The sequence below is a fragment of the Bos mutus genome, chromosome 4 (assembly GCF_027580195.1).
Source record: "Bos mutus isolate GX-2022 chromosome 4, NWIPB_WYAK_1.1, whole genome shotgun sequence".
NCBI classification, from domain to species: Eukaryota; Metazoa; Chordata; class Mammalia; order Artiodactyla; family Bovidae; genus Bos; species Bos mutus.
The window spans coordinates 21,109,376-21,253,554 of NC_091620.1; the positions used below are offsets into that span (position 1 = coordinate 21,109,376).

General features: G+C 38.6%; 2 protein-coding genes across 3 annotated transcripts; both read right to left on the bottom strand.

The window, feature by feature from the left end:
* Nucleotides 1-935: 935 nt before the first annotated feature.
* Nucleotides 936-80,473, bottom strand: UBN2 (ubinuclein 2). 2 transcript variants are annotated; one of them, XM_070369195.1, is made up of 17 exons: nucleotides 79,380-80,473; nucleotides 74,278-74,370; nucleotides 47,953-48,054; nucleotides 42,121-42,258; nucleotides 41,360-41,463; nucleotides 38,975-39,464; nucleotides 35,075-35,145; nucleotides 31,083-31,212; nucleotides 28,931-29,049; nucleotides 28,346-28,459; nucleotides 27,609-27,752; nucleotides 26,839-26,889; nucleotides 24,866-24,908; nucleotides 19,625-21,175; nucleotides 13,441-13,672; nucleotides 12,912-13,001; nucleotides 936-11,123 (listed from the first exon to the last, which is right to left on the bottom strand). In XM_070369195.1, exons 1-17 carry the CDS (start codon nucleotides 79,941-79,943, stop codon nucleotides 11,074-11,076), a joined length of 4,086 nt encoding a protein of 1,361 aa, XP_070225296.1. In that variant the 5' UTR covers nucleotides 79,944-80,473; the 3' UTR covers nucleotides 936-11,073. The 2 variants fall into 2 exon arrangements, with proteins under 2 accessions (XP_070225296.1, XP_070225297.1); XM_070369196.1 differs by having other exon boundaries at nucleotides 79,473-80,469.
* A 10,176-nt stretch (nucleotides 80,474-90,649) lies between these two features.
* IFT56 (intraflagellar transport 56) lies at nucleotides 90,650-132,285 on the bottom strand. Its single transcript, XM_014479418.2, has 18 exons — nucleotides 132,145-132,285; nucleotides 131,500-131,637; nucleotides 128,678-128,770; nucleotides 126,680-126,794; nucleotides 124,920-124,969; nucleotides 123,095-123,240; nucleotides 121,973-122,144; nucleotides 111,648-111,722; nucleotides 107,176-107,278; nucleotides 105,813-105,868; nucleotides 104,504-104,557; nucleotides 103,378-103,441; nucleotides 101,845-101,933; nucleotides 101,595-101,678; nucleotides 99,733-99,802; nucleotides 98,816-98,922; nucleotides 94,440-94,573; nucleotides 90,650-92,955 (listed from the first exon to the last, which is right to left on the bottom strand). The coding sequence occupies exons 1-18, from the start codon at nucleotides 132,145-132,147 to the stop codon at nucleotides 92,844-92,846; spliced, it is 1,665 nt and encodes a 554-aa protein (XP_014334904.1). The 5' UTR covers nucleotides 132,148-132,285; the 3' UTR covers nucleotides 90,650-92,843.
* Nucleotides 132,286-144,179: the final 11,894 nt, after the last annotated feature.

Here is a 144,179-nt window from a genome sequence, read left to right on the forward strand (position 1 = left end):
GCTGTTACTCCCAAAAACACACTTTTGCAAAACTACTAGTTTTTCGTAAAAGCACTTGCAGCCTACCCTCTCCTGCCTGAGGACCATGTCTTTAAACTTCTTCATCTTAATGACAGTGCATTGAAAATACACTTAAATACCAGGACTGTTTATATTTGAGGGCATATGTTCTTTTCTGTATCTTATATGCACATATACAGTTATAAATGACGAAACTGTTCGATTTCTCTCACAAATTGCTACCTTTTCACCCTCTTTCCCAGTCCCTACCTGGATTTCTAAGGTTAAATTCTTTTTTTCACTTTTTTCTCATGCCAATATTTTCCCTAAAGAAGTCCTCTACAAGTAAGACTAAAAGATGCTCACTTATGCAACTAGGTGAGCATCCTGCATCTACAACTGCAAGCCCTGACCCTGGAGGCAGGCATACGCCTACACAGGCACACACCCTCTAATCTGAAGGAAGAACCTAGTAAGCCTGCGTTCCAGGACTCACACAGTCTGGCTTCCTCTAGTCACCCCAGCACCCACCTCACACCAGCCTGGCCGCCTTCCTGTTTCTTCCTGAGTCTGCTCAGGATGCTCCCTTTTCCTCCTTCCCAGTCAAATCCCATTTATCCGTGGAGGCCCAGTTCAAATGTCATCAACCTGACAAGGTCTCCTCAGATCTTTCCAGCCTATTTTCTCCCCTGCTCTGAACTCAAGTGGCAGGTGGCCATGGACCACACCTTTGTGACACATTTTGAACTGTAACTTGTCATATGATTGCAGACTCTTTGTAAATACATGGAGGGTAGGTAGGTAAATACATGCCTCTGATTTCTGTATCCCATAACACCCAGCACAGTGTGTTACAAGCAAGAGATACTTCAGCACCACTGAAAGAATGAGATATTAAAATTCAAGTTAACTCAATGATACAACAGACACAAGAATAATATGTACATTCCTCTTTATTTAATACAACAACACGTAACACATACAAAAAGAAAAAACACTCATGTAAAAGGCCCTGTCGCAAAGGATAGACAGGAAACATCTACACAATCAAATAAGGCTCCTGCTTTAAAACAGGGGTTTGCTTAGCTACACTTGGAATATGAGCAAGGCTGTTGCGAAAAAAAGAAAAAAAAAATCCCTGCACTGAAGGAGTATATATATCAATGGGGTCAATTTACTAAATTCACAGATCCACATCTAGGAATGTTTAAATCCTCTCACATATCCAAAAGTCATCAGGGTTTTATGAAATGTGATTTTTTTGGGGGGTTAAAAAATTTTACCTGTCCTCCTCTGTCTTTAGAAAATAGTGACAAGAGCTCTCTAAAAACTAGAGACCAGCAAACCACCCAAAGTTTGGAAAACTTTACCATTAAAGTCCAAAAAGTGTGTAGAACTGAGAATTCAAAGGCAAGATGGCAGTGGGAAGAAGAATTTAACTTAGTCATTTCCTGATCAGTCACTAGGAAACACAATGGAAACATCTAGGCTTAGTGCAGGGTTCGGTAGCAGCAGTTTTGTCCATATTCCTGCTCTCATTAGAGCCGGAAATTAAACAAGCACCAGTTCATCTCAAAAGAGCCTTATACAAACATACACACATACATACCCACACCCATTCACATCTCATCACCACCCCCTTTTATTTAAATTTATTATTATTATTTTTTACTAAAATAATACAAAAAAGGGAGACAGGTATATTTACAAAAATCCATGGCTGGTACAGTACATAATTTTTAAGACACACTAAATGCTACAATCTTTCAGGTCCTGAGATTATTACAAATATCAACTCAAAGCTGTGTTCAGGTCCAGTTTTAAAGGAGGAAAAAAAAATTCCCAAAATATTAAGTCACACATTTATTTAAATTTAAAATACAGCATATCCCTTCAAGTTAGCAAAAACACACCTCCCTAAAAACAACTGCAATATGGTAGTCAGGGCCGTTCACCCAGAGGAGCAGCAATTATTTAGGCTCCTTCCTTCAAGATGCATTATAAAACCTGTTGGCATCTATATAAAGCGGGGAGGTGGCTCAAGAAAGAAGATGCTGTGTAACCAGAGGGACATTCCTCTATACAGTGAGCATTCACTGTATAAATAAGTCCCGTTTTTCCTTCTGTTACCAAACAAAAGTCTTTCCTTTATCAAAATTCATACTGCAAGAGTTGGAAATATGTGCTTACCCAGACTAAAAATCAGAATCCTTATTTCCAATCAGTTATAGCAAATCGGTCTGCAGTCCCACGATAATTTTTACAACTGCAAATAAATTTTCTTGCTTGTAATAAACGAGAAAACACTCATCATTTGGTTACCTTGGGAGACTTTGATTAACTTATTGTTTGGGGCACAAAATTTTCACCAGCCAGAGATTTCCTTTCCTTTCCTTTCCTTTTCAGCTTGCCAGTGTTTAGCAAGCAACAGATAAGGAAGGGCAAGCTCTAAGATTTACATACTCTTAAGAACAATTAGATATTTTTGATACATTCTGTAATATAATTTTTCAAAGACAGCCAACAATAGAGCAGTACAAAGCTTGAATCCCTTCTCTGGAGGCTGGCCAAAAAAATTGTGTGTATGTTGGAAACCTACCTCTACTGGTGCAAGGGCCCCTTGCTTATCTACAAGTCTCAGAAGGTCTATGTAATTAATTATGTAAGCATAGCCAGGATTTTAAAAGTTGGCCAAACTTGGTCAACTTTCCGACCACCTATATAAAACAGTAATAACTCTGTCAACTGAGAATAATTTCTCTTTTAATGCCTCTGGCCAAAATTGGGGGTAATTCTTGGTAATTTCACAGGTACAAGAAAGAAAACCCAATATGCTGGCACAGGGCACACTACTCCTGCAAACAGATGAGAGAAGCGAAAAAGGAGGGAAGTTTATAGCCAGAAGGCCATGAAATGTAATATAGCAGGCTGTCACATAGAAGAATATGCCACTTGGCTAGTCTTGGTTACTGCCAACTCCTAAATGTGCTTGGAGGGTAGATGGAACTGTTAAATTAAAAAACAGTACCTCCACGTTATCTAAGGTAATAGTCACCTTGCTTGTGTTTCAATTAAGTTTCTGTTAGTGCTTTGTTATAAAATATTTTAAAACTAGACAAGATAAAATAGGATTATATTATTATTGGCAAAACAGTAACAAATAATATATCAAGAGTTTTCTGAGGAACCTAAAATTGGTACTAAGGATTCATATGGCCTTTCTGACGCAGAACTTTGTAAAGTAGGTTTATTCCAGAGGAATTAATGAAAAGAAGCAAGGCAGACTATTATGTGAAATAGAAGCCCAACAAATAATAAAAACAAATAAGAGTTCTCTTTTGAATAACCTTGAAAAGTATCAAGAAGAGGCCATGCAATGTAGCTACTACTATATTATATAGTAGAGAAATCTATTTAACACAAAGGAGAAGAGAAAAAAAAATTCAGGTCACCAGTGATGATTCTAAGTCCTGGACATATAGACCCCCTTAATTATACTACTGAGATTTATTTATTTATTTATTAAGTATTCTTGACCTGTTTGGGTAACAGTTCGGAAAAGTGTCCAAAATTTAAGTACTAACCTGCTCTAAAATGGACATATGAAAGAAAGTCTGAAAAGCATAAGTATTACATATTACAGTATGAGGAAATTAAATAAAGATCGCAAATAGCTACTTTCAAGCAAATGGTACTTTGGGAATATCTGAGAAAAATATCAAGTTTTTCAAAGGCAGCCTGATTAAAATCCTACCAGTCCCTGTCTGAGTGTGCTGGGATGTAAACAGTCTCCTACAACATGCCTGTAGTCTTTACTTTCAAATTCAGTGGGGACCCAGCGTAGATGACCAATGTGAATGAGAAAAGGAGGTGAAAGTTTAACCTTTCCTCCCCAGACTCTTAGCAACTTTTATTCTAGTGTAGCCACTGGTTGATGAAATGGTTGAGAGCTCAGACTAGAGAAAAGAAGAATGAAAACTAAAGAAAGTGAAGAAAGAATGAGAATCTGACATTAATATTTAATGCCACTTTATAATGATAGTCTGACCATCTGTTTATTAGCTCCACAAACCTGAACACTGTGCCAGAGAATCTAAAACTTTCTCAGAATTGAACACTGGGATGGTTTTATCTTAACAACCCGAAGACATTCCATGATTCTAACTACAGTGTGCACCAGAATCTGTACTTAGTTTTTGAATATAAAGTTCACATTTTAGGACAGATGGACACACAAAATATCTCTATTTTTATGTTTCCATTAATTTTCCCGAGAGGAACAAACACACATTCAACAAAACCCTTATGCCTTATTTCTTTGGGTAGAAGTCTTAATTAACATCTGTTATTTAAAGAATGAAAAAAAGAGGAAGAATGTGGAAAACATGTATATTTATCTGCATAGTTGATATTTAGAGGCTACTAACTAAGGCTTTATCTGGAAAACACAACAAAAAACCAAAAAGTGACTTTTAAGGAAAAACATCCTATCACTAGAGAGGGCCTCAGCCAGTTCTGGGAATTAACTCAGAGGCTTTGTCTTCTTGGGCCTGGGGCCTTCTCCCGACTCACTCAACACTGGATCATTTGTTCCTAATCACCTGACATTCTCTTTCCTGACCCTGAATATGTGCTACAAAATCTACACACATGTCCTCACAAATGGTGCTCAGCATCTAGCTCTAACAGAGAAGCAGCATCCAATGTTTCCTGTTGTTATTGTTTTAAATGATAAAAGGAAAATTCTATGTATTACTGCTTCATATACCCGATGGAGGGAGGGTAGGATAAGATGACCTTCCTCTCGTCCCTGGAGCCGGGCAAAATATATTTCTTTGTACCCCGACCCTTCCCATGGCTGCCCCAGCTAGGAAGAGAAACCTGCCTCCTCTCTCCCATTTTTCTACAACCTGAGCAGTTGATGGCTCCAACTCTTTCACGTTAAAGAAGCATAAATGACAAAGGTAGACTGGCTAAAGTACACCTAGCAGACTGTGTAGTGCTTGCCCCTTCAGTGCAAAGCTGGATAAACCTATGGTTACAGGAATAGTACACAATCTCTACAAGGAGACCCCCATTCATTCTTAGAAAGTTAAAACCTTAGCTATATTCATCACTGAACAAGTAATATAAGGAAATTAGGCTGAGAACATGGCAAAGTGAGGCAGATAAAACATTTGGGATCATTAATCAACTCTAGTAACCAATCATTCACACTTTAGCTAGCTTCAGCTCCACAATCTTGGCAAAAATCACACATGTAATAATACCATAAACAGCTTAAAAAAAACAAAAAAACTACTTATAATTAGGAAACTTAGTGTTATTTACCCCCTCCCCTCTTATTAACCTGAAACTAAGCATTTTATCCAACCACAAATATAATATGTTTAAATAACACATATGTATCTAAATTAGAATTCCAGTGATTTTTTTTTAAACCTAAAAATCATATGGTGCTTTTTATACCCATCATAGGGAAACATTTTTTTAGCCTCTGCAGGAAGATGATAATACTTTTTTAAATTATATAGGACATTTTAGAAAAACTCAAAATATTTTTGAAAAAGTCTCTGATATCCCTGGGAGGTAGGTGAATATTATTATACCCAATTTTCTAATGGGTAATCTGAGGCACAAAGGTTAAACAATATTCCCCCTAAACACAATAATTCAAGAGTAACATGACTGAACTGAGGCCACCTGATAACAGTCTTGCTATCAAGTAACACTGCCAGGAGCCTCTGCTTTCTCCTTTTTGGCCACCAGTCTCCTCAGTTAAAATGTATTTAAAAGGGGGCATTTATTAGATATATTTATACTGGGTTTTGAGGATTGGTTCAACTTAGTCTCCCTTCACATGTCACATCTGTTTTCAACAAGAAACAGATGAACACTAATTACTGATATTATGTTATTTTGCTCAAGGGAGAAACATAAATAACCATTAAATCATATTAAGCCAAATGTAATTATTTGGCAAATGAGAAAACTGAAGCTCTCTCAAGAATGCCATGGGTTATATGAGTGTTTCCCTCCATATCTGAAGTCCTTCTGCTTCTAAGTTTATTACCCTTTTAACAGATACGCAGCTATATGAATTCTTCAAAACCCATTTTCCAGAAGAGTATATGGTGCATTTTTAATATGGACAAAGTTGCTAACTTGCTTCGAAACTCAGAAACAATACCATGGTTCTAACTCTAGCTCTCCTGTGTCTTTAGTCTTGCCTGACATCAGGTACCTTATCAACTTGACCTGGAAAGACTCTTGTTATTCCAATGCTTTCTCTAGTATTACACATGCCAAGTCTGAAGGGCACAGACCAGTGGATTACATCCAGGAGCAGCCAATGAGCCCACTAAATTTATTTTAGTTATAGTAACTGACTTGTTTTATATGTAGTTGTTGTTCCTATTAACTTCTACAAACAGATATTCAAAGGGCGAACACAGTATCTTGTGAGAAGACAATTTCCCAATCTACCCATTCAAATCAACTAAAGGCAATGGAATAAACAAGGCAAAAATTTTGCAAACATTAAAAGGGGAGTGCTTGGAAAGGATGCAATGGTACAGCAGCTACCAGTTTTATATATATATATATATATATATATATTACATATGTATACAAATATACACACATATATATGTATGCATGTATGTGTGTATCTTACACATATATCCATATACATATAAAGAAAAAGAAGAATATTACAGCATGACATGATCTTGGCAACTCTGAGATTCTTCCTCCTGAATCCCCTGACGTTATTAGCCTTCACTTTAGGGTATCTGAGAATAGTTTCCAAAGAGGGGAAAAAAGAAAGCAAAAAAGGCACTTAACAAAGACAAAGGCCTGAATTGAATATGCTTTAGAGGAGTAGTATAAGCCATTTTACCAGAGCTAAGAAATGATTTACAGAGTTAAACCTTTCCTCTTAAATTTTATAAAATAAAACTGTCTAACATGTTTCTAATCATTTACCTACTACTGCATTTGTCTTCTGCATCATTATTAGAAAAACAAAAGCCCCCTAAAAGCAAAAACCAAAACAACAAACAAACAAAAACAACCATACATACACAACAGCAAGTAAAAGTGCCCTTCTGAGAACGTAAAGTCAGCAGAAACTGCAGCGCTGCAGCACGGGGGCAAGGTCTCAAGTTTGGCCCGACTGCAGATTTCTCTCACTCTTCTAATTTAAAACAGGACAAAATGAACATCGACCAACAAAAAGAGCAAACAAAAATCCAAAACCTCAATGATGAAAAGAATACAAGGACCAGTGTGCTTTTATGGTACACCCTTAAAGTATCCTAGTTCTACACATGGGTCAAATTATATGACAAAGCCTCCCAGAAATAAAGAAATGTAAATTGAAGTTGAACATTACAGGCAAAGTTCATTTTACAAATGTAGCAGCAAATCTGATAGATTAATTGGAGTGCTAAGAGATGATCCCAAGGGACACAGTATTCGCGTAATCAATGGTAGTTTGAATAACAGTAGAATTCCATTTCAGAAAATGTCTTGAACCAAGTAGAGGTGGAAAGGGGGTGTGGTAGAGGGCAACGATAGGAGAAAGATTAGAGGTGTCTGCCCTTTCCAAACCTGGGTAGTAAACAATTTAAATCTGCTTTGGGGGTCGGGGGGAAATCCTGGGTTAAATATCTTTTCAGTAGAAGTTGTTTTCATACAGGTGTCAAACCCACAGCATTCAAACAGGTGTGTGCCCGGTTCTTCCGTCTAGCTGGGTGATATGATAAACCCTATTCAGCTTCTATGATGTTAAAAAAAAAAAGAAAGAAAGAAATTTGGGCTAACAACATCCATCAAAGGGGTGGCAGGCATGAAGGAATGTGCTGACACAATGCTCTGAGTCCCTCAAAATCAAGATTTGGGGACCTCAGATGAACTTCACTTCTTCCCCCAATACTTAATCTCTTCAGTTGGTTTTAAAATCATGATTTCTTTTACCCTCTGATCTCAGAAGCAGATGAGAAAGACTTATAACCAACTGGTAATGAAATTATTGCTTACATCGATTGTGGAGGCTCTGAATGAGCTTGACACTTTGCTCTCAGTCTCCAGCCGAGGCTCAGCACTGCTATCTCTGGAGACAGCTCTGCTGATCATTCATTATTGCTTGTGAATACTGAGGATTAACTTGTATGTACAGTAACAGCTTATACGTCAGCGAAGGCAATTTAAAATACAAGACCGTTGAAAATAGCTTCCTTTTCCTGAATCAAGAATCCCATGGCATGGGATGTAACTGTGCTGATTACTTTTACACTGGGATGCTGCTAATGCTCTTCAGAAAAGACACATTGCTCTATAGCCTTTCCAATTACTCCCCACTTTAAAAAATAACATAATTTGATTTTCAAGTGCAAAAATAGAATATGAGTTGCAAGCCTCTGTGCTAAAAAATAACTGATTTGTATGTATGTTTTTAGTAAGAAAAGCTGTAAAAATAGGTGACCGTACAGTATGGACACCATTTTCAATGTTATGATCTAGGAAAGAAACAGGTATTTACATGCAGTAACTCTCTGATCATACTTTTTAAGAAATATAAGGATGTTTATTTGATTTGTACAACATAAACGGGCAGTCTGATTGAAATGGATGAAGGTAATGAAAATGTGATGGGGGTGAGGCAGCAGTTCTCACAGAATCAGGATTGAAGAGAACAGAATAAAATCTCCACAGAGGAGGCCTCAGAGCCCAGAGCCCTCAGGTGTTTCGATATGGGGGAGGAACTGATAATCCCACTCTTCTCGAATGAAGACAGAATCATGGGGGGTCTTCATATGGTGTGACTGAGTTGATGGGTTTAACAAAGTTGTCATTCCTCAACTTAAACTACCACTGAACTCATCTATCGATAAATATATGTGTACAAAAATACACACACAGATGAATACACGCACCACTCTCCACCAGAAGAGAGATGAATCTGCATTGTGTTCTCTCCTTGTTCAGGGAAGTAAAATGAAGGTGGCTTCTCAAAGGAAAATTCCTAAAGATTAGCAGACTTTTTTCCCTCTCTAAATTAGATAAAAGCAAGAGGTATGCTACATTGGAAGAACTCAAGAACTGGATAAGCTTCCCTAGTTAAAAAAACCGAACAAACTTTAATCAAACATTCTCCATTCAAGTCAAACCTATCTGCAACATCCCAGTATCCTTCCAAAGTATCTACTAGGGTTGACAGGACATTCTTATTTGCTTTACTGATTAACTAAATTCTTAGAGGCAAGTAATTATATCAATGATTCCTTTGAAATAACCCTTTCCCCTTATTGTAACAAGTTCTTGGAACTAAAGTTTTCAGTTATTAACTTTTTTTTCCACTGTAAAGTAAGCCAATATGACTCTGAAGTCAAAATATGGGCTTACAGATCTAAAGCATTGTGTTAATTTATTCAGTCCTAAAGCCTATTTGCAACTTTTGCTTATGAAAGTAAAAAAGGGCCCGATTAATACCCTTATCTGGATAAATATTAATGGTACTGGGGGACTTGTAATGAAAACATATGTAAGAAATCTTGCTACTACCAATCTGGTGCAGTTTTTTTAGGTGTCTGGCATTATTAATGGACCAAGCTTACACCATTCTTGTGAACAGTTTGAAAACATTCGGAAGCCTAAACAGGAAGAAAAAGACTAGAACAATGATGAGGTGAAAAAAGTCAACAAAATGTATCTAAACACTATAAATCTCTCCCTTAACATCCTTTGTTGAACATGCAATTTGCATGAGGAAGCTCTAGTAACGGAGTTTTATTATCTGCAGGTTTACTCATATATCAATACTCTAAGTATTAGTAAAACTTTAAAATCTCAAATGCTCCAAATCAGTTTCACTACAATGGATATAGGGAGTAAAAATACACTATGATTGTTATAAAAATAATCCCCTGTACACAATGATCCTAATTTAATTCCTCCCTTTAAAATACCATCTTCAAAATTCCCCCCAAATACATATATGCCATTTGAATGACCAATGAAGAAGCACTGCAATACACACTTATACCTGTTTATATCAATAGTTAATAATCACCTGAAATACCACTAGCTAAAAGAACAGAAGGAGAGGTTGTGAACTAAAGTGATGTTGGGGGAAATTGACAGTTCATACTGGCAGGCCTGCAAAGGCTAAGTGGACCAAAGCTGCAGTCCTACAACAAAGATCCCCATTTCTCAAGAGGAAAATGTGAACACAAGTCACATTTTAACATCAAGAATGGAAATAAGAATTAACCAGTCAACACCAGATGCACAAATCACCTGAAGAAGAGAGTTAAGTACCTGCTTCTGAATGGAAGATGTAATTGACCCTTTTACAAAAAGGGGACATCTAAGTTTCATCTGTTATGAGCAACAGGCTCAATTTTTTGACTTAAAAAAATGTAATATATATCACTGTGCTAAAATAACTTTCCTGAAACATCTTTAGTCCACTGATTTACACAGGAGTTGCTACACACTGGAGAAGATTCAAGTTTGTTCAGGATTTTTGAGGGTACATGATTTATACTCAGCTATTGTCTGCATCAGACATAGGGCCATTAAATATTTTTTGTGGCAAATTAGCTGCATAGTCCACTCAGACATGACCATTACTCCTGACAAACGCCTAATTTGGGGTATACTGCCTTTTATTATGCAACTATGTCTACAAGTGTTCAGATCCAACCCCCAGGATGGATGGAGTTTACCCAAATCCTCAATTTCCTTCTTCCTGCCCAGGGAAAAATCAAATTTGTATTTCTGTGGGTTTGACAACTGAGTCTCTTTCAAGTCAGTTAATATGGTAACTTTGTCTTTCTTTAGAAGAGACTAAAGGTCACACTTAACTTTGCACAAAAGTATTTCTTCCTCCTGCACCTGGCTTTACTCAAGTAATGTTTTCTTTTCTTTTTCCTCCTCACCACAGTGCTTGGGACGAGAGAATGTAAACATCGACAGAACAGCAGCCCTATGACCACACGAGTACTTTCCCATCAGGTAGGTTCCAACAGCCAGCCAAGTGTGTCATCTCCTTCGCTTGCTGGGAAGTCACTGAGATTTCCGTGGTAATTTAGTGTCCCCTTTACTTTGGCCTCCATCTGAGAAAAGAGGTGTTTAATCAGTATGGGTCGGCATGTCATAAAAAATAAAAGCATATGAAGCAAAACATACAATTAACTTCTAATTTTCACGTGGATGACGACATTGCTAGAAAGATAACCTTTAGTACCTTACATGTTACAACACAGAGAAGTTGACATATAAAGAAGAATGATTCTCTTATCTCAAAATGACTATGGTTTAACTGGTTTCCAGTGTCCTACAAATACTATTTCAACAAGTATTTGTTATCTACCTTATAGTCAACTGTGTCAAATGCTGCGAGGATTATAAAGAAACGCAAAAACACAATCAGTCCCCCTCCTTCAAGGAACTTATCACATTTTTTGATTCCCTTAGAAAACAAGGTCAACTTCAAGGTCGATTTCATTTTCATGCAGGTGAAAATTTCTTGCCATGACATAGTAATTAATAACTCTCAATTATTTATGTAAATGATTGGACCACACTGGGAGTGAAAACTCCAGCTGCATCTTTTAGTCCTAACCTGGCAAACATTGTAAAAGGTAGGAAAGCCTGCTATGGGAAGAATGATTTTTCTAGTTTTACATATGGCTATGTAACTTATATTGGGAAAATGCTAATCACTCTACTTAAACTGGACAAGAGTAGGACTGGGTGACCTCGAGGGCCCAAAAAAAATGTAGAAAATCTCTTATCATTTGTTGCCTTATCAAGGAAAATTAAGCTCCACCAGGCCTGAGTATTCTTGCCTGGAGAATCCCATGAACAGAGGAGTCTGGCAGGCTATAGTCCATGGGGTCACAAAGAGTCGGACACGACCGAGCGACTCACACTTTGTTCCCACGCTGGCACAACTATGGTCCTGTGTTCATTCTCTCAAGGAGTTAGTCTGGGGCAGCTCAACACTCGGGTGTCTTAGAGCATTTAGTACAACCTACTGCCTCATGATTGCTCTGAAGCTCCCATTTCCACTTTGTGGTCAGCTGTAAACTTGCTCAACAACCATTTTAAATGCAGTGGCCAAAAAGAACAGTGAGGCCCTAGTCAGCTTTCAAAGTTAAGAGAGCAGCTGAGCTGCTCAAAGATGCTGAAAATGGCCCTCAAAATAGTTTCAGCATTTTACTGGGGTCAGCTGCTGATGAGAGCGAGAATCTGGAGGCCAGGGTTGGGTGCAGTGTCCACTGTCCAACTCCAGATCTCAGAGAATCTAGATGGGCTGCAAGTATATAACACAGAGAGTCTGAAATCACATTGGTTTAATCAGGGCTAAGACGCAGAGAAGAGTGATAGTTAAGGATACAGGCCATGGAGTCAGACTTCCTGGATTTGTATCTCAGATTAAACACTTATTATCCCATCAACTTGGGCAAGTTGCTTACCTCTGATTCCATTTCCTGATCTGTAAAATGGGAACTGTGATCTCATTCACAGGTTTATTTTAAGGATTAAATTAACTAATATGTGTGTCACAAGACTATCTGGCACTTTGGAAAATTTCTATAAAGGTCAAGTGTGATTAACTACTGGACATGATTTTTGTATACTGTCTTATGAATCCTATTCTTTGTCCTCATTCCCATATAACAAACACCTTCAAAAAGGCTCTCTGCACATGTAACAAAAGATCTCCTTTACCTGTTTCCTTTCTCTGAAAAGGCGTTTGTTGCCGATGAGGATTTGCTCATATGAAAATTACTTTTTCCAATCTTTGTCATTCTCTCACATTGTTTTCAGGAAAGATTTAATATATTGGTAAATCTGTATAAATATTAGATAGAGGAAGAAACGGGGGGCTCTCTTACCATTAAATGTTTGCTGTACATGTGTAGGCAGAGGTGCGTGGGAAAGCGCTGCTGCGTGCTGAGCTCCTGGCTGTAAACCCTTTAGTAAATCTGGGGGAAGAACACACTTGTCAGTGATCTTCTTCAAACTAAGACCTGAGCACTCTTAGATACAAAAATAAAAATAATTTATCCAATGCAAGCACAGGCCTCGACTTCAAAGGTTTTTTTAAACTAGAGCACATACATTATGTGTATAAATATAAATGTGCATGCAAATAACCCAGGAAATCTGACTTTCTCTTACTATAAATTTCATTAAGATAGAAATGTGGAATAGCCAGTTCACTTTAGAAACTATAAAAAAATTTCAGAGTCCAGTAATTCCACTTATTTTATATATACACAAGAAATAAACTGGATTTCTTTTAAAAAGAAATTCTATAATCTCCACTAACTCCAACTAGACTGCTCTCAATTAGTATAAATTTGTAAGGTTTCCTGTTCTCTCAAGACTAGGCAGCCATGTAAGAAAAAGAGCCCCACTTACTCTGAGTTAGGCTATGGTGGAAAGCGGCTGAGGTAGATCCCGAGGTGGTTGTCACTCCAGCTGTGTCCGTTCCAAAGCCAAGTAGCTCCAAGGGAAACTGGAAGGGCATGGTCACTGGAACAAGGCCACCCAGCATCCCAAAAGGAGTCACATTTTGATTTGTTACAGACAAAGGTGATGTCATGAGAGTCAGAGGTGAGGCATTAGCCAATAATGATGCTCCTGCTGTGGACTGCAGAAACCAGGGGTCAAAATACATAAGAAATCAAGTCTTTAACCTGAATTGATTTATTTTACTTAATATCCTCATGAATGTGAGACTGTGTCTTACGTCTACTCTAACACAAACTCTGGGAGACAGAAATGAAGGCTGAAGTGTAAATTACATTTCAAAGAGTGACCAATACTGGCTTTGGAAATACTTCTACGTTTCAGCACCAGTTAAGCTTCCTTAACTGTTATTGCAATGTCTGTATTAACACCCATTCCTCTCTTAATTTCTAAACTTGGATTTCCACTTTTGCTCTTATCTCTACATCTGACACAGGGAATTAATTCCATATAATTTCAATTCGGTCTCTGATCTGTAATTTAACTGTCTTTCTGGGCACAATCTCTGCAGCTTCTGTTCTAGACTATTACTCTCTCAGATCCCTCAACTCAGTACCCTGTACGTTCATCGTTAATGGCCATCCGTGTTTTCCTCTTCAAAAGCTTTATCTGCCTCTTCCTCAAAAGCTAACCACCTGACCTATGCCATGAATACCACCCCTGCAGAACTTTCTGTCACAGATGTCAACCAAGCACTGCACCTTCTCTGCATTTCCTCTGCTTTTGCATATACAGAGACTGCTGACATATCTTAAAACCAACTGTCTTACAACCAACCATTACTCTTCCCTAACCCCTAGCAACAACCTGACTTATGTATCTTTCTTTTATTATCAAACTTATTGAATGGCAACCTTCATTTTCCACACTATCTCATCTCTTCTTAACCCCTGAAAGCTGATTTTCAATTCCACTACATTTCTGAACTCAGACTCCTAAGGCAAAAGGTAAATTACAGAGTGTTTTGACACTCCCCAACTTGGGCTTTGATGCCATCATTATGAAGAAAAACACTTCAAAACATGCCAGCACTGATAAGCTTTCATTGAGAAATTACTGAAATATACTTTATAAAGCTAATTTAGTTCTTTGAACAATTTCCTATACAGCAAGTAGACATTTTTTTCCATTCCGACTTTTTTTGTGTACTTAATAAAGATTATAACCAAAATTTCTCAGTATCAGATATTACCAACTACATCTGCAATTGTGAGCTTTTTTTTATAGCCTTATTTTATCAACTCCAAATTTCTGTGGTAAAAAATTTTCACAGTTCGAAGTTTGGTCAAGAAAACTGAATTCTCTGAATATTTGTTAATCAATAACAAGCATTAGCAATTGTTACTTTTATTTTGTATACTGATGATTTCTACCAGTAAATATTATTAATAAAGGGCTGGTCATTTTATTTCTCAGTTAATCTATAGGGAAAATGTAGGTGATTTTCCCATGCAAAAATGCCACATCATCTCACATATTTATACACTCAATGGTCCACACCACTGCTGAATGAAAAAATGAAAAACATTCTTAAAAAGCTTTCTATTGTTTTTTCACTAGTTCTCCAATTGCCTTCCCTTACCTCCTTTATTTATGTGTCAAATTTGTACCTATAGTTCTGACCTCTCACCTCAGTTGCAATCCTGTTTAGCTAATGGTTTAGTGAAGAATTCCACTTGGATATCTAACCTCACCAAATTGGTATGCCCAGAATTGAACTCATCATCTGTTACAATCATTTCCCTCCCATATATGTTAACTGCTAAGATCAGTAGTTTCAATTCTTTCCCACCACTCAAGGCTTGAAACCTTAGTTTTTAAGCAACACAAAATGAAAGACAAGATGATCTCATATTCAACATATCCTTTTTTTTTTTTAATCACAACTTTCTCCCACATTTAAGTGCAAATCTTTACAAATTTACACTTGGACTTAACTGTTTTTCTTACTTGCCAGTTGTTCCCCTCTACTGTGCCAACCATGATATTAAAAATGGGTGATTTGGGAACAAATTACTGACTTAGAAACAACAGTGGTTTGAAGCAAAAAAAAAAGGATCAGTATCAAGAGTTAACAAGGGTTTTCTCTTCTTTTTTCATCAACATTCTACTACTGTCTCAGGATAATATGGGGAACACACTCTAAAACCATGTTCCCCAAGCAGAGCCCTCCTGGTGAGGAACATTAAATACTGCTAATAAGGAGAACTCTTATGCTTTTCTGGAGCAGGTTCACTGAAGCATTAAAGCTGACAGAAAATGTAAATTAGGGCAACTTCCAAAATTAAGTTATGTGTATTAGCAAAAGAAAAAAATGGCACCAGGTCCTAACTGTCTGACATTTTATACTTATAAAAACCTTCCATATCCACTTTTGTTTACAAAACTAAAATCAAACACCAGATTATCTAAATGTTACATCGCAGTTATAATTTTCTCTCACAGAAGATGGAGACCTTTTAAAAGCGGGGTATCCCATTGTTGGTATTATTCAGAAACATTACAGGAGAAGCTATCAACATGAAGCAGGCAAACAGTTCAGGATAATGCCCCATAATCAGAAATATTTTCCATGACCTCCACATTTCATTCCCAGGGGAAAATATAAAGGAACACCTTGCTCTTCGTGGTGGGCATTAGACTTCTTTTTAAGGACATGTTTCATTTTGGTGAGTACATCTGCCCCCCACATTCTCTATAACACCCAGGGTGGTTTTTTGAAATGTGTATCAGACCATACCACTCCCCTCCAACGGCTTCCCACTGAACACGAAGTAAAAGCCCAAGTCCTTATTGTAGCCCCCAAGGTCCCCAGTCACATGGTCTGGAGTTGTTTTTTGACCTGTCACCCCCCATCTTTCCCAACTGTCCAGCCCTGTCAGGCTCTTTCCTATCTCAGTGTCTTCACATCTACCTTCCCTTTCTTGCCTGGGCTGTTTGCTCTTCTCTCCAAAAGGCTTGGTCCTAGTCATTCAATTATCAGCTCAAACGTTGCCTCTTCCAAGAGGCTTTCTCCATCTCCCTTATCCATGTTAGCAGCAATCGCACTTTATCATATTATTCTGTTTTTATTTTTATAGCACAAAGTATTTTTAAATACTGTGTTTTGCTTATCTTCGTCCTAGAATATATGCCCCATGAGAGGGGGCATATATTGATCTTGACTCACCCCAATTTTCCCAGCACCTAGAAGAGTGCCTGGCACATATTAAACACTTAGTAAATATTTGCTTAGTGAATTATTTTGGAAATTATAGAGTGGCAAAGACTGGATTCACAGAAAATCAATAAGCTGAAGGGCAAGAAAGAACAAGAAAGCCTTCAGTGCAAAGTTATTAAATACAAAGCAGGTAGAGATCAATCTGAACCTATAAAGACTTTAACTTTGGCTAACCTCAGGACCTGTCATTTTCACATCTGCACACAGCTAAAGACATCTTTCAGAGGCAAGTGGAATATTTTACAGACATAGATAGGAAATCTGTTTTTCGTGTTGGCTAGCTTTAGAAAGACAGGATCTAGGGGCCACAGGGTAGCTGATAAGACATCAATAAGATGTTCTGTTAAAAAAGAGAACAAAAGTTAGGAATAACCTTATTCAATTACTGATCTTTTCTTCAGTCAAACCAATAAGAAAGACAAAAAGGATCAGATATGAGGCAGGAACATTAAGGTCTCCAAATCATAAAGCCATTTTGGAGAGGAAGAAATCAGAAGGAAGGAGTTACATTTTAGAAACACAAATTTTGCCATGTAGCTTCCTTGATAAGAAACTAACCGGTAAACAATAAACCAAATTGTTCTTTTGGGATAAATGATCAACTGTAGGAAGTTTTCCAGGGTCGGGGTGGGGGTGGGGGGGCGTGGGGAACAGAACTGATAGATTCTGGAGATGATAAAAGACAGAGGGAGATTTAACTTTAAAGAAAACAAAGTAAGTGAAAGAAAAAAACAAGCAAATTTTAACTCCAGGAAACAAGCCAAAAATTTATGACTGAAACCACAGTTCACAATAGATAGCTCAACTAGACAATCTTTTACAAAGTCACAGATTTAACCAAAAGTTGTCATTTTAGTCTCTGAAGAGAATGGGAGAAGTATAAGACAGTTAAAAGCCTTATTTATCACAATGAGAAGCTGAAAGATAACACTAAAAGAGACTTCCATTCATTCTTATTTTTAAAAAACACAAGAGAAAAAGCTAACAGTTAAAGTAGTTGACAATAGGAAGGAGGATATGGGCCATGGAACTGTCATTTTGGTTATAATCCTCTCATCAAATTAAATCAAACTAAAGATTGATTTCAAAAGCAGTCAATATTTTAACAAAGATAATAAAATAAGAATGCAGACGAACTCCTAGACCTTAGTTATAACTTAAATTTTAACATACGATCCCTAGGGGTTTTTTTGGCTATTTTCTTATTTCTGATAAAAGCAAAATCATATGGCTAAAATATCTATAAATCCTAGATTCAATTAATGAAGTGTCAGTTAATGGAATTTTGTTCTATATTAGAATTTTAGAATTCATTCATTCCTAAGCCTATAGTAGAGGCAGAGTGATGATCTGGGTTTTAGGTGTACATTGAATACCAACACTTAGCTTGTACTGAACAGCAGGAAATCTCTCAGATACCATGGGGAAACTTACTTCATTAGATGTTCCTATTCCACATAAATAAGATGCAGTACAAAGTTAGAGCACTTTCTTAGACAACAGAGTTTCATAAATAAGTCGTATTTTCAAAGAATAATTGAGAAGCTAAGAAATAACATCATAAAATGCTATTTTTAGAAAAGCTTATGAAACATACTATTATATAAAATCTACTTTCTTGAAGAGTCTAAAAAAAGTATCTGGAAAACATCAACACTGGTGAGATGATACATGACTTTTCTTTCTTTTTTAATTTTTTTCTGAATTTTACCAACTGTGAACATGGATTATGTTTCAAGGGAGAGGGGAAAAAGTTAAAGAAACCAAATGAGTAAAGTGAAGAACAAATCTGAGAAAACCTCAGAATACAAATACGTGGTGGATAGATGAAAATAATAACAGAAAAGATGACATGAAAGGCAGAGAGATGAAATATATGAGCAATAGAGCTCTCAAAAACCTAGGCAAATGGATCAGAAATGATAAGCAGGCCCATAATAGAATAAAATATTCTTGAGCTGAAAAAATGGGTGGGTCAGAGACTGAAAGATGTTACTATTTTCTAAGTACAAAATTACTGAAAACTATCTAGATAAACCTAGCCATTATCTGGGAACACTTGATTTTCAAGGAAAAAGATAAAATGTGATTAGCATTTAGGCAGAGAAAATATGTTACTTATAAGGGAACAAATGTCAGAATGGCCTCAAACTTTTTTATAACCTTAAATAGTAAGGGTCAGTGGAGCAGTATTTATAAAATCTGGAGTGAGACACTTAGTGACCCAAGAAGTCTATCTATTCAAGTGTGACAGAAATCATCAGGTATATAAGTGCTGAAGTAGAACAACTTTCACATTAGCCTTTCTGAAAAGATTCCTTGAATTAGGTACTCCTGTTAACTGAGAGAGAAATTTAAATGAAAAACTCATGAATGGGGAAAGTATGGTATAAACAGACTACTGATACTAATTTGACAGATAATTATACATGAACAACTGCAAAATTTATAAAAAATAAAAATTTTATTCAAAAAGACGCAGTTAAAGGAAAAAAATAATATGAATGTATAAATTTGATTTTAAAAGTTATGAAAGTTGACAGGAGAAAGGGACAAGGACAGGGAAGAGAAGAGACAAGCGAAGGTATGTTAAAATCATAAGTGATGATTTTGTTCTGGACTTTGATAAGATACAGTTTTAAATTGTGTTTTTCAAAAATTTTGAAAGCAAACATGTGATTAAAAAAACACACCCCAACAAAAGTTTTGTCCCCAAGATTATCCATCACTGTGATGTCAACATCCATAAGTTATAAATTATAAACAATTGACACATTATAATAAGATCATTAAATGGAGAGAAATTACACCACCTTAACGTTTTCATCACGTAAGTGCATCTAACATACATACCTGCACACTGGCTGCTACCACTGAAGACCCTGAGGCAGAGGATGGTCTATGTGGAGTAGACAACGGTTTAGTAGCACCCTGTGTTCCACTTCCTGTTCCCCCAGATAGACTAGTCCTATTAGCTCCGCTTGAGTTAAGGTTGCTACCTCTGCTGGCAGGTACATTCATTGCAATTCCACTCAAGCTATTCTTCCCAACAGTTCCAGTGGATGGTGAGTTTGTTAGCTTTGAAGGGGCCTGAAGATTTTTTGTAGACGGAAGGCCTGAAGTGCGATTCAAGGGCAATAAATTCAAGGTGGGAGACTGTCTGCTGATGTTCATTCCACTGGGCTGTTTATGGACTGGGTTGTTACTGCTTGAGTGGCTACTCTGGGCCACTAGTGCATTTGGACTGGAAGAACTTGGGGATACAGTAGGTTTGGGAGTTGGGTTGGATTTAGAAATAAGTTTAGTTGATACTGAAGGCTTAGCTGACTGAGAGGGCTTGGGTGAGGCAGAAGGCTTAGGTGAGGGCAAGGGTTTAGGAGACGTGGCGGGTTTTGGAGATGAGGCAAGTTTTGGGGATGCAGCCATTGAGAAGGGGGACTTGAAACCCTGCGTGGAGATTTGTGACACCATCGCCTTGGCTAAATAGTTAGTGGAGGTAGTGGTGCTAGGTACTGTCCTAGAAACCAGGGAGTGGGACCCTTGAGAACCATTTCCAGGTGGGGGTGTAGATAAGGGAAGGCGGTACATAAGTGGCTTGTCTGAAGTCTTAGTAAGTGGGGATGAACAGGAAAGCTGGGGATTATTACTTAACTTCACCACTGGGTTGGTCTGTGATTTACTAATAGTCGCTTGTAATGGAGACACATAGTTCTGCTGGACAGCTGAATGCTGGTGCACCTTTGTTACTTGTGTTAACGGAGAAGCGTCTTGGGCCTCTGATGTTCCCAGAGTATGAGAAGAGGCAGCAACTTGGGCTTGGGAAGAGGAGGAGACATGGGTCTGTGAAGAGGAAGAAGCATGAATCTGGCTTGACCTCTGTAGTCCTTGCTGAAGCAGCCTGGCTGGCAAAGGTTCTAAGGAAACTTTTGGGTTCTGAATTGAAGAACCAGCAATAAGGCCTGAAGAGATGCCAGTATGAGCTAAATCCTGGGGTTTCTTTGGTACTGGCCCCGTGTGGCCAGCAATGAGACTCGACGAATGTGCAGTCTGAGTAGAATCTAGTTTTTTGGGTGTAGCCAGTGGCAGTTTACTCATGATACTTGCTAATTTTTCTTCTCTCAGTCCTGGACGAGGTTTTGCAGTTGGCATACTTATCCTTGAGCCAGCTGGAGGGCCCTTGTTCCCATTGTTGATAACAGCTAAGGCTTCAGAAACAAGATCCAGTGCAGGGGGATGAAAGGAAAGCTCTTCATCTAGTGAGTCATCGAGGCAGATGGTCTCCTGCACTGGCGTGGAGCCAGAACTGGTAGAGGCCACGGCCGATGTGCTAGAGCTTGTTGAAGGACCACCAACTGAAGCCACTGAGGATGCAGGAGTTTTCTGGTCCTTTTTTGGACTACACTCCTAGCATAAGAAGCATTATATTGGAAAAATAAAAACAATTAATCAAAATTTACACAGTATTAGTTTTTAAAGCATTAGAATTTTCATAATTAAAATTCTACAGGTCTCTTTGCCTTTATCTTAGGATTTTACGCATCTTATGTAGTATAGTTTGCGATGATACAGACCATCACTCCCTGCTTCCTTGCATTTTGGCCTCTTTGTATGCCTGTCTTACAGCTACCTACAGACAGTACATAGAGAAACCGGTACATCAAACTGGTAGATGATTCAATTCAAGCACACTTAAATTATGTTTTCTATTCATTATGGTAGAAGTCATTCATAATTTATTTCATATATATTCACTATGAGCAAGGTACTATGCTCAGAAAACAAGAGTATTAGAAATTAAAACTCTAAATACCTAAGAGAGAATTAATAATTTAACCTTCTTAAAATTCAAGGAAGAGATAGAATTAGAGCAGTTTAAAATACTTAAAGAGCGAAAGCATTAAAAAAGTGTCTTTCTCAAGAAAAATATGAAGTACTTGACATTTTATTTTTATAATTAAGAAGAAAGAAAACTACATAAAAATCATTTCAAAGTTTCAATTAGTTTTTAAAAAAGAGACAAATCCAAATAAAACCAAAGCCTTATCTATTAATTTATACCACCATAGCACTTACCTTAACTATAGTGGGGAAAGCATGGAGAAAAAGAGTCTCTACCATCTACCTTCTAAGGTTTTATGATAACAATAAATAGGAATAGTAAATTCTTATTTCTCTTAAGAATGCCACTGCACTCTAACTTTCTTAGCAATTTCTCTAAAACTTCTAAACAGCCCTGACTGAAAGCCTCAGTGCCTTTCAGCAGTCTGAAGTGTAGCTACATTAAGGCCAAGCCTGTCTGCTAAGACGAAATGCAGATGAGGCACGATGGCATTGACATACCAAAAACTCCATCACTATAAAGAGGACAGAAACTGAGAGTGAGGGAGGGTATCAAAATAATATTGGTAGTGTTACCAGTATAAAACTGCCATTTTAAAGTAAGTTCTTTAATATTTTTCTTTATAAAAATAACATTTAATCCACCCGAGAGTACTGTGTAGATTTATACTGGCAAATTGTTTAGGATATATATTTGAGTGGAAAAAACAGGTTATTCCTTTTATATAAAATGTTAATTCAATCTGGATAAATCAATGACTGGATGGGCAGATGGATTCAGAAGGAAGGAGGGGAGGCAAGGACAGAGGGCAGATGTGTACCAGAAAGTAAGAAGCTTTTTTTCCCTCTGTGTGAGCAGAAATTTCAGGATACTTTTACTTTCCTCCTTCACTTTTCTATATTGTTTGCATTTTCTCCTGTAAGCATTCCTTGTATTACCTTTATAACTGAAATAGGTATTGAAGGGGCATTAGAGCAGGAAAGAAAAAACAAATCAGAATACAGTTTTTTCCATTTGGGGAAAAGAAAAGGTAAATTCATCCAAAGATGAACAAAACAGAACTACCCTGGTGGTTCAGTGGTTAAGAATATGCCTGCCAATGCAGAGGACATGGGTTTGATTCCTGGCCTGGGAAGATCTGACATGCCTTGGGGGCAACTAAGCCCATGCCCTACAATTACTAGCATTAACTACTGAGCCCTTGTGCCCAGAGCCTGTGCTCTGCAATGAGAAGCCATAGCAATGAAAAGCCCGCATACCGCAATGAAGAGTACCCCCACTCAAAGCTACTAGAGAAAGCCCGTGCACAGCAACAAAGACCCAGTGCAGCCAAAAATAAATTAAAAAAAATTTTTTTTAAGATGAACATAACGGACAATCCCACTGTACCATCCCAACACACCCGTTATCGGAGTTCTGGTAAATTCAATTGTATGTTTAAATAGATGTATCAAAATTTAACCAACTCTTTATGGTGGGTATTAGGAGTTTAAAAATAAGTCAAATGTCAAAACAAAGCATGAACCAATAGATTTAATCAAATACTGGCTCAATATTATTTGGATCAGAAGTTAAAAGAAGGTTAACCAAGAAAAAGAAGACTACTTCATCTGTATTCAAAAAGCCTCTGACACTATTAAGTTAAGAAGACCATAGAGTAGCAAATACAGATCTTCTGGCCATAACCTCACAAGCAAAGAAACTCTATGCAAAGAGTGAAGGCTATGGGAAAAGTCTGAAATCTAAAAGGTGTGGGCTTTCATTACAATTTTAATTTCAAATGATTATAGTTTTCACTTCTAAAGGTTATTGTGGGTTGGCCAAAAGGTTCATTAGGTTTTTTCCATAACAGCCTACAGAAAAACTCAAACTTTCTGGCCAACCCAATACTTGGTTCAACTCTGCCTTGTCTATTTTGATGTTTTTCCCCCCGCTTCTACATTTTTAAATATTAAATAACTTAAGTTATTTTATGTCCTATACATAATAAATTCATCACTTGCTGTTCTCAGACAACCAATTCTATTGGTTGTCTCTGCTGACCCACTCATAGGAACACTTCCTCACAATTTTCTCACGTATCCCATATTTTCAGATGTTTGACACAGTATATACAGTGACTAGGATTTGGCGCTTTCACCACCATGGTCTGGGTTCGTTTCCCAGTCAGGGAAACCTTTCTTTGGGCTTTCCCAGCAGCTTAGCTAATAAATAATCCTCCTGCAATGCAGGAGACCCCAGTTTGATTCCTGGGTCTGGAGGTTCCCCTGGAGAAGGGATAGGCTGCCCACTTCAGTATTTTGGGGCTTCCCTGGTGGCTCAGATGCTAAAGAATCTGCCTGTAATGTGGGAGACTTGGGTTTGATCCCTGGGTTGGGAAGATTTACTGGAGGAAGGCATGGCAATACACTCCAGTATTCTTGCCTGGAGAATTCCCTTGGACAGAGGAGCCTAGCAGGCTAGAGTCCATGGGGTCGCAAAGAGTGGGATATGACTCAGCAACTAAGCACATATGTAATAAGCCTTTGAGGTCTGGGATGAGGGTACGTTATTCCAGAAAGAATGTGATTTGCCAGTGTCCTGGGTTAATACTAATCTAACAACTTTTAAGTTAAGGTTTTCCTAGATCACGCAGGTTGTATAAACTAATCCATGGAAAATTTTCAGGAAAGACTTTCTTTCCCTAATTCAGAACCAAGGCCAAAACACAAATTTCTTAATCTTTCTACTGGTGAATGGATTCCTTTTCTAGTCCTTTTACTAAAAATGTCATCCTCTCAGAGTCCCAGGTTTATGGAGAGCTTCATTCCAATTCCCAATCTATTTAAGTCTAAGAAAATCTTATCAGCTGTGCTGTGAAAGGTGACAGAAACCAGCAAATGCACCTAAGGGCAACTGAAGTTTCAGTGACAGATTAACTTTCTGGCAGCTTCTCCTTTGTTTTGAGACATGGATTTCACTCATTCAAGATCCCAGCCATGCTTTTAAAAGCTATTTATCATATTAATATTTTATTCAACATTTCTAAGTAGTACTAAGCCTTAGAATTCAATTAATGTATATAAACCTCCCATCGCCACAGTCATCTGTTCTCCCAAATACAATGGTTCCAGGATTTTTACAATGCTTAAAAATACCCATCTTAAGAGAACAGTACCTAAATCTATGCTAAATGCCATATAACCTTTTCATCATAAGAACATATTTCAATAGTCACCAATTATCACTAACTAAAGATTTGGTTCAATACTTACCTTCACTTTGGGTTTAGGTGCAGGAATCACCTTTTTCTTTGCCCTAAGAGAAAAGATTAAAAAGGAGGTTATCTCAGTAGCAGTTAAGTCACTCATTAGGAAATGGTAACACATAATCTCATATGTAAGTATTCAGTTTATATGTGAATATACACCAATATTTTTACTAATCTCAATTAACTACAATAAAGGTCAAACCATTAGTAAAATGTAGATAATAAAATTTTTTTAATCAAATATAATTACTAAAAATAAAAATTAAAACTCAAAACAGGGTAATGAAGGTGCCTAAAGGAGACTTATTTCAAAGAATTGGTAGGAATTTGTAATTATTTATAGAAAAGAGCTTCAAGGAACTTCAAGCTCAAATGAAACCATGCTAAGAGGTTATAAACGAGATACTATTTAAAAAACAAAACAAAAAAATCCTCAAGTTTTTTAAGAAAGTTATTTTTAACATAATAGTTCAAATAAAAAATTTCAAAGCTGACAGAAAAAGGGCAATAAAAAAATACCATGGACGCTTAGAACATTTGTGAACCAGTGTGAAAAAGTGAAAAGATTAAAAAACTCTTACAGGTTCTTCAGCACAAGAAAGTACTCATATGTTTGCTGAATAATTAAAGGGTTGTAAAGCTAAAACTGTCTGAATATTTCTACTTCACTAAGTTAAATTAACAAATGTCTTAATTAAAAGTTTACAGTCAATCTACAACTTCATTAAGTTAACAGTAATATTCATGACTTCCAGGCCTACATTACCACACAGATTCCTACTTTCTGATACAAAACAAAACAAAAAGTTAGCCATAATAATGAGGTTACTAAAAAAAAAAAAAAGACAAAAAAATGAGGGAAAGGATCTATGTAAATTCTATGTTTTAGAATTAAAGAAATAAATTATTTCTATACTTAAATTGTAATGGGATTTTAGGACTATAGGGAAATTAAAGGCCTAGAATACTGACATAAATACACCTAAGTGCATAAAAAAATACATTTACACTGACCCTAGGATATGTAAATCACCTGCAACAAAGTAAACCTATAACAAATAAAACCAAACTACTCCAAATTTATACCCCAAAAAAACAAAAATAGCAAGATCTGAAAACCAAAACCAACTTCAATATATCTACCATAGTATACTAACAAAGTGTCCTTCCTAAAAGCTGTAAAAAAATTCTATCTACTACAATTATATATAAGGAGAGGGGGAATTTTGTAACACTACCCAGATGTTATCCAGACCTCTTAATGGAGTACTGAACTAGAGTTGTTCAGTAACTTCTCAGTGACCTGATAATTTTATATTTTATTAACCCTTAACACTACACTTCTAGGCTATAGAGAAGGAGCCTTAAGTTGTAACTAAAAATAGAATCCTTGTCAAGATAACCAGTATTCACCCAAAAATATAACCACAGAAAAATCTGCCTTTTTACTAGAGACCTTTCTTTAGTAATTACATCACTAATGAAAAGATCCACTTTGGGACAGAAGGAAGGACATGAAGAGTACATAAATCTTGTGGAATAAAACACTCTGCAAGGCAAGGCTAGGTAGGATATATACAGAACTGTAGTGGAAAGCAGGAGGCTAACAGATGACCTTTGTAGATGGTCATTAAGAGGACAAGAAAAAGGATACAGAAGAACTGGAGGGCAGACTGTCCAGGAACAAAGGAAACCACTGAAGCCTTCCTATTTAAATGGCTTCTCACCACCAGATTTCAAGCCAATATGTTACATTATGGATTCAAGTTTTTAGAGACTAGCCTGAGAAGTTTTTTAATAGAGAAATGTGTCCTTAGGTCTAGAGAGTCAACAGTTAAAATGGTTTTTTTAAGCTGTGTTAAGACAGATTGTATGTTTAAGTCTTATTTTACCTAGCATTTAATGAATATTTTGTTTTCTAAATATCATAATGTGAATAAAAATAAACGAAGAAATCTAGGGTCTGCATTTACTCACGGAGCAGAAGTAAGATGATTATGTACACTCCGACTTTCCTTAAAAAGCATTCTGGAAAAATTAAAAAAAAAAAACAGTTATTTTCCATAGCAGACAATAACAGGATAATCATTTTGTCATTTTAATCATTTGATACTCAATAGGCTACTACTTGCTATTTACCAAATAAAGACTTACAATGGTACAGTAAATTCAATAACCTATATTATGCAAAATTTTATATTACCTCTTTATTTAAATATTTTGACAGATTTCTGTTGATTTAAGATGAACACTTTAGGATGACAGGTTGAGACAACCAGGCCTATTGATTTTAACATTCTATATTTAACTCTTTAAACTGAGCTACCCTTAGTTTTTGAGATACCACTCTACACTGACTATATTTTCAACAGAACTAAGGCTGTGCCTCTTTTTTTGCAGTCTAAATCTTGTATTCAGTTACTTATCTTCAAGATATCCATATAAAGTCCCCCTCCCAAAGTTCATAACCTTCTTCCCCCCTCCATTTTTCTCTATTAGGAAGATTTAGGTGCAAAAAACAAAAAGTGGTCGGTTAAAGAGAATCACTTTTATGTGTATCTCTATGTCCATATGACATTTTTCTTTTAAGTGAGTGAAGCTTTCAGAGTAGGCATCATCTGAGATGACTTACAGAATGTTAAACACACTAGGTTCTTAGGAAAATCAATGTAATGTGTGTGTATATATGTGTCTTTAACAACGGCAATAAGAGAGTAAAATAAAATCTAGGATGTCACATTTCTTACCTTGCCTGCATCCAGCCCTTAGGCCACAATGGTTTCACCTCTGTCTCCATAAAGGATTTAAGATAATCCTCAGCAGACTGGCTTTTATTTGGCTCTAACTCATAGCATCCCAATTTGATCTCAACAAGGTTACATAACAAAGTTCTAAACAGATTAAAAATATATATTTATATATAAATCTGACTGCAAATTGTAGAAAATTAAGCTTGAAACAGATTTTTTTTAAAGCACACAAATCTGACAGCAATAATAAAGAATATTATCTGAAGAATTCAGAAGATGACATGAAGATAAATAATTTCTAACATACATCATTCAGTGTACTATAGCCAAATCCCCAGTATGAGATAATTCCCTTCGGTACCTTTAATCCAGGCACCAAAGTTTAAAAGGAGTAGTCCTACAACTAAACCCTCTACTCGGAGTACAGAAATACTGGTAAGAAAGATGATGCGTTACACAAACATATTGAGTACTTCACCTCTCAAACCAGTATAACTTACTCAATAATAAGATTGGTTTATGAAAAGTACTATATGAAAATAAAAGTGATAGAACTGTATGGATATTAGAACCAAATTAATTTCTCTTGAATAAAATTTTCCTACACACTAACTTTTGGTTGCTTCTAATCGAATTTTCCATTTACTATAGAGTCTTTTTTAATGAGAAACCGTAAACACTGTACTTCTGCATTATCTATTTGGTTGAAAATGAAGGTTTTCGTTAAACCTTACCTAATAGTGTCATCCCAGTGGAATTTCTTCCTTGGTCCTATGACACGTTTCCCTGGTTTCTCCTCGTCATCTTCCTCGGACCCATTTTTTTCTCGTTCTTCATCTGTCTGAAACCTAAAAATGGAAAACATTTTATGCAGTAAAGTTTTAACCCAACATTGCTATAATATGTTCCTTGGATACTTGTTGAATTGCTTCAAAGACAGGGTAAATAAGGAATTTAACTTTCCACATAATACTTTGAATTTGAAGTGCATTATATAGCACTCTGGTAAATAAGATCTTCAAATTCTAATATAAAGGCATGAACACTTATCTTTTGTATCCAACTGCAACCAGTCAAGTAGGTCAACCTGTGAAATGTCTTACCAGTGTCAGCTTTAGCTTTGATCACACACATACACAACATCAAAAGATCTTTTGCCTTTTACCCCAAAGCAACTGAGTGGGAAGTGATTTACCATTTAGAAAATATTCAATTATACCACTCTAGTGGTTTAGGTGGATTTCTACCTAAGACCAATCCCTAACAGCAACAAGTATTTCTCAAGTGCAAAAGCCAGTCCAAATAGAAGAGGTACATACTTGGCACACTTAGCCTGATTACGAGCCTGGCAGTCCTCCTGGTATTTGAATAGCTGTTCAGGCATGACATTGCTGACAGCCAGTTTCAGCTTTTGCAGAGGTTCTCTTAAACGATCATCCTGAGGGAAAAAAAACTAAAAGTTTTTTCAAGCATATTTACATAGCCTATTTTGTAAGCAGATCCTCAAAAGATGAAATCTGGGTTTTAGATATTGATCACACAATTGAAATGTTAGCATACTCAAACATTTCTTCTACAACGCTGACTTTTCATAATGTACATTAGATATAAAATTAGGATAACCATACTTCTCAGACAGCCAGACAGAGTCCCAGTTTTTGCCTGTTCAGTTCAGTTCAGTTCAGTTGCTCAGTCGTGTCCAACTCTTTGCGACCCCATGAACCGCAGCACACCAGGCCTCCCTGTCCATCACCAACTCCCAGAGTCCACCCAAACTCATGTCCACTGAGTCGATGATGCCATTCAACCATCTCATCCTCTGTCGTCCCCTTCTCCTCCTGCCCCTAATCTTTCCCAGCATCAGGTCTTTTCCAGTGAGTCAGCTTATCGCATCAGGTGGCCAAAGTATTTGAGTTTCAGCTTCAACATCAGTCTTTCCAATGAACACCCAGGACTGATCTCCCTTACGATGGACTGGTTGGATTTCCTTGCAGTCCAAGGGACTCTCAAGAGTCTCCTCCAACACCACAGTTCAAAAGCATCAATTATTTGACGCCCAACTTTCTTTATAGTCCAACTCTCACATCCATACGTGACCACTGGAAAAACCACAGCCTTGACTAGACGGACCTTTGTTGGCAAAGTAATGTTTCTGCTTTGTAATATGCTGTCTAGGTTGGTCGTAACTTTCCTTCCATTTGCCTGTTGCCTCAGCATAATTAATAGTGTTCAATTACATTCTTAAAAATACTCCATGTTTGGGCAGTAAATTATATGGACACTTTAACAGTAATAAAATGATTAAATAGAGACCAAAATCTAATAAAAATAAAACACAAATATTACTAACAAGCATTTTACTTATTTCATGCATACTAATTAACATTGCAGCACACATGACAGTGTTTGCTATAAAATACCATTCTTAAAAATGCAAATCCAGTATCATGGTTTCTTGATGATCTTAAGAATTATATAGTTGAGACTATCTGCCTGGGAAAACGTCAAGTATCCATCAACAGTTAAATAAATAAATTAACTGAAATATATTCATATAATGGAACACTGTACACACATCAGTAAAAATAAGAGTCCCACTACACGTAAAGACAGATAAACCTGAAATGCATAATGTTGAGTGTAAATTAGCAAGCTGAAGAAGAAAACAGACACTCTTTCTCCATTTATATGAAGGTCAAAAACATGCAAACCACATAATATGTTTAGGGATACAAAGGTACATAATTATACCACATGAAGAAAAGCAAGGGTTAGATAAATGTCTTCTTCCATAGCTAACACTCCACAGTCCAGGAAATCTGCGACCTCGAATAAATTTCATTTGTTCATTAACCTGCTTGAACTGAGAAAGAATTGAATTGTTTCTCAATTCAAAAGAACTATTTTATTAATGGAAGTATACAACCTGTAACACAGAATTCCATGCCAAAAGCAGAATTAGGGTCGAAAGGAGGGAAAGGACTTGGATCTGGCCCAGTGTATGGAAGAACTTCCTGATATTGTAATGAAACACTTAGAGGGGTTGTAGTGGAAAAGAACCTAGCAAAACAACGATGATCACAATGAATAACCTTTGAGTTTACATGCAACCCTGTGATTCTTTCCACTGGTCTTCATACCTGTGTGAGTGAGTATATCTATACAGGTCCATTTCAGGAATAAGAAAATTGAGTGACACATGTCAGATTATTTGTTGAGGATAAAGTTGTGTCACCTGTGGAATGAAGTTATTTACCTCATCCAGGAAGCATCAGAAAACATTATTTCTGACTGAAACTTACCGATTGTTGAAAAGCAATTGTATCCCAGGCCTTAAAAAGAACATTCTATGCTTATTAAATACATATACTATGACTATAAAGCAATTAATATGCAAAAGCAGCAAACAGAAACCAGTCTCCTTACAGGTTCTAAAACCCCAGATGCAGCTGTTATTGTTCCTCCTCTTACCTGGACATTGAGATGTAACTTCTTCAGACGTTTTACCAGTGTTTCTTTATTGCATGGCACGAAAGCTTCAAGGTGGGAGTAGACACCACTACGAATGACAGGGCCTAGTTCCTGCAGCTGTAACTCAATGCTGACCAAAAACAATAACAAATATGTAGCAGAGAATTTCTTTTAGGTAGTAACAAACAGGCAAGGAGACAGAGGCAGATTCTTTTCTCATTTTATACTTCCCTGATTTCCCAGACAGCATTGTTCAAGTAAAAAAACAAAAAAACCAACATAAATAACAATGCTATAAAAAATTTTCAATGAATCTAGTTTAAGAGTAGAATTTATAACCCTAAACAAGATAGCAAATAATTTGCTTTCCTTTTTTAAATTGAAATATAGCCATTTACGATATTGTGTTAGTTTCAGTTATACAGGAAAGTGATTTAGTTTTATATATATACTTTTTCAGATTCTTTTCAACTATAGGTTATTATGAGATATTTAATATAGTCCCCTGTGCTATACAGTATCTTTATCTATTTTATGTATCATCTTCATGTTAGTCACTCAGCTGTGTCTGACTCTTTGCAACTCCATGGACTGTAACCTGCCAGGCAAAGAATTCTCCTTGGGACTATAGCCAGCAAGGCATGGAATTCTCCAGGCAAGAATACTGGAGTAGGCAGCCATTCCTTTCTCCAAGAGATCGTCCCAACCCAGTGACTGAACCCAGGTCTCCTGCACTGCAAGCATATTCTCTACCATACAGCAGTGTGTATCTGTTAACCCCTAAATTCCTGGAAATTCTCTGGTAGTCCAGTGGTTAGAGCTCCATGCTTCCATTGCAGGGGGCAAAAGTTTGACCCCTGGTTGGGATCCTAACATCCCGCAAGCCACGCAACATGGCCAGAAAAAAAGTCCTTAACTCCTAATTTACTCCCCTTCCGTGCAAATAATTTTTGGGGGGGTCTTTTACTTTTAATTGGAGAATAACTGCTTTACAACATTATGTTGGTTTCTGCTGTACACCACCACCACGTGAATCAGCTATAACCAGATAATTTCCTAATGACAGGGATAAAGTCTCCATTTTTGCATAAAGCACAGGAACTCCACTATTAACCAAAAACTCATTTCATCAAAGAGATTTCATAATTCCCCTCACCACCCTGCAGCCGCTATACTAGAGTTACAATTTCTGTAAGTTCTCAGAGTAAATTTTCCTTAAAGGTGTTTGAAAAAATTATAGATTCAGAAGAGGCTACACACACAGATCATTTTATCCATCTTTTATTGGCCTTATTGTGCCTCCACTGCACAAACTAGGTATTTATTAGTTTATTCAATATATTCTAATTCTCCAGCTCCTAAAGGTTATTTAGCCAAATAGTTGCTTAAAAAAAAAAAAAAGATTTTGTAACAGCCACCATATTCTTAGCAGGACAGGTCTATAATAAATAGTTGAGGTTTCTTTAAGATGGAAGACATTATATCTGGCAGCTGCTACTGTAGAAAGGTGAGAACAGATTTTAATTTGAAGGCCAAGACCAAACTGGGGCCCTTGGTAGCAAATTATGTCCAAATCATCATGTTCTTCTATAGAAGGTGCTGACAGACTTAAATACTTTCACAAATGTAGGTGCATCCAAAGATTCAATTAACAGCTTTTGGAGAAAAAAAGAAACCAGAATCCCTGCCAGATCAAATGTACCTAACACTTAAAATATACACTGCAATTTCAGAAACAATGAAATGTGGAAAACTAACTATACGCCTTAAAATCGACAGTATAAAATTTTCAGTATTAGAGAAGCCAACCCAATAAAGAAATAAACGAACAAAAGTTTAAGACCTACTAGAGCCAGAGGGTCAAATGCAGAGGAGGTACATATGGAAGATAATCACTATGGTCATGAGTTCTGTGTATAAACATCTGGTTAAATAATGTGGTTAGAACTTATTAAAAGTCTAGACTCTGAGTAGGAGGCATTTTAGGCTTGTCCCATCATAAAAGGTTAGTTAAAGCTGAAAATAAAATAGAAACTTCAAATAGTAAGAGAGTCCAAGTAAGAACAGATTAAATCAATGACCTACTTATAAAAATTAGTGGTTTCCAAAGAGGGGGTAACTCAGAAAGCACTGACTCTGCTCCCAAGCCCCTATTAGGCAAAAATTAGAGAAAAGGATTAACCCTAGAGGTTTCTGACTGTATTGGTCTATCCCAAATAGATACAAATTCGTATCTGAGAGCAGTTTAAGTACACATCCCTCACATATATACTTTAATATTTTTTTCTAATAATTCCAGTCTTTTAGTATATGCTGCTGCTAAGTCACCTCAGTCGTGTCCAACTCTGTGCGACCCCATAGACGGCAGCCCACCAGGCTCCCCCGTCCCTAGGATTCTCTAGGCAAGAACACTGGAGTGGGTTGCCATTTCCTTCTCCAATGCAGGAAAGTGAAAAGTGAAAGTGAAGTCGCTCAGTCATGTCCGACTCTTAGCGACCCCATGGACTGCAGCCCACCAGGCTCCTCCATCCATGGGATTTTCCAGGCAAGAGTACTGGAGTTGGGGTGCCATTGCCTTCTCTGCTTTTAGTATATGGGGATGACTAAAATTTATCTGAAAAAATTCATGGAATTACTACCCCAAATAATCGTGTATCATATGCCCTTAGACAATCAACTCAGTACAGAGAAATAAGGGATTGTTTGTTCAGGAAAGTGTAAGAAGACAAGAGAGCGTAAGAAAGTTACTAAAAGGGAAAAAAATTCAAAGCCTGAACACTAAGGCTTGTAGAATTACAGGCACACTCTCTGTCACAGTAAAAAGACCTAATCTAGTAAACTTGGGCTATTAGGTAAAAAGAAAAAGAGCTAGTTAGATCCCTGATCCTGGAATCTGGGGCAGCTCTGATGATTAATGGTTACACTGGTTGTTGAATCTAAGGTTTAGAGGAGAGCTAGGTAAAAGGAGGTGGCACTGACAGGAAGCATTTGCAAGCAAACTGAGTAAATCTGAAAACCCCTGGCTAAAATAAATAATAGGAACAAGAAATTCCTCTGTCTCCATGCTAGCAGCATACTAGGTTATGTGTTTTATGAGTCCATGGGACCAAAATGATTTTTTTAAGTACTTCAGGAAAAAGAGAGAATGTATTATTTAAAATAGTTATCAAAACCAGTAAACCAACTCATCCTTTATATCTCATGAGAAACTATCTCCATTATACATTTAAAAGACAGGAATCACAGTATTGGAAACATTGCCTCGTTTCTGTATATATGATGCTACTAAACCACCAAAAGTAGGCATACATTATTTTCATCAGAAAGGAATTTACTGCTTTCCCCAGGACCACTTCTCTTTTGCCCATTCCTGCCTGTAGCCAATTATATACTCAATTTCTGGAACCATGGTCAAAATTTATAAGCCAATAGGTTTATAAATACAGCTTATTTGACCACAATCTTAGAACCTGCAATTTCATTAACATCAAATTCTACCTAAGGGTGAAGATTATCACTAATTTAAATACTGTTTGCATCATACAGCAGCTTTTACCCTTTCCTTTCCAACTGAACATCTGTCGTCTCTACACTGCTCCACTCTATCCCATAACAATGATTCTTCGTTAAACCATACTTTCCATTTGGATATAAAATGTTTGTGTGAATTTTAATGTAAACAATCAGAGATGTCTCAAAAAGATATCTTCATATAACATGACAAAGAATGCATTTAAAAGTAGGATAACATTCAACCCATACAGTGGTCACTTGCTCTGGCGGTTTTCACATTGGAAGCTTTGATTATACTAAGGGGTCACTGTACACAGACACATAGTTTTGCTAAGAAACTTTATCACACATGTCGTGAGGCCAAAAGGAAAGAGCTAAGGCCTGAGACTAACCAAGCAAGCAGCATCTGCACCTCAAAGGTCTACAATATTTCTCAAAGAATTCTTACAGTTTTTTAATCAAAGAAGAAAATTACTTACTCCAGAAGAATATTATTCATATCCTGTGTAAAGAATTTTTTCCTTCCTTCTTCATCAAAAAGTTTGGCAGCCTACAGAAACACAAGATTGTCAATATAACTCTCAATAAACACATTTGTTTCCATATCTATTTACTTTAGAATAAGCTCCTTGAGGGCAGGGCTAGGATTAGTTTCACTTCACATCCCAGCTATTACCTGGCATGACAGGCAATTAAAGGGTGCTGAAACAAAATTTAGCATACATAACATTCTTTCCTAATTTTATGTCTATATTTCATTTTTCTGAATTTTCCCAAATTCAATAAGTTTTACATATAAGATTTTTTAGTGCTATGGGTGTCTTGTGTATTTTGAATATCTGTTAGTTTTATTAATTCTTTCTGTTATCTCTAAGATAACAGAAAGCAGCTGTCTCACTTTTTACTAGACAATACTGTCTAACAATATGTCTGATATTCTATATACTGTACACATTACCATGTGTAATCTTCATAACAGCCAATGACACTGGTATTATAGCTCCCATTTTACAAACAAGGAACCTAAATCTTACAGAAATTACGTGATATGCCCCCAAATCACACTGCTAGTAAGTGGTGGATCCAAGACTCAGACCAGAAGCTTTCTGACTTCAACTGTATAACACTGTGACTCTATACAAAGATACTCAGCTTCTGCAGCCGGTCTGTGAAGTGAAAGTCACTCAGTCATGTCCGACTCTTTGTGACCCCATGGACTATACAGTCCATGGAATTCTCCAGGCTTGAATACTGGAGTGGGTAACCTTTCCCTTCTCCAGGGCATCTTCCCAAGCCAGGGATTGAACCAAGATCTCCCCTATTGCAGGCGGATTCTTTACCATCTGAGCCACAAGGGAAGCCCCGCAGCCAGTCTGGGTTCCACTTAATTACTAACAATGAAAAAACTGGCCACGGTCATTACCAAGGAATAAACGAAAATCAATTCAACAAGGATAAGAATGATATTTTCATCACTGTGTCTCTTAACCAGTTTACCAGAAACAAAGAGTATGCAAACCAATACACTACCATAAGTAAAATTTACTGGGGAAATCACAAAAGACAGTTTATCTTAAGACACCCAAGATGTAAAACATCCTGATCCAATAATCTGAGCAAGAAATATGCTGACTCTGTCAACTTTGTTGATAATTTTACACTGTTTGACGACCTCAAATGCTATAAATAGATGAACACAATTTGGGGGATGTGCCTCAGCATTTCTTAGAAAGGAAGAAGACTGGGTATGTGTAGGGAGAAGAAATATAGAAAGAAAGCCAGAATGAAAACTAAACTTTCCAGAGGCTGAACAGTGGAAGAATGTTACAAAGTGAGAAAAGAGCTACAAGAAGAAAGTCCTTATCAGACAGAGGTGAGCACTGCAGGCAATGATGAATCCTTACTTTATGAGGAAAAATACTATGTCCTATTTGAAAGAGAAAAATATGGAGAATTTACAGATACTAGCAAATGAAATTAACCTTCTTACTGATCACTTCCTAAGAGGTTAGGAAGTAGGTGTTTCAGTCCTGCCATGGCTACTACAGAGAGTTTTATATGACAGCACCTGACAAAACTGAAGCACACTCACTGCTAATCAGTTTTGTTTATTCAGTGGGAAAGAATGGCACACAACACAGTGGGCAGAGTGCAAGTTATATAAAGCTTGATGGGCCTCCCTTTCAATTCTGACTTTGCATCACAGCTTAGCCACTTCCACTCAGGGCACTGTCTCCTCAACAGTAAGTGGGCTCCTGTGAAGTTGTGGGTCCCAGGAGCACTACACTCAGTGGACAGTATAGTTATTTGCTAATAACTATTTGCTATTTCTTAATAATAATAGCTGTTATTATTAATTACATGTTGAAAAACCTGGATTACATCCCTAGCACTTTTATATTTAAACCATCAAAGAAACTAAAGATTTTAGGAGCCATATGGGATAGGAAAAAGCACATACCTTGGAGACAGGTGAACCCTTGTGTTTAAATTAGGGCTCCACCGCTTACTAGTTGTGGGACCTGACCAAGCTACTTAATCTACCTCCACTTAAGTTTGTTAACTATAAAAAGGAAACAATACCTGTACTTCATACACTGGTTAAGAAGATTAAATAAAAAAACTATATGATGATAAGCACAGAAAATAGCAAGAGTGAAAAACAAAAGAGGGGGAGGGAATAAAACAGAATATAAAAGAAAATGACAGAATAAAGATTATGTCATTATCATTGTAACAGCTGTAAGTAAGATAAAATCTTAATGAGAATCTTAAACAAATGAACTCAAAAAAGAGCTAAAATGAAGGGAAATGATGGGAAAAGCTATTCCATGCAAAAATAAAGAGAAAGGAATCCACAGTAAAATCAGACAATACTGAATTTGCGGTAAGAGACATTAATAGCACAGACAGGGCCATCTTCAAATGATACACATCACAACAGAGACCTAGCCAGCAAGAACCGTATGGGCCAACAAATAACACAGCATAGACATAAAGCAAAAATTACGGTAATACAAGCCATAAGCTAAAAAACACTGGCAATGAGATACTTGAACACACTTCTGTAAGTCCTGAACTAACAAATTACCTTAAAATAAGTAAAAATTTTAGGGAATTTAATAAGTGATGAGCTCAGAAGAAATGCTAAAGAACAAAAAATAGAAAAAAAATAAAATTGATAATTAAAACCATGAGTCACCTGTTGGAAAAATTAGATAGATCTCTTGCTCCCCTAATCAGATACTTAAAATTTAGAAAGAGTTAAGAGAAATAAATACAACATGGAGATGATTAATAAATTTACAATGTGATTTAAATGGCTACTATAACCTTAGAAGAAACAAGTTATAGAATATACTTCTGTTAACAGTAATTAATAATTTTAATAATCACAATAATTATTTTTAATAACATATTTGCAAATGCATGAAATAAAATCCAGAAAAATAAGTAGTTTAACTTATTTTTAAATTAAAATTTAAATATAAATTTTGGGTTGTCCCATACTGGAGGTGGAAAATGTCTGATTATCGGGCATGTTTCCCTCCCTAAGTGAAAAATACAACTTATATTGAATATATAACTTCTGTAATCAGGGGGGGAAAAAAAGAGGACTAAAAACATGGCATGGGTTTAGACAAACATGCCAAAGGAGTAACAAAGGGGGGGGGGGCATTTTAAGCTATGTTTGGAACATTTTAAGTCAAAATAATATCTCCCTGAGATTAAAGGAAAAAGTGTACTCACATACCTGAACCTGCAGCTAAACAAAGATTATGTATCCAAGTCAATCGGCAGAGGAATCCACTGTGAAATGCTAAAAGCTCAACTCTTAAAAGTTTGTCTAGTGAGAACACAATGTGTGCTTACTAAAGCTGATTAGTGGGTCAGGACTAGCTGGTAAAATCAACTGTAGAATAACTAGTCAACAAAGTTGGACCAAGTTCAGGTACAGTTATTTGTTCCTACCTTCCCTGTATTTTCTTTACCAGGCTATGTAAGCCAATAAAAATTATATTTATGAAAATTATACAGAAAAATAAGATGAAGTGAGGTAATAAAACAGTGAACTATATCCATGTCATGTGTGCATTTGTGTTCAATCACTTCCGACTCTTTGCAATGCCCTGGACTGTAGCCCACCAGGTGCCCCTGTCTATGGTATTTTCCAGGCAAGAATACTGGAGTGGGTTGCCATTCCCATGTTATAACTATACTTAAAAAGCCTATGCACAGATCCAATGCTTAAAAGGAAATATAGAAAATAAAGTTACTTAAAAGTATGTTAGGATTACAGGTTATTATTTTTGCTTGAAAATAAGTATTTATTGCTATGTTTATGCAGTAAATAAAAAAAAGAGAATTATCCCACTTACTACACGGAGGTCTTCAATACGTTTTTCAAGGAGGACAGGCAGACCCTCTGGGAGTGTAGGTACCACCTTGGGCATAACTTGAGAGGCATAGGTTGGCTGGGTGGTGTTTCCATTCTCTCCCCCTGACTCCGAGAGGGGGCTACCATTAGAAGCAGCATCCAGTAATCTGTCAAAGTCGAAATCATCTAGCATCTCCAGGGCATTTTCAGCTTCCTGAAATAGTTCATGTTCGTTTGTGCTAACAAAGATGGGGAGGTCCGGATCAGCACTGGTCAGATTCAGGTCTGAGACATCATTTCCCAACGCTACAGCAGCAGAGGGGGGTTTATTCAGAGAGGAGGTTGAGAAGTTCAGTGGGGTTTTAGGGTTAGATTCCTTCTTTAATGCATCCTTCTCTTTCTGAAATTTTCTTATCATGGCAGCTAGAGAAAGAGAATCTTTATAACGTTTCTTCTTTTTTTCAGATTTGTGTGAATTTAGAGCCATAACTCTGTGAAGAAAATAGTGATCAGTTAGGCTATGTATGATTTCATAGGTTAAAACCTCATGGAAATAAGGAGGCATAGACTTAAAGGAACATCATCTTCATCATCTGGACTGTCATTTATGAAAGGCAGATGGGTAAATGGCCATTAGAGTGAATAAAATGAAAGGGATAAAGTCAACAGAAATAAACAACACTGAATAGAGCTCTGGTTTATTAAGTACACAAAGTTAGGGAAGTCCCTCTGGTCTAGTGGTTAGGACTCTGCGCTTTCACTGCCAAGGGTGCAGGTTTGATCCCTTGTCAGGGAATTGAGATCCCGCAAGTCAAAAAAAAAAAAAAAAAAAAAAAGTAAAGTATATGAACTTAAACTTCTACACCTTTTGGAATGTTCTTTCTTTGCCACATCTATAAAGTAGTCACCTAAAGAATTAATGAAGTAAAGAATTGCACTTTTGCTGAAAACAGAGCTGACTTTAATCACAACCAGAGAAGCCTACATAGTATACCTTCAAACTGGTACCCCAGGTGGTTCGTGCTACAAACTGCCAAAGGAATGCAAAATCCTCTGTGTCAATCTGTGAGCCTTCATTCATCACCATGTCATCTATCCAGATCTCATTCTGTCTGCTACTACCTTCTGATACTTCTTCACTTTCCATTCTCTCCGAGGGTGTCGGATAGATACATGTAATTTTCAGTGACAACTTTCTCTCTGTGGGGATTATAAGGCAAGGGTGGTCTTGGTTTAGCCATCAGTTTCTCTAAAAAATCTTTTCTAATTTCATTGGCTTATATGCTTCTATGGGCACTACAGAAACTAAAAATGATGATTAGTGCTTTGAAGGTAGGCCAGTGTTTCATTTCATACTATTATATATCCAAAACCCAGACAGTGTCTGGTATGCAGGAAGTGTGTTTGTCGCTCAGTCGTGTCCGACTCTTTTGTGACCCCACCAACTGTAGCCTGCCTGGCTCCTGTGTCCATGGGATTTCCCAGGCAAGAATACTGGAGTGGGTTGCCACTTCCTCCTGTAGGAGATCTTCCTGACCCAGGGACTGAACCTGTGTCTCCTGCATTGGCAGGTGGATTCTTTACCACTGCGCCACCTGAGGGGCTAAATATGTTCTTATATTAACTCTTGGGATTTTGAGAGTCCCAAATTCAGATGTACCTCTTCCTCTGCTAAGGAGGGGAGAAAAATCCAGCCTCTCACAAGTTTTTGTCCCTGGGCTCTATTTAAAAAAGCCATAGAGAAGTAGGGACAACTGGTAGTTTCATAATTGCAAGGTACATTTTATTCTTATGACTTTTTATTCCATTTCTCTCCCTCGCTCTCCTTTTTTTTTTTTTTTTTTGTGGCTGTGCCTCTCGATGTACAGGATCTTAGTTTCTAACCAGAGATTGCATCCAGGCCCTGGCAGTGAAAGCACCAAGTCCTAACCACTGGACTGCCAAGGAATTCCCTCTTATGACTTGTGACCAGCATTTAGAATAGCTAAATAAAATGAGTGACTTTTAAAAAAATATTAAAACGACCATCAATCATTAACACAAAGACTACTGCCAATTCTCAGACCCCGGGTATTTGTTTTAGTGCAAAAAATTAAGAAAACGTGTTCCATTTTTCAAACTGGTTCTTGTTGATAAAATGTTGTAATGAGCAAAATACTTCATGAACAAATATGTAAATCTGATCTAAAACACCTAAAGTCTCTAAGATGACTGCTACTTAATAATAAATACTAAAATATAAGTTAATAGGTCACTGACATTTATAAATACTGTATTAAATTAGATCCAGCTAAGTTGAACTAATTAATGTTAAATATATCTTTCTAAAAAAGAGTGCTTGTCATGCTACAATACTAGTTCCCTCATTACGTCTATTTTCACTTACCCCAGTTGTTTGGGTACTTTTTTTCTTGGCTTCTTCTCCTTTTCCCCTTCCTCTTTCCGCTTCCTCTTCTTCATCTCAATATCATCTTCTTTTATTTTGGGAATCTATAAAATGATAAAGTACATCACTTACCTAAGTATTACTGCTTTACTCTTTGATGGTATCAATCCAGCATCCAGGGAAAATGGTTTTACTCAAATTTAGGGGTGCATTAGAATTACTTATTAAAAATGCAAATTCTTTGGGTCCATGAGAATTCCCAAACCTTGGTTTTGGTTATCTGGGGGACAGCCTTTTAATCTGCATTTTTAACAAACATTTTGATAATTCTGGTGAAAATATGTCTTTGGCTCACATTTCAGGAAACATCTAAAGACATTTTAGTCATTTCTTAAATACAATATACATATTCTATAAAATTTGCTTTACATCATAGAACAAGCAACTGCTAAACCAGTCATTTCCATATTAAGTCTTAAGCTATCCTAGAACCACAACCTTATCCAGAAATAGTGGATTATTAGACTAGATATGGAGAGAGAAGTTTTAACAGAAAATATAACTTATTATGATATAAAAATATATTTCCCCATATTTATATAATTTTACTTTAAAGCATGTAATTAACTATAAATTCATTAAAAAATGATTAGCATTTTACTTTTCCTTATATTCACAGCTGTAAAGCACAAGTAAAATTCAAAAACCACATCTTTTTAATTGAATCCTCTCATTGCTGTTGCAGTATTGGATAAACTCACTTTGGGTGGCTTGTGCTTTTGGTTGTCTGTGGTATCGTCTTCTTCAGTATCTGAAGCTTGGCGAAACTGGAGAGTGCCAGTATTTATATAAAAGCCTCCATATTTTGTTGTTAGAGAAGCAGGAACTAATTCGTCATACTAGATTGAAAAAAATTTTTCAGATGTATCTTACTATCTTTAATTCTATAAATACGTCAAAGAAATTCAATCCTGTCAGCATCTTCCTTACATCTTAACTACAAAACTAACTGCAATGAAGATGTCTGTGAATAAACTTAGAAAAAGTTAGTATCTGGAACAGAAATGAGCTCTGATCATCATTCAGTATTTGTCAAAAAAAGAAACTTCTCAACACTGAAGCTAATTCTAAATATATTGTCTGCTGAGAAAAACTTAACAATCACTGCTATTCTTAATGACAAATGGTTCTGCTCAGAAATCAAAACAAGTTAAAAAAGACTAAATGGCCAGACGACAAATGAACTTCATTTCTTACCAATATTGGTATTAATATATAATTTTATTCATAGATAGATTGTAAAAATTAAAGGTTATTTCTTCTGCCTTAGTTCTAAGCTTTTAAGTAAGGAATATTTTTAAATATATAAAACAAAAATAAGTTTTAAAGGGAAGTAGAAAAAGAACTGTCCTGTTCAGTAAGCATACACTGAGAATCCAGGTACTGCTTTGAAAAAAAGATTCAAATTGTATAAATCAATATGAAGATCTGGTCTAGAATATCACAGTAAGCTGATGTCCTCTAAGCTTCAATTTTTTAAAATGTTATGTATGTATGTATTTATGGCTGCACTCGGTCTTTCGTTGCTACATGGGCTTTCTCTAGTTGTGGAAGTCTGGATTTCAAGGTTTATCTTATCTCACCTGAAGAAGAAAAAACAAGCATTAAATGGAAGGTCAATCTTAAGTAAATGAAGGTGTTCATGGCAAAAGAGAAAAAAAGGAACTACTTGTCTAACAGAAGCAAGATACCCGCTACCTGAGGTCCCCAGAACTCTACTTAAGGGTTCTCTTCATATTATATAATTAGTCTTTAAGAAAGTCGTATTTGTAAGGAAAATTTTTTCGCCACGGGCAAAAAATATACATAACATATTTGTTAAACATATTAAGGCTAAGTACAAAACTTGTGATTTTAAACTGTATCCTCTTAAGTTACATGGAGAATGGAGAAAGACTGTACATTTAATGATTTTGAACCAAAACTGAATGATGTTAGAAAAAGAAAAAAGGAATGCACTCCTTTCTTGTTGCTCCACTTGAGGGGTTACTACAAAGACCTACAGCTAAGACCTTCTGATAGGGCCCAGTACTATCTGTAAGTAAAGGAGTGATGTGAGGAGTAAAGAATTAAAAGTGAAAAGATCAGACTTCCATGGTGGTTCAGTGGTTAGGAATCTCCACATTTATCTGGAGAAAAATATGATCCTAAAGAATATATGCACCCCAATGGTCACTGTAGCGCTGTTTACAAAAGCCAAGGCATTGAAACAACCTAAATGGCCAACAGAGGAATGGATAAAGAAGATGCGGTACAAACGAGAAGGCACTGCAATGGGAAGCCTATGCACTGCAACTAGAGAGGTGCCCCGGCTTGCTCCAAGTAGATAAAGCCCACGCATAGCAATGAAGACCCAGAGCAGACAAAAATAAATAAATTTTTTTAAAAAGTGAAAAGTCTCTGTAGTAATTATTTTGAAAATGTGTAATTGTGATAATATAAATACACCTGCACTTTTTGCTTACATAAACTTGTATAATGCTTTACAATTTTTAGCTTCCTCATATAAATTATTTCACTTGGTTCCCCTGATCCCCTTTTGAGGCAAGGAAGGCAAATATTACTCCCATTTTATAAGTGAAAACCAAATTCAGAGAGGTTAAGAACTTTGCCACAGTAACTGTATTGGTTTATGGCAGTGTCACTGACTTTTCCCAACCTATCCATTATAGTAAGCAGCATCTCGCGTTAGAAACACACTCATCACCAGGCTACCGGACAATGTGGAGGTGCTCAGTGCCTATCTTCTGCAGTATTCTGCTGAGCTTTCCCTATCAAAACACTCTTCAGGAGAACAAACTCTTTATGGATATTTTATTTAGCCTTTTTTAAAAAATATAACCAGGTGGACTACAGTTGTGTTTGATAAACCTGGCAACCATACTAAAATGACACAAGCAACGTGACAGAGCAAGGATTAATACACAGCTTCTACTGCACTGTGAGTTATAAACATGCCAAGCATTTTTTTTTTCTTGAAAGGTACAGGATATATTCTGGGGTTGTTTTTGTTAAGGTAACACTCGTTTATAACCTTACATAAGTTTCATGAGTATGTGACATTTCTACTTCTGCAATAATTTTAGCCTTTTAAGTACAATGTATTAAGAGGCAATGGATCACTGAACCTGCAAACCACACTTATTAGATCCTTTGCCAACAGAGATGCCTAGCTATTGTGACCCAGAATAAATCACTTCACATCAATACTTTGCAGCTGTAAAAAAGATTCAGTATTACTTACTTCACTAAGTTCTAGAGAAATTTAAAAGACATAACCGAAATAAAACCATTAATCATGTCTGGTATTATTTCAACAATAAAAAGATTTCCCTTGTTTTTTAAAAATTTGGCAGCATGCTTGTTAGACTAAAAATAATCTTCAAAAGCATTTATTTTCAGATATTACAGTAGTAAGTATTAATAGTACACAATTCTTAAAGTGAATCAGAACCAGATTATTTTTAATCCCTATTGAATAATATACAAACAGAGAAAGCCTACTAGTGGGAATTTCCTAGCAGTCCAGTTGTTATGACTCTGAACTTTCACTTCCAAGGGCCCAGGTTCAATTTCCAGTCAGGGAACTAAGATCCCATGAAGGTGACTCAAAGGGAAAAAAAAAAAGCCTATAGGCAATATACCCATTGAAAAAAAACAAGAAAATCATTTGGTTGGCTCATAAGTGTTTTATGTTTGAATCACTGAATTATTTCATGTAAAAATGAAATAATCTGTTAAAGAAAATGATGCAAAATTATTTTGCAAGTCAATAAACAACCTGTGCTTTAGTTCAATTTCCTCCTATAAAATAGGGACCAAAATTGTCCTATAAATGTCAGTAACTGTGTAAGTTATATACACATATATATAACAAATATATATATATATAACAACAACTTATACCTACAAAAGTTATCCTCATTTATTAAAGCAGTGGCTTGCAAATTTTCTTCACCAGCCCAAGTGGAAAATACACTACCCATCAAAACCCAGTGCATGTGTATAAACACACACACATAATAAAAACTGCATAACGTATCAGTGGATTACTATAACACCTCCTACTCTTATTTCATTCTCTTTGAAAATGCTGGCCAGTCTTTAAATCGATACATAAAGAAATTACAGTTCGCAAAAATCAGTTTGAAAAACACTTTTATTCAAATATTTGGAATGCTACAAAAGGAAAATACTAAAAATGCTCTTTATGAAAGGCTACATACCATGTGATTCTAACTGTATGACGCTGGAGAAGAGGCAAAACTATGAAGACAATAAAAAGATTAGTGGTTGCAGGTGTTAGGGAGGGATGAATAGGTAGAGGATTTTTTTTTAGGGCAGTGAAACTATCTTGTATGACAGTATAACAGTGGATACATGTCATTATACATTTGTTAAAATCCATAGAACGTACAACACCAAGAGTGAATCTGAGGTCAACTGTGGACTCTGGGTGATGATGTGTTGATGCAGATTTTCCCCCTGTGACTAGTATACCACTCTGGTGGGGGAACACTGATAATGGGGGAAGCAGTGCATGTTGTGAGGGCAAGGAGTATATGGGCAATTTCTGCACCTTCCATTCAATTTTCCTGTGAACCTCAAACTGCTCTAAAAAAATTAGGTTTACTAATTAAACTCAAACAAGGGCTCTGTATCAACTGGGGGCGGGGATGGGGAGGGACATGGGAGGGAAGTTCAAAAGGGAGGGGATATATGTATTCCTATTGCTGATTCATGTTGAGGTTTGACAGAAAACAACAAAATCCAGTAAAGCAATTATCCTTCAATAAAAAAAATTAATTAAAAAATTTTAAATGCTATTTATGTAAGCCTGAGTACATGCAATATTCATTTATATATGGCCATGGCTGAGTTTCCTCTTGGGTTATTTAGAATTGAAAATCTACTTTACATAGAGTGTTAACATCAGTACCGTTGCTTTATACTTGCTTTATGCTTTTCGATGGGCCTCCCTGGTGGCACACTGGTAAAGAATCCACCTGCAGGAGCAGTAGGAGAGATGAGTTCGATCCCTGGGTTGGGAAAATCCCCTGGAGAAGGAAACGGCAAACCCCTCCAATATTCTTGCCTATGAAATCCTATGGACAGGGGAACGTGATGGGCTACACGGTCCATGGGATCGCAACAAGCTGGGCACAAATGAAGCGACTGAGCACCTACGCAGGCTTTGCAGCATGTCATTATCTTGAGTCTCAGAGTACATAATTGTGCTGGGCAAGTCAGTCGTAACAGAGAAAACTGGGTGATGCTAAAATAAAAGACTTGCTCCTGGTCCATAGTGAATTAGAAAACAAGTGGAGTCTAGAATCTAGGACTTTTGACTTCAATGTCAAATCAAGGTCAAAACTCTTTGAGACCATTCCATGCCCGAACCTACAAAAAGGCTGACAACCTTTTTGGTAACACAAAGTCCTCTCAACTCCAAAGGATACTGTCAACATTTTACTCCTACAGAGTAGGCTTGCAAACCAGTTTATGTCAGGAAACCAAAGTAACATAGGAGTATGACAGGGTATGTACGCCTCATGCTGGAAGTCCTTCCTATCACTTCCCTACCACTACACGCCTTGTCATCCGCTACACAACCAAGCACTGTAGTAACAGGAAAAAGAGGTACGAATTTGTGGGTAGTCCAACGGCCACCTTACTGTCACTTTCTGTATATTCTAAGCAGTCACTACACAGTGCAGGGGATATCATAATGCAGGGATTAGATTATTCCAGCACGCTGAGAAGAATGTAAGAACATACAACTTACCAACCCCTAAACATGACATGCCTTTATTTATTTGCTATGTGACCAATGCACTGTTGTAGTTGTGAAATGCTCTCCTGAATTCCTCTTCCTTTATAAGAGAAAGAAGATTCCAGGGGGAAAGCTGTAGGGCTTCATCAAAACAGACTGTGATGAAGGACAGCATTCAACTATCACCACTGTAGTAAGGATTGGCAGCAATAAAACCATGAAGCACAATTTCAAGGTATTTGCCAGATTAACTACAACCCAGCAGCCCCAGTCTTCAAAATCTCATGGTTCTGATCTGGAAGGCGTTTCAAAACACACCTGCCCCTGGGAACGTCGATTAAAAACTCAAGATGGAAATACTCTCTGATCAATAAATCCCACTACTAGAAACTTAACCTATACATATAATTTTAACTATAATTATATTACATGCATACTCAAGTACACAAAGAGAAATGTATATTACTGATGGCTCAATTACTTATAAGCACATAAAACTGGAAACTTATTTTTTTCTTTGGCTACACCATGCAGCTTTTGGGATTTTAGTTTCCCAACCAAGGATCGAACCCAGGCTCCGACCAAGAAAGCACCGCATGCTAAGCAGTGGAATGCCAGGGAATTACCCAAACTGTAACTGATTTAGACATACATCAAAAGGGAATTAGTAAAAACACTTGCTGAAACATTTACTTTAACTTTGAATTCCACTACCCAAATAAACAAAGAAGTGCTATTATATTAAAGACAAATTACTCACAGCCTCTGAGTTATCAATAAACGGATCTGTCTCATCATAGCCAAAGCCTATATCGATTAAATCTTGTAGCCGATCCCTCCGGTGTTTACGGGGCTTCCCACCCTGTGAAGAACAGATATGTTAGACTGAATCAGTACTCATGTTGTTTCCATTAAATTATAAAATACCTGTCAGAAGAATCTGCAAATGACTTCTGTAAATAATACCCCTCAGGAGGTTGAATTTAAATCCCCTCACATCTTGAACGAAAGCTGTACTTAGGGACTCACTTTCAAAGTAAGTTTGCAGTGAAAAACCTGGCTAACGTTACTCAGCCACATGATCAAGGTCGACACCAACAGTATAAGTCATACTGATATAGCGTTACTCTTGACACGATGCGACACAAATGGCACTGAAACTTTGCAGTCTTCCTCTCAAAAGCCTGTCGCCTCAGTTATCGGTTAACCGTGAGATAAACATCATGACAAACAGAACCACAAGAAAAACACCAAACTCAACTGAGGGACATTCTTATAAGCAACCAGTATTTGAGGAATTCTTACAAGTATTCCTCAAAGTGGTCAAGATTATAAAAAACAAGAAAAATCTGAAAAATGTCATAGTCTAGACAAGCTTAGATAGAAAAACGAAATGTGATCTGCTCTCCTGCCTGGCGTGCAGGCACTAAAAAAGGACACTGGGGGAAATAAGCAAATCTTGAATAAACTGCAACATCGATTAATAGTGATGTACCAAAGTTGGTTTGTTAGTTGTAACAAGTCTGCTATAGAATCATAAGATGTTATAGGGGAGAGTGGGTGAAAACTATATGAAAATTCTTTGTATTTTCTTTTCAACTTTTCTGTAAATCCAAACTATTCTTAAAAGTATTTTTAATGTCCTAGAGTTAATTATACACATAGACATACAAGAAAATAAAAAATGAATGCATGGAGAAACTGGTGAAATCTGAGTAAAGTCTGTAGTCTAGTTAACTGGACTGTGCCAATGCCAATTTCCTAGTTTTGGTAACTATAGTTAAGTCACTACTGAGAAAAACCACGTCAAACCTGCTGTGAAGCAGGAGTCAGGAAAAGAAGGCTCAGAAAGCAGAGAGAAAACCAACAGTGCTAAGGGTACTGCCTGCCCACATGCCACCACTGAGTGCGAACGAGCCCTGTAGAGGCTGTAATACATGAGACCTAACTCTCCTATGGCTTATATTTCCACAGTGCATGTGTCTCTCAATGCACAGTTCATTTCACCATTTCTTCCACCGGTGAAAGATGGCTGAGTTTTTTGCAACATGGCTCTCAAATGAAAGCAAATTACTTCATCTATTTCCACGTGAAGAAATGGGGATCTCTTCCAGTGTTCACATTAAAAAAAAAATTATGACAAACTTACTGAGAAATGTCTCCAACATAAAATATTTCCTTTTTAGGTAATTTTGTAAGGTAATTCTGAGTAAATGCTTTGTTTGTATTGCATATTAATGTTAAAAAGAACCTACCCCCCATAACTATGACTTCATTGTATGCTTTTCATTGAATAAAACCATTACAATACCATCACCAGCAAGAGTGTCATTTTGGTGTGAGATAAAGTAGTTGCTCACGTTTCAAGATTTTCAGTTCAGTTCAGTCGCTCAGTCGTGTCTGACTCTTTGCGACCCCGTGAATCGCAGCACGCCAGGCTTCCCTGTCCATCACAAACTCCTGGAGTTCACTCAAACTCAAGTCCATCGAGTGAGTGATGCTATCCAGCCATCTCATCCTCTGGCGTCCCCTTCTCCTCCTGCCCCCAATCCCTCCCAGCATCAGAGTCTTTTCCAATGAGTCAACTCTTTGCATGAGGTGGCCAAAGTACTGGAGTTTCAGCTTCAGCATCATTCCCTCCAAAGAAATCCCAGGGCTGATCTCCTTCAGAATGGACTGGTTGGATCTCCTTGCAGTCCAAGGGACTCTCAAGAGTCTTCTCCAACACCACACTTCAAAAGCATCAATTCTTCGGTGCTCAGCCTTCTTCACAATCCAACTCTCACATCCATACATGACCACAGGAAAAACCATAGCCTTGACTAGACGGACCTTTGTTGGCAAAGTAATGTCTCTGCTTTTGAATATGCTATCTAGGTTGGTCATAACTTTCCTTCCAAGGAGTAAGCGTCTTTTAATTTCATGGCTGCAGTCACCATCCGCAGTGATTCTGGAGCCCAAAAAGATAAAGTCTGACACTGTTTCCACTGTTTCCCCATCTACTTCCCATGAAGTGATGGGACTGGATGCCATGATCTTCATTTTCTGAATGTTGAGCTTTAAGCCAACTTTTTCACTCTTCACTTTCACTTTCATCAAGAGGCTTTTGAGTTCCTCTTCACTTTCTGCCATACCAACACAGAGTGGAAACCCTTTTATTTTGCTGGATAAGATGACTGAGTTCAGTTCAGTACAGTCGCTCACTTGTGTCCAACTCTTTGCGACCCCATGGACTCCAGCATGCCAGGCTTCCCTGTCCATCACCAACTCCTGGAGCTTGCTCAAACTCACATCCATTGAGTCAGTGATGCCATCCAACCATCTCATCCTCTGTCGTCTCCGTTTCCTCCCACCTTCAATCTTTCCCAGCATAACGGTCTCTTCAAACGAGTCCGTTCTTCACACCAGGTGGCCAAAGTGTTGAATCTTCAGCTTCAGCATCAGTCCTTCCAATGAATATTCAAGAGTGATTTCCTTTAGAACTGACTGGTTTGATCTCCTTGCAGTCCAAGGAATTCTCAAGAGTCTACTCCAACACCACAGTTCAAAAGCATCCGTTCTTCAGTGCTCAGCTTTGTTTATGGTCCAACTCTCACATCCATACATGACCACTGGAAAATCTACAGTTTGACTAGATGGACCTTTGTCATCAAAGTAATGTCTCTGCTTTTTAATATGCTATTTAGGTTTGTCAGAGCTTTTCTTCCACGAAGCGAACGTCTTTTAATTTCATGGCTGACAGTCACCATCTGCAGTGATTTTGGAGCCCAAGAAAATAAAGTCTGTCACTGTTCCCATTGTTTCCCCATCTATTTACCATGAAGTGATGGGACCAGATACCATGATCTTCATTTTCTGAATGTTGAGTTTTAAGCCAGCTTTCTCACTCTCCTCTTTCACTTTCATCAAGAGGCTCTTTAGTTCTTCCTCGCTTTCAGCCGTAAGGGTGCTTTCATCTGCATATCTGAGGTTATTGATACTTCTCCTGGCAATCTTGATTCCACCTTGTGCTTCATCCAGCCTGGCATTTCTTATGATGTACTCTGCATATAAGTTAAATAAGCAGAGTGACAATATACAGCCTTGATATACTCCTTTTCCAATTCAGAACCAGTCTGTTGTTCCATGTCCACTTCTAACTATTGCTTCTTGACCTGCATACAGATTTCTCAGTACAAACAGTATGTACAGTATGAAAAGGCAAAAAGACAGGACACTGAAAGATGAATTCCCCAGGTCAACAGGTGCCCAATATGCTACTGAAGACCAGTGGAGAAATAACTTCAGAAAGAATGAAGAGATGGAGCCAAAGCAAAAACAACAACCAGTTGAGGATGTGACTGGTGATGGAAGTAAAGTACGATGCTATAAAGAGCAATACTGCATCAGTCAGTAAGTTCAGTCGCTCAGTTATGTCCGACTCTTTGCAACCCCATGTACTGCAGCATGCCAGCCCTCCCTGTCCATCACCAACTCCCAGGGTTTATTCAAACTCATGTCCACTGAGTCAGTGATGCCATCCAACCATCTCATCCTCTGTTGTCCCCTTCTCTTTATGCCTTCAATCTTTCCTAGCATCAGCGTCTTTTCAAATGACTCAGTTCTTCACATCAGGTGGCCAAAGTATTAGAGTTTCAGCTTCAGCATCAGTCCTTCCAATGAATATTCAGAACTGATTTCCTTTAGGATGGACTGGTTGGATCTCCTTGCAGTCCAATGGACTCTTGGAGTCTTCTTCAACACCATAGTTCAAAAGCATTAATTTTTCTACACTCAGCTTTCTTTATAGTCCAACTCTCAGATCCATACATGACTACTGGAAAAACCATAGCCTTAACTAGACGGACCTTTGTTGGCAAAGTAATGTCTCTGCTTTTTAATATGCTGTCTAGGTTGGTAATAGGAACCTGGAATGTTAGGTTCATGAATCAAGGCAAACTGGTAGTGGTCAAACAGGAGATGACAAGAGTGAACATCGACATTATAGGAATCAGTAAATTAAAATGGACTGGAATGGGTGAATTTAACTCAGATGACCATTATATCTACGACTGTGGGCAATCCCTGAGAGGAAATGGAGTAGTCATCCTGGTCAACAAAAGAGTCCGAAATGCAGTACTTGGATGCAATCTCAAAAATGACAGAAGGATCTCTGTTCCTTTCCAAGGCAAACCATTCAATGTCACAATAATCCAAGTCTGGGCACCAATCAGTAACGCTGAAGAAGCTGAAGTTGAACGCTTCTATGAAGGCCTACAAGACCTTCTAGAACTAACACCCAAAAAAGATGTCCTTTTCATTATAGGGGACTGGAATGCAAAAGTAGGAAGTCAAGAGATACCTGGCCTAACGGGCAAGTTTGACCTTGGAGACCAAAATGAAGTAGGCCAAAGGCTAACAGAGTTTTGCCAAGAGAACATACTGGTCATAGCAAACACCCTCTTCCAACAACATAAGAGAAGACTCTATACATGGACATCACCAGATGGTCAATACCAAAAGCAGATTGATTATATTCTTAGTAGGCTTCAGCAATATGTGAACCATGAACTTCCAGATGCTCAAGCTGGTTTTAGAAAAGGCAGAGGAACCAGAGATCAAATTGCCAACATCCACTGGATCATCGAAAAAGCAAGAGAGTTCCAGAAAAACATCTATTTCTGCTTTATTGACTATGCCAAAGCCTTTGCCTGTGTGGATCACAATAAACTATGGAAAATTCTGAAAGAGATGGGAATACCAGACCACCTGACCTGCCTCTTGAGAAACCTATATGCAGGTCAGGAAGCAACAGTTAGAACTGGACATGGAACAACAGACTGGTTCCAAATACGAAAAGGAATACGTCAAGGCTGTATATTGTCACCCTGCTTATTTAACTTATATGCAGAGTATATCACGAGAAACGCTGGGCTGGAAGAAGCACAAGCTGGAATCAAGATTGCCGGGAGAAATATCAATAACCTCAGATATGCAGATGACACCACCCTTATGGCAGAAAGTGAAGAGGAACTAAAAAGCCTCCTGATGAAAAGTGGAAGAGGAGAGTGAAAAATCTGGCTTAAAGCTCAACATTCAGAAAATGAAGATCATGGCATCGGGTCCCATCACTTCATGGGAAATAGATGGGGCAAGAGTGGAAACAGTGGCAGACTTTATTTTTTGGGGCTCCAAAATCACTGTAGATGGTGACTGCAGCCATGAAATTAAAAGATGCTTACTCCTTGGAAGGAAAGTTATGACCAACCTAGATAGCATATTGAAAAGCAGAGACATTATTTTGCCAACAAAGGTCTGTCTAGTCAAAGCTATGGTTCTTCCAGTGGTCATGTATGGATGTGAAAGTTGGACTGTGAAGAAAGCTGAGAGCCGAAGAATTGATGCTTTTGAACTGTGGTGTTGGAGAAGACTCTTGAGAGTCCCTTGGACTGCAAGGAGATCCAACCAGTCAATCCTAAAGGAGATCAGTTCTGGGTGTTCACTGGAAGGACTGATGCTGAAGCTGAAACTCCAATAGTTTGGCCACCTCATGCGAAGAGCTGACTCATTGGAAAAGACCCTGATGCTGGGAGGGATTGAAGGCAGGAGGAGAAGGGGACGCCAGAGGATGAAATGGCTGGATGACATCACTGACTCGATGGACATGAATTTGAGTGAACTCCAGGAGTTGCTGATGGACAGGGAGGCCTGGCGTGCTGTGATTCATGGGATTGCAAAGAGTCAGACATGACTGAGCAACTGAACTGAACTGAGTCCCAGCCATGTGGGTTCAAGTCCCAAGCACGGTTCTGGTTGAGTTTGAGTCACAGCCATGTGGATTTGAGTCCCAAACTGGGTTTTGGCTGGGTTCAAGTCCCAGTACATGGGTTCAAGTCCCAATCTGTGATAAATGGTTTCAAGAGTATACCAATAAAACTCTTGGAAAGCAATCGAAAAGAATCTGCAAAGATTCTTCCATACTCTTAGCTCTGGCTGCAGTAGACCTAGGACATGCAGCTATACCCACCACAGAGCTGCTGAGCAGATGACCCACAAACTGCAGAACAATTATATCAAAGATATTCTCACACTGTTAAGAAAATTCTAGGACCCACAACAGATTTCCCAAACTGGGGATCTGGCAAAGGAACTGAGAACCCCCAGGGAATCTGACTTTGGAGGCCAGTGGGATTTGATTACACAACTTGCACCGGACTGGGGAAACAGACTCTTGGAGGGCACAAACAAAACCTTGTGTGCACCAGTAGCCAGGAGAAAGGAGCAGTGTTCCCAAAAGAGACTGAGTCAGACTTGCCTAAGAGTGTCCAGGAGTCTCCAGTGGAGGCACGGGTCCACAGTTTGGCCTCAAGCCAAACAAGAAGGATGGAACACAGTTCCACCCATCAACAGAAAATTGGATTAAAGATTTACTGAGCAAGGCCCTACCCATCAGAACAAGACCCAGTTTCCCCCTCAGTCAGTGTCCCCATCAGGAAGCTTCCATAAGGCTCTTATCCTTATTCATCAGAGGGCAGACAGAATGAAAACCACAATCACAGAAAACTAATCAAACTGATCACATGAACCACAGCCTTCTCTAACTCAATGAAACTATGACCCATGCTATGTAGGGTCACCCAAGATGAACAGGTCATGGTGGAGAGTTCTGACAAAACATGGTCCACTGGAGAAAAGAATGGCAAACCACTTCAGTATTCTTGCCTTGAAAACCCCCTGAACAGGATGAAAAGGCAAAAAGATATGACACTGAAAGATGAAGTCCCAGGTCAGTAGGTGCCCAATATGTTACTGGAGAAGAGTGGAGAATAACACCAGAATGAATGAAGAGATGGAGCCAAAGCAAAGACAATGCCCAGTTGTGGATGTGACTGGTGATGGAAGTAAAGTCTGATGCTGTAAAGAACAATACTGCATAGGAACCTGGGATGTTAGGTCCATGAATCAGGATAAATTGGAAGTGGTCAAACAGAAGATGGCAAGAATGAACATTGACATTTTAGGAATCAGTGAACTAAAATGGATTGGAATGGGCGAATTTAATTCAGATGACCATTATATACACTACTGTGGGCAAGAATCCCTTAAAAGAAATGCAGTAGCCCTCAGAGTCAACAAAACAGTCTGAAATGCAGTACTTGGGTGCAACCTCAAAGATAACAGAATAATCTCTGTTCGTTTCCAAGGCAAACCATTCAATATCACAGTAATCCAAGCCTATGCCCCAACCACTAATGCTGAAGAAGCTGAAGTTGAACAGTTCTATGATGGCCTACAAGACCTTCTAGAAATAAAACCGAAAAAAATATGTCCTTTTCATCATAGGGGACTGGAATGCAAAAGTAGGAAGTCAAGAGATACCTGAAGTAATAAGCAAGTTTGACCTTGGAGTACAAAACAAAGCAGGGCAAAAGCTAACAAGAGTTTTCCCAACAGAATGCACTGATCTTAGCAAACACCCTCTTCCAACAACACAAGAAATGACTCTACACATGGACATCACCAATGATCAATACCAAATCAGACTGATTATATATTTGCAGCCAAAGATGGAGAAGCTCTATACGGTCAGACTCAGAGCTGACTGTGGCTCAGATCGTGAACTCCTTATTGCAAAATGCACACTGAAATTGAAGAAAGTAGGGAAAACCACTAGACCATTCAGGTACGACCTAAATAAAATCCCTTATGATTATACAGTGGAAGTGACAAATAGATTCAAGGGATTAGATCTGATAGGTGGCTCAGATGGTAAAGCATCTGTCTACAATGCAGGAGACCTGGGTTCGATCCCTGGGTTGGGAAGATCCCCTGGAGAAGAAAATGGCAATCCACTCTAGTACTATTGCCTGGAAAATCTCATGGACAGAGGAGCCTGGTAGGCTATAGTCCATGGGGTCGCAAAGAGTCAGACACGACTGAGCAACTTCACTTTTCACTTTCAGAGTGCCTGATGAACCATGAACAGTGGTTCATGACATTGTAGAGGAGTCAGTGATTGAGACCATTCCCAAGAAAAACAAATGCAAAAAGGCAAAATGGTTGTCTGAGGAGGCCTTACAAACAGCTGAGAAAAAAAAGAGATGCTAAAGGCAAATGAAAAAAGAAAAGATATACCCATCATAATGCAGAATTCCAAAGAACAGCAAGGAGAGATATGAAAGCGTTCCTAAGTGATCAATGCAAAGAAATAGAGGAAAACAATAGAATGGGAAAGACTAGAGATCTCTTCAAGAAAATTAGCGATATCAAGGGAACATTTCATGCAAAGATGGGCACAATAAAGGACAGAAACGGTATGGAACTAACAGAAGCAGAAGCTATTAAGAAGAGGTGGCAAGAATACATGGAAGAACTGTACAAAAAGGATCTTCACGACCAAGATAATCACGATGGTGTGATCACTCACTAGAGCCAGCCATCTTGGAGTGCAAAGTCAAGTGGGCCTTAAGAAGCATCACTATGAACAAAGGTAGTAGAGGTGATGGAATTCCAGCTGAGCTATTTCAAGTCCTAAAAGATGATGCTGTGAAAGTGCTGCACTCCATAGGCAAGCAAATTTGGAAAACTCACCAGTGGTCATAGGACTGGAAAAGGTGAGTTCTCATTCCAAAGAAAGGCAATGCCAAACAATGTTCAAACTACTGCACAACTGCACTCATCTCAAACGCTAGCAAGGTAATGGTCAAAATTCTCCAAGCCAGGCTTCAACAGTATGTGAACCGAGAACTTTCAGATGTTCAAGCTGGTCTTAGAAAAGGCAGAGGACTATCTGACATACATCACAACAGGATCCTCTATGACCCACCTCCCAGAATATTGGAAATAAAAGCAAAAATAAACAAATGGGACCTAATTAACCTTAAAAGCTTCTGCACATCAAAGGAAACTATCAGCAAGGTGACAAGACAGCCTTCAGAATGGGAGAAAATAATAGCAAATGAAGCAACTGACAAACAACTAATCTCAAAAATATATAAGCAACTCCTACAGCTCAACTCCAGAAAAATAAATGACCCAATCAAAAAATGGGCCAAAGAACTAAATAGACATTTCTCCAAAGAAGACATACAGAGGGCTAACAAACACATGAAAAGATGCTCAACATCACTCATTATCAGAGAAATGCAAATCAAAACCACTATGAGGTACCATTTCATACCAGTCAGAATAGCTGCGATCCAGAAGTCTACAAATAATAAATGCTGGAGAGGGTGTGGAGAAAAGGGAACCCTCTTACACTGTTGGTGGGAATGCAAACTAGTACAGCCACTATGGAGAACAGTGTGGAGATTCCTTAAAAAACTGGAAATAGAACTGCCTTATGACCCAGCAATCCCACTGCTAGGCATACACACTGAGGAAACCAGAAGGGAAAGAGACACGTGTACCCCAATGTTCATAACAGCACTGTTTATAATAGCCAGGACATGGAAGCAACCTAGATGTCCACCAGCAGATGAATGGATAAGAAAGCTATGGTACATATACACAATGGAGTATTACTCAGCCATTAAAAAGAATACATTTGAATCAGTTCTAATGAGGTGGATGAAACTGGAGCCTATTATACAGAGTGAAGTAAGCCAGAAGGAAAAACACCAATACAGTATACTAACGCATATATATGGAATTTAGAAAGATGGTAACAATAACCCTGTGTACGAGACAGCAAGAGACACTGATGTATAGAACAGTCTTATGGACTCTGTGGGAGAGGGAGAGGGTGGGAAGATTTGGGAGAATGGCATTGAAACATGTAAAATATCATGTATGAAATGAGATGCCAGTCCAGGTTCGATGCACGATACTGGATGAGTGGGGCTAGAGCACTGGGATGACTCAGAGGGATGGTATGGGGAGGGAGGAGGGTTCAGGATGGGGAACACATGTATACCTGTGGCGTATTCATTTTGATATTTGGCAAAACTAATACAATTATGTAAAGTTTAAAAATAAAAATTAAAAAAAAAAAAGAAAGAAAAGGCAAAGGAACCAGAGATCAAATTGCTACCATCCACTGGATCATCAAAAAAGCAAGAGAGTTCCAGAAAAACATCTACTTCTGCTTTATTGACTCTGCCAAAGCCTTTGACTATGTGGATCATGACAAACTGTGGAAAATTCAAGAGATGGGAATACCAGACCACCTTACTTGCCTCCTGAGATATCTGTACACAGGTCAAGAAGCACCAGTTAGAACTGGACATGGAACAACAGGCTGGTTCCAAATTGGGAAAGCAGTACATCGAGGCCGTATGTTGTCACCCTGCTTATTTAACTTATATGCAGAGTACATAATGTGAAATGGCAGGATGGATGAAACACCAGCTGGAATCAAGATTGCTGGGAGAAATATCAGTAACCTGAGATATGCAGATGACACCACCCTTATGGCATAAAGCAAAGAGGAATGGAAGAGCCTGTTGATGAAAGTGAAAGAGGAGAATGAAAAGGCTGGCTTAAAATTAAACATTCAAAAAATGAAGATTATGGTACCGGTCCCATCACTTCATGGCAAATAGATCAGGAAACAAGAGGAACAGTGACAGACGTTATTTTGTTGGGCTCCAACGTCACTGCAGATGGTGACTGCCGCCATGAAATTAAAAGACGTTTGCTCTTTGGAAGAAAAGCTACGACAAGCCTAAACAGCATATTAAAAAGCAGAGACATTACTTTGATGACAAAGGTCCATCTAGTCAAAGCTATAATTTTTCCAGTAGTCATGTATGGATGTGACAGTTGGACCATAAACAAAGCTGAGCACCAAAGAATTGATACTTTTGAACTGTGGTGTTGGAGAAGACTCTCAAGAGTCCCTTGCACAGCAAGGAGATCAAACCAGTCAATCCTAAAGGAAATCAGTTCTGAATATTCATTGGAAGGAATGATGCTGAAGCTCCAATACTTTGGCCACCTGGTGTGAAGAACTGACTCATTGGAAAAGACCCTGATGTTGGGAAAGATTGAAGATGGGAGGAAAAGGGGACGACAGAGGATGAGATGGTTGGATGGCATCACCGACTCAATGGACATGAGTTTGAGCAGGCTCTGGGAGTTGGTGATGGACAGGGAGGCCTGGCATGCTGCAGTCCATGGGATCACAAAGAGTCAGACAGGAATGAGCTACTGAACTGAGAACTAAAGTTTTAAAACTTCATATTTGACTTGATAATTCAACTTACTCTGAACCACTAGTTAGATCCAAAAGTATCAGATAAAAGTGCATGGTATGGAAAGAAACATGTAATCTACAGATGCAATGGAGTTCCTATCATAACCAACAGCATTTTCCATAAAATTAGAGCAAAAGATTTTACAATTTTTATGTAAACACAAAAGACCCTGAATAGCCATAGCAATATTGAGAAAAACAGAGCTGAATCAATTAGGATTTCTGACCTCAGACTATACTACAAAACTACAGTCATCAAAACAGTATGGTACTGCCATAAAACTCCAGCGATAAATACACGCACATATGGTCACCTAATCTGTGACAAAAGCGACAAGAATATATCAATATGGAAAAAAGACAGTATCTTTAATAAGTAGTACTAGAAAACTGGACAGCTACATGTTAAAGAATGAAATTAGAAAATTTTCTAACACCATACAAAAAATAAACTCAAAATGGATTAAAGATCTAAATGTAAGACTGGATACTATAAATCCCTAAGAGGAAAACACAGGCTAAACACTCTCTGACATAAATCACAGCTAGGTCTTTTTTGATCTACTTCCCAGAGTAATGAAGATAAAAACAAAAATAAATAAATGGAACCTAATTAAACTTAAAAGCTCTTGCACAGCAAAGGAAACCACAAGCAGGATGAAAAGGCAACCCTGAGAATAAGAGAAAATATTTGCAAACAAAGTATTAATCTCTAAAATACACAAACAGCTCATGCAGCTCAGTATCAAAAAAATAAAAAACCAAAGAACCCAATCAAAGAATGGGCAGAAATTCTAAACAAACAGTCCTCCAAAGAAAACATACAGATGGCTAAGAAACACATGAAAAGATTCACAACATCACCAATTATCAGATCAGATCAGATCAGATCAGTCACTCAGTTATGTCCGACTCTTTGCGACCCCATGAATTGCGGCACGCCAGGCCTCCCTGTCCATCACCAACTCCCAGAGTTCACCAAGACTCACGTCCATCAAGTCAGCGATGTCATCCAGCCATCTCATCCTCTGGCATCCCCTTCTCCTCCTGCCCCCAATCCCTCCCAGCATCAGAGTCTTTTCCAATGAGTCAACTTTTCCCATGAGGTGGCCAAAGTACTGGAGTTTCTACTTTAGCATCATTCCTTCCAAAGAAATCCCAGGGCTGATCTCCTTCAGAATGGACTGGCTGGATCTCCTTGCAGTCCAAGAGACTCTCAAGAGTCTTCTCCAACACCACACTTCAAAAGCATCAATTCTTCGGTGCTCAGCCTTCTTCACAGTCCAACTCTCACATCCATACATGACCACAGGAAAAACCATAGCCTTGACTAGACGGACCTTGGTTGGCAAAGTAATGTCTCTGCTTTTGAATATGCTATCTAGGTTGGTCATAACTTTCCTTCCAAGGAGTAAGCGTCTTTTAATTTCATGGCTGCAGTCACCATCCGCAGTGATTCTGGAGCCCAGAAAAATAAAGTCTGACACTGTTTACACTGTTTCCCCATCTATTTCCCATGAAGTGATGGGACCGGTTGCCATGATCTTCGTTTTCTGAATGTTGAGCTTTAAGCCAACTTTTTCACTCTCCACTTTCAGAGGCATGCAAATCAAAACTACAATGAGGTTATCACCTCACACTGGTCAGAATGGCCATCATCAAAATATCTACAAACAGAAAATGCTGGAAAGCGTGTGGAGAAAAGTGAACCCTCCTACTCTGTTTATGAGAATATAAACTGGTAGAAGCAATATGGAGAAGAGTATGAAGGTTCTTCAAAAAAAACTAAAAATGGAGCTGGCATATGATCTAGCAATCTCCCTTCTAGGCATATAACCAGAGAAAAACCATAATTTGAAAAGGTACATGTACCCAGATATTCATTTCACCACTGTTTACAATAGCCAAGACATGAAACAGTTATACATATACACAATGGAATACTACTCAGCCATTAAAAAAGAACAAAATAATGCCATCTGCAGCAACATGGATGGATCTAGAGATCACCATACTGAGTGAAGTCAGACATAAAAAGACAAATACTATATGTTATCACTTATATGTGTAATCTAAGGAAATGGTATAAATGAACCTATTTACAAAAGAGAAATAAAGTCACAGATATAGAAAACAAACTATGGTTACCCAAAGGGGAAAGGCTGAGGGGGCAGGGATAAACTGGGAGACTGGGATTGACATACACACATTACTATGTATAAAATAGGTAACTAATAAAAACCTACTGAATATCACAGGGAACTCTACTCAATAGTCTATAATGACCTATATTGGAACAGAATCTAAAAAAAGGTGAATACATGTATAACTGATTCACTTTACTGTACAGCAGAAACTAATACAACATTACAAATAAACTATACCTTAATTATTTAAGAAAAAATAATTTTAAAAAAAGAAGAAAGCAGGGCTTCCCTGGTGGCTCAGTCGTAAAGAATGCACCTGCCAATGCAGGAGACACAAGTTCGATCCTTGATCCAGGAAGATTCCCACATGCCATGGAGCAACTAAGCCTGGGTCCCAGAACCACTATGCCTGTGCTCTAGAGCCAGGGAGCCACAACCACTGATGCCCCCCTGCCCTAGAGTTTGCTCTGCAACAAGAGAAGTCACCACAATGAGAAACCCGTGCACCGCAACTAGAGAGTAGCCCCTGCTCACCACAACTAGAGAAAAGCCTATGAAGCAACAAAGACCCAGCACAGCCAAAATAAATAAAATTTCTCTTAAAAAGTGAGTATATATAAAAAAAAAAAAATGTTAGACGTCAGAAGGACCTTAGGTTTAAGTAAGAAGTCTTTGTCCTGAAAGAACCTGAAAATAATCTCAACAAATTAACTGAGCACCTATCAAATGCCAGCCTTCATGGATTTTATAGTATTGTGGAGAAGAGAAAGATAAATAAATGATAAATAGGAAAATATAAGTAGTACTGGGTTTTTTTCTTAACAGAAGACAAAATCAAGCCTTTCCTGAGATATTTATGCCCAGACAAGGATAAGAGGAAGTAATCACTTGTGGAAGCCCAGTTCACTTGGGAAGTAACCAGTTCACTTGGAACTGGGAAATAACCTAGAAAGATCAGTGCTTTAACAAAATCACTCTGGCCACAGTGGTGGGGAATGAACACAGTTGAGGAGATCAATTAGGAAAGAAAAACTGCAGAGATTTGCAAGAAAGTCACAAGTTACTGGGGGCATAAAATATATACTTAAGTACCAATCATGATAAAGACGATGGCCACCATCCACTGAGTGCTAACTTGCATCAGCACCGACACTAAGTACAACTGTGTATTATTTCACATTTAACAAATGGGAAAAACTAAAGATTGGAGAAGATAAATAACTTGTCCAAGATCATAGAGAAAGTAATAGAGTCAATGTTCAAACTCATGACCATCTGACTCTAAAGTATTATTCTATTAAAAGTTCTGTAAGAAAAGGAGGGGGCATATGTATACCTATGGCTCATTCATGTTGATGTATAGCAGACACTAATACAGTATTGTAAAGCAATTATCCTCCAATTAAAAATAAAGTTTTTTTTTAAAAGTTCTGTAAGAGAAGTTATAGAACCTCTGGGTCATTTTTCCACTCAGAGACACATAAAACTCAATACAAAACACCAGTGTTCCTACCGTCAATCATCTCCAAATTAGCTTCCCCACTAGACGTTCCATTTTATTCTTCTATTTTTCTGCCTTAAAGTTTCATTATTAACTAAAATTACACAATTTGATGACACTGGGATGTTTATTATTAACAAGGATGTGGAACAATTCAAACCCTCGTGGCTGGTGCAAAATGATACACCCACTTTGGAAAAGTTTGACAGTTTCTTATCAAGTTAAACACACACTTATCATATGACCTAACAATTCCTCTCTTACTATTTCCTCAAGAGAAATGAAGACATATGTTCACACACACACACTTATGTTCCAATGTTAGAGCAGCTTTACTTTTAGCAACCACAATCTGGAAACCACCCAGTGCCCATCACCCAGTGTTACATCCACATGCTTTGCACCAATAAAAATAACTACTGATAACATGCAACACTTGGATGCACTTCAGAAGCATTATACCACGTTAAAGAAACCATATACAAAAAACTGTAAGAGGACATTTATAGGAAACACTAGAAAAGAAAAAACAAAACCCGAAAATCTATAGTAACACAAAATAAATCAGAGGTTGCCAGGGGCCAGGGCTGGAGGGGAGAGGGTTATCTGTAGAGAGGTAGAAGTGAACTTTCTGGGATGTTGAAACTGTTCTGTATCATCATTGCTGTAGTGGTTATAGGACAGCATACATTTATCAAAATTCACCAAACTGTATATTTAAATGAATGAATTGTATCTAAATTATACTCCAATAACAATTTTTAAAAACTCTTCATTAATACTTCTACTTCAACTCTTTCTCCCCACAAACCTTTGTTCATATAATTATTCACATCTACAGTTTCTTCTCCATTCTAACTGCCATTGCTTATAATCCTGGCCATTGTTTTCACTTAAATGTAATGAAAACCTTAACTAGCATCTCCTTCCTCATATTAAGGGGTTTCCCTGATAGTTCAGATGGTAAAGAATCTGCCTGTGATGAGGGAGACCCAGGTTCAATCTCTGGGTGAGGAAGATCCCCTGGGGAAGGGAATAGCAACCCACTCCAGTATGCTTGCCTGAGAATTCCAAAGAGTCTGGCAGGCTACAGTGCATGGAGTTGTAAAGGGTCAGACATGACTGAGCGACTGACTACTAATACAACACTTACTAAACCACTGATACTTCCTGTATAATAGTAGAAGTTCCATCTCAAAGTCTGTTGTATCAGCCCTTCAGAGAAATAAAGATTCTGCTCATTGACATACTGACAGGGGCTTTGGGAAGCTAGTCATATATACAGAATCAGTGCTTGTCTCACAGTTCCCATTGATGAGGTTTACATTAGAGTGTGTTCAGTGCGGTTCATCAAACATTTTATTTCCCCATTCAGTTCAGTTCAGTTACTTTGTGAGCCCGTGGACTGCAGCATGCCAGGCTTCCCTGTCCATCACCAACTCCAGGTGATGTCAAACTCATGTCCATTGAGTCCGTGATGTCATCCAACCATCTCATCCTCTGTTGTCCCCTTCTCTTCCTCCCTTCAATCTTTACCAGCATCAGGGTCTTTTCCAATGAGTCAGTTCTTCTCATCAGAAGGCCAAAGTATTGGAGCTTCAGCTTCAGCATCAGTCCTTCCAATGGAATATTCAGAACTGATTTCCTTTAGGATTGACTGGTTTGATCTCCTTGCAGTCCAAGGGACTCTCAAGAGTCCTCTCCAACACAGTTCAAAAGCATCAATTCTTCAGCGCTCAGCTTTGTTTATGGTTCAACTCTCACATCCATACATGACTACTGGAAAAACCATAGCTTTTGTCCGCAAAGTAATGTCTCTGCTTTTTAATATGCTGCCTAGTTTTGTCACGTTATTTCCTCATATTAATCCTTCATTCATCCTGCTTAATATCATTTAACATTTCTAAAATATCATTTCATATTCATTTCCTTGCTCAAAATACTTCAGAAGCATCGTATTACAAAATAAATCCAAAACTCTTACTATGGCATTAATTAAATGCCTTCTACATGCTAACTCAAAACTACCTTTCCAACTTTTTTTTCACTTGAGCACTTTAATCCATTCAGTTTATATACCCACTCTCCTCCCAAACATGCTGGCTTATCTTTCCTCATGCTTTCCCCTTATTTGGAATAATCTCTTACTCCTCTCTGAATACTCCCACCCTTTACAACTTAGCCCAAGTTGTAAAGCTTTTCTCCTAGATGTTTTCCACTCAAAATCACAATGATCTTTTTCTGCTCTCCTAATGTATTTTTTTGTCTAGGCACAATTATTTGCCTATAAAAGATTTATCCAGGGAAATCTTGAAAAACAAATAGGTTCTATTTTAATGAGCACAATGAGACTTATGCATAAGTCTAGTAACTTACACATAAGTAGAGAGATTTAGGAACATTTAAGTCTAGTCAAAGATACCAGTAATTACCAATGGAAATGATAGCGCTGAATCCCTATTATATTCAGTAAAATGGTTAAATAAGGAAATGTGACACTTGTCAATGATAGCAACCAAAATGGCTAATTCTTTACCTAAGAGTATTAATCAAACTAAAATGCCTCTAAAAATAGGATCTTAGAAGTATAAGGATTTTCCCAAGCTCATATCAATTATAGCACCATAACAATGATAAAGGTATAAATTATACTATGACAAACCTATTCAATATTAACAGCCATTTTAAAACAATGTGGTAGAAGACTATTCAATAATATAGAAGGTAACAAGAACAATTTACCAAGTGTTATGTATAGTTCAGGCTATTCACAGAAAAACTAATACTGATATTCACTAAGTATCTGGAAGTGCTCAACCTAACTGGTAATCACAGAGACAACATTAAAAATAACAAGTTGTTTATTCAACTATCATACAAACAGAAGGATTTCATTTAAGAAAAACACAACAATATACATCTATAGCTATATATATAGCTTTATATATATAAAGCTCAAAGAATTATAACCAGTGGATAACCATGGTTATTACCAGTGTGGAAGGGATATAATTGGAAGTAGCAGTGAAGGGAGACTTTGGCTGGCAGGATCTCAGTTCCCCAACCAGGGACTGAATCCAGAACTACAGCAAAGAAAGTCTGGAATCCTGACCTCTAGGCCACCAGTGAAATTTCTTTTTTTTTTAATCTAAAAATATTAAATTCACCTAAAGAAACTCAAGACAGATTGGCAAAGGACTGTATTATCATGTCTTTCCTACTAGGCCTATTTTGAGCTGCTCTCTTGTCCAGTATCTTTAGCAAAAATACTTCTCAGTAGCATCAAACCCTTACCTGATAAATTGTCTGGCCTCCTGCAATTATTGATATTATAGTTTACACAGTAAATGCATCTTAAAGCAATGCAAATTTTATTTTCCAAATTTTAAAAGCCTTTGAATTTTGCTACATATAAGATGAAGAAATCCCTTTAAATCTATTCCTAGAGGGCACTAGTTCACATACCATGACTCAGAAAAAAATGGCTTACCGAGTCATTAGTACTTAACCTGATAATCAGTGTTTCAAGCCAATGAAGTCTAATTATACTGGAACACCAAAATGGAAAACAAACTTACAGAACCACCTATTGCCTCCAAGTTATAATAACCCTAAACTAATAACCAACTTTCATTGATCACCTACGGAAGACAGAAGCATGACACTGCCAAAACTCCAGTTTGATAACCAAGAAGAAAATATCTACTGGTCATACAGATAGTTGCTGCAGCCCTATCACAACCTTATCTTCCACCTTTACTAATTTCCTTAACCTACCAACAGAAAAAGGCAGAGATTTAAGTCAGTGGAAAGTCAGTCAAGAGCTGACTTAACAACAAAGAAACAGTATACTCAGATTTCTATAATCACCACTTATGGATACAGAACCTTCCTCCCAAATACCCTAAAACTGCTGATTCTCAACTGTTCCTATGGGATTTAAAGAAGATGAAGAGAAATTTATTTAGCTTAAAGAGGCCAAGGACTTAAAAAGGCATGTCATGGCAAGCAATTAGAATTGTTAACTGCAATAAAGAAACTATTATTTGAGGGGACAATTCTCTCTTGCCCTTTGAAAAACCACACCCATCAGACTGCTTTAAAAGGCTATTATTTTACATTTTTATTGTATTTGCAGTACCACACTATTACTGGTCAACAGAAGTTAAATATACATGTGCTTTTTAAGTAGAATTCATTTTGTGGTAGTATTAACAAGCTGGCCCAAACTGCTTTACCAAGTTGATTCTTAGGGACAAGATTTAGTATAAGGCCAAAACAAATAGAGGAAAACCAGCCCAGGAAGTTCTCTGCTGCTGCTGCTGCTGCTGCTAAGTCACTTCAGTTGTGTCTGACTCTGTGCGACCCCACAGACGGCAGTCCACCAGGCTCCCTCGTCCCTGGGATTCTCCAGGCAAGAACACTGGAGTGGGTTGCCATTTCCTTCTCCAATGCATGAAAGTGAAAAGTGAAAGTGAAGTTGCTCAGCTGTGTCCGACTCTTAGCAACCCCATGGACTGCAGCCTACTAGGCTCCGCTGTCCATGGGATTTTCCAGGCAAGAGTACTGGAGTGGGGTGCCAGTGCCTTCTCCCAGGAAGTTCTCAAGGAAGCTCAAATGCCTCAGCAAGTGTGGATGATGATCTAATAATATGAAGAGCAGACAGAATCCTTAAAATTCCCAGACAGGGCACATAAATGCTTTCTGATATCCACTTACATCACTCTCACATTTGAGGACACTTTTCAAACAATTTACAATTATTTTAAGTACAAAAATATATTTCCTTTCAACTCAGTTTAGTATATACTATGAAGAAGCCAATTTCATTGAAAATTAGTTATGCCAAGACATTGCCATTCTTTAAAACATAATTGAACAAAATCAGTTTTAAAAGCCATACCAAAAGAATGACTTTTTATATACTTTTTTACTAAAAAGTGTTAACTCAACTCCATCAAATGCCTTACTTATAAGACTGCTCATAACTTTTACACCATCAAATCTACCCCTATCCTCTCTTTTAAAATAAATATGAAGCCACTTAAGGGTTCAGAAAGTCCAAAATCAAAGCACTAGAGGTGGGTTCAAAATCTTTGTGGTATAATAAGCAGATTTTAAAGTCACAATGTGACTTTATAAAGGCTAATAAATGCCTGGAAGAATACATGTCTTCCTGTTTAGAGAGTCATTGAGATTCAAACAGTTTTAACTGCAAGGTATCAGATATTGGGTTAAGCACTTCCCTTTAGATTATTGAAGTTATATCCAGTTCTAGGACAGCATGATCTTTCAAGATGCTGGGGTAAGAAAGTGAGAAAAATCACTAAAACAAATCTTCCAACCATCACATGTCATCCTATGGCCTCGCAGGCTTAGAGAACAAGTCTACACCCATCAAACCAAACTTCATTACATGCTCTAATCTAGAGTATACATGGCCTCAGAAAAACATACACAATCCAGAAATATCTAAAAACTGAACTGGGAAGTACTATACATATTTAGCCTCAACATGTGGAGTCTTAAGACTGGGAATGAGGAAGTTATGGTGGTCTCTTTAAACTGTATTCTACTTCCTGCCTACAATAACCAACACGACAAATGTCAAATGTCAAAACTTGGACTTAACTATTTATCATGAGTGTACAACAACCATTTTGATATATTCTAGGTAGAAGTAAGTGCTGAATACCTATATCGCTCTTTTTCCAAAAAATAATTTAGCAACTGATGCTGAATGCATACCGTCACATACTGAGGAAATACATACTGTGGAAAATTCTTCAAGAGATGGGACTACCCAGAGCACCTGACCTGCCTCCAGAGAAATCTGCATGCAGGTGAAGAAGCAACAGTTAGAACTGGACATGGAACAACAGACTGGTTCTAAATTAGGAAAGCAGTATGTCAAGGCTGTATATTGTCACCCTGCTTATTTAACTTATATGCTGAGTACATCATGCAAAATGGCGGGATGGATGAAGCACAAGCTGGAATCAAGACTGCCTGGAGAAATCAGTAACCTGAGATATGCAGATGACACCACCCTTATGGCCTAAAACGAAGAGAAACTGAAGAGCCTCTTGATGAAAGTGAAAGAGGAGAATGAAGAAGCTGCTTAAAACTCAACATTCAGAAAACTAAGATCATGGCATCTGGTCCCATCACTTCATGGCAAATAGATGGGCAAACAATGGGAACAGTGACAAACTTTATTTTCTTGGGCTCCAAAATCACTGCAGATGGTGACTGCAGCCATGAAACTAGAGGATGCCTGCTTCTTGGAAGAAAAGTTATGACCAACCTAGACAGCATATTAAAAAGCAGAGACATTACTTTGCTGACAAAGGTCCATCTAATCAAGGCTATGGTTTTTCCAGTAGTCATGTATGGATGTGAGAGTCGCAAACAGTTGGACATGACTGAGCAACTGAACTGAACTGACACACTGTCACATTATTTGACAAGTAATGTAACAGGAAATACAACAGACAATAAAAATAGGACAGAAGGGGGGAAAAACACAAACCAATCATTCAATACAGGGTTCTATATGCCCCATAATTTGTTATCACTGGTTTTCAACTACCAAAGCTGTCTTAGTCCTTCTATCCACAAGCAACGGCAGCAGGATAAAGTGCATCCTATACGCCACAGGCAGTCTTCCTTTCTCCCTTAGGTGGTCACCTGCTCCCCCTTCACATAACTCCTCTCCAGCATAAGTAACAGCTATATATACAAAAAGCCCACAAACTGGCCTCACAGGCTTTCCAACAAATCACAGAATTTATCACTAACATCTCTCTTGGACCCAGCCACATCTCAATGCATCCTATTTTTCTCCTTAAGTTTAGCTTGCCCAGTTCTCTGAATCTTCATACAAATGCATGCTCCATCACAGTAGAAATGGTATAGGCCCCCACACGTACCACCAGCCACCCTGCTCACAGAAGAGAAAAGGCAGAATGTAAAAAGTAGATGAACTGACAAGTTAAATGTATTAGGGAAAAAAAAAAAGGTGAACCAAGTATACAGAGGTCTCAAACAAAAGCTTGAGAGCCAAATACGGCCCTCAGATATATTTTGGCCAGCCCAGGAGGTGTTTTAGTTAGAAGCCAACATTTAAAAGTAAGAATAATAGAGTAAAATGCAGATTTCAGCATTCTTTTGAGAAATGGAAAGATTTGGCAACCCTAAGGCCAAATTCCTGCAAAGTTAACAAAGGCTGGAACCGAGCAGCAGTGTCCCCTTCAGACAGGGCATGTGCTGTCTGTCTTCCGTTTGGAAGAATCCCCCACTTTCAGTGTCCATCAGACTTGCTTCACTGATTGATCAGTGCACAACTGAGGACATCTGAATTTGCTACTCCTGAATTTCAAACACTAAAATAACTACAGGACAGTATAAACTATAGGGCAATAATATCCCCATTTGTTGTTTAACCGTACTCTTTTTTGTGAGAGTCTAGGCTTGGAAAAGATATCTTCTCCCAAGTCATTGTTGGCCAATAATTTTTCTTAAAGGGCTCCAAATAATCTGTTGTGGTCTGTAAGAAGACAAAACAGTTAAGAAGAATATGTAACAAGTGATTGGAGGACCAAAGATAAAGGCTACATGGAACAAAATTCCTGAAGGAGATCAAAATCAGTGGGGTTGTCAATTAAGAGGTTAAAACCACACAGATGTTTATGTACAAAGAATTTACGACAAGTACAGAATAAAGCAACTCTCCACAAGAATGATAAGCTTTAATTTCTGTTTTATCCAATGAAGTAATTCTCTGCATAGGTCTAGCCCTCTGGGTAATCAGGAGGCCAGGTTAATATATCTGCCTAAAAGAGAGAGAAAAATATTGGTGTTTTAATGTCTTTTTTTGCAAAATTAATCTGTTACTTGCTATTTCCTGAAATAAATTATTTTTCAGAGAAAAGAATGATATGTTTAAGTGACTAAACAGCATTTCGCATTTAGATAGCACTTTAAACATTTTAAACATTAACAATCTATTTTTCATCTTATGTTGACAAAACTTTTGTGTTATAAAGTTGACTAAGCAGACCTTACTTTCACCTCACACATACTAAAGCACAAAGAAGCCAAGAGGTTTCACTAAGGTAACCCAGCTAGTTATGGCAAAGAGAAGATTAGAATGCAGCTTCATTAAATCATAACCCTGGGTTCTTTCCACTACAGCCCGCTGCTGCTGCTGCCTCTCATCCAGTGTAAGTCTACAAAGGGTGGAAAGGAGGTTCAAAGGATCCATTCAAGTCTCCAAAATTCCTCCCAATTTCAAGAATGAGACTGGCTCTTCTACTCAATTTTAGGTCCCCAAAGGAGAGTCATTCATTTCCACAGACACTGCATTTGTGTGTCATATGTTTTGTCTTCCCAATTATTTTTAAAGTTTCTCCAGGAGGCGGCAAATAACATGATTCTTTGTATGTCCAACATAAATACTCAAATATTTCATTATTTATATACAGAATTTAACAAATTATCTCCATCTCTTGTTCCAAGAAACAAAAGGTCAGAAATAACCTTAAGTGATTTTCAGAAATAATGACAAGGACATCTAAGTTATATTACAAAAGGGAAAAAAGTAAGAAGAAAAGGTAGCTAGGGATACAAGTTTTATTTGTGTTTTATAAACCTCAAAAAACTAAGTCATTTTTTTGTCATATGCACAAAAAGTAATCGAACTTTGGTGGGTTAACATTTTGCAAATATCTAAAAGATTTTCTTTTAGTTAAAATATAAATACACATATGGTGCTTATATAAACAATTGTCATATATGTATAACTATACATATAGACATCTACATATACTGTCTTTAAACACCAATGAAAATCTCTGCTGTTTAAGAGTGATCTTTTACAAAGCCTGGAGCCTAGAGCGGACAAGGTATCTTCTCACAGGTCACTTAAGAGTCTGATGATTTTCTTAAAAGGTTCCAAATAACTTGTAATAATATGCATACATAACATTCACTGTTATGATATTCATGGCATGCTTTTAGATTTATGTACATAAAACCTTGATGAGGCAGAATATTTTAAATCTCTACTTAGAATGAAATAAAAGAGTCAGCAGTCAAAATAAAACACTAGGGAAGAAATATAGTCCATTAAATTCAATGATAACAAGAGTAACATTTTATCCTTGCAAAATGACAGTGCTTGAGTATATCCTAATCACATAAAACAATTTTACACATCAACCAACTTCTTTTGGACACTGGTTTGTCTATGCCAGGAAAGATCTCCAATAAGATTTAATGCAAACTGTGAGGTTCCTTCTTTATAGGATATGCTGGGAGTCTTCCATTTTCAAAGGGCAATTGTAACCCTTGGTTTTATAACCCATGGGGGAAAAAAACATTTTAATAAGAGTGTTGGAGGGAGTAGAGAGTAATAACTGAAACTCCTAATTTGATAATACAGTATATACCAAAAATATATATGCATAAATGTTTTGACCTAAAAAATCCCCTTCTAGGAATTTGTTCTACAGATAAACTTGAAGTAGTATGAAATGCCATGCTACTAAATAATTTACTGTAGCACTATTAGAAAAGCAAATTTTTGGAAACAATTTTGCAATTATGTGGGGACTAGTTAAATAAACTGTGATATTTCCATACAACCGAATACCATGTAGCTCTGAAAAAGAGAGAAAGCTCCCTTTGCCTGGATATGAAAAAAAATCTCCATGATATAGGAAATGAAAAAAGCAAAGAGCAGAATCATGTATTCTGCTATATGTGTAAAAGGGTGGCGGTAGGGGAAGGAATAATGTATACAGAAAGATACACATAAAATATCTTTGGGAAGGACACTCAAGAACACTATTTGCCTCTTGGAAATGAGATTAGGTGGGTGGACAAGAGAATAAAAGGAAGATTTTTCATTCCATACTTTTGAATTTGAACCATGTAAAATGTACTAGCTGGTTAAAACACTAAATTTAACCCAAGTATTTATTAATTTGTATAAAAATTATAAACAGCTATTTCAGGATTTATAATCTGAGAACACTGCATTATAATTAACACTACAAATCAGTGTAACAACTTTGGCTATTCTTTCCATCAGTGCACCCCTCAGGATATTATACAGCCACAGAATACAGAGCCAGAGAAGGATGGGAAAAATCTGAACTTCTCAAATTTACAGGGAAGAAAACTTTGGCACAAAGAGGTTAAATAAACTCACCAATGGATACAATTAGCAGCTGGCAAAGTATGACCTAGAACCTGACCCACATTTCAAAACATTCTCATCTATTTTCCTCCCCTCAAACTGTTTCCTCACAAGTGCTCACCAAGATCACCAAGAAATGACAGTTACTACTACTGCCACCCTAACTGCACTCTGAAGATAACACGAATGACGGGGCTAGTGTGAGCTGATGTCCTATCTCTGTGAGATACTTTCCAGTGCTCTCAGGGGAACCACAAGAGAGGTAAGGTCTTGCTTCTCTTGGGTCAGGTCTGAGCAATGAGACAGGGGTAGTTAAAGCCATAGAATAAACACGGGAAGGGTATGGGAGGGATTTTCCAACCAAGTCAACTATATCAGAAAAAATGAGAATAATAGTAAGCAATTTCACAATCAGGAAATTCAAATTTATTTTTATATTAAAACAAACACTAATCTATTGTGGCACAGTTTATAAAATGCACATGGATTTTTAAGGTAGACAAGGCACTTATAAAGAAATTTCATGCTGCTTCTTGACTGATCCTGTAAGTGGCCTAGAAGGACACACATTCAAAATCTCTTAAACACTTAAGAGGCAGGAAGGCTTAAGAACTACTACACCAAAGGAATTAAAGCAGTGTTCTCAATGGCAGTGGAAAGAGCAAAGGATTAAGCTAAACAGACCTGGAAATGCAGTCTCATTTCTGCCATCAGTACATGTGACCTTAGATCAGTTATTTAACCTTAAGCTCAGACCTCTTTCCTCATCTGTAAATGTGGTCAATGTCACTTACCTTGCAGTGCTGTTACAAGGATTGTAGGTAATGATAAGCAAACTGCTGAAACTCCAGAAGGAGTACAAGAAATGACAGTTACTACTATAGCCACCACAAACCTATTGGAATCTTTATTTGATCATCTAACCATTCATCTGGGTTCAATTTATTAGAACAAGATAATGTGAGCAATGGATGTCATAAGCCCTCCCAACCAGTCACAGGGAAAAAAAAAATAGGCCAATAGGATAAAATTACCTGAGTGAAGTTTATTATACTCACATATTTCATTTCAAACTTCTTAGCCAACATTTCCACTTCTTGCCTCTCTTGATGATCATCATTGAATGGGTCTTCTGTGTAAACAGGCTTTTTCTGATTCAAAGTGAATGGTAAAAGAAACAGAAGTATTAGTATTACTTCAGTTACAGTTGACTATATCTTTAAAATTTAGTAAATAAGTCAATTTTTCCAAATATTAACAAATAAATTAGAAGCATTAAAAAGTAATTAAAAAAGAAACTAACACTGTAAATCAACTACACTTCATTTGAAAAATCCATTTTAATTTTTTAAAAATTCAAAAATTAAAAAAAAACTAATTAGAAAGACATGTTGGTTTATAGCAAAAATATTTGCAGTTTTAATGGACTCTTACACATTTTAAAGTTTTTCAACAGTTAAAAACTCAACAATTCAAATTGTCTTCAGTCACAAAATGATCTATGGTTACCCTATCCAAAATAAAAAGGCCAAAGAAACCCAAGAAAATTAGGTTAAAAAAAAAAAACAAAACACCTATAACTTCCCAACAAAGATTAACCAATTTGGTCAGAAAATCTTTTGCTTCTAAAAGTTTATTACAATTATCATTTAATCATCTGCCCTGAGTTAGCACTGGAGTATCTATAGCTGCTACAGCTTTTTGCTGAGGCCAAGCACAGACAAGCTCTATATCATCTACATCCTGTCAATGAATATCCATTCAAGAAATTCATACGACTTCTAAACAAGGCAGAAAAATTTGATAGCTACAGCTTACATTATCAAGGCTTCCTTTTAGCAGGTAGAGTTAAAATCTACTATAAAGCACAGTTTAAAACATACAGCTAGGATCCTGCATTTACCACCTACTGATCAAAATAAACAAAAAGACACATCACATCTTTTACTCAAGCTTACTATTTCACAGACACACTTCATATATATATATAGATAGATAGATAGATAGATAGATACATTTCAATATACAAAAAAAAAACAAAACAAGGAGCTACACATAATCTAATTATGAACAACTGACTAGAAAGTTCATGGAAAAAAAGGCTAAATGCTTTAACTGACGTACCATCTTCAAGCAGTAATTAAAGTGAGAGTACATTACAGCTGAAATATTAGACACAGATTTGCCCTGAAGGTCAAGAAAAAATGTAGAAGGGATGACGTTTTGCAAACTTTGAAACCAAGATATTTTATCCTGGCTATAAAGGCTGAGACATGATTAATCGAAAAATATGGACAGAATGAATACAAAACAATTCATCATACTTAGGAGGCATTAGAATGAAAGGATACATTTTAAAGCTTAAAGGAACTTTTAAATCAATTTTGAAAATTATCTATTAAATAACATGTACAGTCCTTTATCCCAACAGGAGTTATCAAAGGAAAATATAAATATGACCTGAAGGAAACAAAACAGCAGCAAGGTGATGAAACAAGAAAGGAAAGAAACAAAACATAAATGACAGAAATAAAAAAAGCAAGCAAGCAAGCAGAAAGGTGATGAAACAAGAAGCACCAGGCATGTGCAGGGGACAGCCTTAACATGAGATCAGAGTTAAGGACAGTCAACAACCACTGTGCCTTGCCATTATAAACTGTTCCTCATATCACGATGGAGTCCAAATACTACATCTCACTACTGATCTGACCCACTTCTATATGAGCAAATATAAACACATGGATAGATATTTTAAATAAGAATCACCTTATAAACCATTATCAAATATTTTATATGTGGATTTTTATATAGGCAGCAAAATTAAATCACTTATTTACTCTTGATAATCTATAAAAGTAAATTTAAGGAAACTGACTCACTTTCAAAATTAAGGCTCTAAGCTTTACATTTTTGGGGTGAAAAGACCTAATAATTAGTAAATACCGAAATAACCGATCAACCCATAGGCAAAATTGATGCAACAATTCTTTCCTTTGATTAACTAATTAACACCATTTTCAGAAGAGCTTTCATATATGTTATCCAAAATATGCAGTATGACAAATAATGGAATACCACAGAATGCTCTGGTAACAGTATAATCACATTACCACTGTAATCATTTATTTTTATACAAAATGCTCAATTAATCATGCTTAAGGGAAGATGTTTTCTGGTTAAGTGATTCTCTGGTTTACTAAGAGTTAAAAAAGAATTTCTTGTGTATCAATTCCCCTGAGCCAGAAAAGGTGAACAAATTACTCTTTCAGGATAGAGATGATTACAGTGCCTCCACCTCAACCAGGATCAATGCTCTGCAGACAAGGTTAAGGGTTTAGCTAATCTGTGTTCTGACAACTAGAGCGGGTTTTGTTTTCCATATTTTGCCAACACCTGCTCATTTGATTATGTTTTCCCTTATAAATAAGTAAGTTTAGAAAAATTCCTGACTGCATTTAGTTAATAGGGGTTTTACTGTTATATATTTATGAAAGATGGTTTAAATTCACCCCAGTACAGATTGTACTCACATGTAACAGGTTTTTTATACTTACATATCTATCAAGTAAAATCTTACTGGGTAATAGACAGCTATCTCAATATTGCAGAAAGTTTCCTTCTTTTAATTTTACAAGATCTCTTTTCCTTCCCTTGCTACTCTTAACCTGCTACATAGTATGTTGTTCAATTACAATAAGGCAAAATGAGGGCTTCCCTCATAGCTCAGTCGGTAAAGAATCTCCTGCAATGCAGGAGACCTGGGTTCTATTCCTGGGTCAGGAAGATCCCATGGAGAAGGAAATGGCAACCCACTCCAGTATTCTTGCCTGGAGAATCCCATGGACAGAGGAGCCTGGCAGGCTACAGTCCATGGGGTCGAAATAGTCGGACATGACTTAGCCACTAAGTCACCACAAAATTTAAAAACTATTTTGAAAATATTCCATCATCACTGAAAATAAACTGGACTCCTCCTGAGGGGAAGAAAAACCAAAGCTGGGAATCTCCACTTTGCAGATTAATTCTATTGCTTACATTTTGCCTTTTCCTGGTTTCTCTTCCCAGGATTTCCTTTCATGGAAATGTGACAACTTCATTTAGAAAGGTGTTTTCTATACTTCCTTATGTAATAAATATGTTCACTGGGAATAATCATAGGAAAATCTGGCAAATATTTGTTGCAAAGGCACACTGTATGTATAAACAATGGATATTTTGGTTAAGTGGAATATGTCAAATGATATATGGCTGAATGTACAAGATAACTAGACTAATACACCACAAACTGATAGTGTAAAAGAAAAATTAAATGAATTATTCACCTTTCTCCTAGTACATTTAATTATTAGTTCTGATATTATCAAATTAATAGGGTAGGGTGTCAAAATCAACTTAATAATTAAAAGATACATATCTATTATTAGTCTATCATCCCATGAATATTATAGCATAAAGATCATAACAGAGGTTTTTGTATTTCTACTATAATTCCTTTTTCAGTTCAATTGGGCAGGACTTTCTAAATTTATACTATATGAGTAAATTGTAAGAATTCTGTTTTTATTAAGAATTGGTACTAGCATATGGGAAAAAGTACTAATAAGATGATATATGAGCACTCTGGGAACCAGCCACCTCTTTGTAAATTGGGGATGAAGGTTTTTTCTCATGCAGTTCTGCTGGACTTAAACTCCACAAGCCACAATTAGAACTGTGTTTAGCACACAGTGAGAAATCAGTAAATGTTAGTCATTATTATGTATTTTTTCCCCAATATAATCACCTATAATTTATGAAGTAGATTAGGGAGTACAACTGCAAACCTTCTTTAGATTAGAAGATCAAATATAGCACAATTTTTTGGAAAAATGCTTCAGTCCAATATTCTCAAAATTCTTTGGAGGAAAAATATGCCATCACTTTATGAATAACATGGGCACTAAAGTGAGTCTAAAGGGCAAAATGTTGTGTAGAAATGACCAAAATGATCTCTATCCTTAACAATTCATTTTGGTTGCAAACACTTAGTAATGATTTGATCACACAACAGTATTTGTAAATAATGATCAAAAGATTGACCGGCTTTACAACAAACAAAATCTAATGACACTGTTTAATATGGTATTTTTAAACTAAGTTATTCATTTCAACTATAAAGATAACCAAGGATGAAAATAAAACAAGTGATTTCTGGGGTCCATTAGACGAGTGCTAAAGCAAAACCTAATAAACAGAATAGTCTCTAAACAACAGAGGAAATTGTTCTTATTACACTTACTCCATCATTTCCCTTTCTAGCTTACTTCTGAAGATCACCAACCAACAATAAAAATTACAGCTACCAACAAGCCCCTCTCCTATCTCCATTGTTCACCAGTTCCACCAAAGGCATACCTAGGTATTTTTAATAAAGTTTTTAGAAATTCAAAGCTAACATTATTTTCATCATCCAAAAATCACAATGGCCAAGTGCAATATCCTTCAACTAGAACCAATAAACTAATGATATGTACACTCAAATAAGAATATGATGGTAAGCGCCAAATAAAACGAGAGACACCCTCCCATTCAATTGCTGCATGAACACTAGAGAAAACAAAGCTTAAAAGGTTTACCAATATCAACACGAAAGAGAAAAATAAGGAACCAGATAACTAGCTCAGGTATCCTTCATTCCTAAAGTGGAATCCTTAGTCTGAAAATGTTTAGATTACTTTTAAATCCCCTTCAATTAAGAAAAATACCCCACGCTCAGAAGCACATCTCAGCGCCCACAACAACAAACAGCGACGAAGGTGAAGATGATCCTGGAGGGGTTACACAATGTCTCTGCTTCACACTGGGGGGCGTGTCCCCCAGGTTTTCTCTTCCTTTCTACCGACTGCTGGAGGTCCGCAAGCAAAACCCAACAACGCAACTTGCAGGGCCCCCAGGTTTTTTTTGTAGAAGGCACAGAGGAAACCTGAGGTTTCGAAAGGTGCAAGGGAAAGCCAGATCCGAACAGCCTTTGGAGCGGGAGCGAGAGCAGGATGCGGGGGGTAGGGGAGGATGGTCGGTGGAGCGGGTAGGAGCCTCGGGGCCAACCCAGGGGAGCAGAGAAAAGCACACCCGCTCGGCCCCTGCCCTTTCCAGCCACCCTCTGCGGAGACCCGAGACGCACAAGGTGGGCGTCGGAAGGTGCAAACCACTGGGGGGAGGCGGACGGGTCTCGAGGCTCCCGGGGTCTGGGGGATGAGGGAGGGATCTTCTGTACCCGTTGTTCTCCACACAGCAACAGCTCCGGGTAACTGAACTCCACGCAGCTCTCGTCGGTGGGATCTTTGAGCACCAGCTCCAGGCGCACCGTCTCCCTCGGCGGCCTCGGCTGCGGCTCGGCCCGGGAAGTCGACTCCCGCGGCGGGGGCGGCTGCAAGTGCAACTGCGGGAGCGGCGGTGGCGGCGGCTCGGGCCGCGGGGGCTCGCGCTGCAGCGACATGGGCGGCTCGGCGCGGCTGACCTCGCGCTGAGGGAGCGGCTTCTCCCGCGGCGGGGGCTGCGCGTCCGACCTGGGGGCAACCTCCCGCGGGGCCGGCGGCTCCGTCCGGGCCGGCTCGCGGTACGGCTGCGGTTCCAGCCGGGGAGGCTCGCGAGGATACTCGGGCTCGCGTTCGGTCCCTGGGAACTCGGCCTCGCGCCGCCTCACCGGTGACAGGCTAATAAACGCTACTCTGCGTGGCTCCGCCATCCCCACTGTTCTGGCCCTCTGCCTTCGCTCGAGCCGGCGCTCGGTTCTACGCCGAGTTGTTTGCCTGCCTGCCCTTCCTTTTGCTCTCTGTAGCTTTTCTTCCCTCCACCACCCTCAGCCGTCTCCGCCGACGCCACCGTGAGTGCGGACTGTGCCCCCTTCCCCGCCACTATGTTCTGACGGGCTCCACCGCCATCGTCAGGGTCGCCGCAGCCGCCATGTTGGATCCCCCACATAAATAGAAGCAGGCCGCTGAGCGGGCGCATGCGCAGACAGGAGACGCTCGCATCCACCGTCGTGGCTGTGGCTCAGTTTTCCTCTTTTCCTCCCAACAGTCTGGAGTCCAGACAGGTCAGCGGAAGTGACATCATGGCAGGACCGGTTTCCATGGAAACAGAGACGCTGTCTGCGCCCTTTCTAAAGGGGAGGGGTCTGGGGGTTCGCGAGAAGCTTCCTGTTCGCACCTGGAAACCCGAGGGGCGCTCAGTGGCGAGCGTGGAGATGTGCCTGGGACCGACCTAGCTATGGCGCCCGGTCATCTCTCTCTCTCTGTCTCTGTCTCTCTCTGTCTCTGTCGCTTCTAGGGAGTTGGGGTTGTCAGCTGGTTAGTCAAGGCAGATGCGGGGAAAGAGTAGAAGGCCGCAAACACCAGCCTCGGTGTCTGCCCGCCCAGCGCCCCGGCAGCCCGAAATGTCAGGGGAAGAAAGGAAATGGCTAACTCCAACCTGACTCACCCTGCAGCTTCCTTGCGCAAAGCGCGACGTTGACTCCCACAGGCCTCCCTTTCCTAAACCGACTCCTCTGTTTTTTTTGGTCGGACTGCGCCGCGGATTGTGTCACAGGGTCATAAAATGCCCAGTAACGTTTTGCAGTTGGGAAATTGAACCAGCCAATGAACACTTCTGGACTCATTCATAAAGTCTAAACTGTTTAATTTACAAAAAACCCTTCTCAACAGAGTGTGGTGGTATTTTATGAAACTCTCTTGAAAGCGGAATGCTACATGACCCATTTCTGGTAGGAGAGGAACCTTAGTTGGAAACGACTCACAGGCACACCTGTCATAAACTAATTGAAATTCACCTTTAAAAGAATGAGGGTTACGGTCCATTTGATTAATAATACATTTAATGGAAAACAAATCTGATAGCTTGCCCTCCACGCCTTCTGTTAATTCCATTAACCAGGTTAACAGTGTTAACACCTGTGGGTGACTTTGAGTCAGTGTGATGTTGTAGACGAGTTATGAGTTGGTTCTGGGTTTTTTGCCTTCTTATTATTAATACTTTCATATTGTATAAAGATGGTGTTGGAATCGATCGTTCTGATGTTCCCTCCCAGCTCTCAACTGCTAAGCTAATATGAGAATCCTAGTTTTGGGGTCATTTGAAGAACCTGGGAAGAGGTCAAAGTCAATTCTCATTCAAAGTCAAAATATCTTTGTCTAAAATACTAGATTACCTAAAATGTGTCAGATACTCATGTTATCTAACTGTAATGCTGTGAAGTGAAAGTCCCTCAGTCGTGTCCAACACTTTGCAACCCCATGGACCATACAGTCCATGGAATTCTCCAGGCCAGAATTCTGGAGTGGGTAGCCAGTCCCTTTTCCAGCGGATCTTCTCAACCCAGAGATCTAACCCAGCTCTCCCGCATTGCAGGTTGATTCTTTACCAGCTGAGCTACAAATGAAGCCCACATAGCGGCTGTGAGCGCAGGCATTCTTTGTTATCTATAAAATATCCATGAGATCAAGCTACTCATACCTTTTTAATGGATAATTACTATCTAAAACATCTTCACAGCAATTTTGATAACTTTACAGACTCTCAAATCTCAGGTTGAGGATTAATATTCTGTCCAGGGTGCGGTAATCTTACACTTATGGAGAACTGTACTTATAGAGAAAGAGCAGGTCAATCTGATCCTTAATTTAATGCCTTTCCCTTAATGTTCTGTCCTAGAGGCAGAGCAGCAGGATTGTCCCCAAATCCATGTCTTCCCCAGAATGAATTTAGCAATAAGCTTAAAACAGCTGCTTTGTGGAGTTAAATAGGAAAATCTTAAATGGTAATAGCAGAGACAAACAGAATTAACATGAATAGGTAGATTTAAAGACAGTTCAGTGTCATGTTAGTTCCTTTTATGTTAATCCTCTCTGAGAATGACAGGTTTAAGACTAGAATGTCTTGGGAAGATCCAAAGGCAGAGTATCACTGAGAAAGAAACGCAAGTGCAAAAGGTCTGTGTAGGGAGTAAGTCGGAGAAGGCAATGGCACCCCACTCCAGTACTTTGCCTGGAAAATCCCATGGGCAGAGGAGCCTGGTAGGCTGCAGTCCATGGGGTCGCTAAGAGTCGGACACGACTGAGCGACTTCCCTTTCACTTTTCACTTTCATGCATTGGAGAAGGAAACGGCAACCCACACCAGTGTTCTTGCCTGGAGAATCCCAGGGACGGGGGAGCCTGGTGGCTGCCGTCTGTGGGATCACACAGAGTCGGACACGACTGAAGTGACTTAGCAGCAGCAGCAGGGAGTAAGTGGGACAAAAGGTCAGAGTGGCTGGAGCACAGTAAGCGAGATGGGGAAAGAGGCAAGAGACAAATCTGAGACAAGAATAAAATTTTATTTCACACCTTACAAAAGGATAAATACGTAGTGAATCAAAATTTTAAATGTAAAAAAAAGAAAAGAAACTTTAGAAGTAATCAGCTGAGATGTTTTTAAAAACTCACACTAGGAAAGGCCTTTCCAATTATGATTGATAATTTTGACTATTTAAATTTTATGAAAGAAAAATAGCCTTAGTCAAAAGACAAATTGGAAAGAAACAATTATAACACATTTCACAAAGGGTGAATTACCCTGATAATAATCGAGGAGAAACAACAACAGTACCCTGGCAGCTCAGTGGTAAAGAATCTGCTTGCAGTGTAGGAGCCTCAGGAGAAGTGGGTTTGATCCCTGGGTCAGGAAGATCCCCTGGAGAAGGGAATGGCACCTCACTCCAGTATTCTTGCCTAGAGAATCCCATGGATAGAGGAGCCTGGCGGGCTACAGTCCATAGGGTTGCAAAGAGTCAGACACGACTGAAGAGATAGCACGCAGGCACACAATAACCTAATAGAAAAATGGAGAAATACAAGAACAGATAGTAAAGCACAAAATTCAGGAGCTAATTTTATGAAATTAAATACATGTCTGAATACTTGAATGACAGTTTCTAGTTGGAGACAGTTTTTCCTCAGAATTATTAAGGCTTTGCAACACTGTTTTAAAGCTTCCAGAGTTGCTACTGAGAAGTCCAAGGCCATTTATCAATTTGATTTTTGGATGCTGCTGCTGCTGCTAAGTTGCTTCAGTCGTGTCCGACTCTGTGCGACCCCATGGATGGCAGCCCACCAGGCTCCCCGTCCCTGGGATTCTCCAGGCAAGAACACTGGAGTGGGTTGCCATTTCCTTCTCCAATGCATGAAAGTGAAAAGTGAAAGGGAAGTCGCTCAGTCGTGTCCAACTCTTAGCGACCCCATGGACTGCAGCCTACCAGGCCCCTCCGTCCATGGGATTCTCCAGGCAAGAGTACTGGAGTGGGTCGCCAGTGCCTTTGTCTGCAATCTGTGCCGACCTTCCCCATCATAAGCTTTAGTTCTCTTTGTCACCAGTGTTCCAGTAATTATCTTTTTTAGTTCCACTGACACACTGGACAGATGGCCCAGGTCTCATGCCAGTTTCCAAACAGTGGTTGCAACCATAGCAGGTGAGCATGAACTTATACCTGGGATTCTTTTTTATTTCTATTTTTTATTTTATTATTATTTTGGCTATACCTTGCAGCATGTGGAATCTTAGTTCCCCAACCAGGAATTGAACTCACACCCCCTGCACTGGAAACAGAGAATCATAACCACTGACAACACCAGGGAAGTCCCTGTATTCTTTTTTAAAAATAGCTTTTTATTTTAAAAAAAAGCATATATATATATTAACAAATCTATATATAACATATATATTTTATTCATCGGAAGGACTGATGCTGAAGCTGAAACTCCAATACTTTGGCCACCTGATGCGAAGAGCTGACTCATTTGAAAAGACCCTGATGCTGGGAAAGATTGAAGGCGGGAGAAGGGGATGACAGAGGACGAGATGGTTGGATGGCATCACCAACTCAATGGACATGAGTTTGAGTAAACACTGGGAGTTGATGATGGACAGGGAGGCCTGGCGTGCTGCAGTCCATGGGGTCACAAAGAGTCAGACACGACTGAGTGACTGAACTAATGACTGTATACATTTGGCAAAACCGTCGAACCATAAAAAACATACATTTGGTGATTTCCCCAGTCCTTTCCCAAAAGGACCTATGGCCATTTACTCAGATGACAGTAAACTGAGGAATACTTGACTTTTCTGAGGACTGGGAGACTCAAAGTCATAGTTGACATTGATACAGAGACCCAGGATGTACCATTGCCCTTTTGGTACAGCTTTGGAGTCTGGGAACTAAGTAATAAGTGCAGCCCTGGTCCAAGTCCATCTTACTGTGGGTCTGCTGGTTGGCAGACCCACTTTGTGGTCATTTCCCCTTTCTTTAACATATAATCAGGATCTACAAACTTGACGGAGAAACCCCAATGACTTCTTACCCTGGATATTGGAGCCTTTAAGGCACAGTGGAGTGTGAATTATTGTGTCAAATTAGATGTCAAAGCTTCATGCTTATTATGTAATAACAGTGTAGTAATTCTAGAAGAACACAATATGTCACATTTCCAGATTAAGCAGTCCCCACACTATTTCCAGCTCACAGGAAAGGAAAGTTTGAAAACACAGGAAAATTTAAAACAATGTTTCATTACAGCAGAATTTCTTCACAAAAATAAAATGTGAAAATGAGGCTGCAGTGGTTTCTGAGTGGCTCATCTGTTAGTCAAGCAAGGAAAGCCATTTACCAATGGAGAGTTAATTAAACTGTGTTTGCTTGTAGCAGTTGATGAAAAATGTATGCAAATAGAATAAATCAGCCTTTTGTTCAAGGAGCTAAGATATTGGGAGCAACATCAAGAGTCAGTCCAAAAACAAGGCAAATGATTTGAGTGGTTTCTGTGGGCTCTTTGGTCTGAAGTGTACTTTGAAGTGAAAGTGAAAGTTGCTCAGTTGTGTCCAAATCTTTGGTACCCCATGGACTATACAGTTTCTCCAGGCCAGAATACTGGAGTGGGTAGCCTATCCCTTCTCCAGGGGATCTTCCCAACCCAGGGACTGAACCCAGGTCTCCCACATTGCAGGCAGATTCTTTGTCAGCTGAGCCACCAGAGAAGCCCAAGAATACTGGAGTGGGTAGCCTATCCCTTCTCCAGGGGATCTTCCTGACCCAGGAATCAAATTGGGGTCTCCTGCCTTGCAGGTGGATTCTTTACCAGCTGAGCTACCAGGGAAGCTAAAGTCTACTTTGCCTGGTTATTAATATAGACACGGCAGCTTGCTTTTGATTATTATTTGTATGGTATATCTTTTTACATTCCTTTTTTTTTATAGTGATTTTAAAAATCGCATAATATTGATGATCTTAATCATTTTTAAGTGTATAGTTCAGAAGTACCTTCATGTTGCTTTGGAACAGATCTCCAGAACTTTTTTATGTTTTATTTACTTTTTATTCTAGTTTTATTGAGAGACAGTTGATGTACAGCAGCACTGTAGAAGTTTACAGTATGCAGCATAATTTGACTTCATCATGAATTACCACAAATTTAGTGAACATCCATCACCTCATATAGATACAAAAATTAAGAAATAGAAAAAAATACTTCTCCTTGCGATGAGCACTCTTAGGATTTACTCTTTTAACAACTTTTATATATAATATACGGACTTCCCTCATAGCTCAGTTGGTAAATCATCTGCCTGCAATACAGGAGACCAGGGTTCGATTCCTAGGTCAGGAAGATCCCCTGGAGGAGGAAATGACAACCCACTCCAGTATTCTTGCCTGGAGAATCCCATGGACAGAGGAGCCTGGCGGGCACTGTCCATGGGATCACAGGAGTCAGACATGACTGAGTGACTAACAGTTTCAGCTTAGCGACTAAACCACTACCACCACCATACATAATGTACACTCCAGAACTTTTTCTTCTTGGAGAACAAGAAATTCTATATCCATTAAACAATTCCCTCCCTGCCTCTGGCAATTACCATTTAACTTTCTGCTTCTGTGAATTTGACTGCTTTGGATACTTCATGTAAGTGTAATTGTGCAGTATGGGAGCTCAGAGAAGTCCCAACAATTTTTTCAAGCAACCACACCTTGCTTGAAAGTTTCACTTGAGGAAAATAAGGTAATATTCTAGGGCAAGAGTCAAAGAACTCTTTCTATAAAGAATCAGTTAGTAAATACTTTAGGTTTTGCAGACCAAGAGGCAAATTGAGACTATTCAGTAGCTATTTACTTAACAAGAGAGAAAACAAAGCTTCCCAAATTTCTTATTGATGAAATTAAAAATAGAAACTGACCACAATTTTTTTGGTAATACAAGTCTACTAACAAGAATAGAATTCTTCTCAAGTGGGAGAGTCTACACACCACGTGTTTCCTGACATGACAGGCGTCTCTTGTTGCAGAGCACAGGCTCTAGGTGCTTGGACATCAGTAACTGTGACACACGGGGTTAGTTGCACCATGGCATGTGGAATCTTCCTGGAACGGGGATCGAACCCATGTCCCCTGCACTGGCAACAGATTCTTAACCCCAAGACCACCAAGGACATCCAAGAGTCTCTCCTGAACATTTACAGAAGAGTGGAATTCCTGGGTCATAGTATGAAGCTAAAGTTTGCAAAAAAGGCCATACTGTTTCTCAAAGAATAAATGAAAGTAGGTAAATAGGAACAATTAAAGTTAAGATTAAACATCTTATAAATATTATTCAAGCCTTCATTTATGTTATCTTCATTGGACATAATTATTGACTTATTCTCTATGTGGTTAAAGTCTGTACTTCAAGTTTCATCTTAAGATGCACTTCCCCTATGTAGCCTTTTGTGTGTGACCCATCCACAGTATTTTCCCCTGTTACATTTTCTCAGTAAATGTATTAATATAAGCTATACTATCCTATCATTTCATTGCTTTTACAGTACCTTGCAATTATTCTTTAGATTGCTGTTATCTACATTTTCATCCTAACATACACTTTCAATTTTTAAGACTTGAATAACATGTCTCATCACCACCATATTAATAGCTACTTCTCAGTTTAAAACTAGCAAAGGAGGGTATAATTATATGTCTATGGAGGAAATGAAAAATTGGAAGGGCTCATGTAATTAACTGTACATAATATGTATGTGTAGTTTATACATAGTGGGAAAGACTTATACATATTTAGAGATGCAATAAGATTCCCTTGAAATTTTTGTTACACATATAGCTATGTCTAAGTTATGATGCAGAAACCCAACTCAGAACCCCATCAACAGAGATCTCAGTTTTTTTTCCCTGTAAGGAGAAAGGGTTCATTTACACAAGTGGACTGAGTTTTTTATCTGCTTGTATTTCTCTTTTTGCTTTGGTTTGTGGGAAGCTTGAAAGTAGATTTACAGCCCATTTTTCATAGTTCTGGTATGTATTTTTGTGTATTAACTTTACTCATGCCTTCCTTTTTTTTGACCAGACTGCATGGCTTATGGGATTTCAGTTCCCTGACCACGGATCAAACCAAGACCTTCCGTAGTGAAAGCACAGAATCCTAACCACTGGGCCACCAGGGTATTCCTTCTTTTACTCTTAAATGCCTTCTATTTGTTATATATATATGTATGTATATATATATATATATATATATATTTGCTAATTTATCTCTAATTGTTTCTTGAACACAGTAGAAGTAACTGACCAAATAAATACATGAATCATTACACACACACACAAAGGTGAATTAAATCAAATGCTTCTGTAATTTGCAGTATGGATGCTCACATCTGCGTTTCCCACTGCCCTCTCTCCTGAGGTTCACCTAGCAGCCTCCTGCTTTCCTGTATCTGAGGTTTGTAAGCTGTGTTGCCTTGTTCGGTAGCCTGAGTGGTGGGCCTGCTGTGTCTGCTTCCATTTCTCTTTTTGCCCCAACCACCAAGGCAGTCCTTTGGCTGCTGCTGCTGCATCACTTTAGTCGTGTCCGACTCTGTGTGACCCCAGAGACAGCAGCCCACCAGGCTCCTCTGTCCCTGGGATTCTCCAGGCAAGAACACTGGAGTGGGTTGCCATTTCCTTCTCCAATGCATGAAAGTGAAAAGTGAAAGTGAAGTCGCTCAGTCGTGTCCGACTCTTAGCGACCCCATGGACTGCAGCCTACCAGGCTCCTCTGCCCATGGGATTTTCCAGGCAAGAGTACTGGAGTGGAGTGCCACTGCCTTCTCCGAAGAAGGGGTTTGATGCAGAAAAGAGTGCAAGGTTGTCTATACACTACACAGTCAATACACATGCATCAGCTGATTGTGTTCACACATCCTTTTGGTGTGTGGCTGCCTCATAATATCACATATTCCTCCAGAGTCGAGGCAGGTTGTGGGCACATCATCAGGTCTCTAGCTCTGCTTTTCTGAGAGCATCTCTAAATAAGCAGATGACTGTTTGGACATTATCATAAAATACACACAAACCTGAGAAGTATTTTATAGGATGAAGAAGAAAGATAACTATTTATCTAAGTCATATTAAGGGAGTCATAAATACAAAAACTAGTAAATCACTAAAATTAGTAAAAACTAAGATCATAGCATCTGGTCCCATCACCTCATGGCAAATAGAAGGGAATAACTGGAAACAGTGACAGATTTTCTTTTCTTGGGCTCCAAAATCACTGTAGACAGTGACTGCAGTGAAATTAAAAGATGCTTGCTACTTAGAAGAAAAGCTATGATAAACCTAGACAGTGTATTAAAAAGCAGAGACATCACTTTGTCAACAAAGGTCTGTATACTCAAAGCTATAGTTTTTCCAGTAGTCATGTGTGGATATAAGAGTAAGTCCATAAAGAAGGACCCCAGAGACCCCAGAATTGATGCTTTTGAACTGTGGCACTAGAGAAGACTCTTAAGAGTCCCTTGGACAGCAAAGAGATCCAACCAGTCAATCCTAAAGGAAATCAACCCTGAATAGTCATTGGAAGACTGATGCTGAAGCTGAAGCTCCAATCCTTTGGCCATCTGATGCGAAGATCGAACTCATTGGAAAAGACTCTAATGCCGGGAAAGGTTGAAGGCAGGAGGAAAAGGGGATGACAGAGGATGAGATGGTTGGATGGCATCACCGACTCAATGGACACGAGTCTGAACAAAGTCTAGGCGCTAGTGAAGGACAGAGAAGTCAGGCGTGCTGCAGTCCATGGGGTCTCAGAGTCATACACAACTTAGTGACTGAATAAAAACAACAAAGGAAATCACAAATTCATTTTTGTTATTAGAAAGTAGATATAACTATTGTGATTTAATGCCCACTAGCTTGAAACTTTTTAAGTGTATCAAGCCATAAAGAAGGAAAGCAGTCCTTTGGCTTCTGTGTACTTGGATATATGTTGCATGTGCTGCACAAACGGCAGAGGTCTGGGCGTCTTGGTAGCTGTTGAGTTCTAGGATCCATTCTGGTTGCTTCTCCCAAATGGGGAAGGAGGTGTCTCCTATATAAGGATACAGACATTCCCACTGCCTTATTATATCTCTCAGTAGCTTGTTCCTATTGAGACAACAATCACATGTTACTGTGTTTCGGTGGGTATACTTCTTTTAGACTGAGTTTCTTAAGGATCAGGATTGTGCGTTCTCTGCATCTCTAGCACCTAGCATATGCTTGCTGTGCTATGCTGTTCTTAGTCGTTCAGTCATGTCCAACTCTTTGCAACCCCATGGACTGTAGTCCACCAGGTTTCTCTGTCCATGGGGATTCTCCAGGGAAGAATACTGGAATGGGTTACCATGCCCTCCTCTGGGTGATCTCCCCAACCCAAGGATCAAACCCAGGTCTCCCACAATCCAGGTGAATTCTTTACTGTCCGAGCCACCAGGGAAGCCCAGTATATGCTTGGCACACCAGAAAACAATTACTGCTATATTTAAAATGGATAACTAACAAGAACCTATTGTACAGCACAGGGAACTCTGCTCAGTGTTATGTGGCAGCCTGGATGGGAGGAGGGTATGGGGGAGAATGGATACATGTATATGCATGGCTGAGTCCCTTCACTGTTCACCTGAAACTATCACATCATTGTTAACTGGCTATATCCCAGTACAAAATAAAAAGTTCAAAAGGAAAAAAAAAAATTAGATGGGAACAAGAATCCATGAGGTCAGATCTCACAAGTACCCTGCTCTTCCAGTTACTACGTTAAATTATTCAGTCAAGTATTTGGAAGCTTTCTATATATGAGACTTGTATAGTGTTGTATAACGTTTGTTAATGTTGTATAATGAACTTCTGGAATGCACTGTGACTTAGTAGAGAGCCAAACCTAACATGGCTAAGCAGGAAATACAAGCCTTAGTAGACAAGGCTTCTTAGGGCTGTCTATTCTCCTCTCAGAAAGAGTAACTTGTGGAGAGTAAAACTTGGTGTTTCCCCCTTCACTCTGAGGTCAGGAAAGAAAGGGGAGAAGGCACATTATAAACCCACCACCCTTACTCACGGCACTTAAGAGAATACCATAAATAACCAAATAATAAGCTTTAATTTAAATATGTTACAGTGGAACATAACAATTCTTTTGAAGTATAAAAATAACATTTTTTCCATTTGCAAGTAGTATCTGCTACAGAGTATAAAGAGCACATTGATGCTATGAATTGTACACATTATCACTCCATTCCCAAGCCTGGACCCTCTCCTCTCCATGCAACACTACTCTGCAATCTTGAGGCCCCGTCAAGGGGCCAAGCTACTTCAGAAGTAGCAATCCTTAATAACAGAATTGGGCAGTAGCTCTCTTAAACTAGTCTCTATGGGGTTTTTTTTGGCGGGGGGGTCGGTTCTATAGATAAAAAACTTTTTTAAAAAGTTAATCTAAAATTCTGGGAATTGCTCTTTTTGGAATATGTTTTTTCCAGGAGACAGAAAAATGGCAGGGAGAAGCTGGAGCATTAAGATCAACAAGAGCTCATTTAAAAGTAAATCACTATCCGTGGAAAAGCTTTCCAAGTATAGGAAATTTGAAAATAACAGCAACTAACTGGAAGACAAATTTCATTGCCAAAAACCACTGAAGAGGTCCATACGTCTTTCTCTACTGTCATGTTTCCTAATATTTTGAGTGAGGTAAGTAAGAATCACAAGGATTCTAAAGATTATGGCAGGTTCTGTCCAGATCTGACCCACCTAGTAACTTAGATACTGAGGACCAACTAGTGAAAAAACAGAAACAATATAATAAGGAACAGAAGCTTTTGTATATAAAAAATTGCGGTGTAATTTTGTTTTCTAAAACTCAGCTATTCTGGCCAGTTTATTTTGATTTGTGCTTTGACTTGATTAGATCTGGGTCTAATAAAAGACTGGAGAACTGGCCACCTTCCTGAGTGGAGGTGGGAGAACCCTCATAATCGTCCAGAAGGCAGAACCCTCTGCCATCACTGACCTCACCTCCGCTGCGCTGACTTCTGCCACGTTCCCGTCTCTATCCTATGCAACTCCTTCATCCTCAGTGGATGCTGGGGTGGGGTGGAAAACCTGACTCAGTGCTTATAGGAATTCTTGTCTTTAGTGCTTCAAGGAATGGTGACCTTGAGTTCTCCTGCTGGAGAGGAATGGCTCTGCGCTTATGTAATGCTGGTACCTTCAACTGGCAGAAACAAAGTATGTAATATAGAAACAAAGTAACCTGGTACATAAAATGTGTAGGTCGATCTTCCAAAAATGGGTTGTGAGCCTAAAAATGCTCAGTTGTATAAGTTGTGTTGCGAGAGCTCAGCAACATTGAGCTGGAATAGGACTTAGGACAAAGTCCATCCATTAGGGAGGGAATCCCTCAAAGAACTTTACATGATTCATATTCTATTATCATTGCATTAATAAATAAAATAATCTTTGGAGCCCTACTTTCAAAAATTGATATTTACTTAGTGAGATAGAGGAAGGAAAACCTAACCTGTAAGACCACCTAAAATATAACGGAGAAGTGACTGATGAGACCTGTATACTTTGTTTCCTGAATATCTTTAAAATGTCCCACACAGATTTTCTTCATATAGAACTCACCTTTTAAAAACTGCAATATACATGTTACTCTGCTGTAACATGTTATTATCATCAACAATTCAACTATCAAAAGAATAACCCCATAAGTCTATTATCTATTAGTGCCTGGACAGTTTGATGAAGGTTCTTACTGCCATTCTTAGAACCAGGTAGCTATTTATAACTTCTGCTCTCCTAAGATTCAGAGATGCATTACAAAACTTTTTATGGATTTCCCCAGTAACACAGGATCACGTACATAGATGGCTAAAATTAAGATGACAGAAATGATGTGACCCTTGAGCAGTAAAGGCATCTGTTATTGCAACTTGGAGAAAATGCCATGGAATGCTAATAAATAAAAAAAGTTTATGTCATTCTCCTTTAAGTCAGTAAATTACATAAGAGTGCTCTGAGTATTTTTAGAATAAAGGCACTGGACAAGTCCAAAGTCTTATTGCTCATGGGATCATATGGGAGCCACAGCCCAGACTACAGCTCTTAACTCAGCCAGGAGGCTTGGTCTAAGCTAGCCTGTCACTGATCAGGAGGCTTGGAGACCAAGGAAGGAGATGTCAATAAACAGAGCCTTGTCTCTAACATAAACTTGAGGGAAATGATCTCCAATTTTATGTCAAAGTGGTGATGGGTTCTGGAGGACTTGGGGGCTGTTTTAGACAGGCACTCTGTTTTCTTTGGCCCATTTCTTCATGATCCGGACGATGTACTCGACTTGCGGGTTACCCGTGCTTCTCAGTAAGTGGAGCACTTCTCGAAGGGTCTCTCTGAGGAAACGGTGTGAAAGGACAAGAATGCAAATTAACAGCTAAAATAACTTGTGACGGTTCTTCACATCCTTCTAGCAGGCATATCTGCCTACCCTTTTCCTGTGTTTTCATAAACCAATCACAGACTTCCTAGCTTTCTATTCTTATGGTGCCATAGTAAAATGGAAATTCTGTGAACTCCTCACCAATCTCAGTTTTCTTTGTTTGCATACACACACATATACACATATTTTTTTTGTCTGAATATGACATAAATATTTCTGTTTCTATCGTTATTCTGTAGGACAGAATAGAAAGTGTGTATTAAGGAGCTGGGTTCAAATTCTAGCTCTGTGCTAACAGGTCACTTAACTTGACTGAGTCCCAGAGTTCTCCTTTGTTTAATGTGGTAATCACCCCAAACTGGGTGTCACTGCCATAAATGGAAAATGTCAGAAAGCTGGGGTAGATGATCTCTTCAAGAAAAGTGACACATTAATAAATACAGAAGAGGGGAAAGTTAAGGACCATGATTTGGCAAATATTCAATATTTATATCTAACTAATTTAAATTTAATTTAAATTAAAACTCATGTTTTAAGTAATACATACTAAATCTTCCCTGTTACATCATCAGATCTATAGATGACTGCCTACTGATCCTCTTCCCTAAGGGTTCGCTCATATTTTATCCTTTTTCCCTCAAGTGTCTTCTTTCAACTACCCAAATTCTTTTAAACTTTTAACAGTACTAGAAATATATACAAGGTAGGAACTAATTTTTGATAGATTATTTACTTATAAAATAGTCATTATCTTCTATCATAGATCAGTAACAAATACATTCCATGAAATTACTTTCAGAAAATGGAATTTAGTTTTCAGTAGTTTAACTGTTATTACAAATGGAACTATATGCCATGTAATTTTGTGTGGTCTAATGTCTCAGTATTTCCTGAAATATGAGAAGGCAAAAAAAATTAATTTTTAACCACACTCACTCCATTTCTAATTCTTTGAGGTCTAAACTAAGAGACACAAGAAAAAAACCAACAGGCAAAGAAAAGAGCAGAAGAGATTGAAAAAGACATTGCTTGTGAAAATGGCAGTATAAAACTTAAACTTTCATTCATCATTCTAAAACGTCATTATTTTATTGCATTGAATCTATAGGTTGCTTTGGGTAGTATACTCGTGTTATTGCATTGAATCTATAGGTTGCTTTGGGTAGTATACTCATTTTATTGCATTGAATCTATAGGTTGCTTTGGGTAGTATACTCATTTTATTGCATTGAATCTATAGGTTGCTTTGGGTAGTATACTCATTTTATTGCATTGAATCTATAGGTTGCTTTGGGTAGTATACTCGTTTTATTGCATTGAATCTATAGATTGCTTTATAATTTTTAGTTTTCAGAGGATGTTAGCCAGGAAAACAATTGTCACCCCCCCAGGAAACCAGCAAGTGCACAGAATAGCGTCTCTTGTCTGTCTACTTACTTGGGTTCCCTCCCAGCCAAGATCATCTGGAATATGCCCACACAGGCACCCCGCTTGCCTTCCCAGTATTCAGGGTTGGGGTCCAGCCTCTCTAAGACATCAAATGCTTTGGCTGAATAGTAAAACTGGCCCATCTGAATAAAAGAAAGTATTGTGGTAATACTTGTAGTCAAAAGATCCCACAAAATGAAACTAAATGTAAAGATACCATGAAACATAACATAAGTACATAAAACACGTGTATGGGTAATGACAACATTCTTAGTTAGCAAATTAACTTCTATTCCTTATTAAAACGAGAAGGGAAATCACAGTTTGTGTACATGGGTTCAGTTTAAATCCCCTTACCTTCATTAAGTTTTCAGCAATACAACATTTCTTCTACATATAGTCAAGTTATGCTATAATCAACACATTTGTCATTTCTTCTAATTCTATTCTTCTGTTCTTGAGGATAAATACTGATGACTGATCCAGACTGGTTATTTTTCAAGTTTCCTCAATACATTCCAAAGCTGACTACTTTCATTCATTTTCTGCTTATTTGATCATGTTTCACCCAAGAGAATGATCTTTCCCTGACCTTTGCCCTGTCATCTCAGAATACCTAGATGTATACTGACTCCTAAACAGCAAACCTCTTAAATATTTAATTCCTTTTGACAAACTTCTTTCCCAAACACACTACACACTCCCATGGCCTTGTACAGTATGCTATCATTAAATTTTGCTTAGATGTTGCTGTTGTTGTTCAGTTGCTAAGTTGTGTCCAACTCTTTGTGACCCTATGGACTGCAACACACCAGGCTTCTCTGTCTTTCACTTTCTCCTCGAGTTTGCTCAAACTCATGTCTATTGAGTCAGTGATGCCATCCAACCATCTCGTCCTCTGTCGTCTCCTTCTCCTCTTGCCCTCAATCTTTCCCACCATCAGAGTCTTTCCAAAGAGTCAGCTCTTTGCATCAAGTGGCCAAAATATTGGAGCTTCAGCTTCAGCATCAGTCCTTCCAATGACTAGTCAGGGTTGATTTCTCTTAGGATTGACTGGATTGATCTCCTTGCAGTCCAAGGAACTCTCAAGAGTCTTCTCCAGCACCACAGTTAAAAAGCATCAATTCTTTGGGGCTCAGCCTTCTTTATGGTCCAACTCCTCATCTGTACATGGCTACTGGAAAAACCATATGGACCTTTGTTGGCAAAGTGCTGTCTCTGCTTTTTAATATGCTGTCTAGGTTTGTCATAGCTTCTCTTCCAAAGAGCAAGCATCTTTTAATTTCATGGCTGCAGTCTCATAAATATATAGGGTTACCAATTTCACTGAAGTCTTCAAGTTGCTTGGAAATCCTCCCTTATTTAGTGTGGTTTAATTACTTCTCCTTTTCCATAAACTGTTGCTTTAAACCTTTCCAATTTCCTTAAGATCTCTATTGCATTCTTAGCTTAGCTTTTTTCTCTACTTCATAGGGAAGACACAACTTTCCTGCCTTCCATTCAAATTATACTTCATTACTCTGCCTATCTCACAGAAAGAAGTGTTCTTATTCCTTTTCAAGGTTAATCCTTCTTCCTATGTTCACCTAAAATATTTTTTTTGGTAAAGAAACACACCAAATGATGTGAGAAACATACATGCACAGTTTAATGACTATAATGTCAATACAAGTGTAACTACCACCCATGTCAAGAAACAAAACATTGAGAGCAAAACCAAAGCTCTGTGTTTCACTTCTATACCACAGCCCTCTCTTCCCATATTTTCATAACTACTAGTCTGACTCTTATGGTCATCAGTTCTTTGACTGTATAGCTGTATCAGCTTTGTATATATGTTTAGACAACATAATTGAGTGCTGCCTCTTAGTATGTTAACTATATGAAATAATGCTGTAAATATTATTTTGTATCTTTGTATATGTTTTTACAATTTGTCTATATTGTTGGATATAGCCCTAGTTGGGTCATTTGCTAAAGCCTTTTTTATTTTGGAATAATTATAAACTGACAGGAAGTTACAAAGATAGTACAGAGTGGTCCCATGGAACATCAAACCCAGGAAACTGACATCACTACAATGTATGTGTACATTTCTGTTATTTAATCAAGTGTGTCAGACTCATATAACCACCACCCCCAGCAAGACAGAACTATTACATCACCACAAATCTGTACCTCCCAGCTGACCATTCCTAACCTCTGGCAATCATCAATTTTTTCCTACGTCTCTATAATTTTGTCATTTCAAGAATGCTTTATATATATATATATATGTATACATATGAAATCATATATCAGTTTTTTAAAGATTATGGGTTATGTTATTCTCGTTCAATCTGTCTCCTAGTCCAATTCTCTTCTGTACCTAGTAGTGTTTTCTCAGGCCTCATGCAAGTCAATCTAGCTGCAGATTCGACATTTTCCTTCCTTGGCATTTGATAAAATAGAAACAAGAAAAAGAATAAGGAAAAAGGCTTTTTTTCTCTCTCTCCTGGTTCTTCTCTTTCCCTTCTGTTCATCCTCATCGTCTGTTTCTTTTACTAACTCCTCTGTTTCTATCCCTTAAATACTGATTGGTGTTCCACATGGTTCCTCACCCCAGTCACTGGCTACTCTCATTCTTTCCCATACTCTGCCGCTGCCACAACCACCTCCACCATTAACTTCTGTTAACTTCTGAAGTCACATATTTAATCCAAACCTTTCACATGCTTTCCTGAGCTCTGGGTTCACCCTGCGTATTTCCTACTATAATATCTCTACCTGGGAGCCCCAAACATACTTCAGATTTAATACATTTAAAACTGAACTAAATTCCTGTCCTTTAGTGTTTTCTTTCCTTCTGCCTTCTCTAACTTACTTAATATCATTGCCGTCCACTAAGTTATATTAAACATTTTCAAGTTTCCTATGTTTTAAAACCTTTTCCACTGATGGTGATTTATTTTTGTAATGATTTACTTTGCAATGAGCAAAGTAAATAAATCACTGATGGTGATTTATTTTTGTAATGATTCACTTTGCAATGAGCTATTATTGATTAAGTTGATACTAGACTTTCTTTACCTAATGTTTTCCTGTCTTTTGAGCAGGAAGAAATATTCACCAAATAGTTTTCAGAATTTGAGGTTAGTTTTGTAAAAAGCTTTTAATCTATAGGATAGGGCCCCAAACTCTTCCCTGTCTTTCCAACTCCCTACACACACACACATACACACACACATACAAAGCTCCTCTTTTACTAAATCTGACTCTACTTTTTTCTGGTTCCTTTGTCCTTCCTGTCTACTATTTACATCAAGGTTTCCCAAAGGTTTGGTTTGCAACTCTTTATTCTTCTTACTTGACTCCCTTATCTGGGAAATTTCACTATTTTTCAGGGCATCTATTACTATTGATGGAGAAGGTAACGGCACCCCACTCCAGTACTCTTGCCTGGAAAATCCCGTGGACGGAGGAGCCTGGTAGGCTGCAGTCCATGAGGTCGCTAAGAGTCAGGCACGACTGAGTGACTTCACTTTCACTTTTCACTTTCATGCATTGGAGAAGGAAATGGCAACCCACTCCAGTGTTCTTGCCTGGAGAATCCCAGGGACAGAGGAGCCTGGTGGGCTGCCGTCTATGGGGTCGCACAGAGTCGGACACGACTGAAGAGACTTAGCAGCAGCAGCAGCAGCATTACTATTGAAGTGGTGATTTCTCCAAATCTGTCTCTCAGTGTCAGAGGACACTGTTGTTTTCTCTAATGTGTTTATTTTTGGCTGGATTGGGTCTCCATTGCTGTGCATGAGCAGGGGCTACTCTCTAGTTGCAGTGTGCAGGTTTCTCATTGCGATGGCTCCTCCTGTTGTGGAGCACTGGCTCTAGAGCAAGCTGGCTTCAGTTGTTTTAGCAGGTAGGGTCAGTAGTTGTGGCAGCTGGGCTTAGCTGCCCGGCAGATGTGGAGTCTTCCCAGACCAGGATCGAATCTATGACCTCTGCACTGGCAGGCACATTCATAACCACTTGACCATCAGGGAAATCCAGAGGCCATCATTCTTGAGCTTCAGAACCAAACTTCCAACTACCAGATGAATATCTCTACCTGCATGATACCTAAAGAGTCATAGCCTTTAGAAATCTAAAACCTCCTATCTAAACCACTATTTCCGTACATATGATTTTCAGATTTCATTTATATGTATACATGTTTTATATATACATAAAATCCTGCCTATCTCTGAGTTCAGTTCATTTATAAAAGGGATGACATTTCTGATATCACTATGTGAATTCTCTCACCTATGACCATTTAGTCTCTAGGACACTTTCCCCTAACATTTAGTCAATGCACCAATGTAATACTGATCTTCACTTTCCCCTTAGATTTCACTCAGACTCACCTTGTAGCAGTCATTAGCAATGAGCTGTAGGAGGCTAAAGGACTCGCCAGAGGTTTCCATCTTGAGATAAAGCTCCCAGGCTAGTCTTGGCTTCTTATTCATAATGTCTACAAAGAGAAACAAAGATTTATGTTTTCTAAATGTACAAGAAGTACACTTCTGCATCTTGCTAGTCTATGGATTTGGTTTTATGTTAGAAACATACTAAGTAATAGTAGACAGTGAACATTTTACATGGAAAGCTTGCAATGTTGGCATTAAACTGGTTCCCCATCAGGACTCTATATACAGTGCTTAAAATACTTGTTAGGCTTCAGGTAAGTATGTCTTTTTAGACTGAGTTGATTTTCAGTAGTTCTCACTTTGCTCATCTGCTTAAAAAGTCATCTATCATTCATTCAATCCGACTCATACAGTTTCAGCCTCACTTAGAAGATCTAATTGCTAAAATTTTCCTAAGACGTCAAAAACTTAGTGAACATTTTAAATCCAAGTGAAAAAAAGGAACAAGAAAAAACACTGGAGAGAGAGAAAGACAGAGGTGATAGGCTATATATATACAGCACACAAAAATTACGTTTTTGACATTTTACTACTTTTCAGGCCTGTACCATAGTGAAAAGGTAAAATTAACATAACAATATCATTTAGCAAAAAAAAAAAGCAAAGTAAACTGAGATTCTGGAAGGCGGAACACGCTAAAGAAAGAACTTGGCATCTTTTAGGACTGCTGGTGCTAGGTCACGGCCATATGGAAGAACTAACCGCAAGGCACACTCGTATACATACACACACATGGCCACCTTTACTGAGCAGCACTAACAACACAATCTCAGAGTTTAACCATTCTACAAGACAAAACCAGAAAACACTCAATAAAAGGAAGATTCGTCTATAACGTTTAAAAGAAGACTCACAGCACCGAGCTAACCAGCTGAGGTAAATGTAGTCATTTTTCATCTTCTCACTTTGGATTAAAAGGAAAACCTGCAAGAGGAGGGAAAAGGGAACAAACATACAGAAGCTTTTACAGTGAAAATATCCACAGCAGCTTGCCTTAGACTAATGAGCATTATAATGACCAAATTCTACACAGGCTGCTGAGAAAAGTGAAGGATAAAATTGTGGTGATTTAAACACATTTCTCTCAGTTATTGAGGCTTCCCTCGTAGCTCAGTCAGTAAAGAATCTGCTTGCAATGCAGGAGACCTGGGTTTGATTCCTGGGTTGGGAAGATCCCCTGGAGAAGGAAATGGCAACCCACTCTAGTATTCTTGCCTGGAGAATCCCATGGACAGAGGAACATGCGCTACAGTCCATGGGATTGCAAAGAGTCAGTCACGACCTAGTGACTAAGGACGAGCACTCAGTTATTGATATCATAAGGTGACATGAGGTTAGTAAGGAATAGAAGATTTGAACAGAATAATTAACAACTGCAGATGCTACTGGGCAATAAAGTAAGTCTTAACAGATTTTAAACGATTCATGTTATACAGACCACACTCTATGACCACAATACAATTAAGTTAGAAATCAAAATAACCTGGATATATATATTTCCCCTTCTGATTCATGTTGAGGTTTGACCAAAAACAGCAAAATTCTGTAAAGATTGTCCTTCAATAAAAATATATTAATAATAAAAAAAAAAAAACCTGGAAAAGATAACATACATAACTTGAAAATCATGAAACATGTTTTAAAATAACTCACACTTAAAGATAATAAAAAGATAATTTCTAAACACGATAGAAATTGGAAAACACTTAGAATTTCAATAATAATAAGTTGAGTCATTTGTTGAGTAATAACAAAACTGAATTAAGTAACTTAACTGAAATATTTTGAATCATTTGGATAATCAATCTATGGAGTTAGATATCAAGATAGTGGTTAGCCTTGTGGGAAAGGGATTGACTCCAAAAGGGATGAGAGGGTTCCCTGCTGCTGCTGCTAAGTCGCTTCAGTCTTGTCTGACTCTGTGCGACCCCATAGACGGCAGCCCATCAGGCTCCTCTGTCCCTGGGATTCTCCAGGCAAGAACACTGGAGTGGGTTGCCATTTCCTTCTCCAATGCATGAAAGTGAAAAGTGAAAGTGAAGTCGCTCAGTTGTGTCCGACTCTTAGCGACCTCATGGACTGCAGCCTACCAGGCTCCTCTGTCAACGGGATTTTCCAGGCAAGAGTACTGGAATGGGGTGCCATTGCCTTCTCTGAGAGGGTTCCCTAGGTTATGATAAAATTCTGTTTTACAATCTGGGTGCTGACTATTTGGGTATGTTCACTTTAAAAATTCATCAAGCTGTGTACTTTGATTTGTATACTTTTCTCCATGTATGTTATGTCTTTATACAATTTATCCAAAAAAGGAAAATATGAATGTGGTTATACATGTATGTCTCTCAATATGGACTGTAGCCCGCCAGGCTCCTCTGTCCATGAGACTTTCCAGGCAGGAATACTGGAGTGGGTTGCCATTTCCTTCTCCAGGGGATCTTCCCCACCCAGGGATCAAAACCCGCATCTCTTATGTCTCCTGCACTGAGAGGTGGGTTCTTTACCACCAGCACAACCTGGGAAGCCCCATAAAATTTATCCAAAAAGGAAAACATGAATGTGGTCATAACCTATGTGTTTATTTATATTGTACTTTTTAATGTAACCTAAGAACAATGGAACTGTCAATAATCCTTTAACTTTAAACATGTATTTCCGTGAGAAAAAGATAATGTTTTTAGATAGAATCATTCAAAAGTCTTCAAAAGCAGGTACCTACCTCTTCACCCTCACTGGTATTGCCAGTTGCAGCTTTGGCTTGGGCATAATTAAAGTTAAAGATGTCATCGTTATAGAAGTAACTCTGAAAAACATCCCAAGAACAGGTCACATTGAGCTTTAACATATAAAATATAAAAACAACAGTTACCACTACTACTCCCACAGTAAAAGGGTCATCTCCAAAAGTATCTTATCTGTGACATATTAGAGTATTTTGTATACAAAATCACCTAGAAAACTACACTGACCTTGAATGAGTTGAGGTAAATCAAGACATCATCAAATTGCTTAAGCAGGAAGAAACAGGAAGCCATGCACTGCCTTCCTGGTATTGTATCTGAAATGGAATGGGAAAAAAATCAGGTGTATTCCTGAAACTAAAAGTTCTCTTTAGCTGAAATTTGAGTTATTTCATAATTTAGCAATAAGAAATGTATTCCAAGACATCTTTCTAGATTCTGAGATTAGATTCTGTTCATTGGACAGAACCTCGGCATGTGGAAGTCACAGTACTCAAGAATGACCAGCAATCTCTCCTGCGAGTCCCACATGAGCATGTGTCCTTCGGGCTACAGTTTTCCCTAGGTCTTTTTTCCAGGGCTTTGATTCTCTCATTCAGCTCCAACACCTGCACATTCAACGAATATGAATTAGTATCCATCATTACTCACCTAGGACAACCTAACACTTCCGATCTCAAATGGAGAAATATTTGGCCATGGAACCATCTGATCCTGATTCTGACCAACTTGTCTGATAACAGATTCCTATTTGAAGTGGCAGAGGATTTGTGTAATACCCTACCTTCACCATGGTCACTCCTGATCCTCCTTCCTCTGTTCAATTTTTTCTCCTGTAACACTTATCACAGTCAGATATACTAAATAATCTATTTCTTATGTCTATAGTTTGTTCTCTCTAGACTGAACACTGCACAAGGGTGGGGGAATTGGCTGGTTTTGTTTACTGCTGTATCCCTAACACCTCAATAAATTTTTGTTTTAAAGAATGAAGTGAAATTGGGAAAGAAAATATTATCCAATAAATGGTTTTGGTGAAACATTTGAAAGAAAATGAATCCCCGGGGTGATCAGAATATTTAATAATAACTTCAGCATGAACACTGTTTGTCAGAATAGATGCCAGCCATTGAAGACAGGTACAGCCAGCCATACTGGTTTATACTGGCTAACTATCAGTCCTGTTTAGATGCCTTTTTCAAAACTTGCACTGAATTTTGAGTGATGAGATCAATAGTTTAATAACAAAAATGAAGCCACAAAACTACTGGCAAAATATAGGTGAATATTACATAACTTCAGGAATAAAAAAGCATTTTCTAAGCTTGATACCCATGTAATAAATCATTATAGAAAAGATAAATAAGATTTAAATGTTTTCATATGGGAAAAATACCATAGGCAAAATTAAAAGCAAATGACCTTCTGAAAAAATATCTACAGCATGACAAAAGCTCTATACCTAAAGAGCTCTTGAGAAATCAATCAAAGTGAACATTTCAAATAAAAAACAGAATCAAAATTTTAAAACTCTTATGAACTACAGAATATACTTATTCTCCTCTGTTTATGTATCCTCTCATCCCATTTTAGCTGAGCTGCTAAGAAGGGCTAATCTAATATTCTCTCCTATGTCTGGGTTCCTGCTTTATAATGGGAAACCTAACAGATATATCCCTGGACACAGAATCAAACTTCACCAGTCAATATACGACCAACTCCAGTGATAAATCGTGCTCACATGTACAGATTCAAACATACCACATTCGCTAGCTGATCCTCCCACCAACTGGAAGAACTGCTGGGCAATTTTCATATGATCCCTCTAAAAAACCAAGCAGAGCTGATAAGAGGAATAAACTGAAAATACATTATTTGTATTACACTCTATGGTTTCAACATATCTGTCAGGATCTAACAAATTTTAAATTCTCAAATCAGCAGTACTAATTTTTATTAGCATCACCAATTAAAAAGTAACAATCTATAATTGAATTAAAACTTAATTAGGATCAGATAGAAAAGAAGAGAAAAAAAAAATTCAATTCCCAAATCCTATTTTAAAAGTACCTTTATTAAATGAACTCATTCATTCATTTAACAAATATTTATTGCTTTTATCATATATCAGACCTTGTGGTAGGAGCTATGGCTAGAACAAGGAGTAACTTACTAAGTAGAATCATTAATTTATTCAATAGCTATTTACTGCCTATTTGAGGCAATCTGGAGTGAGCTGGAGATAAAAAGATTTATTTACATCCCATTTCGTTCCAAAAAGAACCTACTATGCCATATTCAGGTGAATAAGAGCTTAATTTTAGTCAGCGTTTTGTATTTATAAAAAACTTTCCCAAAGAAACAATTATTCTCATTTTACAGATGCCAAAATTATAGCTCAGAGGTATACAAGGTTAAAAAAAAAGTCAGTGAAAGTAAGAATGAAGTTTTGCAATGATTTGCTGTTGTTATTAGATAAACACGTTGTTCAACAATTGGGCTTTTTTTTCCCCTTAAAAAGCAGTAATTCTTAAGGCTATAGCTTTCTATTTTTTTTTTTTTCAGTTTTTATTCTATTCTGCTTTATATTTTGGACAAGCCACCTGGTTTGCGGGATCTTGTTCTCCATCCAGGGATTGAACCTGGGCCCTTGGCAATGAGTGTGCCAAGTCCTAACCACAGGACCACCAGGGAATTCCCTTTTTTTGTCTTCAAATAACACAGAATTCTGTCACAATGGAATCTGGATTGGTGGATATGGAGAAATAAAAGGAACTGCAGAGGAGCCTATAGTAAGCTTATTACTAGTTGAACTTTGAAAGTCATTTTTATTTTTTCCACACACTGTAACTTTACAAACTATAGATACCAGTGGTTTTATACTCACTGAACACATTTCCTGGCCAAGGGCTGCATTGACCACTCCTTTGAGGATATACTCCTGGAAACGTGAAATATCAGTAATTAATTTAAAAGGAACATAAAACTAAGAGATATCACTCAAAAAAATCATTTGCATCAACTCAATGCTTTATATATATTATCAAAAGTTACCCAAAGTCACTTTGCTCTGTTCTATCCCTGGTAAGAATAAAAGAATTAGGAGACTTTCATTTGGTTCTCAGGAAAGTGTTTATATAACAGAATTAATCATATTTGTAAATTCTCAATCATAAGGGGAAAAACTCAGTGGACATGCATAGGAGTTTTGTTTTTATTTCAATTCAGTGGAAAAATTAACCATAAAATGTTTATGTAATAATTTTTACACTTTATCAGCCACTGCCATTTTCTGTGACCATATCACACACACACACACACACACATACACACACATATATAATTTTCCCTTTCCAATGATATAATAACCTTCCTTTGCTAGTGATTCCTTTCTTCAAAAATAAATTAATTAATAACAATAATCCTCTGACTCTCATTTGTAAGGTATTCTCATTTTGGAGTCCTGAGGCCTTATCTGTATCTCCTTTAGACTTGGTTCTATTCTTTAACAGATACTCTCCTTAGCTTTATGAATTTTTTTTTTTTTTTTTGCACCGCACAGGATCTTAGTTCGATGAACAGAGATCAAACCAGTATCCCCTGCAGTGGAAGTATGGAGTCCTAGTGACTGGATCACCAGGGAATTCTGATTTTTATGTGAGTACTATTTTTATTTAAGACAGCTCTTTAAAAGAATAAAACAAAAAATGCTGAAGCTTTTAATACACTTGAGAAATATACCAACTTAGACCTGGAAATATTTTTCAGCCTTTCACCCCATGAGTGGGATGCCTAGTACATGCTTAGCGTTCGTATCACTGGAGACACAATACGAACTCAGTGCCTGCCTTCAGGGAGTGGACACGCAGCAGGGGACACAGACACAGCACAGACAGGCATCCTGGTGACTGAGTTCCCGTGTCTAGTTTCATCAGAATTCTAGATTTCAGTATTTTCAAACTTCCACCCTTTTGAGGAAATGACCATATTTATGGGAGTTTACAAATTTCAAAAAAGCCCAGAATATTGATTCTCATATCAAAAGTCTCATGTAATATTCCCAGATCAACATACACAAACTTTCCTGAGAGTCTACAAGCAGGAATCTTCCCTAATATGCCTTCCAACTACCTTTCAACAGAAATTCCACCTTTAACAGAACTTGGTTAGTAAAAATGTAACACATTGTCAATTACCTGAGGAGTAGTAGGTTCCAGATCCTTAATTAAGTTATAAGCTTCCTGTACATCATCTGAAATATAAGAAATATGTAGCCATATTAGTCTGTATCCTAGCAAACAGTTGCCCCAAATGATAAGGTCCTTCAAATATTCATGAGAAGTATGATTTGCTTTTCTTGTCTCTTAACTCTCCATGAAGTTCAATGCTTAGTAGTAGATAACCAAATATCTGTAGGAAACCTGTATTAAGCCACGAAGCACTTAAGGGTTCAAGCTAAAAATAAGGAACAGGGAAGTATATGTTTATGGCATTGTAATTATATAAGAAAAACATCCATTTTATTTATATGTGTGTATGTATATATATATATATATATATATATATATATATATATATATACAAAAAGTACATAGGAGTAAAATGACACGAAGGCTGGGATTAAGCTTTAAAATATTTCACAACAAAACTGGAAGAAGGAGGATAAATTAAGAAAGACTGGCAATATCTACAAAACTATTGTATCTGGGGTTATTATTTGGGTGTTCATACTATTAACTTGTTTTGTTTGTGTTTGAAAGTTCCTAGAATAAAAATTAGTTTGTAAAATATATAAGGTGTTTCTTTAATTCTTGTCCAAAAGCTTATTTCTTTGCGCTGATGTACCAAATTAGAGAACTATTTGCAAGTTCACGGTCTCCTGTTAATAAACACTTCACATTTCCCTCAGTGAGGAATATGTTGCCTGGTTGGTTCCTACCGTGCACCTTAAAAGGCCCACACTTAGTCTGAGGCCCATGACTGAGTGCCAGCGCCTCTGCGTGGGAGCTCCCACCCCGCGTTCACAACTGTGAGACAACACGCTGCTTGGGCCTGTGCCTACAATTTATCCTTACTCAGGGCAACAAATACCATGCTCATTTTGCATCTTCATATTTTGCAGGAGCTGGGGGTACAAGGAAACAGAAAGACAGATAATTAGAGCAAATAAAAAAGTTAATGATGGGGAAGAAAAGACCCAAGGAACAGTAGATGGACTTTACACACAGAGGAACACACAACAAAGAAGAAATGAGGGAGGGAAAGGAAAAACAACAGAAAACCTGAAATAAAATGAATAGAGGACAAAGGGCAGAAAAATAAGAGGGAAAGCAAAAACCAGAATGGGCGAGAGATTGGAAGCAACAGAAGAGGAAAGAGGAGATGAAGAGAAAAGGCACAACAGATAAATATCAATAAGTTTGCTCTGTCCTGAGAACCTGCTGCAAATATATTTTTGGGTATTATGAAGTGATTTTAAAGGTTAAACAAGTAGTTCAGTTGGAGAGTAAATGTTCTAAAATATCTTACATAGGCAAGATCAAGACATATTTCTCTTACCTTGACGAAGATAGTAAATCACTAAGTTTAGCCTAGCTTCAGGAATGACATCAACCAGGGGAGGCAAAACTTGCAAAGCCCCTTCTCCTCCTCGGAAGACTACCTAAAGACAGAAAAGCCATTATTATGGCAGCAAATATGAGTACGTTTACTGGTGGAAATACACACGGACCTGACACAACAGTTACTCTTTGAAGGGAGGAATATATTTTTGAAGCTTTTTCTATACACACATGACCTTGACCTCATTAAAAAAAAAAAAAAAAGGCATCCTAGGGACTTCTCTGGCAGTCCAGTGGTTAAGACTCTGTGCTTCAAATGTAGGGGCTATGGATTTGATCCTTGTTTGGGGCGCTAAGTCCCATGTGCTTCACAGCCAGGAAAAAAAAAAGTCATCCTAAATGTAAGAAATAGAATAAAGGCATGGCCCTATTGCATATATTTCCTTTTTGCCTCATAAGAACTATACGAAACTCTTAAAGTACCCAATAATTAATGAAACTTCTTTCTAGACAGATATTCTACATTAAAAACTCCATGAAGGAATTTATGAAATCCTTCTGAGATTATTTCCTCATCTCTAAATGGCATTAGTAATGTCCATCTAATTAGTAATGGCATTAGTAATGTTCAGAGTTATCATAAGGATGAAATAAGTTAAAGTGGGCTACATGCATGGCATATCATACGTTATATTTTGTTTTATTAAAATATTAGTAAATATTCATTAACACCTACTATATGCCTGGTATTGTAATACCAGGGCTACACCAGGAAAAAGTCCTTCTCCTGTCTATGACTTATAGTATAGTTATGCTATACTATATGCTGCTGCTAAGTCGCTTCAGTCGTGTCCGACTCTGTGAGACCCCAGAGACGGCAGCCCACGAGGCTCCCCCGTCCCTGGGATTCTCCAGGCAAGAACACTGGAGTGGGTTGCCATTTCCTTCTCCAATGCATGAAAGTGAAAAGTCAAAGTGAAGTCGCTCAGTCAGGTCTGAGTCTTAGCGACCCCATGGACTGCAGCCTACCAGGCTCATCCATCCATGGGATTTTCTAGGCAAAAGTACTGGAGTGGGGTGCCATTGCCTTCTCCGATATTATACTATATAGTCCTGTCTGTATACTCAAATGAGGAGAGACCTTCAAAGAGCAAACTTAAGTATGTTGTCATATAATAATAAAAGCTACAGAGGACAGCTAAAACAAAAACACCATCCATGAAAGGACTGTTTACATGCTGTTTTGTACCCACAGCCTAGCACAGTGTCTGACACATAGTAAATTATATCACAAATATACAGAAATCAAGGCAATCAGGCATAAACTACCTAATCTCTTCTTTCTATATCAAAATATCCATCTGGTCATTTTTTTTTTTTTTTTTGGTTCTCTTTGTCTAAGATGCTCCCTTCCCTTGCCAAGATTAATTCCTACAATTGTCTTCTTTGATGTCATGATTTTAACTCCATTTGGATTTTGTTTCTGCATTAATATTCTATTTCATTAATCCTGGTCCCACTTCTCAACTTTAAATATGCACAAAGGTTTCTACTCTCTTGAAAAATCTTCACTTCACTTGGTGTCACTGTTCCCTCTGAACAGCATCGTACTTTTTCTCCTTTTTTCAATGCCACACTTGAAAAGTAAGTGGCTTGCTGTTTCAACTTCTCTTCCTCTCCTTAACCTCCCAGAAAACTTGCTGCTGCTCTCTGCACACTAATAAACCCATTCTACAAGTCACAAATATCAACCCCTTTGACCAAATTCAATAGACTTTCCTCTCTTGTTGCTCCATGACATATCTGCAGTTTTGACACCGGTGGCCATAGCATGACAATAAAAGCACTAGTCACTAAATGCTGACTGTATGCTGTATGCTGCCTGAGGCACCTTACATATATTACCTCCTTTCATCTTCACAAGGAAATGAGGTAGGTGCTGTGATTTCCTCTATTCTACATAGAGAACACAGAGACTCATCAGTGTTTAGTGACTTACCCAAAGTTACAAAGCTAGTATATCGTGTACTTGATTTTGACATCAGGTCTGACTGCAAAAGCTGATGTCAGTAACAATTTATACTGCTTAATATTTTTTTCAGGTTTTGTCTTAAACTATAAAATTAATCTGTATTTACTAGAAAAAACTTACATATAGTATTACAACAGGCAAAAGGGAAATTACCATTCTCTCACTTTTCTTTTTAATCCCACCCTCCAAGTATAACTCCCATCACTAGCTAATATGCACCTTCCAGTTATATGTATATATAAAGGTTCTTTACTCTGGCTGTATATTATATCCACTTGGAAAACTTTTAAGAAAAGTATTGATAGTTGAACCTTAGCCCAACCATTCGATAAAAATCTCACACATTAATATTTTTAAAAATCCCCTGGGTGATTAAAATGTGTAGTTATAATGACATTACAACTTCCATGATGGCTTCTCTGGTGGCTCAGACAGTAAAGAATCCACTACAATGCAGGAGACCTGGGTTCAATCCCTGGATTGGGAAGATCCCCTGGAGGAAGGCATGGCAACTCAGTCCAGTATTCTTGCCTGGAGAAGCCTCATGGACAGAGAAGCCTGGCAGGCTACAGTCCATGGGGTCACAAAGAGTCGGACATGACTGAGCGACTAAGCACAGCACAACACAATGACATTACAGTCAGAAGCAACCTACGTGTCCATCAACAGATGAGATGAATGGACGAAGAAGATGTGGTCTGTATATACAATGGAATATTGCTCAGCCATAAAAAATAATGAAATTTTGCCATTTGCAACATGATGGACCTGGAGGGCATTATGCTAAGTGAAGTAAGTCGGACAGAGAGACAAATACTGCTTGATGTCACTTATATGTGGAATCTAAAAAAGATGCAACACATCTGTGAATAGAGCAGAAAAGAAGCAGACAGACTCACAGATATAGAGAACAAACTAGTGGTTACCAGTGGGGAGGGCAGTATGTGGGGGCTGGGGGAAGTACAGACTATTGGGTGTAAGATAGGAATAAAGATGTATTTGTACAACACAGAGCACATAGCTGATATTTTGTAATAACTGTAAATGGAGTATAACCTTTAAAAATTATATAAAAATTAGAAAAATTTTATAAAATGACTGTTGACCATTGAACAATGGTGATGGAGATTGTTTAAGGACACTGACTCTCCACACAGTTGAAAATTCAAATGTGATTTACAGTCAGCCGCCCACATGCAGGGTTCCTCCGTATACGAGGATTCAACCCACCTCAGATGGTATAATATTTACGACTGAGAAAAATCTGTGTATGAGTGGACCCATGCATTTCAAACCTGTGCTGCAGAAGGGGTTGTACATTATGTAGGTGTTTTCTCTTGCCTGCCTTTTTTTATTTTCTTATTCTCCTCTTTCAGCCCCTTAAATACAAACACTCTCTTGGAACCGTATTTCTCTTTTTTTAACCTTTTCTTCAGCTATCCCTACTCTTATGAAAACTCCTAAATCTTAATCTCTTAATCTTCCAGTCTTCATCTCTTTCCAAGTTTAATTTCCAGACTACTCTCTCTAACATCATATTCTCCACAAAAATTAATCTGGCTTTAATTTATAGACTAATTAGAAGAGAAAAGGTTAGAGGCAGAAGCTCATAATGCAAAATAACCTCAGAAAACCCTGTGATGGAGGCCTGAGTTAGAGGAGGAATAGAATAAATAGAAGAATTAATAGGATTAAGCAGCTGAGTATCAGAAATAAAGGGGAAGAGAGAGTCTAAACCAGCTACGGTTTTCAGCATTGGTACTGGGAGACTTAGTGCTAATGAAGGTGCAGAGAAATCAGAAGGAAAAGGTGTAGTTATTACTACTGCCATATTCACACGAGGAATCTGAAACTCAACAATACTGAGTAATTTGCTCAGTGTCCCCAGGTGTCTGAGTTGAATACAGCTGCTCTGCACCCACTTTACTGCTGAGTCAATTGAATCCAACTTGAAACTTCATCTGAATCTTTTTTTTTTTTTAGCAACTATCCCCGTGCAAATTTTCTGTCCCAGTAAATTCAGTCTGCTCACATATGTCGTCTTCATTCATTCATCCATGTCCTTGCCACAAATGAACCCTTTAAATCCAAGTCATTCTTCAAAGACCAGCTCAAGTTTTACTTTCATCAGAAAGTAAAGGATTTTCACTTTCATCAGAAAGTAAAGGATATGTTCCTTTGTCTTTGCCAACAACATGAACACTTGGATCTCACTGCCTCACACTTCTTTCTAAACGTTAAGTATGTGTTACTGCCTTCCCAGTAAGGAAAGAACCTGGTATCTTAAACTCATTCTCTCTCCTCCACAAGAAGAAAGAGTTCACTTAGAGTAGAGAAATACTTGTCGAGATATCTCCCTTCATTCATCTTCCCAACCACTGTAATGTACCCAAAATAGGGTAGGCCTCAAATCATCAAGACTAGAAACTCTTATTCACCAGATTGTGCCTGATGAGCTCTTTAGCAAATTCAAAGGAAGAAGAAGCGTTGTCCATCAAGCTTTTGAGTTCTGCCTGAAATTAAAAAAAGGAAAGGCTTATGAAAACGACAAGTGTATAGTTCTTACATCACCTGTAAGAATTACAAAGTTTTATAGCTTACGAAGAATTTAACATGCTGCTTCCTTTGTTCTGCAGGGCTCTGAGAAATAATGTAATTATTATTCTCCTTATTTTACAGATGAGAACCTTGAGGCTTATAAACGTTAAACAACTGAACCTCTACGCAGCAAGTCTGAAACTGGTGAACCCAAGTCTGAAGACTCCTAGAGTTAGTCTTCGGAGAAGGCAATGGCACCCCACTCCAGTACTCTTGCCTGGAAAATCCCATGGATGGAGGAGCCTGGTAGGCTGTAGTCCATGGGGTCGCTACGAGTCAGACACGACTGAGCGTCTTCCCTTTCACTTTTCACTTTCATGCATTGGAGAAGGAAATGGCAACCCACTCCAGTGTTCTTGCCTGGAGAATCCCAGGGACGGGGGAGCCTTGTGGGCTTCCATCTATGGGGTCGCACAGAGTCGGACACAACTGAAGCGACTTAGCAGCAGCACAGTTAGTCTTTCCTTTTGGGTGATCAACTTTTAACAACTAAGGTTGGTTATTTTTCTTTATTTAACATTTTAAATTAATTAACTTATTTATTTATTACTTATTATTTTTTACTGCCCTAGGTCTTTACTGCTGCACGTGGGCTTTCTGTAGTTGTGGTGAGAGGGGGCTACTCTTCACTGAAGTGTATAGGCTTCTCTTGCAGAGCACGGGGTTGAGGCACTTGGGCTTCAGTAGTTGCAAGGCTTGGGCTCAGTAGTTCAGTAGTTGTGGTCAAGGGCTCTAGAGCTCAGGCTCAGTAGGTATGGCACACAGGCTTTAGTTGCTCAATGGCAGGCAGAATCTTTCTGGACCAGGGATTGAACTTGTGTCTCCTACATTAGCAGTTGGATTTTCAACCACTGTAACACCAGGGAAGTCCACTAAGGTTGATTCTTCAATCTGACCATTCCACCTGTGTCCTGAATTTTCCTATACTTTCTTCCTGCTGAATTGGCCTTTATTTACATGATGCAATTAATGTACCTTCTCCCCTCTATGTTACTATTTATCAGAACTATCAGATCTCTTTTGTTTTATCCTGTTTCTTTAACTTCCCCTAGAACAAATGGTCAGCCATTTCTACAGTGTCTTTAGTAATGTCTGAGGCTTATTTATCCACTCCCTCAGCTTTCTGCTATTCCCTCTTGCCAGTCTATAATTTTGACTAATTCTCACCTTCTTTTTCTACCTCCATCGTGGATACCTAAGATTTTCTGGATAAAATAATTAAATTCTTGACTGTTCTCACTAAGCACTACAAACTTGTTCTACCTGATATCATATGGGAATGCACACCTATTTAGCAACCTTTTACTAATCTCCTCTTGTCTACAGCAGGAATTCCAAAGTCTTGGGTAATATTAGGCTAGTTCAGCAGTTTTCAAGCTTTTTGATCTCAAGATCTTTTTTAAACCTTAAAAATTACTAAGGATCCCAAAGAGTTTTTGTTTATGTGAGTTACAGCCATTCATATATATTGTATTAGAAATTAAAACAGAAATTTAAAGTATTCAATTAATCAAAAGTACTAATAAACTTACTACACATTAACACAAATAACATGTTTTTCATTAAAAAAAAAAACTGTATTTACCAATACATAAATTTAGCGACAAGAATGGTACTGTTATCTATTTTTGCAAGTCTCTTCAATGTCTGCCTTAACAGATGACAGCTTGATTGGCATATCTGTGCCTGTAATCAATCTATTTTGAAATCATGCTGTCCCTGGAAAACATCATTGCACACTCAAAAGTGAATGAAAGTGAAAAGACAAAATCTTTTAGTATTATGAGGCTAGCTTTGATCTTTGGCTAGCCAGGATGAAAGGTGAGGCAAGTGAGATGCACAGGGCACAAAATTCAAAGCAGTGCTCACTGCACATGAAAAGATGCTCAACATCATTCCAGCTGTCAGGAAAATACAAATCAAGATTACAGTGAGATTCCACTCCACATCCCCGGGGATGGCTAGAATGAAAAAGACAGATAATAACAACTGTTGGTAAGGATGTAGAAACATTGAAACTCGAAACTCTTACACACATTGCTAGTGGGAGTGGAAACTGGTGCAGCCACTTTGGAAAATAGTCTGAAAGTTCCTCAATTAAATATAGCTACTATATGACCCAGGATTTCCATTTCTAGGTATATGCCCAAGATAAATGAAACTTATACAAAACGTGCCCCAAAACATGTATATACCTGTTTACAGCAGCATTATCATAATAGGAAGCATGTGGAAACAATCGAAATATCCATCTCTGACAATTGGAAAAATACAATGTGGTATATCCATACAATGGAATATTATTTGGTGATAAAAATGAATAAAGTACTGAAACATGCTATAACAAGATGAACTTCATAGACATTAAGCTAAAGTAAAACAGGCCAATCATAGAAGATGATATATTATTAAAATATGACTCCTTTTTAGAGGAAATATCCAAAACACACAAATCTATAGAAACAGAAAGTGGATTAGTAGCTGTTTGGGGTTGGCGGGATGGCAGTTGATAGCTATAGATTATGGAGTTTCTCTGTGAAGTAATGGAAATGCTTTAGAATTGACTGTGGTGGGAATTCCCTGGCAGTCCAGTGGTTAGGACTCAGCACTTTCACTGCCAAGGGTGTGGGATCAATCCCTGGTTAGGGAAGTTAGATCCTGCAAGCTGCATGGTGTAGTCAAAAATAGGGGGCGGGGGGGGAAGTGTTTAAAAATAAATAAATAAGTGAGTAAAATTCACTGTGGTGAAGATTAAACACAGTGGTGAATACACTAAACCCCACAGAATTGTATATTTCAAAAGGGTGACTCCATGGTACGTTAGTTATACCTCAATAAAGCTGTTAAAACATTGAGGTATAAATAGAAGACGTAGGTCATCTTATTTTAGAGTTAAAATGTCAAAAATATACAAGCAACTCCTACAGCTCAACTCCAGAAAAATAAATGACCCAATCAAAAAATGGGCCAAAGAACTAAACATACATTTCTCCAAAGAAGACATACAGAGGGCTAACAAACACATGAAAAGATGCTCAACATCACTCATTATCAGAGAAATGCAAATCAAAACCACTATGAGGTACCATTTCACGCCAGTCAGAATGGCTGCGATCCAAAAGTCTACAAGCAATGAATGCTGGAGAGGGTGTGGAGAAAAGGGAACTCTCTTGCACTGTTGGTGGGAATGCAAACTAGTACAGCCACTATGGAGAACAGTGTGGAGATTCCTTAAAAAACTGGAAATAGAACTGCCTTATGATCCAGCAATCCCACTGCTGGGCATACACACTGAGGAAACAAAAGGGAAAGAGACACATGTACCCCAATGTTCATCGCAGCACTGTTTATAATAGCCAGGACATGGAAGCAACCTAGATGTCCATCAGCAGATGAATGGATAAGAAAGCTATGGTACATATACACAATGGAGTATTACTCAGCCATTAAAAAGAATACATTTGAATCAGTTCTAATGAGATGGATAAAACTGGAACCTATTATACAGAGTGAAGTAAGCCAGAAAGAAAAACACCAATAAAGTATACTAACACATATATATGGAATTTAGAAAGATGGTAACAATAACCCTGTGTACGAGACAGCAAAAGAGACACCGATGTATAGATCAGTCTTATGGACTCTGTGGGAGAGGGAGAGGGTGGGGAGATTTGGGAGAATAGCATTGAAACATGTATAATATCATGTATGAAACGAGTCGCCAGTCCAGGTTCGATGCACGGTACTCGATGCTTGGGGCTGGTGCACTGGGACGACCCAGAGGGAGGGTAGGGGAGGGAGGAGGGAGGAGGGTTCAGGATGGGGAACGCGGGTATACCTGTGGCGGATTCGTTTCAATGTTTGGCAAAACTAATACAATATTGTAAAGTTTAAAAATAAAATAAAAGTTAAAAAAAAAAAGTACAAAAACATGATAGAAATCATGTAAGAAATATTCCTCATGATATACATGCTTTCACATTCAAATTTTCTGTGTCCTATATTTAAAATGAAAATCCCTTATGATTATACAGTGGAGATGACAACTAGGTTCAAGGGATTAGATCTGGTAGACAGTGTCTGAAGAACAATGGACGGAGGCTTATACATTGTACAGGAGGCAGTGACCAAAACCATCTCAAAGAAGAAGAGACGCAAGAAGGCAAAGTGGTTGTCTGAGGAGACTTTACAAATACCTGAGAAAAGAAGACAAGCAAAAGGCAACGGAGAAAGGGAAAGATATACCCAACTGAATGCAGACCTCCAGAAAATAGCAAGAAGAGATAAGAAAGCCTTCTTTAGTGAATAAAGAGGAAAACAACAGAATGAAAAAGACTAGAGATCTCTTCAAACAAACTGGAGATAACAGGGGAGCATTTCATGCAAAGATGGGCACAATAAAGGACAGAAATGGCAAGGAATCACGGAAGTAGAAGGAATTAAGAGGACGTGGCAAGAACACATAGAAGAACTGAACAAGAAAGGTCTTAATGACCCAGATAACTACAGTGATGTACTCATTCACCTAGAGCCAGACATCTTGGAGTGCGAAGTTAAGTGGGCCTAAGGAAGCATTACGATGAACAAAGCTAGTGGAGGTGATGGAATTCCAGCTGAGCTATTTCAGATCCTAAAAGAAGATGCTGTTAAAGTGTTGCACTCAGTGTGGTAGCAAATTTGGAAAACTCAGTAGTGGCCACAGGACTGGAAAAGGTCAGTTTTCATTCCAATCCCAAAGAAAGGCAATGCCAAAGAATGTTCGAATTACCATACCATTGCACTCATTTCACATGCTAGCAAGACTATGCTCACAATCCTTCAAGCTAGGCTTCAGCAGCAGATGAACTGAGAACTTCCATATGTTCAAGCTGGATTTAGAAAAGGCAGAGGAACCAGAGATCAAATTGCCAATATACGCTTGATCATAGAAAAAAGCAAGAGAATTCCAAAAAAAATCTACTTCTGCTTCATTGCTAAAGCCTTTGGCTGTGTGTATCACAACAAACTATGTAAAATTCTTAAAGAGATGGGAATATCAGACCACCTTAACCTGCCTCCTGAGAAACCTGTATGCAGGACAAGAAGCAACAGTTACAACTGGACATGGAACAATGGACTAGTTCAAAATTGGGAAAGGAGTATGTCAAGGCTGTATATTGTCACCCTGCTTATTTAACTTATACACAGAGTACATCATGTGAAATGCTGGGCTAGATGAAGCATAAGCTAGAATCAAGATTGCCAGGAGAAGTAGCAATAACCTCAGATATGCAGATGATATCACTTTAATAGCAGAAAGCAAAGGGGAACTACAGAGCCTCTTGATGAAGGTGAAAGAGGAAGGTGAAAAAGCTGGCTTAAAATTCAGCATTCAAAAAATGAAGATATGGTATCTGGTCCCATCATTTCATGGCAGATAGATGGGGAAAAGTGGAAACAGTGACAGATTTTATTTTCTTGGGCTCCAAAATCACTGTGGACGGTGACTGCAGCCACCAAATTAAAAGATGCTTGCTCCTTGGAAGAAAAGCTATGACAAACCTAAACGGAGTATTAAAAAGCAGAAATATCACTTTGCCGATAAAGGTTTGCATAGTCAAAGCTATGGTTTTTCCAATAGTCATATACAGATGTGAGAGTTGGACCGTAAAGAAGGCTGAGCATCGAAAAATTGATGCTTTCAAACTGTGGAGCAGGAGATGAATCTTGAGAGCACTTGGACAGCAAGGAGATCAAACCAGTCAATCCTAAAGGAAATTAACCATGAATATTCATTGGAAGGACTGATGCGGAAGCTCAAATTCTTTGGCCAGCCAATGTGAAGAGCTGACTCTTTGGAAAAGACCCTGATGCTGGAAAAGTCTGAGAACAAGAGGAGAAGGGGGCAACAGAGATGAGATGGTTGGATGGCATCAATGACTCATGGACAGGAGTTGGAGCAAGCTCCAGGAGTTGGTGATAAACAGAGAAGCCTGGAGTACTGCAATTCATGGAGTCCCAAAGAGTCAGATAGGACTTAATGACTCAACAACAGCAACAATAATATTTAAAACATGTATTAGGGTTTTGTCTTTTCAATCTAACTTGTCAATCTTTGTCATTAATTGAGAAACAAAACCTTGTAGATATAATTACAGATAATTTGGATTTGTAAAAGGCAAAACAATAGGCTTTTAGAATATCAGAGAACAACATTTGGGCTAGGAAATATTTTTTTAAACAAAATACGAAAAGCACTAAACATAAAAAGATAAATCTGACTATGTTTCAGCCTATAAAATCTTTGATAATTGCTCAGTTCACTATCTACCAAAAACCTACAATAATTCAGTACTGTTATTTTGCATACTTTGTACTGAACCACATAGCTAGTAACCTAAGATTGGAATTTGGATAAAATTTCTTTATCCTCTGAAACTATTCCTTCCTTTCACAAGCATCCTATACTCACTGCTTCTGTTTCTTCATCATCTACTTGTCTTTCTTTTGCCATATCCCTCAGGACATTTCTCAGTCCAAGAGGTTACTCATTCACTCCTTATCTCCTTGACATCTAGCTTCAACACTCAATAATAATGATACCCTAATCAGCATAGGAAATACCAGTTATGAAATCCAATGGCCTTTTCTTAATCTTCATCTTTATTGACCTGTTTTGAACGTCCTCTTGTTTTTAAACATGACTCGCCCTTAATCTGTTAGTCATATTTTAAATTTCTCATTCAACCATTACTTCATTGGCATCAACTTTGTATATACATTGTGCCAGGTCTTGGGATATAAATGTCACAAGGCTCAACCCTCAATAAGCTTATCTAGATTAAAGATAATTAAAGCAGGTTCATGAGGCCTTGCTCCAGTAGGACTCACCACCATCTGGACCCTAAGGGCCCCCATGCAGCTCAGTGCCACGGCTCTGTGCTACCCCATGACTGCGGGCATCAGCAAGGCCTACAGGATGAATAATAACGTGAGCCAACAGAGCTATAGCCACTGTTCCTGTGGGCACCTCACCAAGAACAAGCCTCATGATCTGAGAGGTCTGCAGCTTCACTCTTTAGGAGTGGCAAGCCGTGGAGCTGCTCAAGGTCTCTGAGAACAGAGCCTCAAGTTCATCAAGAAAAGGGTGGGGACACACATCCATGCCAAGAAGAAGGGAGAGGAGCTGAGTAATGTCCTGGTAGTCACGAGGAGAGTCGCAGCCAAGGACAGAGCTCCTTCCTCTCTGTGAATAATAAAACTTGTTCAGGAAAAAAAAGGTAATTAGGCAACTACCAAACAGTAAGCATGATTTTATATATAGATATAGAATCATATATAATAGCCATATTATTACCAATTATCTGTTGGTAAGATATAATAACCATATTGTTTGATATATATATAAAAATCATTCTTGTTATTTGGTAGCTGTATTATTACATGTGTATGTGTGTATACATATATATGTTATATATATATAAGTTTAGAGCAGAGAAGAAGAATGCACACCTAAATTTGCATTAAATTTTAGTGGTTAAGTCTATGGGCTTTATTTTTTGTTTTGTTTCTTTTTTTTAATTTATTTTTTAGTTGAAGGATAATTGCTTTATAGAATTTTGTTGTTTTCTGTCAAACATCAACATGAACCAGCCATCTATGGGCTTTAGAGATCTGAATTTCTCACTTGTTAGTTGTATAACTTTGAGTGAGTTATTCAAAGGACTTTAAGAATTGAATGAATCATTACATAATATTTCATGCTTACTATAGAAGAGCAGAATGCTTTGGTGTTTGAGAAGAGAATGAATTATACAATATAGAGCCCATTATAAAAGATTCTAGAGGAATGCTTGCTTTTAGAAGGTTTAATAAAACTATCGTAAGTAAAAACAAACTATATCCTATTGCTGTCAAAAAAAAAAAAAAAGAAAGCTCCTTAGGGTACATTTGTTACAGTTATCTACTGCTGGAGAACATTATACAATCAATATGTAATCTGCACGGACACACTTTCAAATGAAAAAGCATGCTTTTAGTGAACAAGAAGTACAATTTGCTGTCCTGAGTTGGATAGCATTAGATAGCATATTGGTTAGCCAAGTCACCCATTCCAGACTATGGAAAGAACATGTGCAGACAAAATATAAGCATTTAATAGGTTGGACCTTATGCCAAAATTGGCAAAGCCCCCAAGACGGACTTAATATAGAAAGACAAAAATATACTTCTTTTATTTATTTTAACCAAAACTCTAATTAAAGATCAAATTGCAAATCCAGTTTACTATTAAACTGCTGATGCTGGGAACTAGTCAATTAGGCAGGGACTTTAGCTGAAATGAGGATATCCAAGAATGTATTTTATTTCATACATAAAGCAACCGTTCCATTGCATACTAAGCAGTTTAACTGTAGGCATTTCTTTTGCCTCAAGTGAGCACCTTTATCAACACAAGCCATGAAAAGTGAACCTGAGCAAATGTTAAGGATATGTGTTCTCTATCCACCAGGTGATAAATGCTGTTTCACTCACCAACTCAATCTGCTGTTAGTGTAAAGTGTATTAATAGTGCTTCCTACTATTACACAATAAATTTTGCTTTGATATAGTAGTTAATTTTCCAGTTTCAATTTCTCCCTTCCTCCACCTATTCTGGACTTCCCAGGTGGTGCAGTGGTAAAGAATCCATCTGCTAATGAAGGAGGCGCAGTAGATGCAGGTTTGATCCCTGGGTTGGGAAGACCCCCCTGGAGGAGGAAATGGCAACTCACTCGAATACTCTTGCCTGGAAAATCCCATCGATAGAGGAGTCTGGCGGGCTACAGTCCATGGGGTCACTAAAGAGTCAGACACGACTGAGCACAATCATTCCTTCCCCTACTCTAGGCTGATACGATGCCACATACACTACCTTTTGGGCAGGGTATTGACACATAAAGAAATTTTGAATTTAAATTTTGGTGGCTTCTGACATCAACTAAAGTAATGGCCAAGGAAGTAATTTGTACTCATGGACCCCCTCGTAGGGTTAACCTAAGCATATCTGTACATAAAGTATATTCAAATATATATACCTGAATCTGTATAGATATAGTATAGAACATGCTATCTATATATCTATTTATAGATCTATTTATATCTATGTTTATGTATATATGTGTGTATGCATGTGTTTGTGTGTAGTTTAATAAAATGAGATCATAATGTATGGACTCCTGTATATTCTGAGTTTCAAATAAAACAAGAGCTATAACAACAAGGGAAAAAATTAAAAAAAGAAAAAAAGAGAGAGCTGTTTAACAGAATTTATCCACAGGATTGTCAGGGAAACTAAATAATGGATACAAAGTACTCTGCACAGGGCCTATAAGTTAACTTTCTAACTACTTTTAAATAATGGATACAAAGTATTCTGCACAGGGCCTATAAGTTAACTTTCTAACTACTTTTAAATAATGGATACAAAGTATTCTGCACAGGGCCAAAAGTTAACCACTTTCTAACTACTTATAAAATGCCTCCCACTATTGCTTCTTGGCAACCTTAAAGGAGATACTGCAGTATCACTGAGCAGAGAAAGGCACTCCAGGAAACAGAAAGGAGTGTACAAAGCCATGGCAGTGGGAGGATATGGGTGTGTGAAACAAACTCAATGACTGGACTGAAGAGAACAAAGACGAGAGGCAGGGAAATTATTTAAGGAGTTGAAACAAGAGGTAAGGAGTGCCGGAACTAGAGCAGTGGCAAAGGAGACGGCACAGGGAAAAGAGGTATCTAGAACCGAAATGACAGGAACCGGGAGAAAATTAGAGTGCGGATGAAGGAGGAGAGAGCGAGGGACACTCCAGCCTTCTGATTACATGTTGATGACTCTGAGCCACAAACGTATTTCAGAGAAAGAAGCAGAAGTATTTGGTTTTTAACATGTTTAAGGTAATGTAAGACACAGATAAAGATCATCTACAGCATATCAGATGCACACAGAGAATTCAGAAGTCAACATTCTTTTTTAGAATATCTGGTAAATATAAATACTTATACAGTTGGGTTCTTATAGAATCACACTGGCAATAACAAAGGGATATTAATCAAGAGTAACAGATACTAGTTTTATGAATAACCCAGGAAGTACAGGGTAATTCAAACTGGAATTAAGTGAATTAAGAACAAATTTCATCACTACCTCAGCAGCTTTGCCGTTGTAAAGGCGAAAGTGATTACAGGCCTTAAGATTGAGTGCGATGGTGCTATCGGGAATTTGCTGAAGATAAACAGCCAGAACTTCTTGAGACACGTCATAGTAATCCAGCTTGTAGTAACACAGGGCCACATAAACATTGAGGGCAAGGTATTCCCTATTAGATGAAAAAATTAAGGATTAACAATTTAAGTCTACTTCACAAAAATGTTGTCAAACTACAGACATTTTTAATGGCTCAACTGGACAGTAAGGCAAAGAGGACATTTCTTTTTTTAAAGAAAAAGGCAGTATGATCAGTGTAGTCTTTTTCTTTTTGTGTTATAATATTTGAGTGTTTTGATATAAGTAGAGTAAAAAGTGACAACTAGAGGAGAAAGGGAAAAGTTCAACTACTACCTGTTCATGTTAGGAAAAAAACCAACAAAACTAATATAATCAGTAATGAAGTATAAATGCAAATAAGCTGACACCGTACAGAAGATGGACAGACAAGGCAAGTAGGTTTGATGACTGAGAATGGGAACAGGTGGGAGACTATGACAGTAATGCAAAAGGAGGGAGAAGGGAGATGGACGAGATACTTTGGGATACAGAAGAGAGACCAAGTAGTCAGTGATAAAGTTGGAATGCCAGTTCTTTAGAACAGTTTGTTTCTAATTTTGTCAGCAAATTACCTTCAATGTAACTACAACACTGAAATTGATACATCTAGACCATGCATTTTCAACAGGTGTGATATCACCCCCAAAGGAGCGAAAATTGGTTCTTATGGAGAGATGAAAAATATTTATTTTATATATATATACATACATACATATACATACAGTACTTATACATATATCTGTATACAGATATACATATAGTACATAACCAGATATACAATATACCTGTGGTACTGAAACTTAATAGGAGGGCAATTAAGAGGGGGAAAGACAATCTACACAATGAGTCTAGACTATAAGGAGTTCTTAATCTCACCAGATTATTAAATAGACTTGAATACACGGTGATATTAGAACCAAAGGACACTAGGTTCTCAGCCAAACTGGGGTACAGAAGAAAGTAACAAAATGAGAGTTCAAGGAGGCGTAACAGGACACACACCTGTTATCTAGCAGTATTCGCTTGTAAATATCAATAGCTTCTTGGTAGTGAGATCGCATATAGTGGATTGAGGCCAAACTGAGTTGATCTTCTGTGATATCCTGAAGATTCTGATGGAAGTTCATCAATTTCTTCTCATCGTTAAACTAAAATTGTAAGAGAGAAAAAAGACATAAAAATTCATGTTAGAGAATGGTTAGAGAAACCAACACTTATGTAACACAAATTTAACTCCATCCACCCTTCAGCCACTTGCCTCTGTTCTCCCTATTTCTCTTCAGCTCCCAGTCTTCTTTATCTCTCCTTCAGACACAGAATAAAATAGTCTCTAGAGGCAGAGCCTTAGTCTTTAGTTACAACTCATTAACTACTTGACCCCCCCTATTCTTACTTTGTTTCTTTTCTATTTCTTTCTTTATATCTTCTCCCTCCCTTTTTATCTTCTATGTTTCTATCTTTTTTATATGCTGTTTATAAGAGAGACATTTAAAATAGGACATAGAAAAGTAGAGAATGAACAGATATAAAAAGATGTAATAGGCAACCACTAACCAAAGGAGAGCTGATAGAGCTACACAAACATGACAAAGTAGTGTTTACATGAAGAGAGAGTTTTAGAGATAAAGATAGGCATTTCATAATGATAATGATAAATGTTTCCATTTACTAGATGGACATAACAATTCTATATCTGTATGCACTTAATGAGAGTCTGTAAAACATGTAAAGCAAAAATTGAAAGAACTAAACAAAGAGAGATAATTACAGCATGAAAATTTTAAATACACCAAGAACAATTATTTTCAAATACTACCTATAGATAAACTTCCTGTAAAACAGTTTAGCACTATCAGTTAACAGCTTTAAATTTTTATTGTTCATACTCAATAACTCAATAAGTCTATTTCTAGGGTGTTAGAATTACATTTTTATAATTAAAATCGAAACCAATCTTGAAGCCAAATAACTAGGAAATGCTGAATGAATTGTGGCACACACATATGGTGGATTGTTATTTAAAAAGGACGGGTTTGAAGACTAGTGACTCAGGGATACGCTCATAATTTAAAGGTAAGTTGTAGAATACAAAAGTATATATTTAACATAAATCCCATTCTGCAAAACAAATGAACAAAAATACAACTATGCATATAAAAAATAATTATCCCTAAAGGGATATGCCCAAAGGTTGAAATATAGTTAACTTTAAATATGGTAGATGTTTGAACAAACTCCGGGAGATAGTGAAGAAAAGGGAAGCCTGACATGCTGCAGTCCATGGAGTCACAGTCAGATATGACTTAGCGACAGAACAACAACAACAACAATATCTTTTTATTGCATATTTATATTTTGATTACTAGAATGTGTGAATTTTATAATATGAAAAAGTATTCATAAATAATTTGATGATGATGATCAAAATTATTGCTATAAGGCAGGCAATTCAGAAAAGTATGTATTTATTTTCGGGAGTCAGGACAAGCATCTTTGCTTCTGTTTCCTAAGAGACAATAAGATGGTGGAAACAAACTAATCATAAAAGACTACTGCTTAAGAAGAACTAAAACCTAACATCTCTGAATAAATTACCAGGGTAAAAAACATTAATGGGGGAGAAAAATCCTATAAAATTAATACCTGTATTCTACTTGCTCTAAACATATCATTAACAAGAATTTCTACTTAATTCTCTTTCACCCATGCTGGTAACAAGAAAGAAAGAGAAAAATATTTTAAAAACAAAAGCTTTAATTTATGTCAATTAAAAAAGAAAAACAAAATTTTACATTAAAAAAAAAGTGTGAAATAAGCAGAGAAATACCTTGTGAGCCAAGTGGAAGAGGAGGCGGTTTTGAAGTCGGCTTTTTGGAGCTGAGGAAAGAATCCAAGGTGCTTATTAAAGATTTCAATTGTCTATGGCACTTAGTCCCTTGTAGGAGTGACATGAGACTCAGATAAGGATACTCCCAAATCCTTACCCATGGGATCCTGCTATGTCTCTGTATAATATATATTATTTTAGTCTAGTCCTACTGCAGTAGAAGGAACATCATCAAGAACCAGAAGAAAAACACTCTAGGGTTCTGCTCGTGCCCACACTGGTTCCTCCTGACTCTCGTGGTAAAGCACAGCCTGCACTCTTCACAGTGCCCGCAGCAGCCCATCCTGTGTAGTTCACACGCAGAACCAAACACAGGAAGCAAACGTTGTGGTCCTAGCAGTACATGTAGGAATCCAGTGCTGTCAATTCCTTCTGAACTCTTCTTTTCATAGTTACACTGCCATGTTTTCCTAAATTGGGCTTCACAGGTGCCTCAGTGGTAAAGAATCTGCCTGTCATTGCAGGAAACGCAGGTTTGATCCCTGGGTCACGAAGATCCCCTGGAGAAGGGAATGCCAACCCACTCCAGTATCCTTGCCCAGAAAATCCCATAGACAGAGGAGCCCAGCGTGCTACAGTCCATGGGGTCGCAAAAAGTCAGACACAACTGAGAACACTCATATGCATTTCCCTAAATACTAGCCCATTCTCCACAGATCTTCTGGCATGATAATAGTACCATCTAAAAGAGGTAGCCAAGCAAAAAAGTTAACATCTTTTAAATTCCAGATCCGCTTTGTGCTCTTGGAGAATCTTCCTAATTCTGGACACTCAATATTATTAATCTATCTCTTTACAACAAAAAGTCATACTTCAATGTTAAAAAAGAAAAAATATGCATGGAAAGAGAGATAGGTACCTTGATCATCTCACATGCATCTAACTGTTCTACGCACAAAGTCTAGAAACATGAGATAAATAACTCACAGACCATTATAAATGAATTGGGAAAAACTACATCAGTAAATTGAAACAACTTGGGTACAAATCAAGAGATTTTCCATGACCTTGAACTGGAATTCTATCTAAATATGTATGTGCCAGTTAATTCTCTAAGAATTCTACCCTGGAATACACTCATCACTCACATATTTCCTAACAAACATTCTTTTGCCCACTTTCTCTATTTTTCTTTGATTTTAATTTGATTCATACTCTAATTATTCTTAATCTTTCCTCCCATATTTCCATTCTGCCCTACACTTATTTGCAAATTTGAATTCACTTCTCCTAAGATGACTGACTTCATAAAACAAACAAAAGGGAAGAAATCTGGATTCTTCAACCTCAAATCACTAGGCTTCTCATTTCGAAGTAGGGCAAGAAGTGATAAGATCCACATTCATGAGAGCTTGACCAACTATACCCAACTGCTACCAACATCATGAATGTCCCACCACAGGAGGGCCTAAGAAAGGCACCTTGTCTTTTTCTTCTCTCATCCTTCTGCTTTTTGGCTGTAGATTCTGGGGAAGTGAAGTGGGGAGGGTACGGGTAAGGCATACAGAGATTAACTCTGTCTTTAAATATAAAGTTGCTAAGATCCAATATGCTTTGAAGAGTAGAGCTTTTCTTTCTTTTTTTTTTTTAGCTTTCTAATGTCACTTGATTTTTCCTCGAGAAAGGTATTAAGTTTAAAAATCTCCAAAATGACTCTTAGTATTAGTGGTGAATTTCAGATATTAAAAGGGCTCATTTACCTTTAAATCCAGCTGCTTCAGCTTGTTTATACATTCCAAGAAAAAAGTACGTACAGGCTAGGTTCACCCAGACTTCAGGACTGCAATTTTCGTCTTTTGTTGCATTTTCATATTCCTGAAATATACAATAAGCAATGATCCCATATAGCAGTAAAGCAATCAATGGGCCATTCCTTCTCCTGTCTATGACTTATAGTATAGTTATATTATACTACACGCTGCTGCTAAGTCGCTTCAGTCGTGTCCGACTCTGTGTGACCCCGTAGACTGCAGCCCACCAGGCTCCCCCGTCCCTGGGATTCTCCAGGCAAGAACACTGGAGTGGGTTGCCATTTCCTTCTCCAATGCAGGAAAGTGAAAAGTGAAAGTGAAGTCGCTCGGTCGTGTCTGACTCTTAGCGACCCCACGAACTGCAGCCTACCAGGCTCTTCCGCCCATGGGATTTTCTAGGCAAGAGTACTGGAGTTCTTGATTGGGCAACTTCACATTTAGGAGAATTCTATATACTCCTTAGGGCTTCCCAGGTGGCGCTAGTGGTAAAGAACCTGCCTGCCGACGCAGATGTAATTTCAGTCCCTGGGTCGGGAAGATCCCCTGGAGGATCGCATGGCAACCCACTCCAATATTCTTGCCTGGAGAATCTCATGAACAGAGGAGCCTGGAGGGCTACAGTGCACAGAGTCACAAAGAGTCGGACACGACTGAAGCGACTTACCACGTACACACATGTGCTCCTTATATTCTATACCTGTAATATTAAATACTGCAGTTAGGGCTCAAGCCTACCCATGTGGGACTGTTGCCCATAGAACCCTACACTTGTTTTTTTTCTTTCCCTTTTAATACTGACATGGGCTAACAAACTGCAGAAATGAAAAACAACTAAAATATTTTGTTTTTGCTAACTTAAAAAGATATTAAAAATGCATAGTTTCAGCTAACTTAAAATCCGATACCTTAATATGCTACAAATTTGATTTCATTCTAATTGTTTTCTGGCTTTGTTTACTTGGCTTTACATTTTAAAAATTTGGTCTTTGAGGGTTTTTTTCCTTCCCTTTTAAGGATAGTTTCTGAAATTCACTTTGTCAACTACATTTTCCATATACTCTTTTACTATCAGTGTTTACCACATGCCTATTTTCTTTTTTACTCCATTTGAACTACTCTCTCTTCTCCTAAATCTTTCACAAATACTACCAGCTTCTATTCTGCCCTCTTCACATCTTCACTTTTCCTTCACTGATTTTGTTGCTTTTGTTCATATCAGTTTCTCATTGTGTGATCTTGGATATTTTTCATTTTAGTAGTGCAGGTTTTTAATATCCTTAAATTACATTTTGAGAGTGAGAATATGTAAGAAAGGTCAAAACAATTTCATTTATGAGTTAAAAATCATTGACATAAGGCATCTACAATTTTATGTACAGCCATAATTCTATAGATTGTTAATTACATTGTAGGGTTTACAATGACCAAGAAAAACAACTTTCAAAACTCTATTTTTAAAAATATAAAAAATAAATAATATATTAAAATATTTTAAAATATAAAGATAAAATAATATTTCCTATGTCTAAAATTAACCTTTAAAAAATAACCATGAACTTTTTTTTGAGAAAAGAATCATAAAACTTTTTAATCAAAAGGGCTTATTTTTCTTCTCCTAAAGGTTTTCTTAAGAAAGACTAATATTAATATATTGAACAATCTCATTAGTATATATCTAAAAGGAAAAAGTAAATAACATTGCTATATATATTTGAACATATATAGAAGATTTCTGAAGCAATACATCAAAAAAGATCCAATGTTTACTCCTGTTAACAAAGAAATAGGATGGAGGAAGGCAGACTGGGTGACTTTTTTCCTTTTTCCTTTGTTCCCCTCTATATTGTTTGAATTTTACCATGAGTATGTATTATTATAATACAAAACTTAAAAACATTTCAGAACCCTACAGTTATTTAAAAAAAAAAAAAAAAACTTTAAACTAACCTCCAAAGCTCTCTTGTAGTCACCCAGATGAAAAGCACAGTATCCAATCCACAAATTAGTATCCTCTTCTTGTTCCCCAACATGACGTTTGAACTTGATGTTAAAATTTCATGAAAAAAAAAATCATGAATACTTTGAATGGTAAGCCCTTGTTTAAAAAACTATGTTATTAATGAACAATAGGAAATTGCAAATTATGGAAGCAAGATAATCTCAGTTTAATCAAACTATACCTACAGAACTCAGCACAATTAACTACCTTTTCCTCAAATATTTCACAACTGTTTTTGTGTTTATTGACACCCTACTCCAGGAAGTATCTAAGAGTTATCCTCAAAAAATTCTGGGTGATTTATAAAGATCATAAGAACTCTCTGAAATATTTAATGCCAAATAACTGAAGGTTAGAGAAATTAAGCAATGACCTCAAGGCCACACACAGCCAGTAAGTGTGGTGGAAGGGACCACGTAGCCAACTGACTCCAAAGCCCATGTTTTCACCCCCTATCCCATGTTCTACTGCATTTAACTTCACACTTTAAACCTGTCCCATGAGCACACACATATATTTATTCATAGGTTATAACTTTTCACTGAAGACAAGGCATTAAATCATTCTATTACCCTTGAACAGGCTTGCCAGGGCCTATAAGAATTAAAGATTTTAGAAGACCACCTAATCATTTATGTCCATTGTGAAAAAATATTCATGAATTCATCATCCATGAAACAAAAGTCCTGTTTTGGAGGAAAGGTGTGAGATCCTGAAGAAGTCTGAATTACCATGAGCTTTTTTTTTTTCCACTCTATGTGATGATAAGTCAAAAACATAGGTGAAAAAGCAAAAACTAAACAGATCATTGTTGATTTGTAGTGACCTAAATAGAAATGAAATCTAAAAAACAGTGGAAATATGTATGCATATAAGTGATTCACTTTACTGTACAGTAGAAGCTAACAACATTGTAAAGCAACTATACTCTAATAAAAATAAGATAAAATTTTAAAAAACCAATCATTGTTACAAAACTTAAGGTGCCTTGACCAGTACAAGATGAAGATATCTATTGATACTCTGTCTAAATAAAAACTTACTCTTGTAGCTAACTCTATAATATTAGAAATTCTCCTCTCACCTAGAGAAGGAAATGGCAACCCACTCCAGTATACTTGCCTGGAAAACCCAAAGGACAGAGAAGCCTGGTGGGCTACAGTTCATGGGGTCTCAAAGAGTCGGACACGACTGAAGCGACTAAACAATAACAACCTCTCACCAAATACTGTGAATCTGAGTGCAGTGCCTTAAGTCTGAAGAAACTCTTATTTGAGGTCTCCCTGAATCTGCTCCTGGAATTCCCTGGAGCCACAGTGAAAAGAGAGAAGAGAAAAAGAGACTAACAAAAATCACACATGTATCTACCACTCACTCCACTGATTTACAGAGCAGGAGGGCCCTTCCAAGGCAGCTCCCCTGATTTAAAGATAAGAAATCCAACACCAGAAAAGTTTAAGCAATGTGCTCAACACCAGGGGACTAGCAAGAAACACAGGACTTTACATGCAAGACTGAGAAAGATATATAAAGCTGATTAAAACACTTATTGTTGATAGAGTAATACAGCTGTTGTAGTGCTTTAGAGAAATGATTATGGCACAACACAATCAGGCTGTGCCGTCAAAACTCCTCCCCTCTTCGTTCTTTGGTGAGCCCCATTCATTTCTCCTACAACACGTGCTTCCCACAAAGCACGTATCCTTGGACCATCTACATCAGCACTTAGGCTATTTGCCCAAAATACTGGGTTCTTGAGTCTCCCTGGTGGCTTAGATGATAAAGAACCTGCCTGCAACTTGGGAGACCCGGGTTCAATCCCTGGGTCGGGAGGATCCCGTGGAGAAGGGAAAGGCATCCCACTCCAGAATTCTTGCCTGGGAAATCCCATGGACAGAGGAGCCTGGCGGGCTATAGTTCATGGGGTCGAAAAGAGTTAGGCACAAGTGAGAGACTAATACACACACACACAGGGTAGGAGTCCAGAAATGCACATTTAAACAAGTACCACAAGTGACTCTGCTGCTGCTAAGTCGCTTCAGTCGTGTCCGACTCTGTGTAAGCCCATAGACAGCAGCCCACCAGGCTCCCCGGTCCCTGGGATTCTCCAGGCAAGAACACTGGAGTGGGTTGCCATTTCCTTCTCCAATGCATGAAAGTGAAAAGTGAAAGGGAAGTCGCTCAGTCGTGTCTGACTGTTCGTGACCCCATGGACTGCAGCCTACCAGGCTCCTCCGTCCATGGAATTTTCCAGGCTAGAGTACTGGAGTGGGGTGCCATCGCCTTGAGTATTAAAAGTTGAGAACTACTGCCATAGAGATTTGAAATATCTTCTGAAGATAGAGTATTTCACACAATAAGCATGAAACATGGTAGAATTATTTAAATTTGATCAAAATGTTATAACATATTAATAGGAATAAATCATAAACTGGTCAGGGGGTGGAATAGGCAATGTGTGAACTGACACTGTATTAAATGTCCCTCTACATTTTTAGGCTAGATTTGCCATCAGTGGAACTAGACATAATTAAAAGTGTCCCTCAAGAAATAAGTCTATCATGTAAAAAAAGAGAGAGAGAAAGAAGTCTATCTTTTTAGTTCATCTTTAGTCAGGTTTATAGTTAACCTGGAATCTGTGCCTGACTAGATTTACAGGAAGTCCCAGAATGCACCCACCTGTTCCATGCATAGCAACCAGCATTCACCCATGCATTCCTCTATATTCTGGTTATTTACGTCCTAAGAAGCAACTTTCTTTGGACATTACCTCCAACAGGGTAATAGCTCCAGTGAAATCTCTTTGTGAAAGTAGCTCCTCCAGCTTTGGAATCTTCCTACCTTTCTTCTTCCTTTTGTCAGTGTGCGGTGGGTCCCCGCCTACAGCAGGTTTGGCCCTTGAAAGCATCTGTGAAAGAAAAAACAAAGATAGCTGTATGATCCCAATCCCGTGGTCAATTTTAAACTGAGAGTGACGGCTCCCGGATTCATAAGTCAAGTCCTGAACAACGAACCCCTTGTAAGCCTATTTAAACTCTTTCCGTAACACGTATTTTACTAAAAGGTCCGTCACCCGGTGCTTGAGCTGAACGAAACCGCTATTCCCTACTTCTTCATCTCCTCCAACGAGAATGAGGTAAAAGATGCTTTCGCGGAGCTGTTGTCATCTCAGCCTTCCCTTGGTCCACTTCCCATCTCACGCGCAGCTCAGGAGTGGGAAAACGGAGAAACAGGAGGGAAGAAAGCAACGATGTATCTACAGTTGCAGCCCTGTCCCCGGTGGGAACACGGGAGCGGGCACAGACACCTGCCTCCGCTAACACTCCTAGACTTAAACCAGAAGTGTGCTAGGAATCTCCAATCTCCAGTCCCAGGACCTACTCAAACTTATTCCTCACTATTCGACGCCACTAACCATCTTGGCGCCGGTCCTGTGAACACCCTCTGCAGACAGACAACAGAAGGCCTGGCTTCAGCGCGCCTCAGCATCCATGAAGCTCGCTTGGTCTCCACGGCAACCCCGCCAGGGGACTGGTCCTGCCCGGAGTAGCGCTCGCCGGAGAACTGGTGCCCTGCGCATCTTGGTTCCCATAGGCTTATCGCTGCTGCCGGGCGTGAAAGGTTTTCTTTCCGGATGAAGGTGTCTTTCTCTGTTCTGAGAGCGACAGTTTGTCTGTATTTCTATGAGTTCATATTAGGAAAAGCGAATTAAAATGACACGGTTTTTCAAAAACAGGTTTCCCGGGAAAGTCATTTTCAAGGAACCACTTCCGATTTGTTCCGCGTTGGGCTCCAGAGCAGCCTTGGGCGCCGACTGGCGCGTGATCGCGGGTCTCCTGTGCTGTGCGGCTTAGAATCAAATTTCTGCCGGAGCGAGGATGCTGATGTTTGGAGGCGGGAGTTCCCCTGAATACGATTTCTGATTTCCATAGATACATCTCCATTGTGATGTGACATTGTAATTCCTACTTCGAATTTAGAATGGAACCTCTCGTTCGTTAGAAATAGGGAAACACAAGATAAAGTCACAGTGGCCAATGCAGCACCCGTCTTGTTTCTAAAGGTCTGATGTAATATTTTGAATATGTAAATTAAGATAACTAGAGTGAAATAATTAAATTTGTTTTGGCTGTGTGTGGTGTGTGTGTGTGTGTAAGTTTCGTTGTTGTTTGGCTGTGTCACGGAGCTTGTGGGATCTTAGTTACCCAACCAGGGATGGAGCCGGGACCCTCCTGAAGCGAGGAATTCTAATCACTGGTCCATCAGGGAATTCCAGGAAAAATTTTTTAAAGATGTGGAGAAAGGGTTTAAAGATGTGTAAGTTGTAGTAAGTTTAAGTTTAAGTTTTAGTAAGGCTCTTTCTAAGGACTAAAGCCCAAGAGACAGCCACTTAGGCACTCCGAAGCAACCACTCAGTAGAAGTAAGGGGAAAGTTAGTTCATACATTACTTTTGGCTGGGGGATACCTGCAGTCAAGCATGTATCTTGGTACGATTACTGCTAATCGTAAAGAACAGATGTCTCCAGTTAATCTTTTTAGCTTTTCTATGTATGGAGGATTGAAGAATCTAGAGACATTAAAATTCTTCCTGAGATATACTTTTGACTACCTATGAAAGTGAAAGTGTTAGTCACTTGGTCCTGTCTGACTCTTTGCAACCCTATGGACTGTAGCCCAACAGGCTCCTCTGTTCGTGGGATTCTCCAGGCAAGAATAAGCGGAGTGGGTTGCCATGAGTATCTCCAGGGATCTTCCTGACCCAGGGATGAAACCCAGGTCTCCCACATTGCAGGCAGATTCTTTATTGTTTGAGCTACCCAAAGCCTGGGACCTGTCTATATTCATGTGCATCCAAAGCACAGATGCCTCATCCTGTTTTTGCCTTAAATTCCTCCGAGTCCTACTGTCAGTCACGAAATGTGGTGAGTTTACAAATGAACCCTTGTGGAAATGGGTGCTGAGCAATGATCTTTGTCTTAGCAATCCTGATTTTGGGGGGATCTATGCTTGTATGTTGGAGAAGGAAATGGGAACCCACTCCTGTATTCTTGCCTGGGAAATCCCATGGACAGAGGAGCCTGGCAGACTATAGTCCATGAGGTTGCAAAGAGTCGGACATGCTGCTGCTGCTGCTAAGTCGCTTCAGTCGTGTCCGACTCTTTTCGACCCCATAGATGGAAGCCAACCAGGCACCCCCGTCCCTGGGATTCTCCAGGCAAGAACACTGGAGTGGGTTGCCATTTCCTTCTCCAATGCATGAAAGTGAAAAGTGAAAGTGAAGTTGCTCAGCCGTGTCCGACTCTTAGCAACCCCATGGACTGCAGCCTACCAGGCTCTGCTGTCCATGGGATTTTCCAGGCAAGAGTACTGGAGTGGGGTGCCACTGCCTTCTCCGGAGTTGGACATGACTGAGCAACTAAAACACACATATACACACACATGCACACATACATGCTTGTATGTTGACTTTAAAAAGTGCACAACCTAAAAGTTGAGAGTTATGTTTATTCAGGGAAACTTATGAAGGACTATAGCCTGGGAATTAGCCTCTCAGATGGCTCTGAGGAACTGTTCCAAAGAGATAAGCGAGGAGCCAGGATATATAGGGGGTTTTGTTGGAGAACAAAATGTAGTCAAACTTCAAAAGATTACTGTTAAATACAAAAAAAACCCCAACATCTCAAAGACTTCAGTGCTTTTTTATGTATGGGAAAATGGAAGTGACTGGGCTCATTGAAATTATTCCTTTGATATGCATCTTCACTATCTAGGGCCAGTGTCCTCTTTTTCTCCATTCTGAATTCCACTTAAGAGGCACTGTTAGGACAGCTGCAATGACTGTTGGTTTGATGGCAGACAGCACTCTTTACTGAAATAGAAGACAACATTGTTTTGTCCAGAGGTAAGGCTCCTTGTAGCCAGGATTGTAACTGTTGCACCCTACGGACTGTACCTTACAAAAGATAGGGTGTGAACACATAAAGAAAGCTGAGCGCCAAAGAATTGATGCTTTTGAACTGTGGTGTTGAAGAAGACTCTTGAGAGTCCCTTAGACTGCAAGGAGATCCAACCAGTCCATCCTAAAGGAAATCCAACCCTGAATATTCATTGGAAGGACTGATGCTGAAGCTGAAGCTCCAATAATTTGGCCACCTGAAGAACTGACTCATTTGAAAAGACCCTGATGCTGGGAAATATTGAAGGCAGGAGGAGAAGGGGGAAGCAGAGGATATGATGGTTGGATGACATCACTGACTCAATGGACACGAGTTTGAGAAGGCTCTGGGAGTTGGTCATGGACAGGGAAGCCTGGTGTGCTATAGTCCATGGGGCCACAAAGAGTCAGACATGACTGAGCGACTGAACTGACTGAATACATTTGCTGAAGAAGGGTCTCAGTGGAGCATACGTACTAAAGTGGAGACTGCCCATGTCAGAAGCTGCCGGAGTAGAAGGTAACTGCAGAGAAAAGCCAGTGCCACACTGGTTGCCATGCCTACATGCAGAACCTGTGCCTGCCATCTGCATTGAGAATGCCTCTTGTCCCTGATCCCTCTTCAGAGTGGTTCCTTAAATCCTGTATTTTCTTTACTATTGGGTGTGACTAATTTGAATATATTGAGTGCAATAAGCTGAATGATTTGAACTTCTTACACAATTGGCTCATGACATGTTTTATGACTTCTCAATCCCATGATTCTTACTTGGCCTTGTTGCTTTGTCTTACGACACCCACACACAGTAAGAAACTATAATATGTGTTGTTTGGGTGACTTAATTTATCTTACTCCTGAACCTGAAACAGGAGAGAAGGGGGCAGGGCACAACCTTTAAAAGAATGATATAGCCATAGGACATGACAAAGTCTGGTTAGAACCAACTGGATCCAAGATGATGGAACAGTCGACTTCCAGTAGACCTTGGAGCCGCATAATTTCCTCCTTGTAATACGCTGTTGTTGCTGTTTAGTTGCTAAGTTGTGTCCTACTCTAATATTAACATAAGCTAAATGACACACCCACTGGTGCCATGACAGTTCTGAGGCTGAGCATAAAAGGCTAAAAAGTGGGTGGTAGCCCAATTCCAGGAAGTCCCTGTCCCTCCCCCAAAATAATTGAAATAAACCTCCGACTCATTAACCTATGAAATTATGCAACTCATAAAAACTAACCATGCCATATATTGAAGCTCTCTTGCACCTTCTAAGGTGCCCATACTCTGTCTGTGGAGTGTGTTTCTCTCTAAATATATCCACTTCTTCTCCAAATTCTTTGATGATGATGCAAGAACCTCAGATTCACTGGGAACAAATCCAGTAAACACAGCTGCAAGGGTAATCTAAAATCACTAAATCATGGAATATTAGAGCTGGAAGGGACCTTTAAAGGACATCTAGTCCAACCCTCAGAATTAATAGACTAAGGAACTAACATCTGGAGAAGTGAAGTAATTCTCCCAAGTGTATAGACTGTTGTGTTATAGTTGAATTACATTACATACCCCCCTGAATAACTTGCCTATATAAAGACTCAGGTGTACCATAAGCTCACAGAGTGGCTAAGTCGCTTCAGTCGTGTCCAATTCTGTGTGACCCCATAGACAGCAGCCAACCAGGCTCCCACATCCCTGGGATTCTCCAGGCAAGAACACTGGAGTGGGTTGCCATTTCCTTCTCCAATGCATGAAAGTGAAAAGTGAAAGTGAAGTTGCTCAGTCGTGTCCGACTCTTAGCGACCCCCTGGACTTCAGCCTACCAGGCTCCTCCGTCCATGGGATTTTCCAGGCAAGAGTACTGGAGTGGGTTGTCATTTCCTTCTCCAAAGTTCACAGAAGGAAGGTATGATTTCCTAGATTCTTCTTCATCCTCTTTGTGCTCCAGTTCTTGCCCCCCATCCCATTCCCAAACACTTGGAGAGTAAATGAGTGTCTACTTGTCTTCATTCATTGATAAATACAGCTTTGTATACACACAAACGGGGCTTCCCTGGTAACTCAGCTGGTTAAGAATCCACCTGCAATGCAGGAGACCCCAGTTCGATTCCTTGGTCAGGAAGATTCCCCTGGAGAAGGGATAGGCTACCCATTCCAGTATTCATGGGCTTCCCTGGTGGCTCAGATAGTAAAGAATCTGCCTGCAAGGTGGGAGACCTGGATTCGATCCCTGGTTTGGGAAGATCCCCTGGAGGAGGGCTTGGCAACCCACCCCAGTATAGTTGCCTGGAGAATCCCCATGACAGAGGAACCTGGTGGACTATAGTCCATGGTGTCTCAAAGAGTCAGAAACGACTGAGTGACTAAGCATGGCTGCTGCTGCTAAGTCAAGTCAGTTGTTTCTGACTCTGTGGGACCCCACAGATGGCAGCCCACCAGGCTCCTCTGTCCCTGGGATTCTTGAGGCAAGAATACTGGAGTGGGTTGCCATTTCCTTCTCCAGACTAAGCACAGCACATACACACAGACATGGATAAAGACACATCAACAGGCATATGCATAGTTTCCCCTTCTTCCCCCAGCTTTTGGCAACCACTAACCCATCTCTCTCTATGGATTTGCCTATTATGGACATTTCATAAAAATGAAGCCATACAGAGGTCCACATACCATATGTCTAAATACTGAAAAATTTTAAATCATCCTCAGTTCAGTTCAGTTGCTCAGTCGTGTCTGACTCTTTGCGACCCCATGAATCACAGCACGCCAGGCCTCCCTGTCCATCACCAACTCCCAGAGTTCACTCAGACTCATGTCCATTAAGTCAGTGATGCCATCCAGCCATCTCACCCTCTGTCGTCCCCTTCTCCCGCCTTCAATCTTTCCCAGCATCAGGGTCTTTTCAAATGAGTCAACTCTTCGCATGAAGTGGCCAAAGTATTGGAGTTTCAGCTTCAACATCAGTCCTTCCAATGAACATTCAGGACTGATTTCCTTTAAGACAGACTGGTTGGATCTCCTTGCAGTCCAAGGGACTCTCAAGAGTCTTCTCCAACATCACAGTTCAAAAGCATCAATCCTTTGGTGCTCAGCTTTCTTTATAGTCCAAATCTCACACCCATACATGACTACTGGAAAAACCATAGCTTTGATTAGATGGACCTTTGTTGGCAAAGTAATGTCTCTGCTTTTTAATATGCTATCTAGGTTGGTCATAGCTTTTCTTCCAAGGAGCAAGCATCTTTTAATTTCATGGCTGCAGTCACCATCTGCAGTGATTTTGGAGCCCCCATAAATAAAGTCTGACACTGTTTCCACTGTTTCCCCATCTATTTGCCATGAAGTGATGGGACCAGATGCCATGATCTTTGTTTTCTAAATGTTGAGCTTTAAGCCAACTTTTTCACTCTCCTCTTTCACTTTCGTCATGAGGCTCTTTAGTTCTTCACTTTCTGCCATGAGGGTGGTGTCATCTGCATATCTGAGGTTATTAATATTTCTCCTGGCAATCTTGATTCCACTCTGTGCTTCATCCAGCCTGGCATTTCTTATGATGTACTCTGCATATAAGTTAAATAAGCAGGGTGACAATGTACAGCCTTGATGTACTTCTTTCCCAATTTGGAACCAGTCTTTTGTTCCATGTCAGGTTCATGGTCAGTGCTATTATACATGCCTCCATCTTCATATTATTTTTTTATTGGAATATCATTTTCATGTCATAAAATTCACTATTTTTAAGTGTACAATTTAATGGTGTTTTGGTATGTTTGCAAGAATGTACATCACTATTATCTAATTTAGAATATTTTCATTACCTCTGAGAGAAATGCCCCTGTACCCATTAATGGTCACTCTACATTCACTCTTATCTTATGCCCCTGGCAATCATTAATCTATTTTCTGACTCTGTGGACATTTCATATAAATGGAATCATACAGTGTGTGACCCTTTATCTTTGGCTTCTGTCACTTAGAGTAATGTTTTCCAGTCTCAATCATGTCACAGGGCACATTCCTTTTGATAGCTGAATAATATTCCACAGTACGACTATGTCACATTCATTAAAGCACTTAACACAGCAAATGCTTAGGGCCTGGTGGTGTTATCAACATCCCACCCATACCATAGGGTTCAGGGTACCGCTCCAGTCCCATTTTATCCCAAGTGGATTAGTACTCAAGGAAGAGGCCCAAGCTGTGAAAGGTCACCCACACACAGCCTGTTGGGCTGTCACTCTGCCTTGCCCAGTCCTGCCTTGATCTTCCATAGGGTGTTCTTACAAACCATGAGTTCCCAGTTGTCTCTCCCCAGCCACACACAACCTGATAACCTGTTGTTAATCCACTCCCTGTCATCCGCTCTTCACTAATCTGTCCTTTGATTCCTCCTCTGGGTCTGATGATCGCCCCAGATGCCTTCTACAGTTCACATTGCTTTTTGTTTGGGACCTTTGTTACTTTGTGTGTTTGGGTATATTATATTAATTATCCATGGCTGCATAACAATTTCCCCCCAAACTTAATAGCTTAAAGCAATCAATATTCTTATCTCCCATAGTTACTGAGTAGCTCCTGTACTGCTGAGTAACTTAGCTGGGTGGTTCTGGCCCAGTGTTTCCTCAGGTTCAAACCAAGCTGTTAGTTAGGGGCTCTAGTTATTGGACTGCTTGGCTGGAGCTGAAGGGTCCCATTCTATGGGGCTTATCCATATGCCTGGCAAGTTAGTGCTGGCTGTGGACAGGAGGCCTTTGTTCCCTGTCATATGGACCTCTCCAAAGGCTGCTTGAGTGTCCTCATGACATATCAACTGGCTTCCCCATAGCAAGTGATAAGAGTGAATCAGGAAGTCACAATGCTTTTTATGACCACACTCTCATTACTGTCCTACCCCACTGATGAATTATGCAGATGAGTCCTATAGAGTGTGGGAGGGTGCAAATATCAGGAGGTGAGATTCCCTGAGGTCTCTCTGGCTGTCACATCAGGCCCTTGTCTAAACGCCTGTTTCCTGTGCTTTCAAACCAGTGTTAACAACAAGATTTGCAGCCTGAAGTTCCTGATTTTAACACCACCAGAGCAAAGCCTAGAAATTCATTCTCAGAGAAAGAAATGACCCTTCTTACTCTGAAGTCAGCCCTTCCACCTGTTTATGCCAGCTCCATCCCTTCCCAGGTCTTTTCCTCAGAGGGAGCCTTGCTGCTGCAGTTTCAACCTAGGGAAATCCCTTCTGCCTGCTCCCCTCCTCTGCCCTCCCCTGTCTGGCTGACTAATGCCTCCTCTGACTCCTCTAGCTCCTGGAGAACACCTGTTTGCCGTGGACTTTGAACACCACATGTGACTCAATCCTCCAAGGCTTATGTACTTTACATTTCTATGACTTGGCATAGCTGACTCATCACTGCCTTGTGTATGTTTTGCTTCCCTCCCCGATTGGTGGTTCAACTGAATCACGTAGCCTGATTTCTTGCTAACATGTCAGAGCAACTGTAGTTTTGCTCCCTCCCTAGATGTATTTCTTTGAAATTTTCACACTTGCCTCAGGTCTGCCAGTAAAACAACAGCAATAAGTAGGCAAGCAAACAAAAAGTCTCTGTAGGGATTTCCCTGGTGGTCCAGTGGTTAGGAATCTGCCTGCCAATGCAGGGGACACAGGTTTGATCCCTGGTTCAGGGAGATTCCACGTGCCTTGGGGCAACTAAGCCAGCCTATACACCACAGCTTCTGAGTCTGCACACCTAGAGCCTGTGCTCTGCAATGAGAGACGCCCCTGCAATAAGAAGCCCACACACCACAACTACAGAGTATCCCCCACTCACCACAACTAGAGAAAGCCTGTGAGAAGCAATGAAGACTGAGTTCAGTAAAAAAAAAAATCCCTGGCTATGCAAATAATTCCTCTCCTCCCCTCTCCTCTCCTTATCAGTCCTCTAAAATGAGTGATGTATTTTGATTTCTAACCTGACCAGTCTGAGAAATTGCCTCCATCAAGTAAGCTGGAATATAAAACTGTATACAGACTTTATTGACAAAGGAGCACTCTCTCAGGATATAGGATTTAAGGGGGCGCGGTACAAGGAAGCTGTCCCAGGTGGCTCAGATGGTAAAGAATCTGCCCACAATGCAGGAGACCCTGGGTTCGATCCCTGGGTCAGGAAGATCCCCTGGAGTGGGGAATGAGAGTATTCTTGACTGGGAAATCCTATGGCCAGAGGAGCCTGTCAGGTGATAGTCCAGGGGGTCACAACGAGTCAGACATGACTGAGCGATTAACACTTCCACCTCCAAGGAAGCTGTATGAACAGATAGCCCAGATCTCTATATCACTCATTACACTTGCACCAGCAACCACCCCTCCCCCCTGCAACCAGATACACCAGCTTTTACCTATGGCTATATGAGGGGGCTCCCATATAACCAATAAAGAAAGAAGAAAAATTCCAAGCTGGGAGTGCGCATGAGTCACCTCAGCATGTGGGTACCAGCTGAACAGGGAAGGCAGCTACATTAAGTCACACTCAGGGGGGCCCTTGAAAGACGGTGGTGACAGAAATCTCTCCAATAGGAGGAACCCTGAGGTGTGCACCTGGTCATTTGAGTTGCGTGTAAGGATGATGGCCTATGGTTTGAACAAGTGTGGACTCATGGACAGTGATGTGTGGTCTGGCTGGTGGGTGGAGGACCTGAGAGAAAAAGATTGTAAAATCGAGAGACAAGAAGAGCTGGCGTAGAGACTTGTGGATGGACATAAAGGAGTGGGCGCAACATGGGAAGTTGTTCGTATCCCATGTTAAGCCCATTTGTAAATACCTATTCCAAAAGATATGCCAAGTAGACAAAATAACTTGGCCAGCTGACGCAGTAAGGCTTTGTCAGAGCCACTCTCCCACCACTGCTGAATGATGCATACCAAATATAACTACTGCCAATTCTAGATGTCTAATCTGATAGACTGAGGCTATTCTACTCCTTAAGGAAACCCACAGGATACTTGGTGACCAGCTAACTGCACTGTGACCTCTTTTTTCCTGGAAGGGCCAGAGTTTTGCTCTCTCGGGAACAGACACTGATTTCAGGTATGGGGGTTGCCTTTCCTGCCTGCAGGACCTCAGTAGTGCCATTCTCTGGGTGCTTAATCCACAGACATGTAATCCCACATAACACAGTATTTGACCAGAAAACTCTTTCCATCACAGGAAGTAGGAGGGGCCCATGAACATGGGATCTGCAGGTCACATCACTGTGTAAACTCAAAGCAGCTGGGTATGCATGAAATATTGGAATAGCCAGTTAGAGACACAGCGGAAGCTCCATCATGGAGGTGATACACTGCAGTGATTGATGCCAAAAGCTTAGGTGCTGGCACACTGGTGCTGAATCAAGTCTCAGAGACAGCGTTTTGGGTGATGCAGAAAAGGATAGTTTTATTGCTTTGCCAGGCAAAGAGGAATTAATGCCCTCAAGAACAAGTGTCCCAACTTGGGGAAGATAGTGACAAGTTTTCTAGCAATTGTTCACAGAGGGTATGATCAGCTGGTAGACTTTCTTCTGATGAGTTGGTGGTGAGTTAAGTAGCAGTGAGTTCACACTGTCAACCTTCAGGTCTGACTACTCTGGGTCTATATGCTTGTGGGCAGCATACCATCATGAATCATTAACTTCTCCCACCTAGAGGGGGTTTCAGTATTTGCAAAATAGCTCAAAGATATTGTTGTGTGTATCCTTTGATGGGGAAATGGGACTTTGTCCAAGGCTGCTCTTGACTGTTTGCTTCTCCTTGGTCTCCCATTCCCTTCCTTCCCTAATTAACAATGGCTTGAATCTGCCCATTGGAGCTCAGGGAAGGTCATGGAGGCTGACTGAAGGCTGTTCCCTATAATCAAAGAAATTGGGGCTTAAAGACCTTGTGCTCAGGATCCCCACAGAGCTCTGCACCATATCATGATGACATTTCCTCCAGGACATCAGAGCAAACCCCTTCGATCAGATAACATAGGATGGTACTGTGTCCACCATAGAAAGAATACTTGTATCTTTCACAATAGGTGGAAGTGTGAGTGACCCCAGTTAGTATCATCCCAGTGACCCACTGGGGAGGAAGAAACTTCCCTCTCCCCTTCTAGGTTCTTCTGGTTGGTCTAATAATTACACTGACATGAGACAAATTCATAAGAAAATTAAGCAACTTGGAGTAACAGGCAAATTTGGCCTTGGAGTACAGAATGAAGCAGGGCAAAGGCTAATAGAGTTTTGCCAAGAGAATGCACTGCTCATAGCAAACATCCTCTTCCAACAACACAAGAAAGACTCTACACATGGACATCATCTGATGGTCAACACCGAAATCAGATTGATTATATTCTTTGCAGCCAAAGATGGAGAAGCTCTATACAGTCAGCAAAAACAAGACTGGGAGCTGACTGTGGCTCAAATCATGAGCTCTTTATTGCCAAATTCAGACTTAAATTGAAGAAAGTAGGGAAAACCACTAGACCATTCAGGTATGACCTAAATAAAATCCCTTACATTATATAGTGGAAGTGAGAAACAGATTTAGAGGACTAGATCTGATACAGTGCCTGAAGAACTATGCACAGAGGTTTGTGACATCATACAGGAGACAGGGAACAAGACCATCCCCATGGAAAAGAAATGCAAAAAAGCAAAATGGCAGTCTGAGGAGGCCTTACAAAGCTATGAAAAGAAGAGAAGTGAAAAGCAAAGGAGGAAAGGAAAGATACACCCATTTGAAAGCAGAGTTCCAAAGAATAGCAAGGAGAGATAAGAAAGCCTTCCTCAGTCATCAATGCAAAGAAATAGAGGAAAACAATAGAACGGGAAAGACTAGAGATCTCTTCAAGAAAATTAGAGATACCAATAGAACATTTCATGCAAAGATGGGCTCAATAAAGGACAGAAATGGTATGGAACTAACAGAAGCAGAAGATATTAAGAAGAGATGGCAAGACTACACAGAAGAACTGTGCAAAGGGATCTTCATGACCCAGATGATCACGATGGTGTGATCACTGACCTAGAGCCAGACTTCCTGGAATGTGAAGTCAAGTGGGCCTTAGGAAGCATCACTATGAACAAAGTTAGTGGAGGTGATGGAATTCCAGCTGAGCTATTTCAAATCCTGAAAGATGATGCTGTGAAAATGCTGCACTCGATATGCCAGCAAATTTGGAACACTCAGCAGTGGCCACAGGACTGGAAAAGGTCAGTTTTCATTCCAATCCCAAAGAAAGGCAATGCCAAAGAATGCTCAAACTATCGCACAATTGCACTCATCTCACACGCTAGTAAAGTAATGCCCAAATTCTCCAAGCCAGGCTTCAGCAATACGTGAACCATGAACTTCCAGATGTTCAAGCTGGTTTTAGAAAAGGCAGAGGAACCAGAGATCAAATTGCCAACATCCACTGGATCATGGAAAAAGCAAGAGAGTTCCAGAAAAACATCTATTTCTGCTTTATTGACTATGCCAAAGCCTTTGACTGTGTGGATCACAATAA

What these genes read in the sequence shown, in the direction of transcription:
- UBN2 (XM_070369195.1), bottom strand. Translation starts at nt 79,943, where the DNA reads ATGGCGGAGCCACGCAGAGTAGCGTTTATTAGCCTGTCACCGGTGAGG. An exon ending in CACCTTCCGACGCCCACCTT is followed by an intron (nt 74,371 to 79,379) that starts GTGCGTCTCGGG and finishes ACTTTGAATCAG; the next exon opens with AAAAAGCCTGTTTACACAGA. An exon ending in ATGAATAATATTCTTCTGGA is followed by an intron (nt 31,213 to 35,074) that starts GTAAGTAATTTT and finishes GTTTTTGGTCAG; the next exon opens with CATTGAGTTACAGCTGCAGG.
- IFT56 (XM_014479418.2), bottom strand. An exon ending in ATACCAGTGAGGGTGAAGAG is followed by an intron (nt 99,803 to 101,594) that starts GTAGGTACCTGC and finishes CTCCTCTTGCAG; the next exon opens with GTTTTCCTTTTAATCCAAAG. An exon ending in CAGCTGGTTAGCTCGGTGCT is followed by an intron (nt 98,923 to 99,732) that starts GTGAGTCTTCTT and finishes TTCTCTTTGTAG; the next exon opens with ACATTATGAATAAGAAGCCA.